At 40.2% G+C, this 144,179-nt stretch overlaps 3 protein-coding genes across 5 annotated transcripts; all 3 read right to left on the reverse strand.

Annotated features, from left to right (window-relative positions):
• Positions 1–299: 299 nt before the first annotated feature.
• Positions 300–52,699, reverse strand: LOC102228143 (myosin-16-like). 3 transcript variants are annotated; one of them, XM_023340755.1, is made up of 23 exons: positions 52,503–52,699; positions 35,256–35,483; positions 32,589–32,693; positions 30,968–31,054; positions 30,421–30,560; positions 27,247–27,337; positions 17,858–17,914; positions 11,901–11,987; positions 10,732–10,977; positions 10,515–10,632; positions 9,187–9,314; positions 8,918–9,114; positions 8,705–8,837; positions 7,191–7,407; positions 6,841–6,977; positions 6,647–6,750; positions 5,038–5,230; positions 3,673–3,876; positions 3,449–3,574; positions 3,212–3,382; positions 2,402–2,602; positions 2,176–2,322; positions 300–1,023 (listed from the first exon to the last, which is right to left on the reverse strand). In XM_023340755.1, the coding sequence occupies exons 1-23, from the start codon at positions 52,584–52,586 to the stop codon at positions 871–873; spliced, it is 3,354 nt and encodes a 1,117-aa protein (XP_023196523.1). In that variant the 5' UTR covers positions 52,587–52,699; the 3' UTR covers positions 300–870. The 3 variants fall into 3 exon arrangements, with proteins under 3 accessions (XP_023196523.1, XP_023196522.1, XP_023196524.1); XM_023340754.1 differs by lacking the exon at positions 52,503–52,699 and adding an exon at positions 36,730–37,482; XM_023340756.1 differs by lacking the exons at positions 27,247–27,337; positions 30,421–30,560; positions 30,968–31,054; ... (1 more) ...; positions 35,256–35,483; positions 52,503–52,699 and adding an exon at positions 20,340–20,453.
• Positions 52,700–60,265: 7,566 nt separating this feature from the next.
• On the reverse strand, positions 60,266–64,380 carry pts (6-pyruvoyltetrahydropterin synthase). Its single transcript, XM_023341605.1, has 6 exons — positions 63,009–64,380; positions 61,858–61,937; positions 61,733–61,755; positions 61,564–61,620; positions 60,658–60,728; positions 60,266–60,584 (listed from the first exon to the last, which is right to left on the reverse strand). The coding sequence occupies exons 1-6, from the start codon at positions 63,098–63,100 to the stop codon at positions 60,461–60,463; spliced, it is 447 nt and encodes a 148-aa protein (XP_023197373.1). The 5' UTR covers positions 63,101–64,380; the 3' UTR covers positions 60,266–60,460.
• A 7,411-nt stretch (positions 64,381–71,791) lies between these two features.
• Positions 71,792–81,254, reverse strand: glp2r (glucagon like peptide 2 receptor). The gene is made up of 13 exons (XM_005811180.2): positions 80,528–81,254; positions 78,938–79,037; positions 78,762–78,866; positions 78,181–78,302; positions 77,946–78,052; positions 77,334–77,490; positions 77,066–77,225; positions 76,526–76,586; positions 76,370–76,436; positions 75,998–76,086; positions 75,589–75,727; positions 75,448–75,489; positions 71,792–74,823 (listed from the first exon to the last, which is right to left on the reverse strand). Exons 1-13 carry the CDS (start codon positions 80,603–80,605, stop codon positions 74,455–74,457), a joined length of 1,596 nt encoding a protein of 531 aa, XP_005811237.1. The 5' UTR covers positions 80,606–81,254; the 3' UTR covers positions 71,792–74,454.
• Between the last annotated feature and the right edge of the window lie 62,925 nt (positions 81,255–144,179).

Consider the following 144,179-nt stretch of genomic DNA (forward strand, 5'->3'; position numbering starts at 1 on the left):
ATAGAAAGAAAGACACTATTATGATTTAAAGATACATAAAAGTTTTACATAAAATACAATGCACAAAAAATGAAGAAAGTTCCTTCGGATGGATTTGTTGTCCAAGCTAAAAGTTGAGCAATTTTTATTATTTCTAATCCCTGACAGTATTACTGTTTTGTTTTACTTTATCACTTAAGAAGAAATTGAATATCTTTTTTTTAATGAATAATTAAGGGTTGGTCAGTTTGCTGTGGATAATTAAAAATCCATCTAATGTCAAAACATTTGTTTTATGTTGGAAATAAAAGGAAAAGGCAGAAAAGAAAAAGTATTTATTTTATAAAAGAAGACATTTTCACATTAAAACAGTACATGATTTGATCAGACCTTCTTTCATCATTAGGCGCCGACATAAAACTTTGGGTACAGGTTTGGACAGAGTTACACTTTTAGATAAAATACATTGAAAACACACTTAACATTGATAGGAAACAGGGTATTGATTGATTGAATTATCGCTTGTTGATCTTGAAACCATTCCCCATGTCAGCATCTGAGTTACCAACTCAAGCAACCAAAGCTCCCTGAAAGCATTTTAAATCAGAACTAAATGTTGGAAAGACAGACGACTTGTTTTTTAAGAAAGCTTAGCAGAGAACACCAAACAGGAATTTAGCATTTGCATTAACAAAAATCAGCTCTGTTGCATTTAAAAGCAGAAATGTTTAAAGCTGGAGCATGTCAGTGGTGGAGGAGGACAGGAAAACACACAGGAAGTTGTGACTCCCATTATATATGAAGAACATAAAGTCCTGGTAACGTATTGCTGATGTTCCAACGCTGCAGCGCTGCTTGTCTCTGCAGAGGACATTCGAATGTAAAGTCCGGCTAATCGATCATGAGCTTCTTGAGGGAGTTGAGGTAAGCCGGAATGAGGGAGCTGACCGACTCGCTGTCGTCGTTCAGGATCTTCTCCCCTCTCCCCTCGGATCCCACAGAGCTGGGCGACCGGACCAGGCCCGGGTACGGAGTGCTGTAACCCTGCCGGAGAAAACACGTTGCTTTCAGGACGGAAACACACTCCAAACACACTCACACCGACAGGGTCAATCCATAAGCTTTAAACATTAAACGGTGTTATAGTATCTTGAATGTTGTTGAGTTTTGCCATATTACCGCCGTAAACTTCAACGAGTTTTAATTAAATTTTATGTTATTTTTCTTAATTTCTTTGTTGGGCTGCCGCATTGAAGTGTGGTTTGTATTTGTATTCCTGAGTTTGCAGGACCAAAAACCAGCAGGAAAACTTTTGGGGTTTGTGCCTCTGCTTTCCGCCATTCTTCATAGCAACAATAACCAGGATGGAACAATGTGGCTGTAAAACTTATCAGAATAAAAGCCTTTCTTATCAGTGGATATCAAGAATTATTAATTTTTTTATATGTATATTTGAAATTCAACCAAATTGCTGGTGTAATCTTTCCTGTTTTATCCACAGCTTTCTCTTTACTGTCGTGTTTTTTATTTTTTAGCAGTTATGAGGAACAGAGGTGAAACATGAAACTGCTGCTGCGCATGTTACTCAACAGGTTGTTGCTAGGTAACCACATGTTACTCAACAGGTAGTTGCTAGGTAATCACAAGTTACTCAAAAGTTTGTTGCTAGGTAGCCAAGGCGTGAGCAAGTGAGTTGGTGCCATGCTTAGCTGGGTGTGAGCGGTTGAGCAGCAAAAGCCTTTCCTCTGCCTGCATCTCCCAGAATGCTGTGCGGTTCAGCGTCTGAGTTCATGGAATATTCTATATAATGAACGTTTAACTTTCTATCAGGCATTTTAGTTACTGATATTGATCATGTGTGTATCGCGATATATATTCCTATTGATTTAGATTGTCAGTAGGATTCAGATCTGGACTTTGACTAGGCCACTCTACCACATGAATAAGCTTTGATATAAACTACTGAAGCCCGAGTTTATTTTGTATATTTTTAGGGGTTTTTTTTCCTACGCTAAATCTTTTACTATTTTTAAGTGTAAGACACTTTTAGCAAACCTCCATTTCTTCCACTTCTCAATAATGCAAAACGTTTTGTTGGTTTATCACATAAAATCCCAGCAAAACAAATGGGGTTCCATGTTGTGCTGCAGACGGGGAACAGGTTTGTCAGAAACAGATGACTTTTGTTCTCCTTACAGAGGAGTGTCCCTTGCCGAAGCTGCCCCGGTTCTTGGTCCTGATCTTAGTCAGCGCCGACTCTGCGATGTCGGCCCGCTCCTCCGCGTCGTCCAGCTCGTGGACGGTCTTCCTGTACTTCGCCAGGTTCATGTTGGCCTGCTCCTCCTGACGGGGCGACAGCACATGGTGAGACGCAGACAAGCACAAAGCCACCCAGACAATTCAGAGCGGCGGCGCGGCGTACCGCCTCCTCCACTTGTCTCTTGTAGGCCTTCATCTTGTTCTGCAGCCGCTCCACCAGCTCCTGCATCCGCTGCTGGTTCTTCTGGTCCTCCTCGGACTGGAACAGCAGCTCCTTCAGGCGCCGCTCGTTCTTCCGCAGCGTCTTCACCGTCTCGGCGTGCCGCTTCTGCTCCGAGTCCAGCTCCAGCTCCAGCTCCTTGACCTGCACAGAGTCACGTTTTCTGCAGGTGCAGCCTGAGCGTGTGCTACGCAGACATACATACAGAGAGTACAGGGCTGTCGAATTTTTGGTTATCGGAAATGACATGTTTTTGAAAAATTTGGACTTTCAGCACGTCCCAAGGCTCTTGGGACTCATCTTGTTTCTATAATATAATTCAACTGTGTGACAAAATATAAAAGATCCGTCTAAGATTTTTTTCTTTTATCGTTATAACAATAAATACAGTCATACGAAGCCATGCCATAAAGTCATCTGGCAAAGTCAAAATAACACGAGAACAAAGTCAGACATAATAAGCCGTAATATTAGGAAAATTAAGTAGTAATTTTATGCGAAGCCAGACATAAAAAAATAACTGAAATTCAATTACATTAGATTTCTTTCTTACTAAAACAGCTTGTTTTCCCTTGTAATTTTAAGACGTTCTCCTATAACTGCGTTTTTATTCTGTTAACATTACACCTGAAATTTCAAAGTGAAATCTTAAAAGTACAGATCTCACCACGATACTGACACCGACTTGTCCGGCCCACCTGCAGTGTGGATCGTCAGTATTGGAGAAGTGAAGCAGTTTTTCTATGAACTGACCTTCCCCTCCAGCTTCTGGATGATCTTCTTCCCTCCTTTCAGAGCCATCTGTTCGGCCTCGTCCAGCCTGCCGCTCATGTCTTTGATCTGGCCTTCCAGACTTTTCTTCACCCTCTCCAGGTGAAGCGCGTGCTCCTGCTCCAGCCGCAGCTCCTCTCCGACTCGCGCCAGCTGACGGAGCACAGCGTTTTGTGGCGTTTAAAGGTACGCGGCGCGCGGCGGCGTCCTGAGTCTTACCTCGCAGCCGGCCTTCTTGACCTTGTCGGCGCAGCCTCTCATCTCCGTCTGCAGCTCCTCGTGTTCCTGCTGCAGAGCCTGCAGGTCCACCTCCAGCTTCCTCCGCCCGGTCAGGGCGGACTGAAACTGTACGCGGCAAAAAACATAAAACAATTAAGAAAAAAGGTTCAAAATGTCCGATTGGTGTCAAATGGGTGTTACGGGAACAGAAAGCCGGTGTCGACCTGTCCGCTGAGGTCGCCGTGCTTCTCGTTGGCCTCCTGCAGCTCCGTCTCCAGGACTTTCCGGGCCCTGTCGGCGCTCTCCAGGGCCGCGCGCGTCTCCTCGCCGTCGCTGACCAGCAGGGCGCAGCGGCGCTCCAGGGCCGCCTGCTCCTCCCGCTGCTCCTCGTGGCTCCGCACCTCCTCCTCCAGCTGAGCCTGCAGCTCCTGCGGCGGAAACGGAACAACGAGGCCTCAAGGAAGCGTCCGTATACCCTGACCTTGGAGAGTTTCGTAAACGTGCACACTTTTCAAGTTCTCTTGAGTTTGCACATTTCAACAAGCTTTGCTAAATGGCTCAGGGTCAGCAAGACCGGATGGAGAACATCTGGCTGTAGGTTTGGGGTTGTCACCCTGCTGGAAGGTCAATCTCTGCACACGTCTTATGAAGACCCTAACAGGTATCTTGGATTGTCGCCATGAGCAATAAATCAATTATAAATTATAACAAAGCTCAACAATTTTCATTTGCAAGATTCGTTTTTCTCTTTTTCTTACCAAAAATTGGATGATAAAAGTCTTCAGTCTGGTGCTCTGGTCTCAAATAGACCCATTTTGGTTTACAGAGAATTTATCAATCATTTTATGTGTTTGTTTGTTTTTTTTTCAGTTGTTTTGTTCATTTATTTTGGATATTTAAAATGTCTTACAGTTCCAGTGTTAAATAATCATTGGAATTTAAGATTTGATATTTGAGAATGTGCTCTTGCATTCTGACGTGATCAACATTATATGGAGTTAAAATGGTCTCAAAACAATATTACCGTTTATCTCAAAAAAGGTCTGTAAACGTAGACGTCAAACATCTGTAAAGCCCTTAGTGACCACTTCAAGTTCTGATTTATGTAGGAAGTTTAGTGGAAAAAAATGTTGCGAGGATTTTTATTACTCCTTGAAGATCTCCGAAGGAAAAAAAAAGCCAAACATGCAGGAAATGTTTCCATTATTTAATGTCTCGAGAAAATGTTTAAAGGAGGAAGCAGCAACGAATGGATGGACATAAATACACCGACTCTGCGCAACGGAGCGACTGAATTTTTTCTGTTCCTCAGAAAATTGTAAATATCGGAAGAAAAAGAAAAACAGAATATCCCGTATCAGTGCTGAATATCCAAAATCTTTTTGCTTTTTTTTTTTTTTTTTTTTGCCCAGTTGATTAGTTTAGGTGGACAGCTTTTTGAGTTAGTCAAAAATCTTGAAAACGACTAAATCAATATTCCTTAATTTCACAGCTGCGCATTACTTTGTGTTGTTCCATCACGTAAAACGGCTGGATAATCAAACCAGTTTATAAGACGTTAAAAAGAAAGAGGAAAAAAGTGAGCGGACCTTAATCTGCTGCTGCATCTTCTTGCTGTTCTTGTTGAGCTCCGCGTTGCTCTTGGTGAGCAGGTCCACTTGCACCTCCAGCTCGTTTATGTCCGCCTCCAGTTTCTTCCTCAGCTTCAGCGCCTCTGTTCTGCCCTTCACCTCCACGTCCAGACTGGCCTGCAGGGACTCCAGCGCCCTCTGGTGGCTTTTTCTGAGAAGACGACAGTCGTTTTTCAGAGTGCAGCTCAAAACGGGCAGGAAAGCTCGTTCAGAAAGTCGAGGCGGCCTCTGGCTTACCTCTACAGTTCCCCCGCAGCATTAAATATTAATACAGAATAATAATAATAATAATAAGACACAGTTCGAGTCAAACTTAAGAACATTTTTAATGCCACCTTGAATCAAACTTTAAACCAAAAAAAGCTATAAATGTAAGAGATATTAGGAGGACCCTTCTGTGTTACAGTCAACCACATTAAAAAAAAAATATTTCTGTGGTCTGTTTGAGCCTCTGAGTAGAGAATTTGTGCGCCTCACATTGAACATGACTCTCCACCCTGCATAGTGCCTAGCTTAAAAGTTTTTTCGCATAGAAATGCTCCTAGCTAGGTTGGTAACGAAAGTGAGCCAGTGTCAAACTGACCATTGTCCTGCCACATGGGGGAAATTTTGCACTTACTTTTCACAAAACTACGGAGCCCCTAAGGGGACATGGAGAGAAAAAAAAAGGAAAGAAATCCCGACTTATTATCTCGAGATCCCGACATCAGTACATAACGACCTAATCACAGTGATGGAGGACACCCACCCATGGGGTAGATATATAGATTTTTATTTCGAGCTTGGGCTTGAGTATAAACACATTAAATCAGTGCTTGACAGCAGACATGGATTTAGTATTAGTGAGAGACATCTGAAGAGAGTTTTCAGAGCGCGGGGACTCATTCGGCGCAAGTCCTTTTCCGACTTGGCAGTTTTGGTAGAATTCATTAATAACCAGCTACAGTCCTCTGGAACATCTCTGGACCGCAGAAAATGATATAAGTCGTCCTCCATTATCAATGTAGACACACTCCCCCACGTTTACCGCATAAAAACATGCCTTTCCCCCCAAAAAAAGTAACTCGCGATTTTTCAGAAATGTCGCGGGATCTCGAGATAATAAGTCGGGATCTCGAGATAATAAGTCGGGATCTCGAGATAATAAGTCGGGATCTCGAGATAATAAGTCGGGATTTCTTTCCTTTTTTTTTTCCTCTCCATGTCCCCTTAGGGGCTCCGTACAAAACAAAGTAGCTAGCTAACTAATTTACTCTCGCTAGCTTGCAAATGTAAATTAGCAGGTAGTTTTCTCAACCACCTCGAGTCATAGAACGCGATGAGTGACTCAAACCTTTGCCTGACAGAAAAGTCTCGCAACAAATAAAGAAAACACAATATGTACAAGAATGTACGGGATTAAATGAATATATAAAACCTATGATTAACATATTTAAGGACAACACACATTTTTAAATGAATCCAAGGCCTCTCATGAATGTAAGACTTTTTAAGGACGTGTGGACACCCTGATTCAGCCGTCATTCTCTGCATAGATTCTTAAAGTTGACAAGGAGGAGAAACTCACCTTGCCGCTTCAGCCTCCTCCTCCTTCTCCTGCAGTCGACGCTCCAAGTCTCCTTTAGCCTGGGACAACTCCAACTGAAGCCTCAACACCTTGGTCTCCTCCGCCTGGAGAAGACAAAGGGGGAAAAAAACATGGTTTACCACAACAATCGTACATTTTGCTTCAAAAATGTCATTTCCGATGTCGTGCCAAACCTCCAAAGCTGCCTCCGATTCCTCAAGCGAGGCCTGCAGCTCTTCTTTCTCCATCTCAAACTTCTTCTTGGATTTCTGGAGCTCATGGACACACTTACCTCCATCGGACAGCTGGTCTGTTAGGTCAGCTATCTCCTCTGTGCAATGAACAACAACAACAATGAACTCAGATGTCGTCACAATGAGCTTAAATTTCCTGCTGGATTAAAGCTTTGTGAGCATCTGATATTCTGGATGTAAGACGTGTGCATCGCAACTCATTCTGCTTCAAACTGCACGATAGACAGTAAATCTAAGTCCTACAACGACAATATTGACAATACATTAACATTAATGCGTGTCATTCTTACCCTGGAAGGCCTTGTTCTCCCTGCGTACAGCCTCCAGCTGCTCCAGACACTCTTCGTGAGCCGTCTTGACCTTAAAGAGCTCGGCGGCGTGCTGCCTGCTCTCCTTCTGGCAGCCCTCCACCTCGGCCACCAGCTCCTCACACTTCTGCTTCCAGTCGCCGAGCTGCTTCTCCAGCACACGCTGCTTCTTGTCCAGCGCCTGACCGCAGCTGCTGGCCTGAGGTCAGGTGGGATGCTGTGACTGCACTGAAAAGGTTTGCTGCTGCAACGTTTTAGGCTACGTTTACACGAGAACACTGCCCGGAAACTGATTTTGGAAAGACTTCCATGTTTACACGGCACAGCCAAGACACCTTGGGTCGACTTTGTTAGGATTTCTTGGATACAAAGCAACATTTGATGGTGTTCACGCATGTACGGTCGAGTGAAACAAAAAATTATTTCAATATTTCTATTTGAAAACCGATCTTTTTTGGGGGGCGACAGACACGGCTAGCTCAGTGAACATATTTCCGTCTTTTAACTCAAAACTTCACATGAAGCGATGAATTGTGGGTAATACACTTCACCTCAGTCCACTTGGATAAGGCGGATGAGTCCAAATTGTGGGTCAAGGGCACAAAGAGGGCTAAAGACACACTGCACACTTGAACCCTTTCAAGGACACAAGGGTGGCAGTGCGAGTATTGGACCGAACTAGACGTTTCCAAAGGAAGACGTTTCTCAAGAGCCGCAATCGTTTGGATTGGCGAAAAACAGTGCGTTTCTCCAGGACGAGATCCGTTTGGACAAACGAAATCAGAGCGCAACACGACTGGACGAGCCTGTCATCGTAAGAGATTCTCTAGGGCCACAACTGTTTGGACGAAACTAACGTCTGTCATTCGACCTTTTCTCTTCTGAAATATCGCTAGCTCACTTCTCTGGCATCGGACTTTCACTCCTCTGGAGTACTTTGTACTTCTGCGGGACTGTAATAGAAAGGTTTCAGTCTGAGACCTGAAGCTGCGTTTCCACTGACCATATGACTGCACGAATTGGAACTACAAAAAGAAACACGGCAATTTTGAAAAAGCACACTTTTCGTTAAAACTTTTTTTTTTGGCTGAATTGAAATTAGCCTACTGCATTGTGTAAAACTGCTATGGAAACACTTTTTTTCGCATCACGGTGGTCATGGGATTCACAACCGACGTTACCACATGCGGAAATGACGAAGACGACAACAGGAAGTGGTAGGAGGATGACGGCACATCATGTTTTTAATGACTTATGGTGTAAACAAACTTACTTGTGTGATTTTATTTTAATTTCCTAATTAATGGAAACAACACAGTTTCTAAGTTGTGTTTTCGACATTGGCGGACAAAGTTCTGGGCACATTTGTAATGGAGACGCAGCCAAAGACTTGGTAAACGAGCGGCTGAAATGCAGCAAAAATTTAACATTTTAACTGAAAGGTGGTTCTGTGTAAACTGGACCTTAATGTGGGTCGTTTTCTTTTTCTTTTTTACCTTCTCCAGATCCATGCAGAGTTCCTCCACCTCTCCCTGCAGCCTCTGCTTAGTTTTTTCTAGCGAGGAGCATTTCGCCTGGGTGGCCTCCACCACTTCCTCGGCCTCCTGAAGCCTGGCTGCGAGCTTCTTCCTGCGATAAATCCCACGTTACCGTTGGGCCGTACGTTACAGAACCCACGCAGAGCGCTAGCCGATGGCGGCACCACACACCTGGTCTCCTCCAGCTCGTCGGCGTGCTGGATGGCGTCGGCCTCGTGCTTCGTCCTCCAGTGCGTCAGCTCGCCGTTGAGCTTGGAGACGAGGCGCTGCATCTCCTGCTTGCTCTCCTGCTCCTCCTCCAGCTGCTCCCTCAGCACCTCGCACTCCTGCCGCGCCGAGCTCAGGCTGCCGCCGACCGCCTGCTTAGACTGGCGACAGAGACGCGGACGGTCATCGGACGTTTGCTCCCAATCCGTCCGGGTGTTTTCTGAGACACGGACCTTGACCTCCTCGTCCAGCTGCTTCTTCAGCTCCTCCAGCTGTGACTGGAGCAGAGTCTTGGAGCGGGTCAGCTGGCTCGCCCTGCTCTCCGCCTCCTCCATTTGTCGGCTTACGTCGACGTTATCGGCTGGCGGGAAGCACAAGAGATGATTATTGACGACTAAGCAAGGTTAGTTCAGCCTGGACGCACAAAACAAGAATACAGTGAGATGATCTGACTGTGAAGAAGGTCCAACAGTGTCCAAACACCCGGATCCGAGTTTGTGTTTAGAACTAAATCAATGGACATTATCCTCCAGTACTCAAAACTTTAGTATTTGTTGTATGGCTGGAATCGATTGTGGAAATAATCGTCAACTAGTTTAGTAATCGATTAATCATTAACTGCAGGCTCATCAAGAAGAACATCCCAGTCAGACGAAACAAAAACTGTAAAAATATGTACATTTTCCATTTGTTTTCTTATTTTAAAAAGGAATTGAATTATGTGGGTATTTGCATCAATGGATATATTTCTAATATTGCATAAAGAAGACTAATGTGGTTAAATAAATGTGCAGCTTTTGCCAATTTTTCTATCCAATTATTTGTCAGAAGGATAGATTAATCGATTACTAGAATACGATGCAAAGTTTGTTTTCTTATTTCGTTCAATTATATGGCTATTTCCATGTAACAGTATGAAAAATTATTAAGTGGTTAAATTAAAAATCTGCAGAATGTGCCAATTTATTTAATCCAGTTAACCGTTTAATCGTCAGAATAACTAGACTAATTGGTCGCAATACAATGTTTTCAATTTTCTCTTTTTTTTTTTTCAAAATTAACCAATTAATCATCTGAATAATCAATAGATTACTAGAAAAATCTTCACAATACAATGTTTTATTTTCTTTGACCCAATTAATTGATTAATCGCCAGAGCAACCGATTAATTACTAGAATAATTGTCAAAATACAACGTTTGTTTTCTTATCTATAAAAGCAATCCAATTGACTGTTTGCTTCTTATAATAGATTTGTAATATTGTATAAAAAAGGCTTAAATGGTTAACTGAAAAATCTGCAGAATGTGCCAATTTTATTATCTGATAAATCGATTAATTGTCAGAACAAATAGATTAATCGATTACTAAAATAATTGTTAGTTGCAGCCCAGGTTCTTTGAGTTGGTACTTGTTAGCAGCTGTTGCCTGCCGCTGCTGTTACCTTGTAAAGATCGTCTCACTCCTCTATGAATTTTGAGGGGAGCTTGGAATAAGGCCTTTATTCTCACCGGTGACTGGATTTACTGACTGGGACTGACTCTAACTTGCAGTCGGTGTACCTGACAGTCTGTTCTTGGCCACACTGAGCTCAGACAGCGTCCTCTGCAGCTCGTCTCCTCTCCTGTTGGCCTCAGACAGCTGCTCCTCCAGCTTCTTCACCTGGCCGTCTGACGACATCTGCACCGCAACGCGAACGCAGCCGCGTGAGACCAAAGCAGCAAAATCGCTCGCCCGCTTCAAACCACACCAACCACACACCCCTGCTAACTTCCCGACCTTGGCTTTCTGCAGGCCGTCCACCGACGCGGCCAGGTCGTCCGCCTCCATCCTCAGGTTCTGTTTGTCCTTCTCCAGCTTGGCTCTGGTCCGCTGCAGAGCCTCGACCTGCTCGCTCAGCTCCGCCACGGCCTCGCCGTGCCGCTTCCTCAGGGACGCGGCCAGCGCCTCGGACTGGAGCGACGACTCGTCCAGCTCTCTTCTCAGACGCTGGAGTTCGGCCTCCCGCTTCTTGTTCGCCTCCATCTGTTTGTGACACAAACTCGGCGTGAACGTTTGCCTCTAATCGTCCCAAACTGAGGTGTGTTTTTTTATATATATATTTTGGTACAGCCACAAACCTCAGTGCATTTTATTGGGATTTCTTCTTCTTTTTTTTTTTTTTTTTTGATTAAAAACACTTTTGGGATATTTCTCTATTAGCTTTCCACTTCTACAGACTGAATTACAATTATCCTATTAAAATAAATACATAAATAAATAAAATTTGGTTGGTGTCCTGCTGCAAGGTGGAGTGGTTTTGTGCCTAGCTTAAAAGATTTTCTACACAGATCGCGCCTAGCCTAGCATGTGTTGGCAACAGAAATGAGTGGGTAGCAATAACGAGCTTCGCCCAGCCAACTGGGAATAAATTTGGATTTATCCTTGATGCATGCTGGCTAGCTAGCATATATTGACAGCTACTTATCGGTAGCCTCAAACCTTTTGCCTGACAGAAAAGTCCTGAGGCCAGAAAATGAGATTAAATCTCCCTGCCACAACAAATTTTAAGACTTGCGATTAGTGTAATTTAACGCCAATATACATTTTTAAATGAATCTAAGACGTTTAAGGTCTTATTTTCAAATGCATGAATTTAAGACTCTTTATGGACTCCCTGTTTAAACTTCTCCACAATGGATTTGTTGTTTTTTTTGGACCTCTGAGGCCTTCATAGACCAGCTGGATTTAACATAAATGTCATCATTTTTACAGTTCAGATGGAAAATGGTTGCAAATGATTTCATTTTGGTGTGTCAGATGAAACGAGGCATAAAGTAAACACCTTAGACACCGAGGTTGTGTGTCTGTATTTCCCCCATCAAATCCCAACAAAATACAGAATACATGCAGGACGTTTGCTGTGTTAAGAGAAACTTTTTATCTTTATCCTTTTTCAGAGGGCGAACCTGTGAAGCCGTGACGCCTCCTGCCTCCTCGAGCCGGTCGGTGAGTTCATCGAGTTCCCTGGTGAGGTCGGCTCTCTGCTTCTCCGCCTGCCAAACGCACGCCAGTCAGAAAGCATCTTCAGGATGATGAGCGCACATTTTAACCAACAGAGGGACAAGAAACATCTTCTGGAATTCAGAGCAGCCACAAAGTAAATCTGAATCAGTCACCACCTGATGGGGTGGGACCTTTAACCTGCAGGGGTCCAGCAAGACTGACAGCTCTCAGGTCAGAGGTCAGTAGAGTGGTATCCAATAAGAACGACACGGGCATGGAGCTCCTGTTTCCTGTTTCCTGTTGAGGCTAACTGATACTCTTTGTTTTACTGCTGATGTTCTTCGTTAACATTCTTGAGCAAAGAGCCGTTGTTCTCTTAGACCAGCTTCTTCATGTGATCACATCAAACTTAGCAGGTCCATTAAACCCAAAACACTGATATTTCATCCACATGGTGGCGCTGCAGTAATGAACAGCACGTGACAGATCCTTGTTAGTCAGAATCTAGGACTAAAAGATGACGGGTTTGAAATGTTTGGGAATTTCATCGTTTATGTGAAACGGTTTTCCAAGATGGAGTCATTGTAAAACAACTCCAGCACAAAGTGATGCTGAAGATTTCAAAATGTCTATAACTTGAAAAGGCCAAGTGGGTCTGTCACGATAAACATCATTGGGCGATTAATTTGTCTCAGAAATTATTGCGATAAGCAATAATATCGTCGCCCTGAGAGCGTTGTTAGCTAACAGCGTAAAAATGGCATAAAAATACAAGTTCTTATAGTTGTCTTATTGTTTTCTGCTAACTTCTTGACCTTGTCCACCTACAGCTTTATATGTTTGTACAGCAGTTCTGTTGCTCTGTTGTATTTTAAATACTTTAGAAATAATAGTAGTAAGTACATGCATTCTAAGACCAATAAACTGATTTCTAACATTTAGTGCTGGACCTGGAAGACATTTTAAATATCCAGAACACATAAACAAACTAAAAACAAATAAAACTGAGTCACTGTAAACAAATCTGACCTTAATCATTAGGCGCTTCAGAGAAAACGGAAAAAACTGCCTACAACTCGAACACACCGTTAAGCTAACCGTTTTGATACTATTTTAATTTTTTGGGGGAAATAACACAAATACAGCAGGAAGTGCTGGTGTACAGTTATATTCAATAAATTTGAGTATTACTGAAAAATTCATCTATTGAAATAAAACACAGACTGTTTTCAAGCCTCTATTTGCGCTTACAGCTAATGAAAACACTACATTTTAGATAAACGTATCACATCTGACCGATCAAAACATTTTAATACCTGCTTAAGTAAAGTTATTTTCAAAAGGTCCTTTGAATCTGACAAATGAGCCTCACTGGAAACATTACGGACTGTGACCGTATTATCTCACTTTGACACGTATTGAAATGCTATAGGAGTTTTGTTATTATTTTAAATGTTGGCGACGTGGCAACCTTATAAAATTATGTCCTTAAAATTATTACATTTCATGATCGACCTTATTAGCTTGTGTTTCTTTAGTTTCGGCCACAAAAATACCAAATAACACCTAATGACTGAATGATTCCAACGAGGTGAACGCAAAATAAAACAACACTAATAACAAGGAAAGTTAATACTGTGACATTTTGAACTTCACGTTGCAAGAATTATTAAATAAAAAATGTAAGGCTTTTTTTTTTTTTTTACTCTAAAGCGCCACACGCGTCACGTTGAGGTAAAACTCTCTCTTCGTGAGCAAAGCTGACGTACCTGTTATTTTTACGGCGCCCCCTGGTTTCCCCCCCCGTTTTTTCTTTTTTTTTTTTACAACCGGTTTAAAGGCAGGCGTAGATGTTGAGACAAGTTAGCCGTGAGTCTCAGGCCCCCCGGACCACAACAATGAGCCACATCCGCCTGCACACCTCTGGCAGGGCAACGGAAAACAGATGCCTCACACCGGAGGTCTTCGTTACAACCCACCCCCCTGGCCCACCTGCTCGCCCCCAAAAAATAACGTCCACCTGTCCTGTGAAGCCCCGCCCCCTCTAACCCCGAACACTGGGCTCACTCATCGGCCTGGACCTGGACCGCTCCGATGGCTGAGTCAACACCACACGACACCGCTCCCTCCATTCATGAGCTGGAAGGACCCCCCCGAGAGCGCCCTGCTGCAGCTGCAGACGGCAGAGTCATCCCCCCGTTTGCACAAGAGCGTGGAGGAGTTGTTTGTCTCCGTGCACACCCACACACGCCCACACACCCACACACACACACACACCCACACACACACACACACACACGCCCACACACCCACACGCACGCACAAAGGCGCGTTTACAGAAAAGCTTTGCGGTGCTCATCCATCCCGCTGAAGAAACCCAAGCTTTACAGATGTCCAATGTTCCGTTCCTTCACGCCTTTCTGGTTAAAAACAGCATAAGCCTCGCTAGGCTAAGCTACATAAAAGAAAGAGACAAAACAAATCCCGAGCACGGCTTAACGTCTAGCAGGGGTAAACAGAGTACGTTTTCCTCCCTAAGTGGGGTTCTGCCGGGAAGTTATGAGTAGTCAATACCTTTCCTGCTGTTTCCTAACATTTTTGTTTCGTATAAACACAAATCGATTTTAAATGTGTTTTCCAGGCACATAGTGCCATTTCATATCAAGTAACTATGTTAGTTTAAGTTGTTATATAGGTCAAATAGGACTTAAAAGAAATTTGACTTTGTAATTTAATGCCCTGAAATTGGGCCTCTGCCTCTTTAAGAAACTCCTGCTCTTTCTAAAACTGTGCCTTCAGTAAGTCATCACAACATGGCTCCTCTATTAACTCTTTAACAGCGTTTTTACCAGCGTTTCACTGAGAAGTGGCTCCTATAACGAGCTCATTAGATGCAGACTCCCACCAGGTGTTTGCTAATTGCTGCTGGCTAGTCTGCAGGAGCTGAGTGGGAGAGTCGCGGGGCAGGTGGGCCCCGGGGGGGGGGGCTTCTAAGTGACCAGGAAGCTTGGGAAACTAATTTTCATCTACTGGTTCGGAGTGAATCAATCAGCAAAAGCAAAAGTGTAATTTCTTCGGATGTTTGTCAGTAACAAACAAGACGTAGAAGTTGAAAACTAGAATGTACCACACGTCTGACCCAGACATTCCTCCCGTAAAGCACAGGTCCAAAAACCATCACAAGCGAGCGAAATTGAGGTAGTTACTTTGAATTTTTTCTTTTCTAATGCAATTCCTCAAAATCTACATTAAGAAAAACCTTTGATGGAAACACGGATAGTGTCTGTTTGATTAACGTTATTATTCAACTTAGTCGTTTACAAATTGAGTTCAACCTTGACTAACATAGACTTACATTTAGTCTTTTAAAAAGACTTCTGAAAACAAAAAGACTTTCAAAGACTTTTGAAAAAAAAAAATCCCTTTTGCAATTGTTTTTGTATTTTTATTTTTTTTTACAATAAAAGCAATCAAAAACTAAAATTATGTGACGCTACTTTAGAAATATTTGCAAGAAATTTTGCAATGTTTTCACTCATTCAAGCCCATTCCAGGATCTACATGCAAAATACACAAAGAAAAGAAAAGAAAAAGCAAACAGACACAAAAACATATTTACTCTTTCAAGAACTTGAATAGCTTGATTTTTGTCACTCGCCACATCGATCATGGACTACATCTTGTAATCAGGTAAAGCCGAGGCAGCAGTGCAGCAGAAGTAAAACACATACTGCCACCTGCAGGTGGGAGTCAGCAGTCGATTAAATGCCGTTTTTTGTGGAAAGTTGCAATAAAGCGACAATTATGCATCGCCACGAAATAATGCAGGGATCTTTTGATTTTGCGTCATTGTATAATCTGTATTTCCATAAAATAAAGCTGGAAATAAATGTATTTACAACATTAGCTGAATGCTGCTCACAGATTCATATGTTTGTTGTGAGCTTTGAGTGTTGGGATGTTTTCACACCTCACAGTCCAGTAGATGTTTGGGGACCAAAGTTGCAGCATTTGTTCCATTTTCAGCTGACAGTTTGACTTAGTTTGACCAAACTGGGCCTTTCAGACTTGTTTGTTTTGGTTGTATTTACCCAGAATGCCCTGCTCTATTGTCCAATTTCTGCTTTTGGAGCGGACTCCATTCTGCTAGAATCCACATGTGCATTTGAACTGCGCCAGAGTTCAACCTCAACCGAATTGATACCGAGATTTGTAGGCGGACCAGAGTTGAGGACTAAACAGGGTTGGTGTCAGCGCCTCCTTAGAGCATATATGCCTCTGTAAGAAACTGTGTGTGTGTGACTGGCTGCCTGGCATTCCACTCGGGAGAGGATCCACTGGAAAAAAAGCGCGCTGTCTGTCGCTCTGCCTCTCCTGATGCTATCAGGCCGAGTGCGACCCGAGGAGCAGAGCCTAACAATGGCGAGCCTGTCTGCAGCCGAGGTATGTTGTAATTGAGCCGCTCCGAAGACGGAGGCTGCCGAACAGATAAAGACCTGCAAGCCTCCGCGTGCCTCCGGCTCCGCTCTGCGGCTTTTCGGGGGCCGGAGGGGCTCCCAGCTAGCACCGTTAACAGAATACCACCCAGAATGGGGAGAGGTGTGGACAACACGCCCTCAGGCCCGCTGTCACTCCGTTCAACACTCCGGGTGAAGTACCTACTGTATGAGGGCTTAAACACACACAGGCTTTAAGAGGGGACTAACACACACTTGAAGCTCCTCAGTAGATAAGCTTTATATGACGCAGACGTGTTTTGTTTTCAGAAAGCTTCACTTAACAGCGAGGATGTGTTGGACTCTTTGTGGTGGAGAGGCAGAAGGTCTCGGTGTTTATTTTGCCTGCAGGGCCGAGGTTTGGGGATTCAGTGGTGTGTGATAGGAAACATCAGACAGAGGAAAAAGCCTGTCGGTGCTCCGGGGGTCGCCCCTGTGTGCTGATCAGAAACACAAGGTCTGACCCAAACCGTTTTGTTATCACAGGTGCAGATGGTTGGGATGACCAGAGCGGAGCAGTAGCAAGTGAACCTGCTAAAGCTTTTCCTTCTCTTCTTTCCGACAAAACGTAGAAATGCGTTTCCATTACAAACGAGTGCGATTTTCCGCTAATGTTGATAAAAAAAACACACGCGACTTTACAATTGCGCTGTGGGCACTGAATATGAAACCACGATTAAAATCTGATGCGGATACGTTTCTTCACAGCGCTCCATCGTCCTCCTGCCACTCCCTGTTGTCTTCTGTCTTTTCCATCCGTGGCAACGTCCGGTTGTCGATCACATGACTCGTGGTGATGTGAAAAAAGGGTTTCCAAAAAAGTGATGTGAAAAAAGTGTATCGAAATACACTGATTTCGATACAGACAAAAAAAATAAATAAATACTTTGTCCGAGCTCAAAAATGTTTTACTGACTTTTTTCAAAATTGCCTTGTTTCCACTGATCAAATCTATGTTCGTAATTCCAATTTGCGTATTTATATATTATATATTCAGCTCTGGAAAAAAACACTTAAAATGATCAGATTCTCTGATTTTACTCTTTATAGGTATACGTGTGAGTAAAATGAACACTGTTCTTTTATTCTATCAACTACTGACAACACATCTCAGCAAACTTTTTTTTAGTATTTATTAGCAGAAAATTAAAAATATTCACTTTGGAACAACAATACTAATGTTTCAACTCAGGAAGAGTTCAGAAATCAATATTTGGTGGGATAGCCAGTGAAGTGGTCTCTTCATTAGCTGAATATGCAGCTAGATTCTCTCATCTACCAACCTGTTGTCCACCTCATGACCGTGATCAGAGTTAATCTGATCACAGAGCCGTTCGGCTCATCGCCTCTCCAGCCGATCTGCGTTTGTATCATTTAAAGAGGAGAAAGCGGCGACAGAGAACCTGATAGTTTTTATCTTCTACCTTCGCTCTCATGGCCCGTTCTGCTTCCAGCTCCTCCTCCAGCTCCTCGATGCGGGCCTAGAGAGACACACAGGAGAATCATTTCCATGAGCGAGAAGCAAAAACCTGCTCTCACTCAACTGTGGAATATGACAAGAATATTACAACGTGCTCCAACTACAGACTGTCATTACAACAGCAGAAAAAAACGTTTCGCTATTTCAGGCCAGCACTTCCGTGCGGTCGGGCCCGTCTCGTGCGCTTTGCGTTCTCCAGAGATTTGGCACGCCTCTGGCTTTTTTTATTTATTTATTTTTTTGTCTTTTCCTCAGGTACTAATTTAGAGAAAGAATGTCCTGCAGCCACCGGTGATTATCTTCAGCATGACCCTGGACTGGCAGAGCTGCGTTTGGTCAGCGAGACCAAAAAGCACCGATGCCATTAGTCTGACATTTGAGGAATTTGGCTGAAGGGTTTTTTTTGTTTACATTTTACAACCCTGGCTAAAAGTCAGAGCCACGGCGGGTCAAGGTTAATTGACCCGCCGTCAATTAACGGCAGGTCAATTAACCTTCAGGTGTCTTCGGGTCTTGAGGTGTTTACGATCGCTGGTTGTGTAAAAAAAAACACAACCAGAGATCGTAAACACCGGAAGAAATCCCAGCTATCAGCTTGGGATCCTGATTAATGGATTTTTAATTTAATTTACAACCCTTTCAAGTGATTAAAAACAACAATGTCCAATGAAAAAAAATTGCTATTAAAAAATATAAAAATGAGAACATTTTAAAAATGTTGTCCTTGGATGAATAATGCGGTGAGTAAACAATAAACTCACGGCCAATCAAAACCAATAAGGCAATTAAATTAGAAATGAAAGAGAATAGAAGAGGACTAGGAGAGACTGCCATGTCAAGAACATCAACGTTATCAGGCTAAATTAGCTTATTGTGATTACCCATGTTGACCACTATGGGGTGCTGTTTTTAAAGTTGCATAGTTAAAAATTAACAGCAATTATTTTAGCCATTCAGCATTTGATGCGAGAAAGAAAATGGGTGTTTGTTTCCAGAGTCTTATTTCCACCATGTTATTTATTCATTTAGATAATTGCAAACTAAATATTACTGATCACCAAGCAGAATGTTTAGTTCAATGCTTCCCAGAACCAGAACCAAAAACACGGAGAAGATTCAACTTCTATGCACCACAAATCTCGGACAAACTTCCAGAAAACTGCAAAACAGCTGGAACACTGGCTTCCTTTAAATCAGGACCCACATGTTCAGAGTTGCTTTTGAATCATAATAAATGGAACATTAGCCAACATATTTGATGCACATTGATGATTTTGACGATGGCACTGGATAAAATGTAATGCTTGTTACTGGGTTCTTAATTGGTGACTGTTTTGTGTTTTTACAATGTAAAGCACTTTGAACTGTCTTGTTGCTGAAATGTGCTATACAAATAAATTTGGTTGATTAAAATTTAAAGCGACCACTGAGGCCTGTAGAGTCCAAGATGGATTTTTTTGCAATTGCACATTGCCTGTCCTTGGGGACAGTACTGGATCGTCCATTCCTGGGAAAAGAGTCTCCGACGTGTGAACAATGTTTCCATTTTTAGAAAAATGAAACTTCAAATTGTTTAGAACTGGCATCATAACCCTTCTCAGATTGACTAGTTGCAACAGTTGCTTCTCTATAGTCACTGCTCTTTCTGTTCCTTCTCGCCATTGCGTCAACGCAATGCCAACATCCCAAGATGCATGCTCCAGAGCAACAAAGTGCAAAAGATCCTGCGCTGATCAATTTAATGGTGTTCTTGTATGTACAAAGCTACTATATAAAAATATTATGCTTCATTAATTATGATAAAGTACAAAAATATCAAGGTTTAACAATGATGATAAGGTATAATGTTACAAAAGTAACAATTAGTAACTTTGACTCAACACAGAAGACATTGCAGTGCTATGCAACCTCTGTGCTATAGAGGTATTCTTTCAAACTAAGTGAACCTGAAGTGCTTCCCCTCCTTCTCTCCATCATAAACAATCAAAATGCTTTCGCAAACATAAATCACTCACAGCACCTTTCTGCTGCACTCATCTCCTGCCAAAGCTGTGTTTTCTACTGCCGATAAAAATTTATTGCCCCCTTCCCTTGCACGGCCGCAGCCTGCCGTGTTGTGTCATGTTCGGCGTTATCTTCGGTTTCTATCGTTGTCTCGGTGTCAGGAAGTTGTGTCTGACATGGCGCGCAGCCCGGGGGCCGCCTGCGGCTCACTGACGGCGGTGAAAGCCGCCTGCCGGCAACACGCCGCACAAAACCTCCAAAAGCACCGGACGCCTCGGACTCTGACGAAAGTAACCATTCAGGGCGACCCGTGCCACCTTTGATCCAGCAAAAATCTCTTGTTGCCAGCAATTACTCTTATGTAATAACTCATCATTTGCTCTCTTAGAGTTTACATAGACTCAAAGAAATGTTTGACTTACATGCCAGCGGAGGACATCTGTGGAGAGAACAGCCATGGCGAGGCAGCAGCAGTCCAACTGACTGACTGAATGAGAGACTGACTGTCCCAAACATGTGCGCACACGCACACACACACGCACACACACACACACACGCACACACACCTTGCTGCTGATCCCCTCCGGCATGTTACTGTCCACACCCCCTTATACACACACAGCCTCTCTCCGTCTTCCTGTCAGTCCCCCTCTCACATATCTGGTTCTCATTAAATTCCCACCTTCCGCTGCCTCAAAATACATCGAGTGGTCCAGAAACAATTGTAGAAAACGTGCAGCGTACCAGCGTTTGCTGTGGAGATTTACATAAAATTGGCTCCAGACTAAGTGACTGCTCACATCTCTCCATACTCACTCGGAAATGTAGAGGAGATAACATCATAAAGTATTAAAAAAAAAAAAAAGGCTCGATTTGGTTGAGGGGGTTCAATCTTCAGATTTGCATGAGCTTGTTTTTTTTCTTCTTCATTTTTTCTGCTGCTCTTTGAAATGGTAATAATTGTCCATAAACTGGAATCAGATGTGGCCTCAGAGTCGATGTCTCCTCACATGGGTCAAAGGGGATCTACAGCAGCGTGGGTTGTTATTTCCTGTAGGATCCACTCTGAACAGAACATTTTTAACCCCCCGCCTGTTCACCAGAAAAACAAACAAACAAAAAAACAACATTTCAGACTCAGTGCTGTTGTAAAATACTCATGTTAAAATACTGTAATTCATTCGTAGCGACACAAGACCCTACATGTTGGTTCTTCAAAATGCCTTTGGACGGTCGGAACCCTGCAGTAAAAGTGTTGTCTGATTGATTTGACTTGGAACGCGACGACAGGCCCTGTACACCTGGTCAAAGACGCGTATGGAAGGTGATGAAACAGGTTAAGCCAGCTGAATCTTGAGATGAAGCCCATCGAGGATACACTCCAGATGCATCGGGACAAAGTCTTTTAAGGCATATTTTGGGTGTGTTTGTAGCAAATAGGTACAAATTAAGGGGAACATTAAAATAGTGCCATTTATTTAACGAAATATCAAATGCACAAGTTACTGTTGGACACCAAACTGGCTCATGTGGCAGTCTACTTTTGAACTATCTTATCACCCAGTACTTTTGTGATTGAAATTCTAACCCTAACCCAATTGTGGAATAAGCGCAATCTGACGCAGACGTGAACAATCAACACCTTTGCTTGTGTTTAAAGAACCGAGTGCCTTTGGGCGGTGACCCCTCGGCACTGGGGAAATCCATCAAAGGTGAAGGCTGGGAGTCGTAAGCCACGCCCTTTTTTGTGTCTTTTGACATTCATAAGCCTGAGCAAACAAACATTGTTTCTAAGTTTTCTTAAGGCTCCATTCTCTAGTCACTCTCATTTATCCCCTTCAGACTCAGTTTATAGTGAATTACACCATCTCTAAATCATGCTTATGCTGATGACGCACAGCTTTATATTTTGTTTCACCACATAATCGCAGTCACTCATATTGGCTGAGTGAGTTTGTCCATGATATCAATGGGCGGATGGGCCAGCAGGTCCCATGTTAACAAACTTTGCTCAAGATCAGTCGCCTTGCTTGTGAGTTGTGAGTTCAGTTTTCGCTTCCTTCCACAATCTGTCGTCCAATCTACATATATGTATATGAAAACTCAAGTCTATTTAGCATTGACAAAGAAAGGCTAAAATCTACACAGCATTGTAAAAACCTCAACAGAATTTATGTATTTAAATATCAAAAGCCACAAAAAGTCTCTCAATCAGCTCCAACTTTTAAAAAAAATGAACAGATGTATTTCAAAACAGAGCAGATATTTGTATTGGAGTTTGTGTAGATAAGTAGATTAGTAACAGGCAAACTGATCAGATCACGCAGTTCCTTGAATCGTTGTAAACCCTTCCTGGTCCATAGGAAACCAGGTTGCTTTCGTAGTATTGACCGTCTTGTCCGTCAGGTTATCAGAGACATCTTCACTCAAAGTTCCCAGGAAGAAAAGTAAAATAACAGTCAGTTTCTAGGCTCCTCATCTCTGAAAACAACGCCATTAAACCTGAGATGGACACAAGCTAATGGCTCCTAAATCATGAACTTCTACTGCAAAAGTAGAAAGCAGAAAACTTCAAGTTCAGTTCAAAATATTTAGTATCACAAAGGCACCTCAATTGTTCCCTGAATCTAACACTATGGAAACGTAACCATCTTTCGGTTACATCTTTCACTCCAAAAGGCTTATGGATGAAAAAACATTTACTCACGCCAAGCTTTGTTGTTGTGCGGCACAGTATGAACACCTTGAGCTACACATCTACTGCAGAACCAAAATGATTCTTATCTCTTTAGACACAGATGACCCCAAAGCACTCCGGCTGAGGGTAACTGCTTTATGGCCACGCAATAAAACTACTAAAGAGCCTGGGTCTGTGGTGAGGAATGAAGCATGCAGGCCGCCCTTTAAGCCAACTGCTTTGAATTATGGGATGAGGAGGCGGCTTCAGTTTTCATGACAGACAAAGCATTCTTTTTTGAATCCAGGCAAGTCCACAGGCGCATTTGCGCGACCATTACGTCAAAGGATAGCAGACGATGGAGGTCAGGAGACAGCTAACTGGCCTGTCCACCTGCATCTACACCTAAACCCAGACATCCTTATCTCTACAAGTAAGCGACAGACATAGACTAAACACACGCCAGTGACAGAGATGCATGCTGTCGGACATGATGCTATCTGGATGACACACCAAGATCCCCAAGAAAGCCTCAGGACAAAGTTTACAAAAGGTTGCACCAAACAATAAGCAGTGTAATCCAAATAAAAGGTGCTGCACTGATTTCTTAACATATTTATCAAAATGTTGTGCTACGCCAAGGACCGTTCTGTCATTAACCTCCGTCACTAACGGAGGGCTTGCAAAGACAAGCCCTCCGTTAGCATCCTCTGGTCGTTCATTCGTCACCCTTAAAGCTGCTGATATCCTGAGCAAAGACGTGCTTCCAAAAACCAAGTGGAACAGAACCTTTCGTTGATAACCTCCTGATGTTGTCTTCATAGGAATTATACCTGACCCGGCGTTACTGTATAACTTTTACACCTTCATGGAGGGGCTCATTGAGGGTTCTCTTTCTATAGATGATGATTCCATAGATGAAAGACAACGTCTTTCTGTATTCAACTCTCTCTTTCCTAGATAAATCAATTGAACGAGCTTCTCTTGCTCTACATATGTAGACTGTTTTTGATCCCATAGATTTTTGTGCCGACTCGGATCTTGGTTGGACTCAAAGACGGGCTTGGAGGCTTTTCAAGTCAGAGAATTTGATAGTTTGACCAAATCTGTATTGAAAACCTTCCTTGGCTAGTCTAAATACTACAAATGTTTCAAGGTATTCTATAAATTACAAAATAAAGAAGTGTAATTTAGTGGAAAGGATTTTGAGAAAATGTCAAATCTCGAAGTAAAAACAAGAAAGGATTTTATTTTGAAAAACTGAAAGTGTCTTTCCTCGTAACAACGCTCCCTTAACTGCAAGGAAATAGGATGTAGTAAGACAAGCTTATTCTGGGCTGAAAAAAACACTAAGTAATTTATTAGATAGTTCAGTTTAAGTAAGTAATTAATTATATTCTAACTTTCAGTCCTGATTACATGAGATGAAGATTATTCCTGAGATTCAAGTGCCAAACCCTAAGTCCATGTCAAGTCTCAGGTCTTTAGAGCACACATCTAAATCTATCTTAAAGATTTGGGTTTTGCAAAGTGAGAACAACTTGAGCAATCATTCCTGGCATGCACACTCGACCTTCCATAAGTGATATTTATTACTGGCCAATTCTACCTTAACATCCCGAGAAACAACAAAGATGTTCGCTACGTCAACAGAAGGACGCCACAGGGAAAAATCAATAGACTGGGTCAAAATGAGTGTTTTTCATATGCTCAAAATGTTAGCTTGCACAGATACTTGATCTTTTGTTTCAAAATACGGTAAAGTTTCATTGAGCACTTTCTTAGTTCTTCGTCTTCAGGTGAAGGAGACGAAGAACTAAACGCAACATATAGTGCCTGATTCAGTTGAAATATGGAGAACCTGACAGCATTGGCTCGAGTTTTTTAAACAGCAACTTTTCTAACCTCCAGGAGTAGATAGCTGTGCTACAGTACTGATATTACCCGGTACATAAACAGGAAATTCGCTCAGCGGTTATGAATTTTTTGGTTGTGTCAGAGAAACGATGCTTACATTGACCAGTTGGCCAAAGATTTTTTTTAAAATGAGCCATTTACTATGGATCACAACCTGAAAAATAGAATTTTAGACATGAGTGAAATTTGTTTTATTTCCTTGTAGCGATACTCATTTATGAGAGGAACATCTGGGTTCCCCTCCTTAACCTTTTTATCTCCAATGTAACGATTGAAAAAACTTTTGAAACGGTATTTAGTCCAGCCAAAGTACACAGTCACCTCCTGGTAGATACTACAAACATGTCCGCATCAATAAACATTCACTGCCCAGCTTTTTCCATAGGAAACATTGGATCGAAATCCAATGTTTGATTTGTTGCGATATTTATTTCACTGTGTCCGTTCAGTTTAACTCTCCCACAAAAACTCTGTTAGCTCTTCCAACTGACAATAAATAATAATAATAATAATAATAATAATAATAATAAAAACATTTAGCATGAGATTTAAGACTATTATCAGAAACAGCTTGGAGAAAACAGACAACAACGTATGCCTGTGAAACAGACAGGATCTAAGCTGATCTGCTAGCCAGCTGGCCAAAGCTAGAGCAGATCATTCAGCAATGCAATGAAACAAGGGCCCGGTCCGTTTTATATCGCCTCGCTTCCTCATAAATGACGCTGACGAAGCCGAGTCAAAACTGTACACTGTCACAGCATCAGATGGGGGCAGCAGGTCCAGGTGGATTCCTGCAGGCCGCGGTTCCAAACCGTATCCTGGCCGTCTGGGAGAAGGAAAACGATTGATCCAATCACCAAGCAGACGGCAGGAATGCGTCTGTCCACTGAGTCGTCAGCTTCTACTCAGCTAGTTAGTAAGGAGCTGGGAACTCGTGCTTGGGCCTGGCAGTGAAACTGTAAAATCCAGCTCACAAAAACACGCCGCACACGGCTTGATGAAAACAAGATCTGAGCAAGACTTTGGGGGGTGGGGGGAACTAAGAATCAGGTTGTTTTCCTGCAAATAAAAGCTTCACGAAACCAAAACTATGTTTTTAAAAGGATGTATAAGGGAGGTAGAATAAAGCAGTCCATGTTTTAACTAAGGTCATATATTGCAAGTTTTATGCTTGTCTAAGTTAAATGTGGTCCATTAAGAAAAATAAAATAAAAATAGCTTTTTCTCATGTTTCACACAAAAGAATGTTTATAAATATCTATTTTAAAGAATCTCTCAAAGGACAGTAAAACAACTTTAGAGGATCTTTTTTTTTTAAAAAGTCTGTTTTTATTTACATTTGTTCAAGAATGGCATCTCAAAAGTGATTTGTTATGAGAATGTCTGACCGTTAGATTGTTAGGTTTATGGGGAAAGCTACTTTTTCCTCATAAGACCAGGTTGGTTTGGATAGCTTTCTCCCCATTAATGAATAAATAAGATCCTAAAATATGTTTGATAATCTGAAACATATGGAGTAAGTTTGACAACCCCCCCCCCCCCCAAAAAAAAACCTTAAAAGCAAATAAAAACTGGCACGAGGAAAATACTTTATTTGTAAATTTGAATGGTATTTTTATGTTTGACATATTTTACAGAAATTAAACGGGACGGATTAATTAATTAGCCCTTACTTGTTACCCATCAACTTCAGCAGCACCACATTCATGTCCAACAACAAAAAAAAATCTTACCAAGTATTTTTAGTCAAGTTTCTAGTGAAAATATCTTAGAAAACTTGAAATGAGACTAAACAACTTTACAGGAAACTTTTCCACAAGATATAGCAGCTTGTTTGAAGCCAATAATTCCTTAATATTGATGAAAAAGTTACTAGTTCAATTGGTAGATTATTTCACTGGGAAAAATGTTCTTGTTATAAGTGAAATAACCTGCTGGTACTGTTTCATCAATATTAGAGAGTTGTTGACTTAAGAAGCTCCTATATTTTGCTGAAAAGTTTCCTGTAAGGTTGTTTTATTGTTTTCTAACATTTTCACACTAGAACTGGGGTGTCAAACCCATTTTCATTTTGGGCCATATTAAAAATCTGAGTGCTCTTAAAGGGCCGGTTGTGCCAGAAAGTATTGCTAAAACCAATTGGACTGTTAAAATATCAGTAGATAGCTGTTCCTTCAAGTTTTTCTGATTGTTTTGGGGTTTTTTTGTGGTTTTTTACTGATTTTGTGGAGCCAATTTAGAAAGGTTTGTAAGAAATTTTTACGATATTTGCGCTATTGTCTGATGTTAACTGTGACTTTTTATTACTCGTCGTATCAATTACAGCCTATAACTTAACATCAAGTCAGGCTGAGGCAGCGCTCACTTAAACTGAAAGTTTTTAACCAATTTTGAGAAAAACCTGCAGTAAAATCAGAAAGAAATGTGGAAATTTGTTGACTTTGTGTCAACAAAGTTCTGCAGATTTGCGAAAAACTGGAAGGTAATTTGGAGTCTAGAGGGCCACATAAAAATCTACAGCGGGCCAGATCTGGCCTTGAGTTTGACAGGTGCACTAGAAACTTGACAAATACTTGGTGAGATTAAGATTTAGATTTTTTTGCAGTGTAGCATACAACACAGCATCTTTAACGAAGGAAACAAGTCGATCCACATGATGTGTTTCTACTCTGTGTTTGACCTGGTGATCTTTCCAGCTGCTAACTGTAACGTAAACCCGAGTCGCTCCTGACCTGCAGCTCCTTGCTCCTCCTCTGCAGTTCCATGTTGAGGGCCTCCTCTGCTTCCAGTTTGGCGCTGGCACCGCTGATCTCCAAGTCCTTCCTTCACACAGGAGGAGAGCACACAAAAAAATACAACCTTCAGTCAACCAGAAACGATGGAGCGTACAGGTGACTGATGAGCTTCTCGACGTGTCATTTTTCATTGCAACAGCATCCAATAAAGCTCCACCGAACCGTGAGCTGAGCTGAATTGACAGATTTCATATCCCGGGAAGGACTAGAAACGAGGCGACTCATCGTCTTTATTAATGCTGAGCGGGGTCATGCCGAGTTGGTGGTGTGTAGTCTGCGTCTTCCCCCGACACCTGGCTCTTTTCTTCTTTTGATTGTAGCTGCAAGGTACAGCAAATACGTCTCTCTGCTGTCACACTACGGAGGGCAGATAGCAACATGTTGGGATCTTGGTGAATGCCTCGCCTGTAGAGAACTCCCTCCCCTCCCCCCCGACGTTGCTAAGCTACCACTGCAAACCCCAAGGTGTTTTTGGGGAGTTTTATGTAAAAAACCAACACAAGGGCGTGCCGTGGCGGCGTAGCGGTTAGCGCGACCCGTATTTGGAGGCCTTGAGTCCTCGATGCGGCCGTCGCGGGTTCAACTCCCGGACCCGACGACATTTGCCGCATGTCTTCCCCCCTCTCCTTCCCCGTTTCCTGTCAGCCTACTGTCATATAAGGGACACTAGAGCCCACAAAAGACCCCCTGGAGGGGTAAAAAAAACAACAAAAAAACCCCAGCACAAAGTAGAGCATAAATCTGAAGTTGAATGACAACCCCATCTTGTGAAAGGGCCAAGCCAACGTAAAATCTTACCTGGATATAATTTCGGACTTGAAGTAGGCCATTGAAACAAATGAACATACTGTAATATAAATTGTCCTATTGAAGCGCTGGTTGTATTTTTCAGTCGGGGTGAATGATATGGCTGGAAAAACGTATCACGATATAAGCATTTTATATCACTCTATATGAAAAATGATTGATTTGCTTTTTGTTTTAAATATCTGAAATTCACCCAAACTGATGGTGTGACCTTTTCCTGTTTTATTCACAGTTTTCACGCTTCACCGTTGTTTAATTTTAAGTAGTTATGAGGCGCGGTGGCAAAACCTGAAACTGCTGCTGCGCCAGTTACTCAACAGGTTGTTGCTAGGTGACCTAAGAGGGAGTGAGTTATGGTGCATTCACAACAAAAGCGTTACGCGAGTCAAAAACGCGTCCGACGCTTCAAGTTCGACGCGTTTGCACTTTGAATGCAAACGCTTGACCTTTTGCTCTACACCTAGCGTTTCGCGTGTCTGGTTTATGTTCAAAGTCAATGTGGAGGCGCGTCGAGGGAGCATCAGACGCGCCAGCTCCAGTTGTTTTTTTGCTACGTTGAACGCTCTTGACACTCCAAACGATTCAAATCTCGCTGCGCAAGACGCTGGAAACACAACGGCTCTCGATGCAGAGTAGATCCCATCAGTAACCCTCCCCCTGCTCTCTTAAGCCTTATATTGGCGTTTTTTATGATGTATGGTTGTGGCTTATATAAGAGCTGGATTTATTGCTCTGTAAATGTTTATGATTGTGGCAGGGTTTAAAATATGAACACTAACTGGAATTTTTCTCTTTTTTTTTTTTTTACCTGTCTTTGAGCTTTTCACGGCTAATTACATATTATCAAGCATTCCACAGAGATTAAAGAGACAAATCCTATCGTGGCTTAGGAAACGGGTCAAAGCAGGTACTTATTCAACCAACCTCTCTGCTGTCATTAAATAGGAATACAATTAAAGGACTGAACATGACTGAGAACCTTGTATGAAAACTACTCAGAAAAGACAGCCTGATTCTGAAAGGTGAGCATCCATAGAGTCAAAAGTATTTCAATAGCAACCGCTAAGCTACGGTAGCGATAAGCTCTCTACTTTGCTTTTTAAGCTGTTTTATGCTGTATTTCCTTACTGAAATGACAGCATCCAGTCTTCAAAGCTTTTTTGAGATGCATACAGAAGCAGACACAACGGCACCAAAGCAAGCATCCAAAAGAAATGGTTTGATTTAGCCCAACCTGGGATGCTGTACAGTCATATTCAGTCAATTTTTCATTTTTCAGGTTGACAATTTTTACAACTGACAACCTCTAGGCAGGTATTAAACTTTCTTTTTATTAAGTATGTGTTCATATAGGATTAATTCCGAGATTTTAGACACAAAACCACACATTTATTTTTTTTTTAGCATTTTGTACATTTTGAAAATGGATGTTTTACAGCCTGTATATTTATTTTTTCAATGATTTTATTATTATTATTATTATTATTTCGAGTGAAATCAGATTTTATTTTTCTGAGATTTTAGGTTTTGTTGTCATTTTTATGGGTATGACGCAATATCCTAATTTTAAATGTCTGGTTTTATTGATTGTAAGTGTAAAGTCATCATAATCAGCGCAAATAAAAACTTTAAAACAACCATCTGTATAATCTGTACAATGTGTTTCACTTAGAGATAAAGTTACTGAAATAAATGGACTTAATGCTATTCTAATTTTCTGAACGATCTGTATCCATGGTTAGTGTTGGGATACAGTTCAAGATGACAGACTGCTTGGTGCTTCATCTCTGCCTCATTTTACTATTACATTTTTTGTAAAGCTACTTACAGAGGGTCAAGTTGTTAAAATATGTTCTGTGCTACTTTGCTAACATTTTTGTAAAATGTGAACAAGAGAAAACTTATCTAGAATACTAGAAAGGCCAGAAGCAGGCCACTCAGAGGCAGGAAAGGAGATTTGTATTTGGGTAGCTAACTAGCTATCGATTATGGTTTCCTAGAACGGTCAACAAAATGCAAAAACCATAATAGAGGTCATGCTAAAACGGAAGTTATGCTAGCTTGCTAGCACAGCTGTTTTAACATGACTTCTATTGATTCTTCTGGCCTAAACCTTACATGCTAACATGGAGGCGCTTTGAAATACCGTTTCAAACAACATTTGGATATTTTTCTTTCTGCCTGTTGCCAGTTTGCCAGTACTGAATATACTCAGGTTTCTGTAAGAGAGTATGTAGGCTGCCATGACAGCCCGCTGCTTCTGCTATGAATTAGTTTTTATATCAGAAAATAAAATATACTGACCGTTTGATAAGCTCTTCCAAACCACTCCTCATCTTCTCCACCTCTCCTAAGCTGTCTGTAGTAGATCTGCTGTCAGCATCCAGCTTCCTCCTGGCCTTCTCAGGCTCGCCACGCTGAAGCCGCTCCAGCTGGAACTCCAACTGGGAAACAGGTAAGAAGATACAAGTGTACACAACAATCAACGGTTCAGTTCGTACTTTTGGTTTTAAGGTTGGTTCTCTTAAGAGGGCTGGCGTTGAATGCTGCAGGCAGCTGGATTTGGGCTTTGGTTTTTCCTCCACTGCCAGTGACTTTTATTTTAGCTTGATGTTATTGCCGTTGAAAAATGCTGTTTGCATTGGGGTTTGTTTTGATAATTAATGTTACTAATTAAATTTTAGGTCAGTCTTCCTGCACATATCTAATCTAGGTCTTTGTGACCAAGATGCTGAACCAGAGGCTGATAGAAAAGAAAGCCGACCGCCGAACTATTGTATCTTGTTTCATCTCAGGAGCTGAATATATCACTCCACCCCGAGATGTTGGATGTCAGAAAATGTAGACTTACATGTTCGGCTTGCAACTGCAGCTTGGTTTTCTCTTTGGTCAGCAGGTTGACTTTGTCCTCCTCCAGCTGCAGATCCTCAATCGCTTGCTGTTAGATAGAAACAATTTGTCTGAGCCTGGGCTGCACATGTTCCTAAACCTTTAATTCATCACATGGCTTCACATCCGTCTGTGGGCAACGCCACAGCTTTGGAAACACTGGAGTAGCTTCTTTGCAAAGAGCATGTCAAATGTGGCCATCTCCTGTTTGAGCTACGGCCATCTGATTTCTTTTTATCTTGCTACATGAAGTCATTATTCGCTAAAGCCCTGAAATTGTCAGAAGGTGTTCATTGGCACGAAGAAGCAATTTTCCCCTTGCAGATTTTTTGTGTCACATTAATGTTTCACATATTCAAGCAAATGCTAATTTAAGGCAAAGACAACTTAAGCAAAATGAAAATGCACTTTAACAGGACAGTTTCAGGCTGAAACTAAAATCCAAAACTGATGGCCGGACATTCTATCTCAGGAGTTTCCATCTCAGAGCAGAATCCATGGTTTCATCGATTACAGGGTGTGCTCACTGTTTTGATAAAACGGAAATGGGCAGATCCGTGGAAGTCCAAACTTGTAGAGTTAGGAAGAAGTTGTTTGTCCGTTTTTTGTTATCCAGGTGTACTAAGGACAAGGTTGTAAGCTTCACGAATTCGTCTGACTCTTTACTTCCTCTGCATCTTTGTTAAATCCCACCAGCCAAGGTTTCATTGACATTGAAGCTAATGGCTAAAAATGGCCATTAACTCCGAGAAGACTGTCAGAGTAGAAGTGAGCCAAGAACAGTGGTAGAGAGCAGAATAAACACACAAAAACATGCACGGTACAAGGGAGCGACGTACAAAGGCTACTGGAAAGTTCTCTCCACTCGCATTAAAAAAGATCATTTCTAGATGCCGAGTCAGATTTTATTTAAAGTCAATAGCTGACCCCAATAATATGGCGGCAAACTCTCAACTCTGAAGCCCTGCCAATGCTTTGAAGCCCACCAGCCTGACGATCCGTTGAAAGTACGTCGTCCAGAAGGGGAAAACCTGTTTGGAATTTGAACAGCTCCTCCTTGTGTCACATTCAGTGTTATTGATTTGGCTGTGGGGTCGGGGTTAGAAGATCGGATATGACGGCTAACATTTACACAATGAACCAAAGCACACCCAAGAGTGGCAGGTTCTTAGAACGTAGGGCTCTGAGGAGGCTGTTGGGTCATTTTCCCAGGCCTGACTTGAAGAACGGTTTCAGTTTTTAGTTCAGTTTGTGCATTTGATGAATGTTAAGAGTTGTCTGACCCATGATAAACCAGTCAGGTGTGTGTTTAGAGCCAGTTACCTGTTGAAATGTCAGATTATACCAGAGCTAGAAACTAACTGAACAACCATGGCCGAGATCTTCAAACACAAGACATTTTTACCGTAGTTTTTCGTGTATGGAGTGTCTCAAAAACATTTCTGTGGACATCATGGCCAACCTAGAGGTGTCAGTCTCAGGGACTGTCGCTGAGGGTAAATATTTCTTGAATCCACAACAGGTGAAAGACATGACAACACCTGATACACACACAACATAAAGCGCGCCTCCTCAATCCTCACCTGGCTAAGCTCCACCAAATGTTCCTTCTCCCTCTGGAGTTTCTGCACGGCCTCGTCCCTCTGCAGTACCTGCTCGGTCAGCTTCCTCACCTCGCCGTCTGACAGCTACAAACAAAACGACAAATGCTGAACTGTGGAACCGGTAAGTACCCGGTTTCATCAGAGAAACCGATTTCCATAGTTTTGGCATTTTTCCAACAGACGTCGAAGTTTCCTCTCGGAGGATTAGACACTAATTCTAGCTGAAGACACACTTATGGGCTGAGATAAACACTGGTACAGAAGCGATACGTTTTACTATTATCTACAAAACAGAAGCGTTTGCTCTTTCGCTCAACTGGATCAAACACATTCAGTAATAAATGAAAATTGCAATAAATTTCTTACAATAAATTTCTTGCCATGATAAGAATTTTGATTTATTTACTTTCACAATAAATTACAAATAATGTTTAGAACAAACAAAAAACACTGTCCATATTGTCTGGATTGTTATTTTTAATGTTTGTTTCACGAGAGTATCGATAAATATCAATACTTTTGAAAATATGATTAAATGCAGTAATTGTGTGTATTTTAACGAGACAAATCCCACTTCTTTATGTGACTGGTAGCTTATTTTACAGCTGTAGTTGCTGTACAATTCAGCCACAGCCATACAGAAACCTAAAAAAGAAGAAATAAATAGTTTGTATCGTCCGTATCACAATATTACCACAAAGTATCGTGATAATATCACCCATCACTACATCAGATTTAAGTGATTCACTGATGAACCCAGATGATTACAGATGCTGTATGAAATAATGTCTGAGATTAAATCAGGATAAGTTTTTTCTTTTCACAGCAAGTAGAAATAATTTTGGTACTCCTCACCGATCTAAGGAGAAAAAAAATCTTCTTTAACCCAGAACTGAAACTGATCTAAGTAGATTCCCGTGCGCCCCAGCAGCTCTACAGCGTCCACCCCAACCACCGTTCACGCACATTTTGAGAACGCACCGGCACACCTGAACAAAAGATAGCATCTTAATCCCTTTATTCGCCGCAAATAAACAGATTAAGGCTTCGGTGAGAGGGCTGTAACGGAGATGGCAGAGTAGCCTCTGGCATCGGCGTTTGACCACAGGAGACGGGATTTGGTTACGGCCTTTAGAAACCTGCCAACTTCGAGGGAAGCGACGCAAGTTGGCCGCGAGGCGTTTTTACTGTGATCTGAAATTTACAGCACAGCTGTAGGTTAAAGAGGGACAGACTGTGGCATGAATATCTGCGGCGTAATTGGTAATTAAAAGCCCAACATGTGGTCAAACATGTGGTGGTGCAAAGTTATACGTTTCAGGATCTTTGCGTCTTTTGCGGTGAAGTGGTTTGAGCGAGTTTGTGTTTCGTCTTGTGTGTTTTCTCCTTGGAGCAGGAGGTTATGCCTCACAAACTTTTTCCATGCTTGACATGCTTCAGCCGCAAACTTTAATGTGTTTCGTTGGCATTTAGTGCGTCGGCTGGGTGGATGGTGACGCAACCTGTCATGTTTCACCGATGTTTTCCATCCAAAATTAATCACATTTTAGATTTAAAATGATATTGATCCAGCCAGTTATATTCGTTCTAATAGATAGTGAGATGTGTCTCTTGGAAGACAATAAAACGGTGCAACAAGAAGTATCAGTTTTGAAATGATTACATGATTTTATTTACGTTTTATCATTAATAATACGTCTCAATAAGCAATGGGAAAACCATTTCTTGGATTACACACAAAAAAAACTAACAAAAAAAGCTACCTTTCTCAAAATTTCTTAAGAGCTGCTTGAAAGTTTCTTCAGATATTCTGTAGCTTTACATACATTTGGTGATTTGTGAAAAAGCATAACTGCACTTCCATTCTGTGAAACTCTGCAGCTCCTCCAGAGTCGCTGCTCCTAGAGGACTGAAAACATACAAACACCACATTTTTTTTCTACACAAAGTTTAGAAAACCATGTATTACTTGCACTTGAACTATTTGTTTAAACACGATGCTTCGTCTTGGTCTATCACATAAACTGAGGTAGTGCAGATCTTGCTTCATAAAAAGCTGCCCCAGAAGGCTCTTTTGGTGTCATAAAGTTGTGTTTTTAAAATTACCTTTATGCTTAAAATGACTTGAAAAAACTAAAGGTGATTCATTATTAATATTAGAAATGTCAAGAATGAGGATTTTTGGCAGTAGAATATAAGAAAATGTATTTAGGATCTGCCTAAAACGTACTGTATGTTTTTGTTTTTAATATTATTTAAAACTACAGTATGTAACTTTAATTTAAAAAAAAAAAAGTTTTTTTTGTTATTTTTACATATTTGTTAAAATTGTCACCATGTAGTGACAATTTAATATGAGACAGGTAACCTTTGAAAATATCAATATTCTTCGTCCTCGTCCTCCTCCTCCCTGGGTTGCACCGCTCCGGACCAAAAACAACCAATCAGAGCCAGGAGGCGGGTCTTAGCGCTGTCGATCAGCCTCAGCTACTCACTGCTAAATGTAATCCTGGATGTAAGTAAATACAAACTTTATTTATCATCACTAATTGAACTAATTGATTCCAAATTGGTATTATAGGTGGAACAAAAAGATAAACCAAAAAAAAAAAAAAAAAAAAGCTTCTTATGGCGCCGATGCTCTACCTGTTTGTCCCGCTCGGCCACGGTCAGGGCGCTGTCCAGATCGTCCAGGTCTCGTCTGAGGCTGCCGCACTCCGCCTCCAGCCTGTCCCGGTGGAGGACCAGCGTTGCCGAGCAGGCCTCCTCCTCCTCCAGGCGGTCCGAGAGGTCCGACAGCTGGCGCTCCAGCTCCCGCCGGGCCTCCTCCAGCTGGGTGCAGCGCTGCTCGGACGCCTGGACGTTCTCCTGCTCCTACGGCCGGACAAACATCGATTCAGGCCGGGAATCATACAAGCGTGATTTTGTATGAAATTGTTGTCCACTCTCTACTGTCTTTGTAAACATTTTTTGTTCCCCAAAGCCCTAAGAGCTGATGAACCGGTTGAGGAGAATGAGGGAGGTCCTTGGGAAGAAAAAATAAATGTCTCAATTAATAAAAAGCACAAGAGATTAACGGTTAATATGAGAGGATTAGGGAAATAAAGGAGAGCCGGGCACACACCAACAGATTTATTTCAGACAAAGCTCTCGCTGCAGGTTATGCCACAAGACTAAACATATCCACCTTCAACTCAGAAGAAAACTTTGCTTTGTTATTTTGCTTTTCGCATAGATAAAAGGTAAAGGGCAGGACAATGGCCGCCAGATCTGACCGGATCAGCAAGTTTTTTCTGAGCACCAGCTGCCATATGGGTGAAAGGGTCCAGAAGTGAGAGCTTACTCTACTGAACTGGGCTTCATTATGGGCCTGTCATCACGATCAACCTGTGCAGGATGAGCTTTGGAACCACAAGTTTTGATGGATTCTACTACAGTGCAGAGATGTCCAAACGTTTTGCCCTGTGGGCAAAAATGGCCAAGTTGGAAGTATTAACAGGCTTAAAAATCTATTTTATGGTCCTTTTTTCAAAAGTAAATTTAGCATATTTTTTTCTTTTAGTTATTAAACTAAACATGCAATAAGCTCATGAATTGAACAAAGAGGTGTAATTTCAAAATAATATTGAACTGACAATTAAAAATGGTTTTCGCGTTTCCTAAATTTTCTGAGCTGTGCGTTCGTTCTAGAATACCGGCAGCGTAATCAGAAAAGCCTTACCACCGTTAAATCTCTGCCTTAGCTTCTCCAAATGTCTGAATTTCACTGATTTCTACGAGTATTCAGTCTCTTTTCGGAGTCAGCCCAGCTGCTTCTTAGAAAGGAGCTTGGAAACTGCAGCTCTAAGGAGGAGCTGAGTCTCAAAGGCGGAGCTATGTCCACCCAGGTGTTTTTACACAGCCGAATGGTTGCCACGGGAGATTAAAGGATTTCTCAGACATGCGTGAAAGAATCAAAGCAACGCTCGAAATATGTTTATGATGAGCGAATAACATCATAACATGTAATCGATTTTACATCATACTGCAATTTTAAGACTAAAAATGTCTCCTTTTTCTACCGCAGTAAGTACATATTCTCGGGATATTCTCAACAATCCTTAATGTGTGTGATACCCACAGCTGCCAGTCTGTGCTCCAGGGTGGTGCTGTAGCCATCCCAGTCCAGGTCATCAGGTTCTGGTTCTGCTCCAAGATCCACTTTAGTCCCATTGGCTTCCTCAGAGTCATTAAGGAGGGAGTGGCATTTTTTACTTTTCCCTCTAGACGTCATCTCAGCAAACCGTCACGCGGTATCACGTCCTTTTTTTGTTTTTTTTTGGTAGATTTTGCCCGTTCCACGGTGCTGGAGCTTATCTGACAGAATCACTTTCCCTCCTCTTCCCCCTGACTTGTGTGCAGCTGCTCTGAGTCTTCCAGGTGGGTTTGAGTTGGATCACTTTCAGTCCCTTGAGGTGCTCCTGGTAAATCCTCTTTCTCATTTCACTCTTTCTTTGCTTTGATCCTCTTCTTCTGCAAGGTCTTATTTAACTCAAAATCAAACGTTTGTGTTTCGTTTCAGAATGCGCTGGAATCCCGACTTTCCTCTGCATCCCGTCGTCGGTTCTCCACTGAAAGTAGCCTTTGTGCAGTCCACCCTTGCAATGTTTCACTGCATTATGCATTTCTCTGTCTTCTACAGTCTCCTCCTCCAGAAACAGGTGGCTTTCTACGGCTTGCTGAGAAGGGAGGGAGGGAGGAAGAAGGGGTGGTGGTCCGCAGGTATCCCTCCGAATGGGAGTGGCCGGTCAGAGGAAAAGCGTGTAGCGTTGAGCTATGTGACCACAGGAACTCTGCACTCACCGTACGAGCCGTAAAAGCCAGGAACACAAGAGCAGAACACGAATGCAGAGTAAGAATGCATTTTTTTCTTCTTCCCCCGGTTATAATTGACATAAATGTCTTCTGGGCACATGCCCACACAGTCGCCCACAATGCCACGGCCTTCATCTTAGCAAGAACAACTAGGCGTATTGTGCCTCAACCCAAGCGTGGCTGTTTTTTTTTTTTTTTGTATGAAGTCACAGAGACTCTCAAAAACTAGACCAAGCGTTTCTCTATCTACGTCAACATCAGTTGGGGTCATGAGGTGAAGATGAATGCTGCCGGTAGCCCCGACAATTTCAAGTAAACTTATGAGGTTTGCACAGGCCGGATCAAAGAAATAAAAGCTATTGAGTGTTAAGTAGAGTGTTTTGAAAATTCAAAGTAAAATGCTTAACGGGGGTTAAAAAAAAATTAAATCCACAGCGTCCGGATGCAGAAAAATCTAACTTTGCTCAAAGGAATGAATCTAAAGATGCTGCCAATGCCAAGAGAACCTTTATGCAACCCAACGGGACCAAACAATAGAAACAAAAATGCTTTTCTAAGAATGCATTTTGCTTTCTGCAATTATGTGGCCCAGGCTCTTGTCCTTTACTCCCAACTATATCTTTAGACTCCGGTCTTGCTCGGGCCATGGGCCAGAGAGAAGCCGTCATGTCCAACACCAACATATCTGACAAGCAGCCTGGCAATGAATCATGTAGAAGAATGTGCCCAAGTCAAGTCTGTGAGCCTGGAAGGCAAGAGACACTAAGTCCATTTTCCTTGTAGCATGCGCGACAGTCTTTCAGCCGTAGTCATTCATTAATCAGAAAATCCCACTACCTGTTCATTACAGAATTACATGGTAGAGACGACGTCCTAAGAACGAAGCCCCTCTTCTGCGTTTAATTACTACGTTTGGCTCAGCGGCGCCTCATCCAACCCATATTCATGTAGTGTGTCAGGATTTTGATATATTGTCTCCATGAAGGAGAAAGCCTGGAATTTAGCTGCTTGTAGTCTTTCAACATCCTCACAGCAGATGAGTGATGAACCCAGAGGCTAACGTTGGTTTAGCTGTCAGATGCCTTCATTGGACGATATAGCAGAGCTTTGTGAACGTGACTAAACCTCATTATAACACAAACAGTCAAGGCTGACTTTATTTAAAGCTTTAAATACACAATGACAATGAAGATATCAAACCGTAGCACATACAAATACTTAAGATTCTACCTTTTACACATTTTTAATGTTTGTTTTTTTACCATTGAAAACAATGGCTAGCGCCTTAGCTGGTCTGTTACAGTTAAGGTCTTGACATAACCTTTCACTTCGGTGTACACAGGGTTACCCCCAGCGGTCTATAAGCCTAGTGGGCCACCAGGCTAAGTGTTATATGTTTATTTTAAATAGGGTTTTTATACACCAGTAACAGTGATGGTAAGGACAGATTAAGCTATGTTTATAGTTGACGCGTTGAACTGGGCACCAGGAGTTGCGCACCAGTCGCATCATCCCTGCACCTGCCCACGCACCTCTGAGTTGTTGTAACTTTAAAAAAAAATTTTTAACACAAAAACACAGTGGGCCACTGGTGAACTACCCTGTCATCGGCTTTGGTGGGTTTTCTGGGGTAAATTCTGGAATGTGAGCCATTTGGAGCTCGCAGACAACAACTACAACCCTAATCACACCATTTTAGCTTAGTTAAAGAAACATTGACCACTCAGGCATCCACATTTATCACTAGACCCACTCATAAGAGCAGGCTGTTCATTAACATGATGACTGCAATGATGTTGAACTATCGTCTTAGCATATTGACACTTTGCTTCATTTCTCGTAAATCTGCGATGTTAGCTTCACCAAACGTAAGCTAATTGTCAAAAAATTTTGATTTTTAGGTTTTATAAACTATATCAAACCTTTCTGTAAATTTCAACGTCTGTCTACATCAGTTGAAATATAAGTCTGGAGTTATCAGGAAAGGTTATCTGATTCGCGAGACATGCTAGTTCGAGAAAAGGGAGTTAGCGTTTGGTCCAAAAGATTTTTAGCTCACTGTGTTAGCTTTAATCTTTTTTGTAGCTGGACCAGCTACCAGAGCCTTCTCGCAGAAAACCACAGCAGAGTTCTGGGGAAAGCCTCAGACATGCAGATGTTTGAAAGCAGAAATCTCTAGTTTAAGTAACCAGGAGTTAGCCGTACGTTTAGCATGTCTGCGAAAAAGCAAATCAAAGGAATGTCAAGTCTGTCTGACCTAATGGGGCACACGTACATCAAGGTTGATTAGCAGGCAGGAATTTCTCCTGTCCCGGATGAAAAACGTCTGAGGTGTCCCTGCAGCTTCGGCGGGTGAAGACTAATGAAAAACAGGATAGATTTCCAATGGAAAACTGGAAGGCTTCCTTACACACCACAGCGGCACTAAATAGCTCTGACATGGGGTCACATTTCTCAGTCAGATCGGAGGGCTGCATGAAATGAATTATGCTGGCTGATCCGTCTCCTCCACAGATTAATGTCATTATTTATGGCTGGCTAATCTAAGCAGAGAGGAAAAACATGCTGGGAGCCAGCGCACACCTGGTTAGTTGCAATAGAAAAAGCTACATTTCTGGGAGAAAAAAAACTACAACAATTTCTGTCCATTGCAGATTAACCAACCGTGACTTAATGAACAAATTGACTTTACAGACATTGTCTAGGATTGTTTTTTTTAAATATATATATATACAGTATATACTGTACATATTAAAGAGCACTGACCCAGTTGTCAAACCCAGACAGAAGTAAAATCCCAAATCAGAGGCCCAGTTCCTTGTTACAGCTGATGGTGAGTTAAATCGACTTCTGCTAAGCAATTCAGCTGGAGTAAAGATGAAATCCCGCGGGCCGGGAGCCTTTTCCACAAACACTGGCAGCAGCACAGCTGATCCATAGTTTCACACTAAATCTTCTGCACCCCAATGAAATTCACTCCGTCACACTCAAACGAACCACTATGCCATTACAGCAGAGGTTCTCTGGAGACACACTCGTTATTTTCCTCATAAATAACTTTTCAATAGGTTTTCAGTTTCTAAATCTTTAACGATATTGCGGTTGGTATAAAAAAGAAATAAAGATTTTTAACTTGTTTGGATGCTGAAAAGAAAAAAAAATGCAGGTTATGCTGATTGTCAAATATATTTGAAACCCTTAATTTTATTTATCTATTTATTATCATTTTTTTTTGACATTTTGTCAAATTACAAGCACAAATTCTTGGATATTTTATGTGACAGAGCAGAAAAAAACATTTTCATTTGGAGTTTACATCAAAAACACAAGAGGAAAGAAATTACACGGCATCTGAACCTAATTTGAAGTAAATATTTCTGCTGATTGTGTCTAGATTTGGGGGAAAAAAACATATATTTATACTGTAAGAGTTTGTAAAGAGATCAAGATAAATAAAAATACTACAATAATAATAGTAATAACAATAGAAATAATCATTTCTGAAAAAGTCTATTGGGAATATTAAACATTTGTTTAATCCCCTGCATTGAACCAATATGTCAAAACTATTAGCATTCATTTTTAACATGATGTAACACTGAAGTTACATCATTTTATTGTTCTTAGTGTGGACCAGTTAATGTGTGGATCCTCAGTTTATTTATTTTGAAAAAAATATGACGTTTATTTTCAACTGTTGGCAAAAAAAGATTTTCAATTGGTCATTGGTTAGTTTATAATACTTCGACAGCGATCTGCACTTTTAGAAATTGAGACTTTAATTATGAAAATTGTCTTTCGGCTTCATTTTGGAAGAGCAAATAATCTACCTAATGAAGTATTTTTATTTTGAACAGAGTGATTGATTTTCCATGCTTGGTTCAGACCCGTTAGAAACGCATTCTGTTGGACACGGTGGATCCCCAGTAATCGTGGAGATTAGGGACCACTGCTTTCAGAAAATAATTCAAATCTGCAAATACTTGAGACCTCCTAAAAAAAAAACCCTTTAACTGTTGATTTTAATAGCTGAAACACTAAATATACCTTAATACGCATCTACGATCTTCCGTATCTGTGCTTTTGGGGCGTTCAGCCAATCAGTGCCAAGGAAAATGTATCGCGCAAATACTAGCCAATATTGTGGGAAGTAGCGTTGCACGACTTATCTCAGATTTCTAAGCCACATTTCATTTTGAATATTTCAGATATGCTAAGCTTCCCACAAATACACTGAAGTTACATTCCATGGAAAAATCGGCAAAATGTTAAATCTGTGAATATTCAATGGTCCACTATAGTCAGTTTCATTGATAGTTGGTTCACTAGTTGGCTATGAAACAATTATTACCTGTGAATAAATAATCAAAATGCTCTAGAAAACAGAAGAAAAGCTTTACTTTGGTGGTTGAGTCAAGTCTAACTTTGAAAACCAAAAACCATCCTACTTATCATTTGTAGAGCACTGACTGTTCAAAGGTTGTATGATTAAAGAAAACTTAGAAATTTGAGGATCTAAAGCTTCACATGCTAACTCTTTTTTCTAAAATACAAAAGTTGAATACCTTTTTTTAGATTTTACAACCTACAGTGGGACTACTAGAAAATTACAGAAGCTGGAAAGGTAGTGGCCACAATCCTTTAAAATGTTATTTGTATCAAGAGAGGGAGGGAATGTGAGTTTGGTTGCAGCTCCTTTCTACCGTTTTCATTGGCAAAACAACACATTGCCTACCGACCTGATCACTGGGGTACAAATGACCATGAATGTGAGTCAAAGTGTAAAGCCAGTTGAGTAGTCATGGTTGTCTGGGTCTTTGTAAACGAAACGAAACAATCAATATTTGCTGCCAAATGAACTTGAATCCAAAAGGTGCTATGTCAAGGCCAATCCAGTGGTATACTGGTGCAGCCATGTTGGCATCAGCCCCAAGCTGTTCCCCTCAGAGTTGGTTGCATGAAGTTGTACAAAACATCTTTATGTACCGAGGCACTTAGAGTTCCTTTCAATTGAACTAATGGGGAAAGTAAAAGTACCGAGAACTTGCGCCACACTGTAAACACCTCTCCACCAGTCTTTGACTTGACACAGAAACATAGTGAGACCAGTGCCACTCTAATGGAAACTGTCAATCCCAGACTGGTTCACTGGGAGGAACACACAGTCCTCCAGAGTCTGATGTGGTTTACATTTCGACATCCAGCACTTTGCATACTAGTTTATCTAAGACTTGGATGCGGCAGGTTGATTGTGGAAACCTTTGCAGTGGCGTTCTCGAGCTAATCTGAAGGACATAATTGTTCCCAATCAATCAATGAATCAATCAAATTTTATTTGTATAGCACATTTCAGCAGCAAGGCATTTCAAAGTGCTTTACATCATTACAAACACAGAATCACAATGCAACATAGAATCAATCATTAAGTCAAGTTCCATCAATAAATTTGTAATTGATTACATTTCAAATACAATTCTAAACAGGTGGGTTTTTAGTTGAGATTTAAAAGAAGTCAGTGTTTCAGCTGTTTTACAGTTTTCTGGAAGTTTGTTCCAAATTTGTGGTGCATAGATGCTGAAAGCTGCTTCTCTTCGTTTGGCTCTGGTTCTGGGGATGCAGAGCAGAACCAGAACTGGAAGACCTGAGAGGTCTGGAAGGTTGATACAACAACAGCAGATCTTTAATGTATTGTGGTGCTAAAGCCGTTCAGTGATTTATAAACTAACAACAGTATTTTAAAGTCTATTCTTTGAGCTACAGGGAGCCAGTGGAGGGACTTTAAAACTGGTGTTATGTGCTCTATCTTCCTGGTTTTAGTGAGAACGCGAGCCAATAGCTTAAAATGTGTTATAATACAATGGTTATAAGTGAGGAAATCTCACAAGCTAACTTGTTACACCACACCGCTGTTTTTGTACAACGCTGACAAGAAAGTGTTTGGAACACCTGAATTCAATTATTTTAAATTGTTCACTCTGTATTAGATCTGCTTTAATTAAATTTCCAATCCTTGAAATGTTTCTAGAGATGGAATCATCTCATGTTCATCCACAGCTTCTGTTCAGCAAGGTTTGATGGATTCAGTGTTGTTGCTGTGCTGGCTTAAAGGAAAACAGATGCCTCGCACTACTACTACTGCTGCACTTCATTTACTTTCTACCTTCTTTTCAAAGAGAATGCCACCCAAAGAGGAGGCAAAACCCTCCATTAACTACATGGAGGCCATCACTAAATACAAATATAAAGGTAAAATGTGTTATACCTTTATAACGCATTTAAATACAGATAAATACGCACAGTTTGTAATCGATCCTCGTATTTTAGGGTGATTAAGTTACATTTACAGCATTTATGGTGAGACAAGCACCTCAGATAGGGTTTTTTCTTTTTCTTCTTCTTCTTTGATTGACATTGTGGTAAAGCATCTACCTCACAGTAGATAAAACATTCACAAACTAACTAAGCTTAAGGCCAGGAAAGAGTACGACGCCTTAATGCACTGCTGTTAGAAAAATACTCTCTCTGCCTGCTCTCACAATTAGGTGATGGAAAATGGTAAAAGCAAGTGGTAACGACCACAGCATTAAGAGATTCTTAGCCACTGCCATGGCAGCAGCAGCATCCCTCTCAGGGTATCATTACCTTCCTAATAGTTGCTCCAACAATCATGCCGAAAACTCTTTATCAAGCAGAAACCTAGACGTAATCACAAATAATGAGTCCTAAAGTATCGTCAGTTTATCCCCCCTCGGGAAATTGTTTCAAAATAATGAGAAGAAGAAAAAAGAACAACAACGATGCAGCGGAGACTTACGACTTGGCATTTGGCGACCACCTCATTCTTTTCCTTGTTAAGTTGATTGTTCTCCTCCTCAAGTTCATGGATTCTGGACAGGAGCAACTCGCTCTGCTCCTTGGCTTGCTTGAGCTCTTCTCTCTCCCTCATCCCTTCCTCGTCTGAGTGAGCATGCAGGAGGGATAATTAAAAAAAAACGGAAAGAAACTGACGCAGCATCCAGAGACTCTCACACGGATTCACACACACCGGGCTCGACGGTCCGGCTCAGTCGACCGGCTCTTTGACTGAAACTCCCTGACTTTGGTTTACATCTGTCTGGAGTTAGAAGGTCCACCCCCCACCGCTGTCTTTCTCTCTCATTCACTTATGCGCACTTTGCCCTCTAAAATACATCCACATGCATGCATGAGCACAAACACACGCAGACTTATGTGTGCGACGCTTATTGTTGCCTCTTAATTGACTGGCCTCCTACCGGCTTTCCATTGCATTAACACAACACACAAAAAAAAGTCAAGTTAATTGACTTTAAGGACGAAAGGTCAATTAACAAGCTCGACTTTTTGAATGTTTCCCACCATAGAGACTGAGAGGAGCTTCAGGCTTTAGTGCTGGGGTTCCTGGTATTGTTACATTTGATCACAAAATTGCCTGGAAAAAAATAAGTAGTTTTTTTGTTTTCCAATTAACTTTGTAGATCCAAATTTAAACTTTATCAGTTGACACTTTGTTGACATTTAAGAAAATATAGAAGCTCATGCCAAAATTAGACAAACGAAAGCTGGATTGGGATGCATCTTCACTGCCTGAGGTTCAATTTTATGCTAAACTGAACTATTTGAAAGTCACCGTAGATATTTTCAAGTTAAATAATTTTAATAATTATATTATTTTTTTGACAAGGTAATAAGGTTCATGAAAATTTCACAGAAAAATCAGCTACTGGTCGTTGCTTGATCCGTTCAGGATCACATTGGACTAAGTGCTACCAGGTTGCCTAGCAACAATTCTGTTTGTGGTAAACAGTGAAGAAGGTCCTAAAGTAGCTATTTTCAGAGTTGTTGACATAATTAAGAGCAATTATGAAGAAGTGTGCAGATGGTAGTGCCTATCTGGAAGGAATTTGTATTTTAAACATGCTCATTCAGGCTGCGAGAGAGTGAGAGAGAGCAAGACATACAGCTGATAACAGGAAGATTGAACAGTAGGTTGCTGTGTTTTATCCTTTTTAGCTAAGGACTTTGTTTGCAAATCTTTGTTTGTGTCTAGAAAGTCATCACACAAGACAAGGTTTGTCTTTGATTAAATAAACTTGAATTAAACTGAACTGTCATCTGGATCTCGAGGCTATACACAAAAAAGCTAATGTTTGGTAATGCTAATTGTGCAAATTCCCAATGAAAACATAGAGCTAGCTCAAAATGTCCTCCCTTATAATTCTGTCTTTGTTCTGCAATAAAAGCACTTTTACAACCACTGGTTTTTCTCTCACACAGTCTGATGTAGCTTCTGATCGTAATATAAGCAATTAGGCTGACAAACGCAGGACAACGACAAGCAAATATGTCAAATGCTTTTTCGATCTTTTTATGTTAACGATTTTAGGGGCAAAAAAATAAAAAAAATCTCACCCAGCCAATCGAAGCTCTACAAAAAGCTGGGATCGGAAACGTGCCGTAAATATAAATGGATACACTTGAATTTTAGGGAACTGATTTTCATTTGGCTCATTTAGGTTGCCAGTCCATCTCAGGGCAACAGAGTACAAACAACCACCCCCCCCGACACACACACACACCTAGTGGAAATTTAGAGAGACCAATAAACCTAACAGTCTGTGGGGGAGAGCCAGAGTACCTGGAGAGAATCCAAACTCCAAGCAGAAAGACCCCAAGCTGGGATTCGAACCCAGGACCTTCTTGCTGTAAGGTCACTGAATCAGCCTGCAGTTAAATAGTGGTAAGAAATATGTTGGAACGTGTTTAAGAAGTTGTTTATTAAACAAATTCTAGCAAAAAATGTTTTTTTGGAGGGGTGGGGGGGTGGGAGAGGTATAAAATTGACAAAAAACAAATAATTAATGGTCTATTGAACTGTAACATTTTTTCTGCTAAAATATCAGGGATCTTCCCTCAGAGATGGACATCTACTCTAGATACTTGTCTTCTTTCCAGATTTAAACATCATTGGTTAAAATGTATGTTCCAGTTCGTATAACCCAATTCTACTCTCTTTTAGCCTTTAGTTCCTTTAAAGCTCAATCTGTCTGGTCACAGCTGTGCAACTCATCCCCCTGCAGCCAGCCTCGGCGCACATGCAAGTTCCAGAAGGCCTTCTTTCACCCAGACCCGATCACAACGTGGTACAGGGGCCGAGGCAGGTCAAAGGTCGAGCTCAGCCAGATGATAACATGTGGTGCTGCTGAGTGTGCTGGGATTTGTGTCAGCGGAGAACAAATGTGGATTCTTTTTTCCTTATCAGCTTTACTCCGACACAAGATATCAGTGAGCCAGTCCCTGAACAGATGTCTGTGACTCCCTGATGCTGCTGGTTCATGATGTTCCACTCTCTACATCTGATGGCAAGTTTGCCCTTAGGTTCTTCACCAAAACAAGAGATCAAGAATAAGGTCAAGATCACAGCAAACATTTGAAGGCAAATAATTATTAGAATTCCAGACTGAATATAGACTAGATACAGTTAGCTGAGAAAGTTTGATTTAGGAACCGAAGCGATGAATGAAACACTCTTTGTAAAGTTAACAAATGGGTCAGTTTCATTTAAAATGATTCCATTAAGTAGCCTTTGTGAAAAACTGACAATTGAAACTCCATTTATGTTAAAAAAGTGAGAATTTACAAGTTAAAATTATCTGGAACTTTCTCTGAAGTTGGACTTCTACAACTCTAACATAAAAATATTCAATATGTCCGCCACATTTCTACAGCTAGTGTTTATGATGCACCTTTGACAGTTTGTATTTCATTAAACCATTTGGTGTTGTATTACTGGGCCATTTTTGTTACTATGGTAACATTTGGTATTGACTTGTTTTGTTGTGGTGGACGCATTCAAGATGAGCATGACATCATTCCAAGGTTCGATTTCAAACTTCCAAAGCAAATAGCAGTACAGTAGTTGCAAATGTAGTGCAGGTATTTGCTGTCAGTGCCTCCTAGTGGTAGCTGAAGGGTATAACAGTTTAACAGCAAATTTATACTTGCAGCAGCAGAACGGCATTTCTTTCATAAGGAAGTGTATTGATTTTAGCAAAGAAAGTAACTGAAAGTAACACAGCTAATTTCACCATGTCTACCTGTCCATCTTGTTTGCAAAACATACGAGCTAAAGTTAGCATTGCAGCACAGACAGCTGCTACAGGAAGTTAGAAAATAAGCAATTTAACCTCTTTTAGACTACTACACCTCAAACCGCTTCTGGTCTCGATGCAGTTAAGGTGTAGGGTGATGCATAACTAACACACATTTAGCATCAATGTGGAAGCACGTTGTTGCCATCTAGTGGTAAGAGTGTAAACAACATCTGAATGTAATTTTTTTGGTTTAACTTGCATTTAAAATTCATTGATTATGCACCAGGATGGATTACACAGAAACTTATGTCGCAATCAAATGTCAAGACCCTATTTAGTAATGAAACGCATTGTTTTTGATCACTGTTGAATAAATATGAATAATGCTGTTGATTTGAGGTATGTCTGAATTTAAATCTAAATATGTGCAAATTTTATGTGCTAAGCGTAAAAGAACAATTGCTACTTAATTACTTTTATATGTATAAATATATATAAATTCAGACAGGAATGCATTATAATTCCAAAAAGCCATTGGTTCAAACCTTGTGAAATTTAAACTATGTATTCCTTTTTTCCACGTGGCAACCATTTGGCCAAATATGTATTACATGAGTGTGTATGGTAATCATTTACATCTGTGATGCTTTTACATTGTTCACTAACAATAGCCATAATTGAAGTTCACCAAGCAATGTGTGTATTCAGAGAAAGCAAAAACACACTAACAAATGCAAAAGTATATCATCTTAGAATCCCGAGCCTTAAAATTGGTTTTCCGTTTGTAAATGTGTCTTCCTGTGTGCTTTTCTGTCATATGTAAGCAGGTTATCCTTCCAGCTGATACTGATCAAGCCGGATTTAAATTTTTCCATCTTTTTGGCATTACGGACAGAGCTCGACATACCTCACCAAAGTGCTGCTCCTGCTTCATAGCAATTTTTTTTTTTTGACTTATTCATAGCAGCAGATAACCCGGATCCAAGCCCATTTTCACTAAAAGACTCTCAGCAAACCTTGTCCCTCGCAGACAAACTGCTATTTACATTTTGCGGTTTAAGTGCTAGCAAGCGTCTACAAGTAGTTTTGGAGCAGAACTCAAAGCAAAGAATGGGTTCTGTCTAATTTTCAAAGGGACACATGAAGGAGAAGACGAGGCAGAGGCGTAGGAAAACCTGTCGCTGCTTGAGCTTGGAGCTCTGGAAAAGAGCTGTCATTAGCTCTGCTTTCTGAGGCCTGACAGCCAATTTATCTCTCAAACTGCGCAGCTCAGTGAGTGAAGCAGACAGGGAGACACAGTATCGTCTTTCTCAAGTGTGCTTCAGTAATTGCCGTGTTGTCTAAATAAGATTAAGTCCGCGGGTGTCACAAGGATTAGCCACCTGACACACTTGAACTTCCTTTGCCTGTAGACAGTGTGAAGGTACGACGGACTTAGCTGCCCCGGGGGGGAGGGGACTACGAGACTGCACTCGACATCAATCTCACGACTGATGCCAAGGGAAAGGGAAAGGACACCAAAAGAAGATAAATGTGACGCATCAATGGCTTCACCTTTAGCCCATTCAGAGGGGTTCCGCGTTGTAAGCCATCTCGCGTTGTAAGCCACGACCATATTAAGAGTTCTTTGTCAAAGTCTAATCCATATTTGCTCAATGAGTGGATGTCACCCATGAGTGAAGTTTTTCCTGTTTTGACTTGAAGCTCGGCTGAGTTTCTGCCCTTTTCGGTCCAGTACAACAGACGTAAAAAGTCTCAAATTGATGAACGGATGTGTAAAGACTGTTTGTTATAAAAGTTTACTAACCATGATGTCTTAAAAATGTCTGCGTGGATGTTTGCGGCGTCCAACGCAAGCATAAAGTTATTGTAAGTCAACCCCCCCAAGTCAAATCTCAAGTCTCTAAAGAATTAAATGCATATTGTAGTTGGCCTGAAGCATTACATTGTTCTAGGATAAGAATTACAAATCTTATTTTTAGCTTTAATTCCTTATTGGGATTGGGGAACTCCTTTCCAACAACACTTTTTCAAGCATTTAGCTCTACAGCATACACATTATGATGAGGTGTGGCATAATTTATACTCATTAAAAAAAATTTCCCTCCAGCTTCTTCAACATTAAATGACAAAACCTGTTTGTTCTCTTACATTTGAAGCTTTATCTAAACCCTCAGCTCAAGAAAACAGTATACAGTTGTTATTGTAATAGTTGTATAAAATCAAGTTAGATGTTTTGAATTTGAAAATGCATTTTCAGCACCATTCACACCACCTTTAATACCTTGTAGTGAACCTGACAGTATCTTGGAAAACCTTCATGCTCTTCAGGCGTCATAAGAAGGCCTGAAGAGAAGAACTGAAGCGAAAACAGAAATGTATTTTTTGGAGTTAGTTGGAATTTGCCGTCGGTACATGTTTCACACGAATGCGTGATACAAAAGGAAGCTACAGTAACACTTCCGAAAGAGTCTGCCCGACAGCTGCTCTCACTTGTCCTTCCTATCACTGCGCAGGTTTAAATGTTAACATGTGAGGCGGCAGGCCCTGCAGCTCTCCCAGCCGGACTTAATTACACCTGGTGCTGGTTGTCGCTTATAAGCCGCAGAGCCCATTCTCCCTGCTTCGCGTCACTCGCTGTATTTCTGCTTTCTGTTGTAAGGAGAAAAGTGTTAGTTTTTGGTAAAAGGCTCCAGCACGTAGACGGTTCCCGGATGAGCGGAGCGCCGGTGGTTCTGAAAGCTGGCCTCTGGCTGAACTCTGGAACCGGGTCAAGGAGCGCAGCACAGGCAGCCTTTGATCACCCCGGCACCTCGCAGTTCACTTACCCTCACGGTCAACTGACTCCAGGTCAGCTACGTTATTACCAGCCTCTAAATCATATCTGTGACGGGACTGTTGCCTGTAATTATACCGAGCAGGTAGCTATTGACTTTAGAGAGCAGAGAGAGTTTTTTTTCTCTCAATTATTATTGGGCTGTTTAGGCTGAAATAACTGAGAAAGCTGGCCTGCAGCTCAGGCAGATGAAAGACGGCATTTACTGCAACTTCCATGAACTGAGCTGAGAAAAAGATCTAAAGAGCAACAGGATTCTGCTAAGAAGAAGTGGAATTTAAAAAAAACACCTGAGTTGAGTTTTCTATCAGACCCTGATGACCCACATGAAGGACTTTTAAAGCCTTTCTTCTGGAATCCAGCTGCAAGTGTGATACTAAGAAATTACATAGCGAGATAACATGGATGCAGGATTTCGCCAGATGCTAGGAAGAGTACTTCAGGCTTCGAATGATGGTGTGATTAAAATCTTTTGATGTAAATTGCCGCTGTGTGCCTGGAAAACACATAATACTGCCCCTTTAAGAAGACATTACCAACATGTGATCAAAATCATGACATTCGATGTAGAGTACAACACAAACCAAGCACCAGGATTTAGTCAGCCAGCTAGATGTAAGAAAATAAACTAAATTGTGTGATCAATGATTGTTTGTTCAAGGGGTCACAACACAGATCATACAGAATTGAAGATAATCCAGGCACTGAGATGATCTGGGTCTCCCTTGTAGACTGTTTACCCCTACAACTTAATTTTAGAGAAGCAGATAGGGGATGAGTGCATTAATGGATGAAGCTATGAAGATTCACAGCCACACATTGTCAGAGCAGGTTTTCTAACGCTGTTAGCATCATATTACAGCATCATATTACAGCTGTTCTGCAGAAACTCTAGTTCAAGTAAAATATCTGTGGTTGGCAAAATGAAAAGGAGAAAGGGGAACAATCTGAATATCCCCCGTCCATGATAGGGCAACACAGAGACACTCAGGATGTACACACCCACAAGGGCGACTTAGAGAGACCAATGAACCAAACAGTCATGTTTTTGGACGATGGAAGAAAACTGGAGTACCCTGGGAGAACCAGTAGGTCGCTGCAGATGGAAAGTAGGAAGAGCAAGGATGGTGTGGTGAAGGGTAGAATCAAGAAGAGGAAGCTGTGGAAACAGATGCAGCTAAATGTCCTAAAATTGGCAACTTTCTCACAAAACCAAACTCATGGTCAAGGATGATGAAACGGGTAAGGCAAGACTTGTCCAATCAAGTCAATGGATTGTGCGGCATACAACATAATGTTCCTTAATTTAAACATTTCTATCTCCATGTGAGGCATGAGATGCTATGGCAGAAAATAAAAACTCTTAAGACCAAAAGTGGTTTGAGTGAAATTTGCAGCAGCAGTACAATCCTAACTTGGATAGGGATTAGGAAAGTCATCATGGCTTACTGCCAGGATTAGTTGCCTTATGAGTTGCTTCTGCCTGATGAAAGTCAGAAAACATGTTGGGGTCATCCATTACGCGTGCCCGTCAGCAAAACGCACAAAAATGTTAGTACTGAAAAACCGACAATCTGTTTCAAGGTCTGAGGGATTTCTCATCTAAACCTCAAATCTGGTTTCTAGTTAATCCAATATGCAAAGGTAGTGCCTTCAGGGCCCCTCATGCTTCTCTGTGTTTGCATTCCTTAGCGGTTTGTGTGTAGCACATGTGTGTGAGTGTGTGTGTGTGAAAAAGAGAAACAATGGAGAAACAGAAGAGACATTAGAAATGGCTTAAAATGGATTTACATTGAGGGATTTACTATAATCTAGAAATATAAAAAACTTAAGAATCAACCTCACACACTCTGTCGCCCCCTGCTGATGAGAGAAACCCCGTTCTGTGAAGGCGTGGGGCATCCTGAGAGGAGGAGCCGCTCGTTCAACAGGCTTTTAGAGCTCAGTGAAAACAAACTCTGACAGAGGCGAAAATTAAACACTGAGCCGAAAAAAAAAAAAAAAAAAGAGATGATGAATAGATCGAGAAGATTACAGGAAGACAAAAGCCAAAAGAGCACGCCGTCAGAGGACTAATAGCAGGTTACTTACATGTGCCAGGGGTCTGCCGTGCAGGCCGACGGTGGGTCTGTACTGGTGGAAGTCGGTCTGGATCACACACACTCTCTTTTCCATCCTCACGGCTCGCAGCCTCCCATGCTGTCTTCGCCCGAGCGCGGTCCAGGGAGGGAGTGAAGCACGTGTGTGCTCCCTGGAGGCTGCTCCAAGTCAGTGGGAGTGTGTGTGTGTGTGTGGGGGGGGGTGCGCCGTGCCTGCCACCTGACCCTGAGAGGGAGGGTGTGTGGAAGGAATGGAGAGATGGAAGGAGGTGTCAACCCCCCCACGCACAACTCCCTCCATACACACACACACACACACACACACACACACACACACACACACACACACACACACACACACACACACGCACAGATACAGGCACATCTCTTTCTGTCTCCCTGCCTGAAGCCAAACCACCTTGTGACAGCAGGGAAACACACGGAGACAGATTGTCAGCCTCCACCGCAACAATGTGTTTCTTCTCCTCCCCTGAGAAAACTGAAACATAAAGTTGGTGTCTTTGTTATCTTTTTCTGAGCAGCTCATTCCTCTACAGACACCGCCGGTTCGTCCAAGCGTTTTCCTGTGAGAGTCGCTGGGAAAAACAGAATTTTACACCTGACAATTTGGTAGACTCGGCTCTATCGGGGAACAAATATGCAACATTTGTTACATTTTCAGCTGGTGTGGGTCACTTTCACACTGCACGGTGTGAAAAACCTGTCCCCCTCCTCGCCTGTGGGGGCGCTGCACCAAGAACCACTACAGGAAGTGACACGTAAACCTCTGAAGAAGACACTGAGCGCAACTTCCTTCTTCACGAAATGTAGAAGTAAAGATTTTTCTTTTACATTTCACGCCTTTGTTGAGCTGTTTCTCATGTGACAGCTAGACTTGCACATTTGTTGCAACATCCAAAATAAATAAACAAAATAACTAATAAAATGAAGTCTTTGTAAACAAAATTGTCCTTAAAAAAGCTAGTTGAGACCACAGTACCAAACTGAAGACTTTTATCATCCGGTTTTTGTTAGAGAGAGAAAAAACCCCGATAAATCACGCCAATGGAAATTGTTGAGTTTGTTTTAATTTATCATGTGATTAATTGATTACTTGATTATTGTGACAGGCCTAGTTGTGGTTGTATTGACCCAGAAGCTCCAGTGCTGTATGTAGTCCAGCGCTTTCGGAGCGCTCTCTGGTCTGCTTGGCTGAAATGTTCTTAGTTTTACACCAGATTACATTTCATAGGACGTACATCTTCTGAAAAGCTCAACTTTTTTCTCACTACACAGAATATATTCTCAGAAGTCTTCAATCATTGAGATGCTTTTCTGAAAATGAGAATGACCTTTTGTATGTCTTTTGATAAAGCTGTGTATTTTTTCCTTGGACCTCTTACGTGAATGCCATCTTTGCCAAGTCTCCTTATTATTTTTGAATCATGAACACTGCAGCGACAGGGACTAGAGCCTGGGGTCTTTCTGTATGGAGTGTTCATGTTCACCCCGGCTTCCTCCCATCATTTATTTGTAGATTAAATATTCGCTGGAGTCCCATAGCCCGTGGCTTCGTAACCATTTGGGGGCTTTGTTTTGTCTGCTCTTCAGTTTCTTCAGATCCGAACACGATGTTGGCATTTTTTAACCTGCTTCACGTCGAAGACGGTTTCTATTGAAGGGATTTTGCGAACCAACAAGTGTGAGGGGCAACCAGATCTCGTTCGGTGGACTTTTTAAGCCTCTTCAAAGAGAGAAACTGTAGGCGATCAAAAAGTATGAAAAATCTGTTTGCAAATCTGTGTTTTCGTCAAACTCTCTGAGCAGTTGTTATTCACGGGAATTAGCAGGTCTTACAAAGGTTACATCAAATAATGAGGGTGTAATCCCTCCCATTGGGCCTAATTTATCTGCTTGTCTCGCTTGATGTGCCAATACATCTGTCACTCTTCTATTCGGTAAAGATCTGTGGCTGGCATCCCCTGGCTGCAGGGAGGATTGGAGAAGAAAACCCCTCATGGTGATGCGTTTTCCTTGGAAAAGATGGTGGGGGGGCGGGTGAAAAACCGACAGGAGGGGGTTATTGATCTTGTTTCGTCTTGAGGACACTGAAGGTTTTAATGAGGCAGACAGCGGAAACTTTTTACAGGCTTGTTTTCTGATGGGATCAGATCGCAGAGGCTGATGCTGCCTGGAGCGCTAAGTTGTGCGCAAGTTAGGTTGTGCAGAGTTTCCTGCGCAAGGGAAATGTGCTGCACAGCAGTCAGTTTGAGTCAAATATCTTCATATTCTTCATATTGTACCGTTCCTACGAAAGGTCATAATGTGTCACCTAATTTTTTGTTAGTTCTGTTTGAACTTAGTGCAACATTTGGAGAGGTGGAGAGCTGGTTGGACTCTCTGGTATAGTACTGAATTGGTTTGAATTTTACCTAAAAGAAAAATAAATAAAGGTTATTTGTTTGGGTCAATAGGTAAATATTTAAAATGTTAAACGCAGTAAAACAGCTGGGACCTTTGGAATATTATTATTTGGAAAAGGTACAATTCCTACAGCCTCCTGTCTGAAGATAACACCAGTTTCCCAACAACTGATGACCTCAAGGAGGGGAAAAAATACACTCATCGTATCATTCTGTGATTTCTTCTTCACAGGTTGTTTGTTTTTATGAGAGCATTCCAGATTTAACAGGAACGGATATGTCTTTGTGGGTCTTATGTTTTGCAGTCCAGACTTTCAGAGAATGAAGGAACCCAGAGAAAACCATGAATTGAAATCAACACACTGTACACATGGGCCGTTAGTGGACGTAATCTGAAACCAAATAGATGAAATTGAAAAGCAAACTGCTCCTGCTGAGGCATATAGGTAAATAATCATTAAACTAATAAATCTGGCACAAAAAAAAAACTTTTTCCATGAGGCATCAAGATAATGAATGGCTTTTATTTGTTAATAGTAGTCATCCATCATGTTTCTGCCAGTGTATAATTAACACTGTGATTTGTTGCGCATCAACCCACCGCTGCAAGAAGACTCTGCTGTCAGGCTGGATTCCTCGCCGACCTGGGATCAGCTCAACGCTTCTGGAATCTAAACAGGAGATAAAGAATCAAAAAAAAGGGGGCATTTGGGTCAGGAAGCGGTTCTCCCTGCTGTCTTGCTCCGGCTTGTCGGACGAAGGTTGTCTGCCTGAGCGTGACGCATGTTTGTGGAATTTGATTAATTAAAGGTTTGAGCTGGCAGCTCAATCTTGACAATTATAAGAACAGCTAAAAAAAGAAGTGGGCTTTGCAGGGTTGGCCCAAGGCAGAAGCAAACTAAGCTGGCTGCTTTGGGCTCCGGGGCCACTAAGGGGACCCCTAAATGGAACTGATTTTTTTCCCCTTACGTAATCATTTTTATGTGATCATTTTAACAAAATTGCACAATTTCATTATAAAATTGTGATCTTTTAAAACCATAATCATGTAGAAATAATTTTTATAGGGGCAAAAGAAAAATATTAATCGCTCTTGGGGGCCCCCTGGTGGCCGTGGTATGTCACTCTTCAAGTTACAATACATTTATAGCAGGTGTGCGAAGGATCATATCATCTGTCTGTTGAGTGCAACAATCCACATTATTAGCAGAAACAGAGGCCCCCCAAAGCCAAATTTCGCTCAGGGGCCCCATGAAGGTTTTGGGCCGGCCCTGGGGCTTTGTCACAGTGACATTTTCTGCCTATTGGGGCCTGAATTCATATAGTTGTTAGAGGAATAACAACAATATAAAGAACTATAAAAATAAGGTTGGCATCTACCAACATGAACAAATTCGTTTTTATAATTTTATTTCTGCCTGGTCGCTCAGATACTGTAAAATTAGCTTGGCACAAAGACATGACAGAAGTGGAGTACCACAAGGGTGGATTCTTGGTCCTAAACTTTTTTTGCTCTACGTACCGTAAATGATAATGTGTCTAAGATCTAAACATTGAAACTTTGATCCCAGGACCTTTGGATGTTTGGCAAAAAGTACTAATTTCTGCCTCTGAATACAAAACCCAAAAACTTTGGGATCATATGAAACTGTAAAGTCTTCAATTAAGTCTTGGCATGAGGATCTGCTTAAACAAAAGCAAAAAAAAAAACAAAAAACAAAAAAAAAACTATTCCATATTTCCCAGGATGCAATGAAGCATAGGGTGGAATAAAAATATAAATATATTTTACTGTCTGAACTCGCTTTGCAGGATGTTGAAATGGCTCAACACGCTTCAAAACTGTAATGGTTGATCCCAGAAACATCAAATTACAAATCATTTTTGCTGAAACTATGACTACTATAACTATAACTATTTCAGCTGCCATAAAACAGGAAGCGTACCCGCGGGTTCACTTCCTGGCAGGGTTTCCACCCAGTGCTTTAACAACCTGTTGACACACTAGTCCTAAATCTCCTGCATAATTGAGACGCAGCGAAAAGATATTTAGAAGACAAAAGTACGGAGGCACTTTTACTGTTAATTTAACCACTTAAACACAAACTTCAAGGTACTTCTTTAAGGAGGGTCACATTGATGCAACCTGGTTGGCACCGCTTTGAACTTTACAAGTTAAATATCACGTGATATGTGTTAAAAGTTTAGAAATGATTCCTCCTGATCTTCTGTTTTACTTCACAAAAGTTGTCTGTGAGTTTGCTATGGTAATATAAATGGGGGGAAAGGATGCAGAAGGATTTTGACATAATTTGGGGGGAAAAAAGAAAGAAAAACAAACATTTTACATGACAGAAAAGCTGAACAACGACTGCCGAGTAAACCTCCACCTGTATTTACTCTGTGATTTGTCATTGTAGCTCTTCCAGCTCCACCGAGACGACTCCACGGCTGCGTGCATCAGGCGCTGAACGCTGTGTAATGAATTGTAAAAAAAAAAAAAAAAAATGGCATGGCGTGTGTTATTTTGTGTCTGCGTGACGGATGATTCCCTCCCGTTAATGCAGAAGAATTACTAAACGCCCTAATGCAGCGTTTCCGCACGACGGGATTTATGTGGAGCCCGCTGGGACGTTTGATGAGAAACAGAAATATTAACGACGCTTAGCTATTCTGATAGTCAAAATCTCCTCGCATTACAAATCTCATTCGTTTTTTCCGTCACTGACAGCAAAGACGTGTTTCTGTGAAACGATTTGGCGCCCTCTAAAGGTTAAAAAGCCTCAGCGCAGTTCACGTTAACTTTTCAGGTAAAGATAATCAACTGGCTGAACCTATAAAGTTCCTCTATGTGGAAAAAACGCCTAATAAAAAATAAATAAATGCATTAGGGGTATTATTAGTCAAGCTAGCTTTATTTACACAGTGCATGTCTGAAGTTAAATCCCAGGTTCATCCCATCTCCCATCATCCTTTGCGCTTTAACCCATCAACAGGACTAAGGAAAACTTTCAATCGAAAGGGGTAAAAGCTGAAAATCTGTATATTTATAAACTAACACTTCAACTGGTCATTGTTAGTAAAACATACGAATAAAAAACTCATAACTTCAAATGTTGTGCCAACACATATCATAATGTATGGTTAATACAAGCCAGTGTGTACTCCTCAAGAAATGGAAAAAAGAAACATTAAGCCGTTTTATGTTTATATTTTCACAAGAAAAATGTGATTTATTGTTCAAAGTATTTGGAAGTATTATGCAGTAAAATATTATTGCACATAAAAGTACATAAAAGTTCAACTTATCAAGTATATTTTCGATTAATGTACTTTTTAATACCTGCTTCAACTTAACAGCTTTTTACCAAGTAGCATATTTTGCAAGAGTAAAGGAAGTAGATTATCAAAAATGTAAACACATTAATGTTTATTTATTTGTACATAAGGGCATATTTGCTTATCTAGCATCCATCACAACAAGTGGTTGAACTCACGAATGGGCATATAAAGTCACGTTTGTTTAAGAAATAAAAAATTTTTAAAAAACTGTTTAAGAAATAAAAATTTGTTCAACAGTTGTACTGCTGCTTCCCGAATTAACGCTGAGCTCGATTTGGCTCGGAAACTGACGATGATGTCACAACCGACTGTTCTTGGTGCAAGTCCAAATGAATCGCTGTGATTCGCCGCTTGTTTATTTATTGGATATTTCTCATGCATTCAAACACAAAAGGAACAGATAATTTAGAGTATGATGTGTCCAGTGGCATTATTTGAGACAACTCTGTGTATATGAACCAACCAAGACAAGAAAGGTAGGAAATGACCAGCACCGTCATGAGGTTTCTCTCACTGCATTCAACACTAAATACAGTAAAAAGCTCAACTCAGTGTCGACTTTATTGATACAGCACATTTAAAAACAACAGCAGTGGATAAAAGTGTTTCACAATAACACCGACAATCATAAAATGGTAAATAGAATAAAACTTTAAAAATAAACATAAAGCTGATGACTCTCACTGTCCAAACGGAGGTCAAATGTGTGGCTCGGGGGCCTCATGCATAAAGCGTGCGTGCGCACAAAAAATGTGCGGCGCCATATTTCACGCACAAGTCGGCATGTATAAAAATTTACTTTGCGTCAAAGTTTGGGTAAATATACGCACACTTTTTCGCTGGCGTGAAAATGTGCGGCAGCCGCGCAAACTTTTTCTGTGGACAAAATATCAAACTACAAAGCGTCAAAACTCACCTAAATACACAGAAATCTGACTACATTCAATGTTATTTAGACCAAGAAGCATCAATCCCGATGTTTTTCATGATTTTAATATTTTACTGTTTAAACGTAAACGATGAAACTGAACCACAAAATAAAGAAAATAAAAATAAAAGTACGTGAAAACCTCGCTTGAATGTAAATAATACTTTTTCCCAGTTTTTGTCTCATAAAGATGTAACTCATTGGTCCGTGCGCCGAAACGCATGAAATGCATTTATGGGGTCATTTCATTCTCACTAAAAGAAGAAAACAGGTTTGGATCAACAGATTAACTCCAACCTGCTGATTAAAAATAATCAACAGGTGTGATTATTGTTAAGGTGATCAAGGTGTGTATGCAATCACACGTATTCAAGTAGCTGCGTAAAGGTGAGCTGGGTAATTGTGGAGCGCTTTGGCTCTGATGGAGAACATCGTCAACGGAAGGATTCAGAGGGAGCGATTGATCATATTGATCTGCTGGGAAATGTTGATGATGGTTTATGAGCGTTTAGATGAATCCAGACTGATCATCCTGGAGCTCTGAGCGAAGCGTAAAGAGCCGTGCGGTACCGGTACCGGTCCAGCTGCAGTCTTCCTTCAGTCCAGTCGCCCGCTTTGTGAATGCGCCTTATGGACATAAAGCATCCTAGTATTTAGAGTAAACGTCCACATTCCCCACTCAAAGGACTCTCTGACTCGCTGCCTGCATTTGCAGGATCTCTTTATTTTATTTTTTTTAATTTGGATTTTTTTTTTCTTTAAAATGTTTTTTTTATTTTTATGAGGTGACATTATGTGTCCTCAAAGCACCTTTTAAATAAAAATATATAATTCTTCTTATTATAAATACTTATACTGCTTCGAACAAGGATGTTGCCATGGTTACTGCTTCACGTGGTGGCACACTTCCGGGTATTTATACTAATTTACATATGTATTTATGGGTGGCGACAGGGCGGGCCAGCAGCTGCGCTCTATTTCCCACAAATTATGATTTAAAAAGGAAAGGTGAGCGGACGGCTTTATGCATCCAATTTTTTTTGTGCGCTGCACTTTTCTAAATTTTTCCATACGCCAAGTTTTAGTGTGAAAACTGCGCACTCTTTTATGCATGAGGCCCCTGAACATTAAATGACAATTAAGAGTAAAATTAAATGGAAAAACCTTCATACTCTGCCAAACGTACTTAAGATCACATTATTTGAGCCTCCCGTCAGTTGAGGAGCAGAATCAGAACTGACTTAACGCTCCTGCGGCTTACTCTCCTCGGTATACTACGATGTTCTTATCCGTCTCGTGAACCCGGATCTCGTAGAGCAGGCTGGCGGGAAGAGCCTTCGCCATGTTGTCCCAGATGTAAACGGCCAGGTTTTCCGTGGTGCTGGTGAACGAGAAACATCTGGTAAAACGTGCGTATCTGCAGTCAAGAGAGACGATCACGGAAGGTTACAGACCTCACAACGTTGGCAAAGTACGGAACATCCTTGTCCAGGTTTTTGTGGTCCAGAGGAATCATGATGACTTCCTGTTGGATGAACAGGGCGGTGTCAGCCAGATATGCATATGACAGCAAAAACACAATATAAAAAAAATGTAGAAGTAGAAAAAAGCTTACAAGGAACAAGGATAAGATTTAAGAGCTGAATGGAAGTTCCTTGTTCAATGGTCCAAAGTTCTCTTTTCAGATTAAAGTAAATTTTTTATTTAATTTGTGAAAGTTTCAGAGTTTGACCACAAGTTTCCCGAGGACTCGAGGGAAATTTATACGGTCAGTGATTAACACTAGCCCAGCTGTTTGGTAGTAACATTTTAAAGCATTTACATCTGATGATAAGCTTTATGTCTGATTCGACTCTGCAGGCAAGAAAGGTCAACAAAAAGTGCCAACAATCCAAATACCAAATGCTTAAAGCTTAGCATTATCCCACTACTGACCTTGTTACACAATAAAACAAGTTTTGTTGTCTTTTATTAAGACATTTCTTCCATAGGACCACTTACTGACACTTGACTATCATTCTTGGCTTCTGTATGTTAAAAAAAAGTTGAAGTTATAAGTGTAAGTCAAAGTCTAACACCATTAGCCATTAGCTGTAGCATCTCAGTCACGGAGTTTTATATCAGATGTGAGGATTGTTAGCAGCAAAATCTAGCGAGTAACGCTGGTCATAGTTTAATCCAACAGGCTTTCCTGCAGCACAATAACATGAAGTGATTTAAATGTAAGTGAATTATGAAGAGAGAAATGCAGATTTACTGTATAACGTTAACTTCGGAAAGGATAGTTGCCGTTTAATATGTAAAATGTATCAATTTTCTTTAGCATTAGCTTCAAGATGGTGTGTTTGCAGTGACCTTACCTCAATACACCTCTTCAGGTCCGTCAGATTCATGACCATGCCGGTGACGGGATCAATCTGTGAACACGTGTCGCATATAAAGACGGTTTTAGCTAACTGGTTGTGATTGCGTAGCTGTTCCTTCAGTGGAACTACGACCTTTTATCAAAACTATTTGTGTGATACTCACTTTTCCACGTACAGTCACCTCCACTGTGGAGTAAAATGAGAGCGCTCAGGTGAATCAGTAGAAACAGAAACAGGATCTACGCTTTACTTGAGACTATATTTGGTTTATGTAACAGCAGGACAAACCCTTGTAGTTGTGTCCATGACCGTAGGGATTGTTGCACTTTCCGTAGACTTCTTTATTCTCCTCGTCACTCAGGTGAAGACTAGAAGAGGTTGTAGAGAATATATTAATTAAAACTCCTGGAGTCATATATATATATATATATATATATATATATATATATATATATATATATATATATATATATATATATATATATATATATATATTGGTTTTGTTTTTGCAGTTTTTATGGCAAGGGGTTAGAGATTTTGTACCGTTAGTGCAGGTCAAACAAGAAAAAATGTGGCAATGGGTTATTGACGTATGTTGCATTTAAGAACATTTCGTACATTACAACTTAATAGATTTATACATGATTTAGAATGGTTCTTCATAAAAAAAGAACGGAGCCAATTTAAAAAGGTTAAAGGTGATCATTTAAATCAAATAATACAAATGAAATCAATAATAGTAGTTTTACATGACTAATAATAGTTATTGTTATTTTGCTTTGAACAAAAGACATTTTGGAAAAAAAATTGGAATGATACAATTTAGGTAGATGTATTTATATGTCTAATACATGTAAAAGAGAAATTATTTTAATACAATAAATCAATAAAAATAATAATTGAACTGTTGTGAACTCTAATAAAGCTATTTTAAAGTGGCTGAGTACGTTATTAAAGATCGTTAGCAAAGAAAATATTAACATATTTCCTTTAAATTTTGTCTAATGGCAAAGGGTTTCTGTATTAATTTCCTGAAGAGGGTTTATATTTTACGACGCTATTGACTGCACCTAAATGCATCATTAAAGCTTGGCACGTTTATCTGGAAGACCATTCCGAAATTACTTGTTCCTACCTGCGTTTTCTTTAAAGTAGTTAACGTATAAACTCCTCCATAGTTCATTTTTTTGTCCCCGTTTTATATAAGCTCTGCTTTTTGAAAAACGTGAGCGGTCACAGCCAAAGCATCGCGAGTTTCTGTGTAATTACACGGGATTTCCCGCATATTCTATCGCTTATCAGGAAAACCAGCAGCGGCAGCAGCAGCAGCACAGCGGTCTTGTTTCATCCAAACCCTTTCTATTCTGTGACTTTAACCTCCATTACGTGTCCACTATGGGTTCGTATCCCCTCAGACACAGCGGTAGTAGCTAGGGTACCTGTGGAGCCGGTGGCAGGCGCTGAAGCTCTGGACTCGGGTGATGTATCCTACGCGCCCCGCTGCCTTGTTGCTCCCGGAGGATTCGGCCATGTTTGGCAGAAGTGGAGGATGGAGAATAACCGCTGCTACCGAACAGAGAGGAGTTACAGCCGGCTGTCCCCCACCGTGACTCACGCCGCCCGTGATTGGCTCATTTCGGGGCGTAAATGCGGCTCACATGGCCGCATGAGTGTCAAACCTGGAGCCGAGCGTGGTTGAAGCACAGCGAACCACATACTGGCTGTTACTGAGTAGTAAAGAAATCTTTGTTCAAAATGTTTGGTATTTCTGCGGAGGCATTTTCCACTACATGACAGAAAAACAAGCCCATGCATTGTGTGGTAACGGAGACTGAAAAGTCCTGATTATGAGGGTAAAAAAAAAGAGTCATAATTAAGTCTTTCAGTGTCGGAATTAGTGTTTGATCATGACCATAACTTCAATTTAAAAATTACTTTGACCTTATCACCGTAATAACTATTAAATGGGACTAGAAAATGTGACATTAGAAAAAATATTTAGTAAAAACGTGAATATTTTTTGACAACTATATATGCTATCATAAATTATAAATATGTCTTCATAAACTTTTGAGCTTATGTCAGAAATTCACAATCATGGTTTCATATTTCGCAATTCATACTTTATGTTTATTACCTCTTATGTTACATTTGACTTTGAATCACATAACTTTGCCGTTGAATCGCAGACACAGTTCCTCGGAAATGTTAAATGTTCCACTTTATATTTTTTTTGTGGATTTGTTACTAACACTAACTGTGGCATAATTGTGAAGTAATATGAAAATGACGGCGGATACATCGTCTGAAACAGATCTAGGTGCAAATCTTTTTATTGCTATTTTTGTGTGATATTTTAATCTGCTCTTCTCTGTCAGTTTAAATGGGCGAACCCAAAACAAACACAAAAAAACCCCAACTAGATTTATTCAAAACACAGCCTGATGGTGGCTGTTTGTGTTGTCTTTATACCCCGTGTTTAATTGTTGGTGGCGTTTTATCCGAGAGGTCACGAAGCCCAGAGAAGAACCCGCTCCAGTCACCGACCTTTGCTCACAGCAAACCTTTCCTGCTGCTGGCTTTTTAGCTTGATATGTCAGAAAGCTCATTTCTAACAACATTTTCACACTCGTTTCACGCTTTAAGTTCACATGTTGGCTCTTAACGCTCTACAGTCGTCACATGAGAGTCACCAGATGGTTTCCGCTTAGAATTACTCCTTTCATTCAAGCATTTTTTACCCTTTTAATCCTTGTCCAAAAATCTTATCATATTATTGTACCTTATTAGATTAAACAAGCATCCCAAAGCCATCTGTGTTTTTTTTTAAATCCTCCCAACTGTAATTTACCAGAATGTTGTAAGACACTAACAGGACTGTTCTTTGGTCTGTTAGTGTTAGGAGCTTTAGTTTATGTTGTCCTAATAGCAGAAACAAAAGGAATGTTTTTTATGTCAACTTATCTTGTTCATATTTCATGGTGACAACGCTGTCTTTTTGCCCTGGCAACGTTGAGAAATGAGATGATGTAGCAGCTGAGAAATAAATGCCCCTTCAGTTTCATATTCCTTTAAATATGATAAAAAGTATTTCAAATTTGACAAAAGAGCTGGTGCGTTCCAATCGACAATCTGACAGACACTGACAAATGTCTGGGACACCTGATTATAGTCTTTATGGTGCCACCTTCAGGCTTTCTTAATCCAAAGACGTAAAAAAAAAATCTTTTGACGTTTTAGAAATAAGAATGTTTTTGACATTTTAAAATATATGTAGCCCAGTGTTAAACCGAGGTTACTGTACGACCCAGAGGTTAATAGAAATTTTACATAGGTCAAGACAAGACTCAAATATAGTAAAAGTGAACGTTTATTTACTAATGCATAACATTGGTGATAACTATGGATTTCATATTCTTGTCTCTGAAAGAAATACACCAGGATTTTCCTTTATTTTAATATTTAAATAATATAAAGAGTAAAGGGAGCTATTAAGTAATTTGTTTATTTAGTAGTATTAAAAAAGAGGATCATTTAATGCTAGCTTTGGACAAAACATTTGGCTCTTTTCCTCTTTAATCTTGCCCGGGATCGGTGAGTGACGTTCTCCGTGAGCGACCTGCAGCGACCGCGTGCTGCTAAAACGAAACAACAACAAAGCGTGTTGACGTCACAGATCACAGAGTTTAATCTCATACAAAGCAATCAACAACAAAGCTGCAGAGGAACAGAGACATGCATTTTTCTCATCAAAATAAAGACACACAAGGGGAAGACAGACGAACACAGAGACAGACAAAGGCGCCCACGTGGAGAAAAGATGAAAAAAACTCTCTGCTCTCCGGTGATGACCTGAAACTATAAACCAAAAGGGTGTTTCCCTATTTAATATATGCAAAGAAGGCGTTCTGCTCTTCGACCAATTAGAACTCCCTCAGGCCCCCAAAGAAAGTTGGGACTTCCTGATTTATAGCAAAGGTGTCTGTTTTTTATCTAAGCAAAGGGCGGACTACCCCGTGGTCATCTCTGCCTGATACGGAAGATCCCTGGCGCCAAGAAGTCTCTTCTGCTCTATCGGAATTGTAAATTTTATTGCTGTGTCTGTCAAAAGGGGGAGGAAAAAAGGGCCCTGCCTGCCTGTCTGCCATTCCCAGTTCCCACATGCTCAACAGAAAACCGTTCCAAATAAAAGTGTTGGCTATACCTTTACACGTGTCGTATATTAGCTGTATTAAGCACCAACAAATAATCATTTTCCTTTACAGTAGTTAAAACGGTATTATTTGTAAATCGACTAAGAGCATTATTTTATCTAAATATTGCAATTGAAAGTGTTGGTGTGATGTAAGATGCGCTGTGTAGTTTATTTGGATTTGCCATTTGATTGGTCACTGAGACAGTACGTCTGGGGCGTGACTTGTGATTGGTTGAGAGGGGGAGGGCGGGAAAGGACAGGAGAACCGTGATGGTAGAGAACGGAGGGTGAGACGAGCGGACAAGAAGCGAAGAAAACACACTCAAGTGAGAGAAAAACTGGACAAAAGCACGGAGGAGGACGAAACTCAGGAGACGTTAGAAGAGCTTGGTCACCGCGAGAGGGACGGGACCAGAGGAGATAGAGGCAAGTAGTCCGGACGAGTTTTGAGCTAAGCTAAATGAGCTAGCAGTTTCATTACCACGTGTTCAGCTGCGTTCAACTGATGTCGGGGAAAGGAGGAGCGCATTGCAACGCTCGCAATGTTTTCCAATGGGATTTCAACTCTTTGTTTTCTAGCAGGCCTGCAACGTTTTCACACACTGCTGGAGGTCGTGAGTAACTAGCTGACTGGGTTACATTTTGTTTAGAACTGTATATTGATGTAATTTGACATTTCTTGTTTTGTCCTGGTTCTGTGGAAAAAAAGGGAAAAGATCAAATTTGATTTGCATAGCACATTTCAGCAGCAAAGCATTTCAAAGTGCTTTACATCATTACAAACACAGAAACACAATGCAACATAGAATCAACAATCAAAACACAGCATTAAGTCAAGTTCCATCAATAAATTTGTAATTGATTACATTTCAAATACAATTCTAAACAGGTGGGTTTTTAGTTGAGATTTAAAAGAAGTCAGTGTTTCAGCTGTTTTACAATTTTCTGGAAGTTTGTTCCAAATTTGTGGTGCATAGATGCTGAAAGCTGCTTCTCCTCGTTTGGCTCTGGTTCTGGGGATGCAGAGCAGAACCAGAACCGGAAGACCTGAGAAGTTCTGGAAGGTTGATACAACAACAGCAGATCTTTAATGTATTGTGGTGCTAAGCCGTTCAGTGATTTGTAAACTAACAACAGTATTTTAAAGTCTATTCTTTGAGCCACAGGGAGCCAGTGGAGGGACTTTAAAACAGGTGTTATGTGCTCTATCTTCCTGGTTTTAGTGAGAACGTGAGCAGCAGCATTCTGGATCAGCTGCAGCTGTTTGATTGATTTGTTGGACAGACCTGTGAAGACGCTGTTGCAATAATCAATACGACTGAAGATGAACGCATAGATGAGTTTCTCTAGATCTGGCTGAGACATTAGTCCTTTAATCCAGGAAATGATATTATATTATTACTACTATCATTATCAATAGTAATAATAATTACCCATATAAATAATACTACTTATTATCATACTGGTAATAATTATTTATTATTGTTATTAACAATAATTATTATGATTTATTAGAATCATTTTAGTATAGTCTTAGCAATATAATAACTATATTACTAAGTATCATATTAATTATATTTTATATAATTAATTGTATATTGATTAACATACTAATATGTTCATGTTCACATAGGCCTGTCACGATAAACGATAAATCGATTAATCGTACGATAAATTAAAACTATCGACGTCATTTCAATTATCGGCATTATCGTCTCTTCCGACCTTTTTCTCTTTCTGTTGATGACACCGAATGAAAAAAGGCTCAACTCCGGTGCTCTCCACTGACCCTCCCTTCCTCATTTCCTTAGTGTAAAGCCCAGCGCACGAGCTGTCGGCTGATTGTCGGCCCATTTTCAAAACCTGACAGACCACACATTAGCCGACAGAAATCCTAGGTATAACGGTTTGATCGGGTTCGTTCCTGCCGTGTGGTGTCCAACAATGGGCACAAAATAATGGCTACAAGTCCAGTGAACTAATTTTAAAACCAGGCATTAATCAATGCTTTACTACAATCTACCTGCAATGCATGTGGCTAGTGTCAGCGTAAAGTCCTGACTGAATGAAAATCATTAGAACCTATTTACGTCACGTTAACGAAGAACAGCTGAAAAGTTACCGGGTTTATCAACTGCGGTAGCAATTTCACTCCAACTCCTCCTCTTGTCATTTCTATATTCTTTGCATGTTGAATAAACATTAATGTTGTTTCCGATTCCCTCCGTAATTTCCCCTCAGAAAACACGGAGGAGAATCCTGCTTTCTGATTGGCTCTGATTGGTCACATTCAACAGGCTGCCTTAAGCTCCCAGTCGGGGGAAAACCCCTGATTTAGATCGGAGCGGCAACGATGATCTACCATAACACACCACACAACCTTAGAAAGACCAACGATCTAAGATTGTTGTAAGGGGAAAAATAGCAGCAAAAAATCATGTAGTGTGAACTATTGCATCAGGTAGTCGATGTGCCCATCTTCTCTATTTAAATCTAATTATTACTGAAGGGCAACATAATATACAGACTTCATAATCTGCACTCTTTTGGTTGAATGCAGTATTTATTTCCACTTTGGCTTTATGTTGTTTAGTTTTTATCAAGTACATTTTTTGTTAATGGAGACTGAGAATCCATTTTGTTTTTGGTTGTTTTGTTTATTTAGTTTATCAGCTCCAGTGTTAAATATTCTATTGAAAATAAAGTGTATCTATCTTTGGCAGGAAATCACATGCATTATTACGTCATTTCCATTAAATCAGTGTAAAAGGGTCTTCAGACAATATTATCGTTTATCGCAATAATTTTTTGAGACAATTAATCGCTCAGCAAAATTTGCTATCGTGACAGGCCTATGTTCACATTAATATTGCTATTACGGCGAGTGACTGAGGGTCACTGCACGTAACACAAACCCTGTAAATTCTAGACACTAACAGGTACCATAAAATTGCACAAAAATCCGTGAGGGACGGCGGAGTCCCTGCTCGAAATTTCGTGAAATACGTGTACGGAGCCTTGTGCCAGAAGCCCATTAAAATGCTGTTGACATCGTTTTAAACTGTGTGATTGTGAGCGTGAGTGGGAATAAAAATAGCAATAGGTATTTTGTTCCATATAACACAGTAGGAGTGTAACAGGTCAATCTTTTATGGATTCAAACTCGACTAAAAACCCACCTGTTTAGGATTGTATTTGAAACGTAATCAATTACAAATTTATTGATGGAACCTGACTTAATGCTGTGTTTTGATTGTTGATTCTATGTTGCTTTGTGTTTCTGTGTTTGATATGATGTAAAGCACTTTGAAATGCCTTGCTGCTGAAATGTGCTATACAAATAAAATTTGATTGATTGATTGATATTATTATTACTACTAATAATTATTATTAATATAAACAAGTAAAAAAAATTCCATCATCCATTTATTATCTAGTGTGCACAAAATCTTTTTGTACTGTGGGAGGAAGCCGGAGCACCCGGAGAGAACCCATTAATGCACATGGATAACATGCAAACCCCATGCATACAGAACCAGGCTGGGATTCAAACCCAAGACTTTATTTGCTACAAGGCAACAGTGAAATCACAAAGCAGAGGTTGAGCACCAGAGAACAAAGGAGATGATTGCTGATTTCAGGAGGAACAAGATTAAATCAAACCCAATTTCCATCAAATCTCCCAAGGTCCAAAGACCGATCTTGGTCCAGTCTGTTGTCCAGATCAACACTGAGGTGTTCATATTGTTCAACAACCATCACTTCTTCACCCATCTAAAAACTCAACCTCTGCTTTTGTTAAAGAGGTTGAGTCTTTGGACTCAACCTCTGAAGTTTGCTTCGTTTCACTGCAAACTTCCCCAGCCGGGGAAGTTTCTTCTTTGGGTTCAGAGAAATCGTTCCCTGGGTCAGATTTCTCTTCATGGGTCCAGTCTTCTAAAGCTGCTTTTGTTAAAGCGGAGGTTACGTTTTTAGACTCGACTGTCTTTTCATTGCAAACTTCCCCAGCCGGGGAAGTTTCTTCTTTGGGAAAATTAGATCAATTGTTCCCTAAGAGAGCAGTCTCTACATGCGTCTTGTCTTCAAATACCTTTTTCTCAGAAGTTGAGTTTTCAGACTGAACTGTCTGAAAACTCCCACGATGGCCTGGTAAGTCACAACGTTTAGAAAGATTAGAGAAGTCGTTACGTACTGTAGTCGTATCTTCAAGAGTATCATCTTCTGTATTATCATAGAAAATAATGGGGTTAGCTTTTGTGCTGCTGTTTGCTAGTCTTTGCTGTGAAAGTAAGAAAAGAAGCTTTGCTTTGTCTTCAACTTGGTGAAGAGTGAAATTAAGTTGTTACTAATGATAATAATTATTCATATAAACAAGTTAAAAAAAGTGTCCATCATCCATTTATTATCTAGTGTGCACAAAATCTTTTTGTACTGTGGGAGGAAGCCGAAGCACTCGGAGAGAACCCATTAATGCACATGGATAACATGCAAACCCCATGCATAAAGAACCAGGCTGGGATTTCCATCATGGGAGAAGAAGTGATGGTTGTTGAACAATATGAACACCTCAGTGTTGATCTGGACCAAGACGAACAGTGAAGCGTCTATAAGAAGGGACAGAGCAGACTGGAGGAGGCTAAGATCCTTCAAGGTTTGCAACAAGATGCTGCAGCAACCCTGTAAACAGTGTTGGTGCTGCAGTGCTTCCCCCGCCAGAGACGCCGGATGGTGGACCAGAATCGCCTTGAAGTCGTTCTCCAAGGTCTCTCCATGTAACTACTAAAAATCAGGGGGAACGTGACAGATGTGATATGGTGTCCTTCAAAATGCGGTGCAACAAAATTTCTTAGTGTCACGTCTGAGCGAACGTTTACTCCTTTCTGCTCGACGTCTTTGTTCCTCATTACAGATGTTGCAGCCTGGTAAGATCTCCCAAGGTTTTAGGATCTTTTGAGATTTGGGAAGATTGGGGTAATTGTCCACTACAACAGATCTCTTTTTATGGGTCTGGTCTTTTATGGCCGCTTTATTTTCAGTGCTAACTTCCCCAGCCGGGGAAGTTTCTTCAAGAGCATCTGAAAACTCAGTTTGCTGTGGGTTTTCTCCATCCGTTGACGTTTGCTTCCCATCGAAAAGATAAACATCATAGTCGGTGTTCTCGTCCTCAGAGTTACTCGTGTCAAATGTGACACCAGGAAATAGTGTGGTGACCACTTTCCTCACTCCAGTGGTTATTAAGTATCCAGCTCCAAAAGATATGGGAAAAAACACGGTGGCCATTAATAGCTTTTCCATTTTAAAAATTGTTGCAAAAGGCAGTGCTACGGTGAAAGTGCTAATGGTCCAAGAGATGCTTGTAGAATACCTGATGCTTTGAGATGGAAGCATTCATAACCCCAGATGTTCTTTGATCTATGACATAGATCTATGTCCTAGATCTAGTTTTTTTTTATCATTCTATCATATTTAAAATTTAGAATCATACTTGACTTAAAAATATCTTAAAAGTAACCTGGGTGGTGCACAGAAGGGAAAATGGGTGAGCTACAACAGGAACGACAGTCAGGGCGGTGCTCAAGAGTTGATTTGCATTTGCATGGCTCCCAGCAACTTCTTTTAAATATGAAAGCCTCACCAAGGCCCAAGAGGACAGGGGTGATAGGGCAACACAGACACAGTTTTTGACAATTCTTCGCAGTTCCCTACAAGTTCCAATTCTGACAAAAAACTTTTGCCGATGGCCCTCAATCTCTTAGCGCACGGCAGTGCAAGGTGTCAATAGCTGTTGGAAATCCCACTTTTCATGCAGTGTGCATTTGTCCAGTTTTTTTCTCTTTGACAGAGAGATTCTGTCAAAGACTGTAGGGAACTTCCCAGTTTAATAGCCAGAAATTCACAGAAAAAAAGCCCCCCCAAAAAACCTACTTTACTTTTCTTTTGTTGTTGTTTTTTTAATTTGCACAAAAATTAGAGACTGACATTTTATAAGAAACAGAAGGAAAAACAGAACGCGGTATTTCATGACAATTCACTTGTTTTTATTTGTGCACATACATCACAGTGTTGATATGTACAAACATTTCATAGTTCAGTATGTACAGTAATTACTGAAGCATCACATGGATACAAAGCAAGTTAAAGCCTGCTACATATACTTTAGACCCAGTATTATTCACATTCAAAAAACAAATACATTGTATTTATATGCACACTTCAATCCAGATGACGTGACATTTGGATATATTTCACTGGCCTGCCATATCATAGTTTACAAAATAAATCACCAAAATCAGTATAAAAAGATTAATACTGCTATAAATTTTGTGAGAGATAGGAAAGTTTGTTGCGTAAACCTAAACACATCAACATTAACATGATAATATTTGGCTAAATATATGAAATTGCTCTTTGAAGATGGTTTTGGCTTTTTTTGCCAACAAAAACATGACACAGAACTATTTTTTAGTATCTGAGAAATAGCAACAAATAAAACCCTAAAAATGTAAATACAGTATCATATAATGTGTTTTGTGACACTTTCAGATTAGGTCAACTGTAAGAAAACACCAGGACGACAAGTGAACCAAATAGAGTAATTCCCTCACCTTTATTAAAATGACATGCCAACTTATCGTGTTCAAATTATGTCAATAAGTCCACAGGCTAGTGAAATGTATACCACCTCCTTTTTAAGCAGATTTTAGCTACTTAAATTATCTCGAAATAAAAATATTTATATCGCTAGAATACAGCGCTAATTAGGGAATATTAACAGTTTAGAGTTTCACATCAAACAGTTGCTACGTCTATATTTCATGTTTCTATATTTACTAACGTTGACTGAACGTGGCGGCTGCAATACCTTACCAAATCCGCTGCACCCCTCCAGTGCAGTCTGACTCCATCGAGAATAAACTTTTACATGTACGAAGATGTTTGTTTTTGTGCTTTCCGCGTTTTATACTTGTTTGGAAATTACCCCCGGCTTTCCCATCAGCTGTTCCCCCACGTCAGCGGTCGAATTTAACAAGCTACGGTTAGCTTGGTTAGCTTCGACCGCTTTTAGCGATGCATTTCATTTTCATAAACGCTCACAAGGGATTAAGGAACAATTAACTTCAAAGAACTAAAATTAATAAACTCCAAGCTAACCCTTTAAGTTTCCTGTGGAATTTAAGAGAACGGTAACCATATTCATAAATGATAGGATGTTTTTAAAAAGGTAAACTTTTTACAATTTAAGTAATAACTCTTAAAATTCTGGTATTTTCTTAACATCTGCATATTGCTAAATAGCCTGTACTTCCATAATTCCCTCTTAAAAGGGCAAAATAATTGTTCCTGGGCCTATAAAGACTTATTTCAGTAAACTGTCCTGTACACTATCCCATGTTTCACAATGAGCAAACACACCCACACATTGGCAGGAGATAAAAAAAAAAGAAGTCAGGAAGCAGCAACTGATTACAGAAGTACTTCTAATAAGTTTTCATTCCTTGCATCAAAAATAACCTACCCTATGGTAGTTTGGAGATTATAAAGAAAAACACTTTCATTCTGCATCAGTTCACTATTATAGTCACAATTTGAAGGAATGTCGAGTCCATTTTATCACAAGAACGCACAGATTAAATTCACGGAGAATTCTGCATTTAAATTATATGAAGGCAGAATAGTTTGGCTTGTGGTTGTGAGGAACCTCTATGCTTTTTCACATAAACATAGAAGTACCAAAGGAGGCAGCGTTGATCCAAAATATAGAAGACTATGAAATACTATAGCACATAAGAATTATCGTCGCATTATAATATAAATTATAATGCGACGATAATTCACAGGAAAATGCGAATTATCTTCACATGATCAAAAATCAAGAAAAAAGAAGGCAAATTACAAGTTTTTCTATTCACAGAAGATGATGGATGCAGTAGTTGTAGAGGTTACAGTGATTGGTTCTGGGTGGAGACTACATGAGGCTTTGAGTGAATCACTAGAAGGAGCCAATGAACACCACGTTTTTCACAGATAGGCTGTCTTCCATATTACCATGAAGTTATACCATAAGTTCCAAGTTTTGCTTTCCTTTCCTTCACTCCCTGTGTTGAAATCAGTATTTTTGCAGAAAATGACAAGGATTCAAAAGCACTTTTCACGAGCCAAGTCCGAGATGCTTTTTATACTGTCTCTGTGTGACCTTGAAAAAGACCATGGCAGCATTGGAGACCTGCTGCTGTTGCTCCTCAAAGCCGATAATGGAGGTAGTCGGAGAGCCGAGTTTGCGGTAAAAATGCGATGGAAGTTGGGGTTTGGAGCAGCGTTCCATCGTAACCAGTGACACAGATGTCTGTTGCTGGTTTGGCAATTCCAGCTTCTTTAAGGTAAGTGTCAGAGTAGGTGGTTGGCTCGAGTGGCTCGTGAGTAAAAGTCTTTTTGGCTGCATCACCTAACCATTTTGTGCACTGGATTAAATCTAGGGTTGGAGTCTTTAACACAACCCCCAGAGAGATGTAGGCAAATAAATCCTTGCCACATAAACCGGGATTTCTTTTTTTTTGTACAGGTAATACAAGTCTCGGTAGAACAAGCTGCATTTCTAAAACCATTTTCCCATCCCCTGAAGTTGGCTCATTCTACTTGGAGAATACATTCATTGTCTGCACCCCACTTTGGTTGGATTTTACCAACTGAGTTCAGAACTGACTCTCTTCCAAAATCTCCTCCATCGTCTCTCCCAGTGTCATCTCACCATCGCTACTGGAAAGACTCTTCCTGGTAAGAATGTCGAGCCCTGCTGAGTCGTAGCCCTCAAGTCCCTGGCCTTTAAGTGGCCAGAGTCCAAGAGGCCTACTTCCCGCTTGCACAGCCACCTGGAGGAGGTGTGGGCGAGCCGTCGAAGTGGGGCCTTCGCCATAGGAGTCAAATTGCCGAGAGCGCTTCCTGTGCTGCCGCCGAGTACACTTCCAAAGGTGCTTGAGATTTGCTCCTCGAAAACAGGTCTGGACCTTGAAATGGTTTGTGAACAAAAACAGTTGCCAGCGCTTTTTCAGCTCAGTTTGGACCTACAAGAAAACAGCAATACATGTTAACTGTCGGTACATTACTACACCATGGTATTCGCTGCAAGTTTGAGTCTTTTTCTGTAACTTATTACTTAAGCAGCGAGATTTCTCACTAGTAAGTTTGATTACAGTTTTGTAGCTGTGTGCTTACACAAATGACATTTTTCCATAGAGTACCCCTCCCTCTCCCATTAGAAGTAAGCTACAAGCTTTCACAGCTTAACTTCATGTTTTTAGAGGTGTAACAGGACATTTTAGATCTCTGGGAGAATTATGACGCATTTGGCTTCCCATATGTCTACCCCTTGCACTCCACTGAAACCACTGATCACAATCCAGAACCATTTTCAGACTGTTGATTACAAACTGTTTGGTTGGTTCTAAGCTCGTGTCTGTCATTATTATTATTAGCTTTAGTGTGGGAATCTTACCAACTATCCTGGCGGATACCAAAATGAAAGAAAATGTGGTCTTCTGTCTATTATTTTTTAATATTTGTTTATTACCTATATTTTCACCATATAATTACGTCCACCAAACTGATGGCAGATTGATACATGCACTGTTACACTCAACCTAATTATTCCTTCCTCATATAGAACAATACTGTGACCAAAACCATACCTCTCCATTAGCAAAACAGTACAGCACAGCAACCAAGAATCCCTGAAAAACGCATGGAACAAATTTTAGAGTGTGAGATGATGTTGGTGAACAAAACCAAAATGAACACTCTGTGTACAAACATGAATGTTTTTGTACTACCTGGAAGGAACTGAGGGTGAGGTTAATGAAGTTCCGGGCATAGCGGCTGCTGCCCTCCATACATTCATCTATTAGCACTGTGAAGACCACTTCATGGATTCCCAGCAGGGGAATCAGCACCAACGTTGCCCTGGCCAAACTGCAAGGTACAAACAGGCTGATCAGATTTATTATAATTTAGCTAGGCAGAAAATACTGCAGTGGAAAAAGGAAAGAAGTTTCTGAAGTATGTACACTGGTTTTGTTTGCTTGGTGACATTTACACCCACAATTTATGGGTGTGACATTTAAATTTGTGATGTGGGATTAACATTTTACCAGTATATTTAAATCAGGAACCTACAAATGTTGGAGCTAAATGTCAACGTCAAACTTGTTGTCCGAGAGTTGGCTTCAGCGGCTTGAGTACCTGTATCTGTAGTCGGTGAATTTCACCTGATCGGCTTTCAGCTTCGACAACAGCAGCATCAGAATTTTGATGAATATGAAGAAAATGACCTGCATAAACATATTAATGGTACATTTCAACGCATCGCATTGGACTGGAGTGTAAGATGACCAATAACGTCAAACATAACAGGTAAGACGCCTTTATTAGCAAAAGAAATAGTAAATATCAAATATGCTTGTGACTATAGTTGCATCACCACATTGTCCTGTGATTCTCCTTTATAGCAACCATCCAGATTGAGCAATGCATTGTTCAATCAAACAGAAATCTAGTTGATATCAATTTCTGAAGTCAACTTGACCACAGAGTGGCCTGAGGAACATCCCTTACCAGCACTGATAGAGTTATTGGGCCTCTTATTATCCACCAGAACCATCTGTTCATGATTGACCAGCACCTTGAGAGTGAAAGAAGCGCTAAGTGTGAACAGAGAGCATGTTAATCGGTTCAAGGAGAAACTTGGACTCCATGTATTTAAACACTCACCCCGTGTTCTCATACAGAATCTTAACCACGGTCCACGGCGTCACGAACAGGACGGGAGTCCCTGGAACATGACAGAAGCGAGATATGCTGTTCTCCCCGAGTACATCAGCATTTTAAAACTGTTATTTCTCAGACTCTAATTATTTTTGAAAAACCTAACCATTTATACATGACAGAAATAGCTTAGAATTGGATCTCAGAGGATTTAGATATGATGTCGATTCTGTTACAGTGAAAATATTTTTGTTTTTAGTTGTGTTTTTACTTATAAGTGATTGTATTCAGTAATATGATCCTTTATACAGTGCCTTTAAGAAAATGTCTTAAAGGCACTCATCATCATGAGTTCCTCCAGGCGTAACAAGGTGTAAATTCAGGAAGGCTCTTTGGGTGTTCAACCAATGGACCTTCCAACAACACAATTAGGGTGATTTAAGGAGCCCAATGACACCAATTGTACATAGTAATTACACACCTTTTGACAGACATTTTTAAAGCCTCGCTTCCCTGTAACAAAGTCTGCATGCGCCCATGACTTACCCCATCCTAGCAGAATGTATTTCTTCAACAGGCACCTCTTGGTCAGCACCGCAGTGAAGAGCAGCGTGTGAAGGAAAATGGCCTCCACCAAGAGCCAGAAGTAATTACACGCCACAAAGTACTCCATGCACACTTTGGAGAACTTGCACAGTAGCACTATCTGTTGAGGGAAAAGATCAAGCTGAAGCGTACGCTTTGGACGAATGAGGCAAAAGTTGTTGAAGTTAAACCTGCTTATACATGAAAAACAAGGCAGCGCTGAGAGTACCGCAGAGCTGGAGTAGGAGTTCCACCCCGGGTCGTTCTTGGGCAGGTTGGAGTACATGAGATGGAAGATGATTTCCTTCGAAATGACGGCGGCCGCCCGCAGGATGAATGACACAAACAGGTTCATGTGGATGTAGTTTCTGGTGCAGTGCAGCTTCCTGGTAAGCAGATACGGGAGCATTGATCGGAACTTCCTGTGCAACTTTAACAGCATTAACCCGGGCGCTCGCCGTAACATAGGAAGAAATGGAAATGATGGAGCTACAGGTAAAACTGTCTCGGGGTTTTAATGTTGTTAGTGATGACTGATCAGCTCAATGGATTTGTTAATCACGTGTTGCCTTAGCTCTCCATACGTTTGAAGCGAGTGAATGTGCAGCATGGCCCCGCTAAAACACAGATGAAAATTACAACTTTCATAAATGGGCAAACTTCTTCGAACGGCCAAAATCCTTTTCCTTTTAAAATGACTGTGGTGGGAAAGACGGCTGGTGTTTCTATAACCTCCAACCGAGTTTAAGTCCGCTGTCCTCCAAACCTTCAAAGTTGAGCTAAAGTACCCACTTGTGCAATGAAAATGTTAACTTTATTTTTATGGCCAACATCTACTGACCTCAGCATGCCCATGAGGAGAGTGGCCAGAGTGAGGGAGAACAGCGACAGGGAATAGCCAATAACAGAGATGAGCCGGAGGGCGGAATGACGCAGTAATTCATCCTCCTAGATGCAAAATACAAGAGATTTAACGCTCAATTAATTGTCATGAAATGGGATTGTAGAGTCATTTGTAAAGACAAAGTGAAATTTGAACGAGTAAAGGTTCTTAAAACAAAGAAAAATCCCACTACCTTGTCTTTAAAGTATTGGTCCTCCTTACATTCAGAATCATCTCGCCAGGGATCTGAGGAGTTCTTCATCTTTCTCCAGCTGCCGTTCTCCAAGCATTCCCGATATGCCCTTCTGTTGCCGTCTGAAGCAACAACAGAAAAAGCGCAATAAAAACGGTCAACGTCATTTTTGACAGAACAAATTGATGAGGGGCAAAAACACTTTCACTAAATTTCAATGAGCTCTTTAGCTGCTAATGGGTATTTACACAAGTTGTATCAGGTAACGTGTTTAAAATGTTGAAAAGAAAAAACCAAAGGAGTTGGAAATAGAGTACAGACCACTTTTCTCAGTGTTAACATTTAAGCGTAATAAATTTTAGGTGTAGGAAACTCTGAACGTTAGCCAACCTAATGCAAACATAGATTTGAATATTATATTTTTTTTACTGTTTTAAACATCCATTTGCACTAGTGACACTTGTTCCTGAGAGGAGAAAGTGTGGTAATAAACGTGACACCCGAATCAACGGTGAAAGGAAGCATGGGAACTCAGACTAACAGATTTGTCCTCATATGAGATTAGATGTTAAACACGTTACCCTCTGTGATCCACGGTAAGAAGGGAGGACAGGGGACAGACACATTCCCCGGAGATGAATGGGGCCAGCACACAAACATATCAAAACTTCCTTTACAGTAGTTGCCTATAAAAAGAAAAGGAACATTATGTCTAGGCAGTCTGTATGAGATGCATAAATCACCACCATTTGCTCACCACTTGCTGGAAAAGGAGCAGACGTCAGGGTGCTGTTGCAGTTTTCCCAGTACTCCATGCGTTTCGAAATGAGGCTTTCGAGCAATGAGGCTGTCGCTTTCTGCAGAGTCGCAGCAAAAGAAGAGAAAATTCATAAAGTTGGGTTTCTCAATGCTTTATTGGAAAATAACTTCTTTTTAAGAGGAATTGGATAAAATAAATATGCCTTTATTTTCAATGTCCTAAGGTAACAATAACATGCACTCATGACAGGGGTTTTCATTTTTCTTGCAAAAACTCACTGAAAGGGCAAGTCTAGTATTAAAGGCTGAAACCTTACTGCAGTCAACATCTAATTTATTTTAATTTACTTGTGAATATCAAAGCAATATATAAAACATGGAAGGACAAGACATTGATTCCAGTAGGTTGTCTTGTAAAGGTGTAATATGTTATCTTCAGGCAACAACCAAATAGCAAACTCATTTAAAACCTTCTTTATATATACTTTCATATTTATGATTACTTTTACTGTAAAGTGTTGATGCTACTGAATATTTAGCAAGTGGTTATGAAATAAATGTTTACATTTATTAAACATTTAATAAATGTTTAATAATATATATATACAATATATACTGTATATACACATTGTTTTTTAAATTAATTAGATATTTATTCTCTAGCATTAGTAAAGGTTACATCTTGGTGAAAAAACACTCAAAACATAAAATGGTGGGTCTTTACAGTAGATTTTTGTATCAAAACCTGGACATAAGTCCTTACAGATGTATATTATTTTTATGTATAACATAAAAATGTATTTAAAAATCTGCAACCAACTTCAAAAAAATAGGTGTTACTAATACCCAACAGATCATAAAACATGTTTTTGTCTTTATGGGACATTTCTGTGTTCTGTTTTCCTAGTGTTTTCGTTGACTTGTATCGAAATTAAATTGATTCTGCAGTATCTAATTTGGTCCACTAGGTGGGAGTGTTTGACCAGGGTAGATTTCACTGGCAAATGGAAAACCGAGACCAATACGCGGACCATTTACCAAATGATCTGACTTAAAGATGAATGCCAAAAAAAAATTTCCCCATACTATTTGTGTAAATGAGATTCATTATAATTCTGGCTTGTTGTGTTTGACCTGGTTTTGACTAAAAATCAAAGTTCCTCTCATATTATGACCAGGCAGTCCTGATTTTCTGTTTTTTGTGAGGTTAGCGCAATCACAGCATCTAAAACTCAAACACTGAGCCTCACTCTGATTTCTGTTCTGCAAGACAGTTTATGTGTGAGCTGATTGATAGAGCGCAACCTGATCCATAACTCGTTGACAAAAACCATTCTGAAAGTAGGAAAAAAAACAAGACCTATTATCTCTCTCTATCATCTGCTATCCATTTTTATTCTTTCAGTCTGATATTACAATAGGAGATTAAACTTACACATCAATGTGTAGAATAAAGGGAGCTCTTCCACCTAAAAAATGCATTCTATCTTTTGAAAAGAACCAACAAAGTTAACGAAAGGACTTAAAGATGATTCTTTGGTGTTTTGTGTGTCATAATCCAGTTTTAAACGCCTCGCTGGCACACTACCTGCTTGCTGATGACCAGTAGAAGTAGAGAAAGCAGGAGTTTGATCCTCTTGTGCTGGGCTGCCAGCAGGTTTGGCATGGTGCTGGAAGTTCACATATAAAGCAGCTCATTCCTGCTCTCTTCACTGATCCTACGCCTTTTACCTCCTCCGCTGACTCCTCAGGGCCCCTTGCTCATTCCAACTTCCTCCCAGCACAGTGGAAGGTCAAGGTTTGGTTGAACTCGCTTGTTCTTTTGCGTAAAATCCTTTTAAGAACCGGTGGGGGTTTTGGTTGGAGGGTGATCATCGAAAACCATGGCGTGGTGCTCACTCAACCGGGTTTCCAGCTTTAAGCATTAAAAATGTCTTCTGGATCCAAAATTCCATGGAAGGAGTGTTTGAAGGGCATCTGAAAGTGGCTGGTCGCAGAGCAGGAGGGTTACCCGTGATGAAGACCTTATCTTTCCATGAGGAAGAGACAGTGAAGACTGTACTCCCTATAGACTCAGCTCAGCTGGGAGCAGACGGAGCGCCTCTCCCACCCTGTCAGCCCCTAACCAATCAAGACAAGTTCCTGAGGGAGCAGCCTGTATAACTGGACTCGCTGCTGTCCAGGAAAACTGGTCACACAGAAGCAAATGATCACTTATAAAACCTACGATTAAAGGTTTACCATTCCAAGAACTACCAACTATTTAAAAAAAATCATAATACAGCCATGCAAGCACCAGTAACTGGAGAGACGGGGAATACACTGAGCTTTTCCTTCTGTTTAACTATCCCACTTAGTTAAGGGGCATCAAACAGCATCTCTGACACTAATGGGGATCTTTGTTTAAGCCAAGTGCACTGAAGCCAAACACAGGGGAGAAAATGGAGGAGCAGAGCGCCAGAGGTGCCAGCACGGAGCCGGATGTCGCGCATTAAAGTTCTTTTACAAGTCAAAGCCTTTATTAATTATGCAGCAGTACATGTAAGATTGTTTGCGAGGAATAAGGTTTACTAATTATTTTTTTGGTTTGTTTTTAGGTGTAAATGTTTGCATATTGATGTCAAAACTAATCTTTTTGTTTCAATTGCAGCTGCACAACAAAATTTGACTTTATTAAATTTTGTGTCATTAAACAAAAAATCTCAACAAAAATGTGTTTTTAAGACTGAGGACACTCTAGGCCTAATAATGAGTCTCACTCCGCTAGTTTGGGATAAAATCAGTGAGATTGTTCTGTTTTTCCAAATATAAATACTGAAAGAACTAAAGATTCTGCTCTACACCTTTATGTATACAGCTTCACTGTTGCCTCTCCAGTTCGACCTGCCGTCTTCGGTGGCCAAACAGATACTTACATTCCTCCATCACCACTACAACTTCTAACATGATGGAAATAGTATTTGATATACTCCTCTTTCTTATAAAATCTATATCCTTGTGTTCACACTTGACGTAAGACTTCTAGTCTTACACCAGGCCACAAAGTGTCTCTCTTTGTAAGGTCTGTTGTCCATCTCAAACACAAGCCACAACTGCAGAGTCATCCAGGCCTTTGACTTGTACTATGAACTTGGTATATACAAAGAGAAAAGGAATGGTGAGCGTACAGTCCCCTGGGGTGATCCTTTGGTCAAAAACTATCTTTTCATCTTCCAAAAAGCCTCATTTTCACCACGAAATTGTGGAGCCCACCACCTATAAAACCGTAGTTTATGGCATAACGCAGTAGCTCAAATGATGCTAAATACAATATAATCTTGACTTTGCACACTCTTCAATGATCCCGTCTCCCTTCTGGAACACCTTTTTGTTGTCCAGCATGTCTTCCAGGTCACTGGTTATCCATGGTTTACTACTGGGGAAGTATTCCACTATTCTGGAGGAGATGAGGTGTTGTCCATAGAATTTTAAAAACAAAAACAAGATCTGTTGATCCAAGAGCAAGTCTTCTCTCTAGAATCATAGAGCAGCTTAAAAATTGTTGAAATGTAAATGCAAAGACTGAGGTGCTGTTAAAATCTCCACAACTCGCCACTCACTCATTGGCATGTCATGTCTGTACTTTAACATAGCAACAGGAGTTGCTATGTTAGCAACTCTTGTTGCTAACATAGCGCTTATCAACTCCTACTGTAGATAATATGAATACTTACAGTTAACAGCTTTATATATGGACTGTAAAGACCATGATTCACATCACGTCGTGGATTACGCCATCTTTTGTTGACAAGCACTTCTAATCTTCCTTGCTAATACACTCCCAAGTTGTTAGCAAGGAAATGTCCAAGGCTTCAGTGGCCCTGTACATACGGAGATCGTTTATATATTTGTAAACGATTAAGAAAAAAATGTGTGTTCACATGACAGAATGTTTGACATGCAAAAAAGAACCTAAAGTAGCTGACACCAGAGATTCTTCTGTAGCTGTTTAATTTAACCCTATAATAAAGGTACAACATTCCTACTGTAAAACATGAAGGTGGATCAATAATTATTTTAGGGTGTGTGAGTGACACAGGCACAAGGAACTTGGTCAAAATTGATGGCAAGATGGAAATAGAGAGTTATCAGAAAACACGGGAGGAAAATGAGCTTTTGTCAACCTGATAAAAGGTGCATATGATGTCGCTGGACTTTCTGCTATAACAATAATTCAGAACACAGGGCCAGGTCGTCATTGGCAAAAAACATTGTTTTCTAAACGCAGTATCATCGAGCCGCTTTGGGAAACATCGCAAACGTGCAGTTTGTGCAAAACAGCCCAAGAAGTTACAGGAACTGGCGGCTTTTTGCCAAGAATGGGAGGATTTACTGAAAAAATTAAGTGCCTCATCCTCAACTATCACAAGAAACTTCAAGTTGCTGTTGATGTCAAAAGGGCAATGCACAGTTCAACATCTATGGTTATGTAACCGTTCAATCAGCATCATGTGAAAAATTTCTTTTGTCAATAAGATTGAAAAAGAACAAAAACGGTTGAATAAAATGGCTTCCCACAACTACTTACATATAAAACTGAAACTTAAATAATTAATTTTCTCCTAAAAATGTCAATATTTGCCGGGTTATGTTAACCATAAGATTTTTGAAAACCCTACCGATGGCAGGACTTTTATACATGTTATTGATTATGTGGAAAACAATCAGCTTCTTCATCAGCGCCTCAAACTGTTCCTGTCTGTGGCTCTAGCTAAGCTCAGTTCATGATATCAGAGACAAACATAACAAATACTTATGACTGCAGGTGAAAATGGAGAAGCAAGGCGATTCAAAAACAAAGGCAATATGCCTGAGGCGTGCGAACCGAAGAAAGATATTTATCTGTGAAGGAATAAACCTCAGTGATGCATCATGTGGAACGGTAATTTAGCTCTTATTCCCCAGTGATAAAGCTTTTCAAAGTTTCTTGTGGAATGAATGTGACAGCATCCACTTCCAGAAAAAAATAAAAAAGATATGGTAATATATATGGCAATCACTTGGGAGTAACATAGTGTTGAAATTACATTTCTTCGGCTCTGGAAGCACGACAATATAGTGCACCGATTGGGTCATATATCCTCACTGTGTGGCTGAATAGCAGAGGTTGAAAATGAGGTTCAGGTTACAGAGAAAATACTGTCCATAGATCAAAAACCTCATAAATCGGAACATTTTAGATAACGGCGAATCATTGTGAGGTAGAGCCATGGCCGCAGGGCGCGGTGACAGATGCGTTCGGTGTGAGGAAGAGGAGTTGAAGATCCTTTTTTGCACATTTCTGGGGTTCATAAATCCCGTGGTCAAAGATTAGTTCGACAAAGTTGTGAAAAACTAAGCCGAGAAACAAATTTATACGTCAAGCTCTCACAGCCATTGATGTTAATGCGCATCATAACGTAGTAAGATATATGAATGTCTAGATGGCAACGTTATTTTAGTAAGTAACGGTGCGGATTTACTTCACGTATTTCAGATGACAAAATTTTTCATTTAAAAGTATTTGCCCTCTCATCTAAATTTAATGAATTAGAATTCCAATCTCTTCTACCGTCAAGGCAGAATCGGCCCAAGGTAGAAGTGTACTAAGCTGCGGCATGGGGCCCCCAAACCATAAAACCTCCAGAAAATCCTTCAATTTCAACACAGATCACTGATCAGAAATGCTAATCGCTGTTTATTTACAACGGGAATACTTTTCAGTTCAATTCGATGGTTTTGTCATGGATAAGTTAAAAGTGGAAGCAATTTAGTGGTAGGTGAAGCAAAACCAATGTTGAGGTGCAGAGGTTGCCAACTTTCTATAGAGTCACCAGACCTCCAAACTTCATGTTGCCATTAGATTAGCTGTGCATAGAGAGATTCATGTAATGGGTTTTTATGTCTGAGCTACTTAATTCAAACCTCGCATCACAAAGGACTCTGGAGTGATTAGTCATGCCAGGCTGTCTGGAAATCCAATGGAGGAGTTTAGAGTTTGTCAATTTCTAGGAGAATGGTAATTGTTTGGTTTGTGTCAAGTGTAACGTTTGGTGCAGAGGGGGTTATGTTGTAGAGCCGTTGTTCAGGAGTTGAGCTTAGTTCCCGTAGTTCCAGCTGAAAGGATCTCTCAATGCAAGACATTTTGGACAACTTCATGCTTTCATCTCTGTGGGAACAGTTTGGGAAAAGGCCCCTTCCTGTTCCAACACGAGAGGGATATGAATACATTTCTAAGTGCCAGTAAAAGGGGGAGGAAATATGTGAGGGGGAAAAATATCAGCTGTGACCCAGTGTTTTTAGAGAAATACAGCCAGTTGGGACAGACCTGACGGTACAGGGCATTCAGCAGACAAGGCAGTCTGGTCTGCTTATCTGTTCTGACTCTCTTGCAGAGTCACAGTTGCAGAGAGGACGGTTCTCTTTGTGCATTTGCTCAGAGCAGTGTCCGGATAATCATGATTGATAATGAAGTGCGTCAATGGAGCATTAGTTGGGGGACACAGACCAATTATGTCATCTTATGGGTTGTTTGTAATGCATATGTGTCTATTTAGAGCAAGAAAAGAACTATGTCATGCTAACTACTAATACACAATTACCTTGTTGACGCCAACTGGAATGTATTTCTGCCTCAGACTGGTCCTTGTTTGAGGATGTACCACAAGTCCTTTGGGCTATAATCGCAAAGGACTGATTGGAAACTATATTTGGTAGATGGATTTTAGCTTCTCTTAACATATAATCTAGGTATCTAGGAAAATTTCCGAAGTATCTGAGATAATAAATTGCATGGCGAGTCTTTCGAAAATCAACACTGTTACCCCAATTTTCACCAAGAGTAATGCAACTGAATTTATCTAGAAGTACCTAAGAAGCAGCTAGCAAATTTAAAGAAAGGCTTAGAGATCTGAAAAGCAAGATTGTTGTGTGCAGTAAAAGCTAACCAAGATGCTATGAACTCTTGGTTAAGATTCTACAACCAATTTTTAAGAGTGGTTAAGATGCTTGTACTTCCCAGAAATCCAAAATTTAACTGTACCTTAAATACAGTGATAGAGTGATAAGGTACTTTGACTGGACCATTCCAATACATTGTAACATTCCATGTAATTGTGCTGCTGACAGATGAACCTCCACACCGGTCTCAAGTCTCCAGCAACATTTCTGCCAGAATTTCACAGTTTTTATCTCCATCTTCCCCAAAACGTTGAACAGCTTTCCAACATGATTTGGCAGCTTGTGTGTTTACAAAAACAGCAGCATCCATTATTACTTCTGCAAACGGTGCTCCGTGTGACGTCTACCCTGTTCTTCTGCAAATGCTGGGCACTTTAGGTTCATAAATCGTTCACACATATGTCTGATTTTGGTTGCAGTATTAAGTAGTATGAACGACCATTATTTATTAGTTATTTAATGACAAATAAATAAATAAATCAGAATTGAGCATCAAGATCTGCTGTGTCAATGTAGCCTACTAGTGTTCTGCGATTTACATGCATGTCAGTATTTTATCTTTTCTTCTATGCACCATTGCGGTGCAACAGAATGTAAAGTGAAACAGAGGAAAAATAAATCTATAATCAATGCTTGTGCATATCAGAGTCACTCAGTTTGTGGTCTAAAAGCGTGATTTACAATGCAGTGAGCTTTTAAATCTCCAGGTGTGGTGTCGGTTTGTTAGCTGTCCAAGCTTTTGAATTCCGGCAACGGAGATTTATGGGATAAAAAGTTGCTGAAATGGAAAACCTCATTTCCAATTGTGTCCAAGATCAAGAAAAACGAGAGAAATTCAACAATCACATCACATTTAGATACATGTGACGAGAAAAAATAAAAAAATAAAACAACAAAAAAGTCACATAAAATCTTCAGAGATTTTCTCCTTGTCCTTGATGATCAGCTATTTCAACAAATATTACCCTTTGGTCATTTTGATGTTAAAATACCTTTTTTTATTTTTATCTGAAACTGACTGGAATACCTGGGTGTGATCTCACTTTTGGACAGACAGATGGAACTGTTAATCTGCTTGAAATATTATTAAATAACTTCGCCTCTCTTCCCACTAATCAAACTGACTTTCTGTTATGAACACGGTTACGTAAATCGAGCCTCAGACCCAAACAAACAGCCTGGAAATCAGGGAGTGAATTTTAAGTGAAAGTTGTAAAAAATACAAATAAAAAAAAAAATAAAAGGTCAGGCGCATTTCGCCCCTTTGGACCACCTGCTCAGTGCTGGTCGCCCGCTTGAGCTAAGGCCGCTGGAAACGCATATTAGGCAAGCGCCGGTCCTGCCAATGTTTACGATCCGCTCTAAATGGGTTAGAAAGTGTTTAGCAGACACGACAGGTGCTATGTGCGAAGTTTAAGATGTTACGGTTCCGGTGTGTAAACTGTTTGGGTCTCTGATGCCTGCAGGCCTGCCGCGCTCGGCTCTGGCGGGAGAGCCGCGGCCATCTTTCACGTTCACAGCGCCAACATTTCTCGGTAAAGAGGCTGCATGGTGTGAAGACATTAGGCTGCTGTGTTATAATGAAGCAGAAGGACAAAAGGAATAATTAATTTGCGCATATATGCCTAAATACCTCTGTAAACATCAGCCAGAAAAATAAAATCTGAGTCCATTTTTAGGTGCAGGAGGAAGATAAGAAAAGTAAAGTTAGTTTTGCCTTATCTCAAGTGTACTAAGATTTTTATTATTATTATTATTATTATTAGAAAGTAGACCAAAAATACTTTGATAAGATTTTATTTTTTTGTAGATTTAGCGGTGGACACTAACTCTGCCTGCAGATGAACAAACACATACAGCAGCACATGCTAACGTCTTTGCCTTGTGTTTACATTCTTCCCCAGGCGGAGAGAGGAGATGGGTTGGGATCGCAGGGGGGCAAATGGCGGCTCTCAGCCGGAAAAACAAACAGCCTGTAGGTCCGCGGAGAATCAGAGAGAGAGAGCGAAAGAGAGAGAGAAAGTAGCCCACCTGGAGCCTGGGGACACTCAGGAACATCCTGTCCACTGGACGGCTTCAGTCAATAGTGGACACAGCTCCAGGCACCACGTCGCTCCGTAGCCAAATAACAGCATCAGGGCAGCATCAGGGCGGTGAGGGGAGGAAATTGATGTCTGATTCCGCGGACAGAAACACATCAAAGCGGCATCAATGATAATTAAATATCAGCTGATTTATTTATCTGCTTTCCTGGAAGTTGGGTTCTGGCCACTGCCTGGTGTGAATGTGACTAATGTGAAGATGGTTTTGTATTTTCTTTTTCTTGGCGGTTGCTAGTGTAAAACCGACGCTAATTAGCAAGTCTTCTATAGCAAACGGTTTCAAATGGTGATTTTCTTTTTTTAAAAAGTGGGGAAAATGTCGCTAAAATCACTCTGAGGCTGTATTCACATATAGCCGGGTCTTTATAAAAAAAAAAAAAAAAAAAAAAAGAATATTTCTGCCATAATGTCAAAATGTTGCTATGTTGTAAACTGAATGGGATTAAGTATGGTTTTAATTACGGAGGAAAACTAAAATAGATAATAACCAATGAATTTTTCCTGTGCCGAGGGAACGAGGATTAGTTTCTGTGGTATTGTCATAAACAACAACATATGAGTATTCAGGAATTGGCAGCACCAGTTGTGTGACAACTCTATTTACAAACTGGAAGAAAGAAAGTATTTTTTTTGTCAGAAATCGCTTTTGTATATTTGATACATCCACAAACACTTGTTAAAATAATAATAATAAAAACCCTTCCATTTTCCATTTTTTTTGGATCACATATCTCTTGGTATATTCACAAACGTTTTGGGTTTAAAAAATAAATTTTCTGTATTTTCACAGCATAAAGCAACAAGAAAAACATTGACTCAAAGTAGAAAATACAGGAAAAACATTTTTTAAAAAGTCTTTGACAGAAAATTCCTTCACGTTTCTTCGGTACATTTGCCGGTTTTGCCTTGTATTGCATCGAATGCTTTAGTGTAGAAACACGTTAGCCATACAAACACCAACCGCAGCGAATTTGACCTGAAAGACCCGATGGAGATAAACGTCCAAGCCGACAAGAGAAATCCGCGACTTTGGTAGCCATGACACCACATTTCCTGGTGTGACTCATTAGTGACACAAGGAAGGTAAATATGAAGCTCAAGAATATTGGAGGAGGAAATAAAGGGAGGGGGAGACATAAATATACGCCTCACACAAGCTGGTACTTTTCCTCTGGGTTTCACTATCATACTATAAGGTGTTGCTGGTATATTTTCCACACACCTTTTCCATAAATAGCTGAGGGCACTTTTCAACGGCCGCTGCTGGACACAACATTGGCCAATGAAGCTGTTAACAAGGCCGTGACACCCGGCTCAACCCTCTAATACTCTTTCGGCAGCCCCACGCGTCCTCGGGGCTGACGCGGTGATCGATGCCTCTCATCCGTCCAACCTGGCATCCGCTCCACTTTTTCCTACATATGCAGCAGTCACACGTAATCCCAGATTCATATTGGTAACATGTGAGAAGAGGCAAACGCTAGAGATGGAAGGGGTGGAGGGATGAAGAGGGGTGGAAGTAGAGGAGACGAAGGGGAGGAACGGGGGTGAGGGAGAGGGATGTCAAGATTTACCGCCCATCTACATTCTCCCAAACACACACTCAGCACGGCAGAGTAAACACAGGGGGCAAAAGTCTCCTAAATAACCCCACATGCAAGAACATGGAAGCTTTCCGCTGATTATTTTTAGTCGCGTTATTATCGTCACATATTATTAATACGTAAACAAAACACAGACCGGCGTCGCTTATGAGCTCATTGACATTTGAGACGATGTGTTATCAATCGCCGTGGATCTTTTTTTTTTTTTCCCCAGTAGTATTGAAAGTGATTCTGATCAAACATCTTTGTTGTTTATGTTCGGGAGGCAGGTTGGAAAACGTCTCACAACGATATGTGCAAAAGTAAAGACACCCCTTATTGAATTTTTCCTCCTTTGGTCACATTTCAACCACAATCTTCCAGGTATTTTTGGGGCATTTTAACCAACATGATTCTGAAGTTACATTTTCCTTCCACCACCTTTAGCGATGATTATACTCTGTTTTTCGGGACACGACTCCATCAGTGTTGGACCTGTACTGTACAGACGGAAGATTTTGCTCATCGTCTAAATGTAAAATCAGACCAAACTGTTCTTGTTTTAGGTTAGTAAGAATTATCAATATTGTTCATATTTGCTGGTTGCCAGAAAACGTAGCCAGAACAATTTGTAGGTGTGTTTTTTTTTCTTTCGATTCAGAAGTTTGCGTATGTTTGAGTAGTATCAGGACAAAATGTCTTTTAAAAAAAATTGTGTGACTTGGACTAAGCATTCTTTTTTTTTCAGAAGCTTCTCACAATAGTTTGCTGGAGTTCTGGTCCAGTCCTGGTCAGGTTTGTAGGCCACCGCCATGTTAGGGGTGTCAGTTTTGAATCTGGGCTACATGGGTTCAACTTTACTGTCTTCTGATTGGTGGTGCTGTGTTTATGGCCGTTTTTCAACAAGAGCATTTTTTTCTGAACTTTTCCAGAAAAACCAGACCATGGGGACGCACAAAAAAAAATAAAAAATTTAGTTGTTGCATCTACAACTATCAAGAAATGTTTTGCAGAATGCTGACTATAATAAACAGGATGTGCAAGAGAAGGAGAGAAGTTCAGTTCAGCATGCAAAGAGAGATCCATGAAATATCAATTCTAATGAAAAACATGATCTCTATGCTATTTTTTGTTTTTCTTTAGCGTGTCTCAAATTCAAAAGCGGAACATTTCGTCCTCATTCCTTTCAGCTCTTTCAAGCTTCGGTTTTGTTTTTGCTAGGCCCGGCAGACAACGATCAAATAGTTCACGTTTCAAGCATTTATCTGCTTCCCCCGTGGCAGCTCGGCGTACACACACTCCACGCTGCCGGACGTTTTCTTGGCGCGCGCCGCTTCATCCCAGATGCGTTCGCTGCGTTTTGTTTGTCCCTGAGGCTCACGCGCAAGATGACGACGCGCCAGAACGCAACGAGAGGCCACTTCCGGGTCAGACACGTCCAACACGCGCGTTGGCAAACGAATCATTAGGCTGTGATTGGTCCAGGCGCTTCACTGATGTGAGCTTTAATAATAATTATGTCTCAGATTTCCAGGTTTATGAAGCCAGGTATTAATCTCTATTATCCACTAAAGTCCAGGGGCTGAAATTGTGCTTCGGCCTCCGTAAGGGAGCCCAGTTGGGACATAGGTAGTTTTTTTTGTGTGAGAAACTGCAGAACAACTGAAAACATTTGAGTATTTTCAGTAGTAAATTTGTCAGTTTAAATGTTTGTACTTAGAATGAAATGGGAGAAATTCCTGTTAGAATTAAGAGGAAATGTGGGAAACAAGTAAATAATCTAAATGACCCAAAGTATCTCCAAACCCAAGCACCTCAGACACAAGCATAAAACATAAAGTTACATAAAAAGTCTCTCTTGAGAATTTAATTAAAATTCTCCATTTAAAGGGGGATATTTTCAATCTAGAAAAGTCTGGCAAAAATTTTCTTCCAGCTTTTATATTTATTTCCCTTTTAAACGACAGAAATTTAAATGCAGCAGGTTTAACATTGATTTAAATTTAAATTACATGATTTTTGATTTGCCACTTGTTTGATTAGTTTGTTTTGATTAAATAACTTGAGTGCAAACCTATTTTTAAAAAATGAACAAAAGAGCAACTTCACTACTTTTTGGACTGTAAATAATTTAAGCCTGAGACTGAAGTGAACCTGTGGCTCTTAGACTGGGTCTAGTCAAAGCAACAGCGTGGAGCAGCTGCATTTTGGACTTCTAACAAATAAAATAAAGACACAAATTGTGCTTTAATGAATTTATTACATGAAAATATTACATCACTATAATTACTTTTGCAAATACAAGAGTTACAGAATTCTCAATAAAGCTGGACTAAGTTGGTTCTGACTCTAGCAAAGCTATGAAATGTTTCGCTAGATTTTCAGCATTTTGTATTCAATTTGTTTTGGGATTTGTGAAACCTATAAAAAGGTATTATAAAAGTATATCAAACTGAATAGATTGTGCTAAAAATGTCCAGAATGTGAAAAAACTCCTGACTAAAAAAAAAAAAAAAAGTAAATTTGAGTTTAAAATAAATATGAAAGCTTAACCAAAACCAAATGAAGGTGGTTGCCACTTATTGAGAAGATGATCTTCTCACAGATTTACCGCCTTCAGTATCTTTCACCAAAAAAAAGAAAAGCAAAGCAAAAGGAAGCCGACGACAACAGCTCAAGCATCGGTGAGATCAGCACTTAAAAATGTCCCTTCTTCCTTTGCGCACACAAATATGGAAGAAAGACACAGTCTGCCCTCTTTCAATCAGCGCGCTGGCCTGGTGCTGCATCCAGCCTCCAGCAGGATTAAGAGTTACATATACAGCTGTCATTAAAAGCATTCCAGCTTCTTCGTCCACGGCCAGTGAACTCTGGAAGGCCGGCGAGCGTGTCGTCTCCGGTCGGGTTAGTGATGGCGGAGCGTTCGCCCGCGGAGACAGAGCAGAGGCAAACGGAGGGATCAGAGAGCAGCAGCCACAGTGTCAACAGGCATGCATGGACGATGCAGCCCGCTTCCACTCTGACTCAGGATTTCTCTGATTCATTGTATCCCTGCTGCAGGAATACATGTGACAGAGATCTGAGTAAAGGTGCAGAGTCATATTAGCTTACCACATTTAAATATTAACTTACCACGCTAATTGTTTGTTGTTGTTTTTTTACAGTGAAGTGATGCAGTCTGTTTTAAATTCGACTCGTGGGCTATGAGCCTAAAAGAAGCAACAATATTGATATGATTTACCCACTTACAGGTTAACTCTGGTCCTTTTCTGTCAAAAATGTAAAAACTTGTTCTCTACAGCTCAGTGTAGAGAACAAGTTTTGGTAACACTTTATTTGAATGGGTGTTCATAAGACTGACAATCCATTAAAAGTTGGCACTTTTAGTGGACTTTTTATGCAATTTTTTAGTAGAACTTTGCATTGAAAGGGTCATTATTGACCGAACAATGCAAAGTTTTCACTTTTAATAGACTTTTAGTGCAACCTTTAGTGCAACTTTGCATTAAAAGTGTAATCACTTACCGAATGACACTTCATGACAACAGTCGTAAACATTAATGTAAACTCCTTCATGTTCATAACAGATGCTATGTCATGTAACTCATATGAACACCCCTTCAAATAAAGTTTTACCCAAGTTTTTTATTCGGTAACTATCTGTGGATTTCTGTGTTACCTGTGTTTTCTAAAGTATTTGAAAGATTACAAGTATTAAAACATTTGACTGATAACTGGATTATTTTTTTTTTATAATTATCAATATGGATATAGAAAAAGATGTCTACATAAATGGCTCTTCCACAGTTTCTTAAGGTTTCAACAAATTTGGGGAATGAAACATATTCTTGGTGTAATTCTGGACCTTTTCAAAGGCAGTATGATACTGTAAATCCGGCCGGAACTTTTGTATTTGTGCGTTTCTGGTACGCCCTGTGAATCTGATGCACAAGCGACATCCTCAAAACAACAGCGATGGACGGCAAAGATGCTTTTCTTGGTACAATGGGAGTTAATTTTTGCTTTAAAAAATGATCTGATGGGCCGCTGGAAAAGACTCCAATAAATAGAGTTAGCCTCACCGAAGCTAATCAAGGCTACGCTAGCATTTCAATGCTAAACATTGAAATGCTAGCGTGAAGAAGAGTTTTCTCTAAAAAGTTCCGTAAATGTTCAAATGTACCTGAAACATTTAAAAGCTGACCTGGTATAACAGCACTTTGCGCCGATCTCATGGCTGAATAACCTAAATAACAGATTAAAACATTAAATATATATTTTTTGTTGCGCTCATATGTCTATTTCCACAAGAATTTGGCAGCAAAACTGGTTTTGGAATTGCAAATGTTGCTTTTTTCGTTGATGTATGGTTTTCAGTTAAAACGCCATTAACAGAAAACTTAATTAAAACATTTTAATCAAATCTAACCACTTATTAATTTACCAATATCAGGTTTAGCCACTAGGTGTCAGTAATATTCTTGGTCACATGGTGGAGCTAGAACATATATCAGTAGAAGAAGAAATGGTTACTGTAGATACGTGTGTGGCAAAGAAAATAAAGTGTTGTTTGATGAATTAAAACAATATTTATGCAAAATTTCAGCATTATTGACCATCAATAAAATACTCTTGATAATCATAGTTGGTCAAAATGCTGGCTGATGGAATAATAATCGCTGCAAAAGCTACAGCGACTATGTGCTACAGAAGGAAATCTGTAAGCAAAATTTACACTGTTTAAACACGATCTTACTCAAATGACGGCTTCTAGTGCTTCTAGCGATGTTCTGTTTTATCTGGAGAATGCACATAAACCACAAAACGTTCAAATTGGATTTCGAGAGCAGCACGGATTGATGTGGCAACTTCTAGGATCCCTCTCTGCTCTGCTCTCTTCAAATCCAGTTCAAGAGGGCTCTTGTTTGTGCTGCTGAAAGTGTTAGATTGCTTTCTTCTTGCAAAAGGCCTTCTGCTTAATTTAGCTGTCAAAATTTTTGAGAGGGACAATTTTTTAAGAGGAAAGTTGTTCCAATAAAAGCTTTTTTTTTTCCAGGGAGGTCTGCAGAATGTCCAGACAAACATGGACGTGTTTCTGGAACAGCAAACAGAAGCAGAATGCGGGGAGCGTTCGCTCAGTGTAAATCCTGCCTCTACATTTTTCTGGGTGAAGATAAGAAGTTCAAACAAACTTACAGTACATGTATAAACACGTGTTTGATGTGCAAAGTAAAAATAATTAGTCTTTAATTTAAAGGGATAATTCTGTTATAAATATAACACGAGAGTGTTATTGCAGCCAAAGAGTGTATACGTCGGTGGGTTTGACATACAGCACTGTAAAAAAAAAACCCAACTACTTATCCCCGAACATGTTATTTACGGTTCTGCTTTTCTGTCAACCTTGAATGTTTCAATAAATGAGCTGACGTAGATTTCCAATAACGATTTCATTTATGAAGGGAAAAACCTTTTCCAAACCAACTTGGTCTTGAGTAGAAAATAACTTTCCCCCTGATGATGAATCATAATTTAACTGTGATTTACCCTTTTTTTGGTCCAATTTGACAAGCTACGTTCAGGCCTGGTTTTTAGAATCAATAAATTATTTAAATAGAAACCGAATGACAACATGAAGTAGACCACACAAAGGGCCCGGGTGTTTTCTTAGGACCAAAGGGTCATTATGGTATGAAAATGTGTTGATCTTGTGTTTCGCAGAGTTTTATCAGCTAGTTTGAGATTCTGACACACAGAACATTAACCTTGAGCAAAGCTAGCCCAGTTTCACACCATGAGAACTCCAGTCTTCACTGGGGTTAGGGATCGCTAATATCTACGAATACTTGATTCCTTCCCTTACGACGCTTAGAACTGCCTGTTTTCTTAGTTCAAACACTAAATATATCTTAATAAACAGATAGTACAGCAGATGCTAACACCTACAGTCTTCCTCGTCTACATTATAGGGAATTATAGCCAATCATTGCTTTGGAAAGTAAATGGAGCTAATGGATTGGCTGCTTTGCAAACACCAGCCACTAGCGTGTCTAGTAGAACTGTGTTTATGTATTTCAGCTTCCCAAGTTGTGTTTTTTAAAAAATATTTTCAATAAGCTTTACAAAAAACACCTGTCAATAGGCAGATAAGAAAATGTACAAATATTGAAATGCTACTAGGCGGGGGTACATTGGTTCCAAAACAGCGTACCCGTAAAAATGGATCTGCCTGGTGTTGAATTGTGATCAAACTAACGCCTCTCCATTAATAGGAAGTCAGTTTCAGGCTTTTAGCTAATTTTAGTTATTTAAAACAACTGGAAGTGGAAATGTTTTTACTTATAAAATACAATGCCGTATTAGTGGATTTTAAATGTATACGTTTCACATGAGACTGAGGCCTTGAACACACGCAGGCGGGTATTTCTGCTACATCATTAAAAAAGATAATATACTCATGGCATTGGTTTTAGAAAAGTTGACCGACCTGCACAAATACGCACCTCAGTGTTGTCTTAAACATGCCAAACACATAGGGGGCGGTGTGGCGCAAAGCTAAAATTCATGTCAGCCAATCAGATTGCTACAACTTCCTGTTAGGAATTAAACAAAGCGTCAGGCGGTTCCTTTGTGTGGACAGGTACATATAGGGTGAACTAAATGTATCACAATGCAAAGTTTTTAAAACATAAGACGATGTTGATTGGTATCATCTATTAAATTTCAGTTTTTCCATGCACGCAAACACAACTACAGAGTTTTCTCAAATCTCCACTTTGGTCAGAGTTTTCAGAAATATGGTTTTTAGTGATATTAAACTGAGTTTTCGTGTGAATAAAAGGCACAAAACACATCAAAATGTTTCAATGTTCCCCAATAGCCGCCTACATCTGTACCGCCTCCGCCATAGTTTAGCTATGCTGGACAAGCAGGCTACCTCTGCTTGTCCAGGTCTGGAAGTGACGAGTTACAGCTGATTTTGTGAAATTGTTGACTGCTGCTATCCGCTAACATTGCATTGTATGCCACTGATCTGGGACCACTTTCAATTCAAGATGTTTTAGCGTTAGCTAAAACAGATGGCTGTCCTACTAGCTTGGATGTCCTGTGTGTTATTTACTTTTCAACACACAGACACAGAGGTATGACATCTTTCTACAACAGGTGGAGGAACTATTACAAATACTAACTTCACAGAATATAGCTTAAAAAAAATCCAAATGAATCCTTTAGGTTTACATGTTCACCGTCGAGTAAAGTAAGAAAAAGACATTGGCATGACCGAGGGCACAGTCCATGTTAGTGCTTCGTGCTTTGATTAGTCGATGATGGTTGCTGATAGAAATCCAGCATCCCTTCAGAATTCCTCAGCAGTGAATTCCCAAAGGTAAACACCATCAATTTTCCCCTCTCCTCTCGGCCCAGATCCAGACCCCAGGCTCCGATCCTGCTTGCGCCGCTTCTCCCATCCTGCCCAGATTTGGCTACAAGTGTCTCCCACTCAGAAACAGGAAAACTTCATTTTTCTCCCTCCCTTCTCCCCCCTGCTGCAGCGAGCTCGGTTTGACCCCGACCGAAGACGTGACTGAGGACGTGTTTACTCCCAGGAATCCCTCGGTTTAGGTTTGGAAGGTGGGGCTGAGCGCTGGACTCTCGTTTCCAGAAGGACTGCAGAGGCCGCTGACAGGCGCTTTCCCATTACATAATAGGAGACAACTGGTTTCCAGCCTCACGGTCATGTTCGAAGAGACATACTGCAGATCTGTGTCATATGTCAGGAGTTCAACCCTCGCAAACGGTACCGTGCACCTGCATCACCCAGATCCTTCGTTTTATTAAGTACATCTTCTCAGTTTGAGAACCCCTGACTGGAAACCAGTGAACTAAACCGGAAGCTGGTGACTTTAAGATTCTCCAATGGCATCAGCTAAGGGTCAGCAGACCGCCTTTATATATGTGGAACTTACATTTTTTGAAGAGGTTCGTCTCAGTCATGTGAGGTGTAACGGCGCCCCCTACTGTTACTGCTTAGGCCACCTCCTCCTGGCCGAAGTCTCGCTTATGACAAGATGGAAAATTTGTCTGACGTGACGTTCCGCAGACGCTCGTGTCCAAAGCAAATTCCGCTTTTCCACAGCTCATATGTCACAGGAGCTATTCTAGGCGAGAGTTTTCAAGATTCTGTTCATCTCAGGACTAAATGTAATTTGTGTTCACCAGCATTTTTCACTTACGCCTCACAGATAAACTTAGAATTTTAACACACTGAGTGAGAAAAAAAATTGCATCCTCATTGTAAAACACGGTGGTGGCAGCATCATGCTGTGGGAATGTAGGACAATCCGCGAACAAAATCTATTACAGGCTGAAAAACACTTAGAATTGGAGTGGAGTTTCAAGTTTCATGGGACGATGGCCAGCACATTTTCACCTATTCGTTTCCATGTACGTTAATTGCTAGTGTGGATGATGGTGTAGTCAAAGTTAAACATGCAGCTGGGCAACAATTTTCTTCCATACAACCCCTTTCTATTTAACATGTATGTTTAAATTAGACTTCCTGCTCCAGGAGCATCACACACTGGAGCACTGTGTGATGCACAAAATGCAACTATTTTTCCCTGAACAGTTGCTATGGTGAATCAAGACATGGGGACCTCATCGATGCTGGCTTTTTAAAAAAATATGCACATTTTCTTTTAGAGTTTTTACACCAGCTTAACACAAGGGAGGAGATGCACAGAGAGGAAGATTGAAATCAGTCATGTTGGAGCTGCAAAATGAAAGGTTTGGGTCTGAATAGTTTCCAGAGGGAGCGCCCCCATGAGTCATGTTCAGCAGAGACTCCACGAAAAGACTTTTATAAACCTTTTCACACTCTCTGACACTAAATCAGGCCAAACTTCCCACGTTTCAGGTCATTGGAGGTTATAAAAAGTATTTATATTTGCAAAATTCCAAAACTTGCTTCGAAATCTGAAATGTACAGACATTTCATTAGTGCTGGGTGGAATTGCCTTCTAAGCAAATGATTTAAGTCAAAACATTTCTACTTCCACAAACATTTATCATTTTATCATTTATTATTCAAAAAAATAAATCGTAATAAATGCATTAATAAAATAACCTCAACATATTTTTGTACCCCAAAAACTGACAGCATTGCGTTTGTTTGACTCATTTATCCACTGGTGCTTCCAAGAGGCCAAAAATAAATATGTATACTTGAAAATGTGATTAATTTAAATTATTTTGTGCTGTTAAAAACACTTCTTGATGTAACTGGTGTTCTATTGCCACCTATACCATTATGGTTTAACAGCAGTATTTGTGTTTATATGCCTGCAGCGACACTACCCATTAGCATACTGGCTTGAACTCCTTTGTGAATTTCCTGAGACATTGCTGTAATATTTGCACACATTGCTCCTTTTTCATGATCCAGTTTAAAAGATGCAGCAAAAACATTCCCAGAACATGACTCTGGCACCTCCATACTTTATAAATCTGATTGCGTTGTCCCTTTTAACACTCCCCCCTTTTTCTGCCAAACACAACCGTAGTGATTACATCCAAACAGATAAATTTTAGCATCATCTCAAAACCCTAAGCTGCCCTTTTTTAATAATGTAATAATTTAGCTGCATTTTCTCCAGTTCCCCTCGATGGTTCCACTGCCTCCGACTTCGGTAAAGACAAATAAATAATATAATGTATCATTTGGTGTTCCTGCTGCCAGATAGTAAACCCAAATTAAACCACTGGGGGGCAGTGTTGCCACAACTTTTACATCTGTGTGGCGCTCTTACCGAACGTGAACAGAACCATTTCCTCCTCTGCTCTCCATTACAGACACATAAATGGTCATCGCTTGATTATGTCCTAATGAGTAATTATACACTGATTCTGAGAGGTATCAAAGGCAATGTCACATGCTGGGAGTTAAAAAATCCTCCCCAGCTGCTTTAATTGCGCCTATTATTATAATTAGCGGCAAAGCACTCATCCTATAAACGACTCCAAAAAGACGGTACGCAGATCCTGTTCGGCGGATCTGCGTACCGGTAAATACGGAGGAAGTCGTGTCTGCCTGTTCATAAGAACCTCCCGTGTGACGGTGTTGGATCTGAAAGCACATCTACAGAATTATTCTGGGTGAATAAATAAGGCGGAGGTACGACATGAGAGACATGAGAGACTGCTTTTAGCTTGTTTGCCCTAAGGTGTTAATTCTAAATCTCTCTCTGCGGCTGCGGGGATTACAAAAGAACAACAACAGAGAACTTGGGTTCTTTCTGTTTCTAATCCTTAATTTATGTAGAAGAGAGGATATAACAAGCTGCTGAGAACTCAGAGTTCTTGTTGCTTTGGGATGGGTATTAAAATTCTAGCCTTATGCTACTGCAAGACAAAGAAAGTTAAGATTACAACTTTTCTTAAAGGGCAACTAATACCCATATATAGGCTATATATATATATATATATCAGATAAACTGTATAACATGGTCCTTAGAGGGGTTACCTTTATGTTTCTGTGCAAATTGTGACATTTTTGTGTAAACCTGCAATATTTTGCCTAAAACTGTCTCAGTGCTGCCCTCTTTAGGTTAAAGGGTGGATAGTGCAGTCAAATTTTTCTATTTGTTACTGACCGTGATCACCAGAAGGGCCCTTTAAATGTCATATATGGCGACAAAGTCACTAAGTTTTCAACAGTGCTTTCGCTGTTGCTAACTGCCTGTTATTATTTTTCTATTTAGTAAATCCTAACTAATCTGAAACAGGAAAGCTTAAGAGCGAGAAATAAAAATGGTAATTCTTCGTTAAACATCTGGTTACTTTTTCTTTAGAGAAATTACATTATTCACTCTTTCCACATTTGCTGGATACAACTTTTAAATATTTACAATATCTGACAATGTTTCGAATACAACGTCTTATGGGAACATTTTTCTGCCATAATCCAAGAGCAGACATTTTGAGTCTGAAAGGAGGATTTTATGCCTTTTGTTCTCAAAACATTTAATACTTTTGCTTACATTTTTCATTTTGAAAGCAAAATCTATCATGCTTTTACTCAAATGTTCTCCTCGCACCCAGACGTAATAGTCTCTGCTCGGACTCTCTGCTCGCTTACGAAACATTCTGTGCTTGCTTCTGGAACAAAAATGCACCGTTGCCTAGCAACCTTGTCAGCCAAAGAATGAAAGTGTTGTACTGGGTGCGCTTGTTTCCTTCTAGCGGGTGTGCCTGTGTGGCTACTATCGATTATAGCAACCTGCGCCTCCCACTGAGGCCATGTTTACATGACAATGATCCAACAAAAATTGAATTTTTGTTTCGTTTCTGTTAACACATTTACATGAAGACATTCTAATTACAATCTTTGTTTACACAGTAACGGTACACATCGAAAAGGTGTAATGGTCTCGCCACGCCTCTAGTTGGTGCTAGGTTCTTTGAAACTAAGTGCGCATGTGTTTAAAAAAAAGTTCTACTTGAAGACACGTCGATTCTTGTTTCCCCATCAGGTACCATTCCCCCAGATACTGGGAGATAAACACGCACTATGTGCGTCTGATTAGGGTGCAGTTGAAAAAAAGTGGGATAACTTTGCTGAAACACTTTGTTTGAGCCTTCACGGTGTCCGTAGTTCTCTAGATAAGAGCGCTGAACAACCGAGTGCTTCTTATGAACGCTGAACAAGTACGCGTGTATTTTGCCACCTGGGCGGTGCGGAGCGGTGAAGAGACGCTGGGGGAACCGTATCTGATGGGGAAACACGAATTGTAGTAACACCAGCATTGTCAGTAGTTTCTTCTTCTTCTCTGGATTGTAGGAAGCAGCTATGTTTTGCGTCATACTATGCATGAGCTAGGGATCGAAAGATCGATTTACTGTGTTTGCAAGACAACGGACACCGGTACGTTTCAGAAACGTTGCACTTTGGAACCTGTTTTCAATCTGTGCCGTTGTCAGAGAAAACATTCGGTGGTTTCATGTAAATGTGCACTACAATCACAACAAAACTCTTCAGTTTTCACCCGAAATTGTTGTCGTGTAAAGAGGGCCTGAATGTAGCGAGAAACAACGACTTCAGCTTTCGGCTCCATGTTACGCTAAACATCCACTGAGCATAGTTGGAGGCCCTCCCCTCTTTCCAAAGGGAGGACTTCCCCCAGGGCTAGACGGTTTTCCTAGCAAAGTTCAGGGTCTTTTGTTCAGGACCCCAACCTTGGAATCTCAAGTTTATTTTCTGTTCTTTATGGGAAGTGAAGTTGCATTTTTGTTTTGTCTGTCATAATGTAATGGTCTACTTGTTCACCTTATTTCAAATATTGAAGTTAGTTTTGTGATGTGGAGGCCTAAGGCCTTGAGAATCAATAAATATAAAAAAAAGACGTGAAGTCCTGCTTTCAAAATGAAAATTGTAAGCAAAATTCTTAAAGGTTTTGAGAACAAAAGACATGAAATCCTGCTTTCAGACTGAAAATGCGTGGTCTCGAATTATGGCAGAAAAAGTCCCCCATATTGTCTGATACTGTATCTGTGGATTGTTAGTGTGAGATCGACTTTACAGCTGAACTGAGGTAAAGAGTCCTCACCTAACCACCGACACAAACGCAGCTGGGAGGAAATAAATCCTGTCACACACTCATTTCCTGTCACTGAAAACACTGCTGATTACAGGTGTCTCCTTCATTACCCGCGAGACGCCGGGCGGGGAATGAAATCCGTCTGCAGTTTGTGCTTGGCGGTACGGAGACAATCAGGGAACTCTGACTCAGTGAGGCTGGAAAATGGGTCAGGCGTCTGTTATGCAGTTTTATGTGGGACTAACCAGCGAGCGCCTTCGTTTCTTCAAGCTTTCTGACGGATGCCAGTGGCCTTATGAATAAGACAAGACGTCCCTGAGCCGAGCGCTCATCACCGGTGACACTCCGCACAGAAAATCCTGACGTATTTCGGGACACTTGATGTGATGAAAACATTCTTATCAGTTTGTGGCCTTTCAATGTGAATTTGAAAAGTGTTTGAGAGATCGGGAACGGCTTCCCTCAAAGTTGTTGGAAGACTCCACTTCACGATGCGTCAGTAACTGGTCTGTCTGCTTAATCAATCAATCAATCAATCAATCAATCAATCAATCAATCAAATTTTATTTGTATAGCACATTTCAGCAGCAAGGCTTTACATCGTATCAAACACAGAAACACAAAGCAACATAGAATCAACAATCAAATCACGACATTAATTCAGGTTCCATCAATAAATTTGTAATTGATTACATTTCAAATACAATCCTAAACAGGTGGGTTTTTAGTTGAGTTTGAATCCATAGAAGGTTTACCTGTTACACTCCTACTGTGTTATATGGAACAAAATACCTGTTGCTATTTTTATTCCCACTCACACTCACAATCACAGTTTAAAACGATGTAGACAGCATTTTAATGGGCTTCTGGCACAAGGCTCCGTACACCTTTTTCATGGAATTTAGAGCAGGGACTCTGAAAAGTCCCTGCTCGAATCCCTCGCGGATTTTTGAGCAATTCTATGGTACCTGTTAGTGTCTACAATTTACAGGGTTTGTGTTACGCGCAGCGACCCTCAGTCACTGCAGCGTCATGTGCTGCTGTGATATCTTTAAGCAAGTATCAAGCATAGTTTTCATTTACTATTTCTGTACTAAAAATGTTTTTGTATTGGTTTAATTTTAAGTGTCATGTTTTCAGTCACTACAAGCTGGAAATCATCTAAATTAACCGACATAAAGGCTTGAAAACAGTCTCTGTGGAACTATTCCATGTAATGTTTCACTTTGTGAACTGAGTTACTCAAACATATGAACTTTTAAATAACTTTGTACTTTTTTGAAAGCTTCTGCATATAATTACTTCCAAATAATTACCACTTAAGCCATCCAATTGGAGTCGTAAAACAGACAGAAGCACATTTTAAATTTTTCTTGTTTTTCTTTTGCTATATCAAAGACAGAAAATGAGATGAAAAATCCCATGACCACACAATTAATAAAAGTAAATTATATAAAAATATTTTTAATATATAATAATCTCTCAAACTGGTTATATTTTGGCCAACTGTATCATTTGCAGTTATTAGTTTGTTTTATTTCAAGTAATTTAGTGCTTCTTTCATTCATTGTTCTTTTAAGAAAACTCTGCAGTTCAGCATTTATTGCTAATAATAATAATAAATGCTGGTCAAAAGAAAAAGAAACTGTTTATTTTTTGTGATGGATGTTGAGACATAATTTGGGAGAAGAAAAAGATATAAGAAATAGAAACGTATCACTTTTTCAATTTCGACAGACATGAAGCAGAGATTCACGTCTGTCTGCCAAGAACGAAAAATATCTCTTGCTGTTACGCAGCAAATTCTTTATTACTGCACTTTATACAAAACTTCTGACATGGTGTCAAGCCGTGTCACAACACTGGAAAACTTTTTGTTTTTCTGTTATTTTTTCCGCCGTGTCGATAAAGGATCAATAAAAGGTCTGCACGGTGCTGCTCCCGTCCTCTAAACTCAATACAATAATCTATCGCTATTTTGTCCGCCGTTGCTGCAGTATATATGAGCCGCTCTTCGTCCGTAGAAACTGTTTTTCAATTACTTTGTGACAAGATTTAAGAGCCTTATAACACAGACAGGTGGGATCAAACAACGCCTTGTACTGAAGACGATGAAGACATTACAAAAGCAGATTTGCATATAGCTGGACTCTAGGGCATTCGGAGAGATTAAAGAAAAAAACCCTAATTTTGCCGCTATTAAATTAACTGCTGGCTTTAAGAGAAACGGTTCCAAGTGAGCTGGGTCTGTAATTTTCTGATCTCTGGATGTTTGAGGGCTGCTGCATGCGCCACTGGGACTGAAATAAAACTTGTGTTAAAATGAACCTCAGAACAAGCAAAAGGAAAAGTTATCTGAACGCACAGAAACTCCAGTGAAGAGTTTATTTAAATAACTTCATCTCTAAGGCCTGTCAGCATCCTGGAAATGTGTTGGAGGGAGCTGTCTGTTGTTTTAGGTTCAGTTTTCTTAGATTCTTACTTTTTAAAAAAATTATTATTATGTCTTGCATTATCATCTGCAAACCTTTTTAAGTTGAACTGCTTTATTTACATGGGAAATGGAGACAGGAAGTGAAGGGAAAATGTCAATAAGAGTGTTTACGTAGATGGCTAAAACATACTTTTCTGACATGGTGAGTTCACACCAAACCCGTTTTGAGCATCTGGTTTACATTCAAAGTCTTTGTGGAGGCGCGTTGAGGGCCGTTGTGGCGCGATTTGAAGCGTATGGAGCATTTTGAGCGTTTGACGCGTCCAATAAATAGGCCGGCAACGGAAAACAATGGCGCGTCAGACGTGATTTTGACACATCTGACGCGCCTCCACATAGACTTTGAATGTAACCCAGACACGCCTGATGCTAGGTGTAGAGCAAAAGGTCAAGCGTCCGCGTAACGGAAACCCTGTAGATTCTAGACACTAACAGGTACCATAGAATTGCACAAAAATCCGTGAGGGACGGCGGACCTGATTGATTGATTGATTGATTGAAAGTGCACACCCTCCGAACGTGAAGCATCAGCCGCACGTAACACGTCTGGTGTGAACGCGACGTCAGAGTTTACTCGTTACTTTTCCAGTGGACAGTTTCAGTGGCGGGAAACATTCTCCGGTCTCTGCTCGTGTTTCTCACAGGAAGATTCCTGGTGGCGCACCAACCGCTAATCTCCATTTCCTGAGTAAATAAATATCAGCTACTCATGAAACGGTTTAAAATAGTAGAAACACATATTGGACTTGCCTAGTTAGCATTATGCTAAATCCAACTTATCTAGGCTCAAATTAAATGAAGATGCCTAGATAGTTATTTACAGCAGGTAAGGATATTGTTAGAACCTTTAAATAACTTTAACGGTTATTAAATAAAGTATAAATAAACTGAACTCTCCTTAAAACATTTTGTTTGTTAAGTGAAAGACAAATGAAATAAAATGTAAAGTTTTACATCATTGTTATAGTCACTTTCTTGATATAGCTATATATAAGCTTCAATACCATCAGTAGTATTGAACGTCAAAAGCCTGTGTGCTAAAATACTGATTTAAAAGTTGTTTTTTCCAGAAAATACAATGTAACTCCTTTGTGTGGTTATCTGTTTGACTCTCCCAGTAGCTGAAGAAAATCTTAATCTTGGGACATCTCTTTCTAAATCACATCCATCTCTGAGTATCTTGCCATGTGTTTCATCACCAACTGATGGAGTTACTGTCATGGGGGGTCGGAGAGGAATAGCAGGGAGGAGAGGAAAAAAAACCAAAAGGGACAAAGAGAATACCAGAAATGACACGAGAGAATCAAAACACATGAAATATGGAGACGCCAATAAGGGAACCAGCAAGCACAATCTGTTGCTACAGACAATCTGCAGAACCTAACGCGCTAACTTTATCGCTGCAATTTATCATTTAGCAGGCATGGAGCTGCAGCACGAGAGCTGCTTTGTTAGCCTGGAGATAAGGCTAAGGGCAGGCTAGCCTCGCCTCACAGAAACAAGTGGGAAGCAGAGGCTTTTATCTGAAAAGATGGGAGTCACAGAGGTGAGAAGTTTATCACAAAACAATTTCACTCCCTGCAAGCAGGCTCTGCTCAAAACAGACACACAAGGCACGTTTCCTTGTCGCACACGTTCAATATCGAGCGTTTCTGCTATCGGAAAGCCTGAGAAGTGTGTACAGTTCATAAGATTTCAATGTTTTAGAGTCGGTGTGCGTTCCTGTGTGTGAGAGCGCTTTGTCCTTTCTGATGATCTTTTGCTCTAAGAAAAACAGAAAAACACTTACACTGCAAAAACACAAAAGCTTACCGGGTTCCTTTCAGTCTAGTTTCTAGTGCAAATATCTTAGTACACCTAAAATAAGACAAAACTCATTTACAAGCAAGTTTTTGGGAGCTTGTTTAAGTCAATAATTCCTTGATATTGATAAAAAAAAGTGCTAGTTCAATTGGGAGATTATTTGACTTATAACAAGACATTTTTAAGTTGTTATAAATTAAGTAATCTGCCAGTGCAACCAATACTTTTTAACACATATTAAGGAATTGTTAACGCAAAACAAGCTCTTATATTTTGCTGGGAAATGGCTTGTAAGTTCGTTTTGTATTATTTCAAATATACAAAGATGTTTGTCTTAGAAACTGGACCAAAAAAACTTGGTAAGATTTTTGTTTTTGCAGTGTAGTGTCAAAGAAATAGAAAAAAATTAAGGAATACTGAGGCTATTGGTAACACTGTGACAGAATGTGAATACACTTAAAGGTAGCTAATCATTTTTTTGATGATGTATTTTGCTTAATATGTTTTGTTTGTTGTTTTTTTTTCTAGAAATTCATCATTCTGGGATCTCCTTCCCCCTACGTTGCATCAGCCGAGTGGTTGCTAGGGGTTTTTATTGCCTTTCCAATGTGGGTCATCAGTTCTTCAGCAAACATCTTTTCAAAAACGAGATCCATCGTCCTTCCCGCACCGTGTGTTCTAGTTTTACCATTTTTTAAATTTTTCTGAAAAGGTGCTCAGAACAAAAATACCGCTGCAAGAAATTTAATGACTGGCCAATCAGGCGCCTTTATTATTTACTTTTAGACACCACACACACACACGCACACACGCGCACACACGCACACACACACACAAGCACACCCATTTGCCCTGCTGGGCTTCACTTTCTGAGTGGCCTGATCACACCAGGCCTATTTTCTCTCAAGATGACTTAAGATGTTGATTTGTGATTATTTTCGCTCGCAGCAGGACAACAGCATGAACCCAGAGTGCGTTCTCCTGAGCTCTCACTTGGACCAAGACGCTTCATATGTAATGCGGTTTATCCTCCAGGAAAAACGTTAAATCGAACCCCAACAAATTGCGCTATTTCTGTAATATGTTTGCGCTTACGCTGTGTGTGTGTGTGTTTTTTTCCCCCCTGAAAGCAGCCTAATTGGTATTCTGAAAACGTGCGGCGGAGATGTTAAGGCGCAGCAACACCGGGCCGAGCGGCGCTGCTCATGGACGAGGTACGGCAATAAATGTCAGGAATTTAATAGGTGGGAAGTTTGGCTGAGAAAATACGATCAAATGTGGCAGATCTGCCTTTCATAAACAAGAAATTATGATCCATATTTCCTAATAAGCTGCTGGAAATGTCTTCCGCGAGAACCGTGGTTTCTTCTTTGACTGGGTTAGTCAAAGTTAATCCCCCAACCTATTGCAGGATTGTATTTTCACCTTGCATCACCTTGTTAGATGGTACAGTGGAGGAAACAAGTATTTCGGCCCCTGCTATTTTTCTTTTTAAAACGTTTGCTCACTTAAAATAAAAAGCTAAAAACAACCTCTAAATATGATTCTGCCAGATTTTAATGTGAGGAAGCAGAATGTCAACAAAACAAACTGATCTGAATGTGACTGAGTGACATACACTGCAAAAACACAAAATCTTACTAAATATATGTGGTCCAGTTTCTGGTGGAAATATCTCAGTAAACTTGAAATAAGGCAAAGCTAAGTTACAAATAACTTAAAGAAAATCTTTTGGCCCCCAGTGTTTGGGGGCCAAGATAAATATGGTTTCGATTTTTTGAAGTTGAAGTTTGGGCAGGCAGCCATTGCTCTGCTTACATACATACACACACACACGCACGCACGCACGCACGCACGCACGCACGCACGCACGCACGCACGCACACACACACACACACACACACACACACACACACACACACACACACAGTCTTTGTGTTCGGGGAATCGTTAGCAAAACATCAGCCGCCAACTGTTTCGGAGCTTTACAATCCCTGTGTTCGAGTAAACCCGTTCACGCAGTAAAGACCGAATGTTTTCAGGACTTTGCATATAAGAGGATTAATAAAACGCTGTGGAGTGTCGCATATATAAAAGCCTTTCAGTCAGATAAGCAGCTGAGGCGTTCAGAAATCCTCCATAGCTCCGATAACACGCCTACACCTCTTCGCTTTTAGCTGCTCTCTATTTAATCAGTTCTCTGATCCGGCGGCCAGATCTCTTTATATTGTAATCTACTTCACAGAAGGACAAAATGCTTGTTTTCATATATGTAAGCACAATGTAAACAGCACTGATGTCACACTCATGATGTCGTAACAGGCCAGGTTTTTGTGGTGTTAAAAAATGAGAGCAAGATAACGGATTTCAGCTCGTTTTCCACCTGTGATGTCACATTTATTGTAAAAATAAATCATTAAGATATCTATGAGGGTGAATGTAAAGTTGTAAAACCTGCTTGCATAACTAAGTTTTCCAGGCACATAGCTAATTCCTGCTGGCTAGTCTGAAGGAGCTGGATGAGGGAAGCATAATCAAGTAACTATGTTAACTTCAGTTGTTATATAAATGTCACATGGCTTAAAAGAAATATGACTTTGTGATTTAACACCTTTAAATTGGGCCTCTGTCTCTTTAAAAACTCCTGTTCTTTCTGAAACAGGAAGCCATCAAACCATTGCTCCTCTATTAACCCTTTAACGTTTTTACCAGTGTGGTTAAAGATGAGCTCCCACAATGAGCTCAGCAGATGCAGTTCCACCCGGTGTTTGCTAATTCCTGCTGGCTAGTCTGAAGGAGCTGGATTAGGGAAGCTCCGAAGCTTGCAAACTGCAGCTCTGAGGAGGAGCTGCGCCTCGAAGGCGGAGCCAGGCCCACCCAGGCCTTTTGCACAGCTGAATGGTTGCCATGGAGACCGAAGGATTTCTCAAACGTGCATGAAAGAATCTATCAACACTCCATGCATGTTTTCGAAAAGGGAATGACATTATAACATGATGTAAAGCTCCAAAAAATGAATTTTATGAATTCATTTTTTGGATGAATATATCCAGTGTTATATAATGAATTTTATATAACACTGTCTCTTTAAAACATTGCCTTTAGCATTCTGTCTTCCTCTACACACCTGAAGTTTATGTTGTAGACAATCTGATTTACTTTAAATTAAGCTAGCAAGATTTCTATGACACTTGTTCACTTTCATCTTTTGGCTAAAACTATAGTTTTCAGACGTTACAATGGAAAGAAACCCAGAGTATTTATGGTCTATTTTTTGTAGTGTAAATATCTTACAACACTAAGACAAAAATAACTTACAAGTAACTTTTGAGCAGGGAACTGGAGCTTGTTTAAAGTCAATGATTCTAGTTCTTCTGGCAGATTAATTCATTCAAGTTTTCAGGGGTTTTTTTTGCAACCAAAACTTCTCAGAGTCCCTGTATAACAACTTCTTTGTGTCTTTTCTCATTGTGCAATTTGTAAGCCTGCGTACAGCTGACAGTCCACCTTTCTAAGGCACCAAAGTCTGTGGGAAATTTGAGATGAAAACGAAATTCACGGTTTGAAGAGCAGCTCTGAGTCATGTGGCGGCGCAGTGATTATTACAGCACAAGGACACGCCGGCTTTTGTGTTGGGAATTTGAATGTTTTTTTCTTCTACTCCTTTCTCTGAGTTCTTTACTGAACTCGTTGTTTGAAGCGGCAGTAGTCTTTCTGCGCACGCCCACAGGAGGCTTTGTGGCTTTAAAGTTGAAGTTCCTCAGCGGAGTTCACTCAAATATGTAGAGAAAAAAAAAAAAGAAGAATAGACAGGAAACTCTGAAATCTTCTTCTACAGTCAGTTGCAGGCAGGAGCAGCTACAGACCGATCGTGTCTCAGTATGAGAAAAAAACACAAAACACATTTATTTGCATCTTTTTAGCTTGAAAATATTGAGATGTTTATTTTAAACATTGAGATTATCTAGCTGCTGATATCAAGTACGGACGCAGTGAATCCTGCTAGGATTTTAAAAACAGTTTTCTCCAGTGAATGATATTGTTAGCAGATGGTGCATCAGTTCATTACTCACAGCTGGTTAAGCTTCAGTGCTGACAGTCACGCTGTTTGTAAATGGCTGCAGACGAATCATAGACTTAAAACAAAAGCAGAAAATCTACTTTCCTGTCCTTCTGCTGTGACTGAAAATGAACAGGTAGAGCGGTCACATCATGAAAGCCCTTTAATAAATGAAGCCGTCATTTAAAGGCTCTATTTTGTATTTACGCAGGTTATCGCTCTTTGGTACTGAAATGTCTCTGACGATCTAAAGCAGAAGGTTTCCAAACGTTTCGCCTCATGGACCCAATACTGCAAAGTGGAAATTCTTTTTGCCCCACAATACTTGACTTTCAAATAAAAAGAAACAATTTTATTGAGTTTATTTTAAGTTTTTTTTTTACGTGTTCAACAGTAAACTAAACGTGTAATATTTTAATGAATGAAGTAGTCCAATATCAGCAGAAAATGACCACCTTTTCCAAGAAACCCACCAATCATGGCGCTGCTGGGCACTCGGCGTATCAATCGGCATATCGATACTATCGACACCAAGGTGAGTATCGGATCAGTACCAGCGTGATAACGTTGACACTTAGTTTCTCTTCTATGTGTCCAGAAAATGACTCAGACTTTCTCACATTGTTCAATTAAAATGTCAAATGTTAAAATGTCAAGCGCGTCTATTTTCAAATTGAGAGCATACCTTTGTAACGTTTGCACTCACAACGTTTCCTTTCTGATATTTGACATAAGCACAGTTTTATTATTTTCTATTGGGCAGCTGCACATAAATAAAATAAATTTTAAAAATCCTGTTGGAACTCGAAAATATGCGCTCCTGAAAAGAAATATGCCTCAAACTTGAAATATAAATATGGGTGAAGTAATAAAAAATTGTAAGGCAGGATGTCGTTTCTATGCTGCTACAATGTTTTCTACTGTAGTTAGTTAATAAAAAACACACCTCAAATGTTTGTCTTGTATTTTATCATAATCATGATCAAGTCAAATCACCAATTATTCAATTCTAATTTGTTTTTCATAGTATTGTTATTGGTTTGACATTAATTCTAACCTTGTATTTACTGTACAAAAAACACTAATGGCTAATACATGGCTTGTGAAAAGCTGAAAATTAGACACATTTTTTGCTTCCTTTCAACAGTTTCTCCACTAAAGGTCAGATTTGCTGGTCGCCTGACTAATAGTTGCCATTTTGACAGATTGTCCCACTTGAATACCAAAATGCTTAACTGTAAAGTAACTTTCCAAACAATCAAACAAAAGCAATTCTCCTTCTATCTCACAATGACGCATCGCTTTACGTTGCCTATCAAGTCACAGCTTCCCAAAATACACCGAGATGTGAAAAGGTTCTTGAGGCGTCAACACTGCGAGAGCGCTAACTATCAAACCCCAAAACAAGCGAATCAAAAGTCGAGCAAAAGCGTGACGACAGAATTCACCTCCAACCCCAACTGATCCACAAACAGATGAAGATTACCCTCCCGAAAAAGACAGAAGAAGTTGTCAAAATGCAAAGAGCTTAACTCAAAGGGAAAGTCATCCCTGAAGAACTGAAAAAAAAAAAAACAAGCTTCTGATGCATGCTTAATGTGGATCCGGCAGCAGCTTTTGGTGCTTTCTGTTCAGCTGTCGGCGACGTTGGGATGCTCATTAGGATGCGTGTGCAGAGAGCCGAGAGACGCTTCGCTTCTTAGGTGTCCTGGGTCGGATTAATGCTGAACCGCGCAACGCATCTCCTGCAACCTGCCTCACTTCGCTTGCACACGGTTATGTTTCGGTTAGCACGCCGAGCTGGAGCCATAGCGACATGTATTTATTAATACACAATTGTTCTTAGGGTCTGTCGGTTCCTAATCCCCTTAACCACGAAGGAAGGCTTTCCAGACAGGAAGTGACAGCAAACTAATCCACACGGCTTTGACACAGAGTGGCTTTAAGGGTGAGGTGCAATTAGACTGGCACGGCGTTCTCAAAGGATCTGATCAGCTTATATCTGGAAGCGCTACAAGTTGCCTGCATGTTCAGCTAAAGAAAAACCCAGACATTGCTGCATCAGTCAATTTAAAATCTAATAAAAATCACCACAAAAAAACAAAAACCCTACGGATATAGAAAACGGATATTTGGGAAAAAATTAATCAGCGGTTAGCATCCTGTATGGAAACCCTAAAGTGGGCAGTAATGGATGATAATACCCCAAATAATATGTAGCTTACATCAAGTTTACTTTATATTTAGTCTTTATTGATTTAAGTAAAAATCAAGCAAATAATTAATTTACTTTTATTCTCTACATAGTCTAAAGCTCTTAGGACAATTTGCTATTTGCTAGAAACTGCATTAAAAGGGGCAATATTATGTATTTTTCAGGCTTACAGTGCCATCTTACACCACAATAAAGTAACTATGTTACCTTGAGTTGTTCCAAAATTACTGTATATATCGAACACAACTTAAAAGAAATTTGACTTTGAAAATGAACGCCCTGAAATTAGATCTCTGCCCCTTTAAGAAGCTCCTGTTGTTTCCGACACTCGCATCAACACAACATTTTTAACGATGTTTTTGGAAGCGTTTGGTTGCTGCTGCTGTTGGGTCTATTTTAGTTCCTAACCTGCAAAGAATCAACCAGAGACACAAATTACTTTTCTGCAGAAGAGGGAAGCTGAGCCAGACGTGGAGAACCGCCGTCAAGCACTGTCTGTGATCGACTCCGTCGGCTCTTTGACCCCAATTGCTTTTTATTATGATCACAAGGAAGGAGGTTGGGCTTTTTCACACAGTCACACAAAGAATTGACCAATGACCTTTACTACAGGATGTCCTGGAACCTTCTGTGGACATGCCCTTACAAGGGCACGAGGCTGACCGCAACCAATCAGTTTCACAGGAAGCTGTTAACGCAGGAATGTGTAAACGTTTCTAGCCTCCAGGCAAACATCAGTTTAAACAGTTGATGGTGTATCACAAAAGAAAAGAAGTCAAGTAAATAACACACAAAATAATAATATGAAAACATAACCTTTCAAATAAACTCACAAGTAAATGAACTTAGATAATTTTTCTAACAGCTGCTGCTAGCCTGGAGGAGCAGGACGGAGGAGGTGTTGACTTTTGAGTTTAGTTTTATTTTGGTCGTGTTGTTCCATTTGTATTCTTTTTTTTATTCCTCTGTTCTTGGTCACTGTTGGTACTTTGACCTCAGTGCCTCAGTTTTTCGCTCTTTTTGCTCTCCATCTGCTCATTTACTCACTTGTGTTGCGTCCGGTTATCACATCCCCAGTATTTATTCTCCTTCAGTTCAGTAACACAGTGTCAGAATCTCCTGCTGTCCATTCTGCCGATTAAAATGTCAGTTTCGTCGTTCTCCTGCATTTCTCGACTTTGCCCACAACACCTCACACCCTTACAGGTTTAATATTTTCATTTCAAATGGCAACATTTTCCTTTTAACAAACTGAATTTGATCGGCTCACAGTGTCAATGTTGCTTAGCAGGTAATGGCTTCCATCTCCCCAGACGTTACCCATAATGGGTGTGCCATCTGTCCGTATTAATATGATGATTAGCACAGGCCAGATGCCTTGGTAACCGAATCTCTTTACTCAACGAGTTTTCTTTGACTCTCTTGCTTTGCCGAATATTCAGAAAAGTGTTTCCCTTTAAACTTTTTTATCCGAATTTCATTGTAGCCCTTTAGAGCCCATTTTCTGGCCATAAAAACGAGAGGAACCCTCCTGGTTGAGTTGATCCCCAGCCTCGCTCGTTCAGCTTATGTCACACCCGCGCGGTTACTGGAACTGGGAGGATTTCTGCTGTTTTTAATCTATTTTTTAAAAGGCTTTCGAAAAGCCACTGAAATGTCCCAGGAAGGCGGCCGACGTGAGTGAGGGAGAGTTTCATTTCAGGTGAGTCGGGGCAGTTTATCTACAGGGGACAGGCTCACGGCGGCCTGTAAGTAGCTGAATTTTACTGCAATCAATCTGGAAAGTTTATTCGATTTAGTAGGAGAATTCAGGGAGGGCAATCGCTGCTGAAAAAAAACAAACCCTTATCTTTTGAGGGAGACTGTAAAATCAGCAACACGACGGGAACATCCGAAACACGGATCGTCGTCGGGGTTCGTTCCGTCGCCGTCAACATTTGCAGAGTCAAGCGCAACCGGGCGGGTTGTCAGGGCGACGCGGGGTCACGCAATCCACGTATTGCGCAACTCTCTGATATGACGGATTATTCTGTCAGCGTGCGCTCCATGTTTTCTGTGAATTAGAAGCAGAAACTAATGCTTCAAAGTGACACTGGACACAGGAAGTGGCGAGCTATTCTTAGACTTCCATCGAGACGTTTCCTCGAATGATCTCGGCAGAACACATTGATTAATAATCGGACTTTCTTTTCTTTTTTTTTCTGCCCCTGATGAGTTATAGTGAGTTATAGATTCATTAAGTTTATGAATGTGTGCTACACAGCTGTCATGAGTGGCACAATTTAAGGGAGAAAACTTTTTGTCTCTTCTGATTTTTGTTTACAGAACAACAAGCAAAAGGACATTTTTTAGTAGCAAAGGGACATATTGTTTTTGTATCTTTTTTTTTTTTTGGCACACTTTGATCCTGAAAGGTTATGTGGTTTTCATTCAGCATAGGATATTCTTCATTTTGGCTGTGTAGGGTGAGTATTCTGCTGAAAGGTGAATTTTCATTTCAGGCTGTTTTCCACAAAGACTCGACAAAAGTTTCCATCAATGTTAAAATGTCGAGGATTTGTGATGTCAAAAATGAGACTTTTGTTCATATAATGCGACATGCATTCTGTATAAATCAAGTGAAATACATTTGTTGGCTGAAATAAGTCACATTATAAACAAAAAAATTACCAATATGTAATAAAATAAGGACTTTATTGTCATTGTCACATGAACAACAAAATTAAAAATATTACATCGACCAATAAAATAGGTAAAAGATCCAAACGAATGAGGAATTGCCTTCATTTTCACGCTAATCATTTTTTAAAACTATGTTTCTTGCAATATTTTTTACATCAGTTTTAGAAATTTACAATATACCTTGGCATTCTAAGTTATAAAAAACATTTGTTGTGAATATTTGGTGGTTTCACTGTGAAAAACATTTACATTTTTCCAACTCGGATTTTATGGTTTTATAAAATGTAACATGCAATCGCAGTTTAGCAAAAAAAAAAAGAAAAAAAAAAGTGTAAATTCATAAAGTTCAGGTTTTGCTGAGAAAAATGAAGCCACGTAATGTTAATGATTATTTCTATTGAGATATATAAAGGTAAAATGAAAATTTGTCAAAAATGACAATTCATACCATGGATCCCAAAGGATTAAAGAGAAATGAATTTAAAAAATGCACATCCACACACATTCACATCAGATACAGCCATTATCTTTGACTGCACCAACTCTGGTTATTGGTGGCATCGAGTTTTATTACCCGTAAAAATATGAAATGAGTTTTATGGGCATAACCACAAAAGATTTGTCCTCTGACCGAGATTTATTCCACTTAAACTTCATAAGGTGCCTCACTCAGAACAAAAGCAGTTTAAAAAAAGAGGCTAAGTGAGTCGGTACATGCTGACTGTCTGTCTCCACAGGGCATCGATCAGAGCTGGAACAACATTAGCATTCCAGCCAGACACTGAGGCATTTACTGGACGTCCAAAGCAGAGCCAATTGATTTCTGCTGCTGTTCCCTTATATCATCCTCAGAGGTGAGATCTGCAGCTCTGTGTATTCACCCATCTGCTAACTATGAGCCGTTGATGAGCCGAGTGGAGGCGAACGGGCAAAACTGGCCGGGAAGGTGATGGAAATTGGAAAAGCGACGTCTTTCTGAATGACATTAAAGCGAGCGACGACACCAAGCTGGTTTTCATTTGCGGTGGAGGAAAATCGCACCGTCTCATTTTTTTCCATTAACAAGAGCGCACCTTTCTAATTTCCGGGCGGAGGGGCGAGTGGGGGGCGTCTTTCTGCTTTCCTGCCTAGGGCGCCGAGAGCAAAGACTCATTAGGAGGAGGCCTGGGCTGAGGAGCGGCCGGGACCACGTGCCAAGTTCGACTCCCGTCGTGACAAACAGTGCTCTTTAGCTATTAATCAACAAGCTGAGAAATTGAAAGGACAGCAAGTCACTAATGGGACAATTTGTCTCACTGTGAGGGATTGAATTTTCGAGCTTCCACCATCTCATCCTACCGCTTTGACTCATTCTGTCAAACTCCCCCTGTTTTTCCGCTCCAATCTAGGTCCCTCCAGCATCTTCCTCTGGGGCTGCTGTGCTTGTGTCACGTCAACGCCAACGAAGTGGAAGGATTCACATTCTTGCACAAAGAAAATAATTGAGGACAAGAGAACAGCACATTACTGTTATTGGAATTTTGATTATACTTGCAGCACCTCGCAAAAATATTTACACACCTTGAATATTTGCACAATATTACATGTTGCATTAAACTAAAACAACTTTAACGTATTATATTGCTATATTGAGTCATGTGAATTAAAAACATATATACACATATGCACGTTAGAGCAATGTGTCCAGAATCCCAAGCTAAAGCTTTAGCATCTACACAGAATTTCATTTCACTTTAAAGCAACAGAATTTTGATTTGTCCAGTTTCACATGCTCACAGTCCTCTGGATGTATGGAGGAGGTTGGGTTACATCAGAAAATCTCTTCTTTTTTTTTTTTCAAATTAAACATCTGTGATACTGGGTAAAAGCCTAGCATTACGCTCCAAAGTTCAGATTTTTTGTTAAAACTCTGCTTACAGAGGCTATTGTGACATTCTGGCTCAAACTGAGAATTTTAAACAGAACGCTGGACAAAAATATTTGTGTCTTGCTATGCAAATCTGGTAGAGACAAAACTGTAGAGAATATCTACTTTCCTCAAACTTTTACATAAGAAATCCAATCCATCCATTGTGTATAAACTCTTTGGTCGCAAGAGGCCTAACTCGAGCTGTCACTGGGAAAAGGGGAATACCCTGGAAACATCACTAATCCATTACAATGCAAACAAAGACACCCAACCCTTAGGCATGCCCCTCATACCTTAGGGCAATTTCAAGAGAGACCAATTTACCCAATTTTTGGGGATTATGAGAAGAAGCCGGAGTACCTGGAGAGAACCCACACCTGCATGAAACGTAGCAGTGCAACCACCGATACCATGACTAAGGCGACTAATGGGGCCCAACATACCCGGTGGAGGGCTATGCGGACTTGAAGAGGACGTCTGCCGGACATGCCTGCGCTAAGGTAAATTTTTATGACTGTACTCAATGTTGCACAATTCACTGCTCAGCAGGAAACAAAGTTCACACTGTACGTCCATTTTCTGGTCAGCACTGACAGGAGGCTGCCCTGATGGAGAAAATAGCGTGGCGAGGCACCAAACTAGCTCATCAAACTTGTTAAGTGTTCATTACAACTTTGGGAAATTAAGGGATTTGTCACGAGAAATGTTGGCAATCGGTACGCTTGACCATGAAATCCCAGCCATGTGCAGACAGTGCATACAGAGAGTATGCAGCTCATAAGTACACCCGAGTATTTGGGAGCCTTTCGGATGTCTATTGGATGTCTTCTGGATGTCTTCCTGGTGAGGTGTTTCAGACACCTCACACCAGGAGGAGATCCACCCGCTGGAGGGACCGTGTTTCTCCACTGAACTTGGAATGCCTTAGGATTCCCCCGGAGGAGTTGGGCCAAGTGGCTGTGGAGAGGGAAGTCTAGGCTTAGAGAAACAAAGAGACTTATTAAGCCTTTCTTGTTTTAGGCGTTAATCGGTTTAACATCTCTTCAAATGCATCTGAGCAGTCCCTGCAAGCTTCTAGCTAAGACACTAGGAAAGTATGAGGATGCCTGAAACAGTTGCATTTCTTCACCGCTGACTGCATTGTATTCAACTCACCATGTGCCCAATAACATTTGATATTATGTTGGATGCCATGTGGCGATGCCACGTACAGATCTTACTATCAGGCTTTTCGCCAGAGGGGTCAAGTGGTCCATCGACCATTTTCTGTCCATGAGACTCTCCACGTCTCTCTCCTTCTCAACTCCCCGCTCCTCTGAATGATTCCATTAGGATCCCAGCACGTTGAAGTATGAAACAGAGCTGATGGGCTCAAGGCTGCCACATATCCACCATGACAACCAGTGATCGATGACGAATGACAGCTCGCTCTAATGAAGCCGGCCACAGGGATTGAACGCAAGCCTCCAGAACTCGCCACGTTGTGAATATGCTGCTGTTTTTTCCCATGAAACTTCTTTATCTCTGCCTGCTGCCTCACTCTTCAATTTCTGTTATTTATTTCAGCCTTCCCACCTATAAATACTCAGTTCGACTAACCTCTAGTCTTGACAACAGCTAAATTAGGCTCCAAACAAAGGAGGTAATCAGATAGAGCTGCATTCCTCACAGACGACTTGAGAACATTTATTAGGGGAAGGTTCTTTCTTTTACGTTTTTAAAAATAAAACTAAGCTAATTTTACATTAACCAGATAAAGGACACACACTCTGCTTCACCTTTATGGGACAATATCGACTAGCGTCGTAGTACTTGAGACCGGTCTTGGTCTCGAGACCATCAAAAAGATCTTGTCTCGGTCTCGGGCGTTGAGGACTCTGGATTGTATTTGAAGACCATTGGAGACCACAACTGTAAAAATATCACTGAATTACCAGCATGTGGTCCAGTTTTATATTTTTCACTGAATGCAAAACATACCACTTAAAATCCAAGCAAGACTTACTAATTATGTGTTTCTGTCACCCATCGCCTCCGCCTTTCACTCGCACACGGCGCTCTAAGACAGGAAGGATTTGAAATCTGCAGCATAGGTAAAATTTTGCATTGGTTTCCTTAAAAGTGTTATACGTCATTATAAAAAAGTAATTTCTACAAATAGATTCCACAGTATTCTGCAAACTAAAGAAAACCTTTAAAAAGCATCTAACTTGTTTCATTAACCTCCAATATGTAAATACTAACAATAAAAATGTCATGTTTTAGTCTCCTCGATTATTTTATAAACATGCATTCATTCCAGCAAGCACGGCATGTGTTTTTTTTTTCTTTCTTCCTAAACTCAAAGAGAGGGGTGATAACATAGTGTTGCTATGGAAACCGAAGGTGGGAACAAATGAGGTATGTGGGACGAGCTAGGAGGTGTTCATCTCTGATAGGCCGTTCATAGGTGGACTGTAGGCGGCCCTACATCCCCTTCACATTGTTAGGATAAAAATTGTCAAAGTATGAAAAATAAAACTTACCAAACTAAGATCTCTTATCAAATTATGCAATATTCCCTTTATAAACTTGCGTTGCTTAACACTTACTTTATTAAACACAAAGCACACAAACAAACATTCACTCCAACCTGAAACAGACAAACACATCAAATATGGAGTCGGTATGTTATCACAGTCACAAATGTCCAGTCAGTCCTCACTATGTATATTTTCTCAAATTGTAATTATCAAATTTACTGAAGGTTCAAGATTTTCTCAGTTGTCTTTGAACACCATATTTTAATGTTTGAATTGAACTTTAATCTTCAAGATCCTGTTTTAAATTATGTGTCCACATTCAAACTGGATATGAACATAATTTAGGATCACAAGAACAAATTGATCATGTTTCTGCTGAAGCACATCACTCATTTCAAACATTTATATTCTGTTATAATAAACTCCAGTTCCAGGAGAAAAAAACTTATTACATCACCATTAAATTTAATCAAATATATTCTGTTTTGAGAGTAACTAAGCCTATTGGCTAAGACTGTTTTCTACTGGTTTTTGTTTTGTTTTTGTATTTCAATGGCATAATTTTGCTAGTTTGTTGCAGAACTAGATTGAGAAACTTTGCGGTTTCTCAATCTATGGCTCATGGACCCTCAGAGGAAACAAGGACAACTGAAAGAGTTTCTCTGACATTGAGCAAAAAAAAAAATACAACAACTACTATTTAAGTCATTTTTCTCATTAAATTTCTAAATGTGAACAGGGTTAGTAAGCAAGCAGTCTTCATTGCAGTGGCAGTGTGTGCGTTTGTTTGTAATACCTTATGGGGACCATTTTCCTGACACTATGTTGTGGGGACCAAAGTCTCGTCCCCACAATGGGAAACGCTGTTTTTGGGTCAGGGGTCAGATTTAGGACTAAGGCAGTGGTTCCCAAAGTGTGGGGTGCAGCAGTGCCATTGCAGGGGGGGAGGGGGGGGGGGCAGGAAGTGGTATGGATGAATGAAAAATAAAATCAGTTACACAAAAGTGTTTCACTGTAAGGATGGCTTGTAGTTTTGTTGCAACCTGAAGTGTGAAATAAACTTAAGTGGAGTTTGAAAACAAAATATGTGTATATGTTTATGTCTGGTTGAACAATGTGTATGCCCAGTTAATTTTTCTTTTCTTTTTTGGGAATTTTATTGTAATCCATAGGGGGGCCCAGAAAATCTTTGGGAACCACTGGACTAAGGTGTGAATTGAGTTTCGGTTAGGTTAGGGTTAGGGTAAGGTTTAGGCTGTAGAAGTGAATGGAAATCAATGGAAAGTTCCCACAAAAATAGCCATGCAGGTGTGTGTGTTTGTGTGTGTAACTTATCTCATATGTCTCTTCTTGCTCCCCCTCTTGCTGCCGACGTCTCTGCAGCGAAGTCCTCCCCGTCTCTCTCCTCCAGCTCCCCGTCAGTCCAACTGGTTCTGGTGTTGGTTCCTTGGGCTGTCCAGACTGTCCCTCAGTCAATATCCATGTTGTCCACAGATGAAACAAATGTCACCCAGTTCAGCGTGGTGTCTTCTCCTCTCACAACTCCAAAGCACGTTTGTCTTTTCTTTCTCTACGCTGGTACTGGACAGCATGCCAGAAAAGTTTATTAAAGCTCATTAGCACACAGTTTACTGTCCAACAGGAGACCGGACAGTTGTCCCCTGAATGGAAATGTTTCATCAGTTCTCTGGTGTCTCCTCAACCACTTTCATCAGCCGGTGGTGTGGGAGCAACATCATCTGGTCCATGGCAGGACAGCTGTGAAGCGTTGATTACATATTCATCTGCTAATCGAAAACAAAGCAACATCTCTTATGTGGCTAAAAGTTAGTTTGGTGTAAAGTGGATCTAATGTGCTAACAAAGATCAAGTTAGGGACAAACATACGGCATATGCAAAAAGATAGAGAAAAAGTCCTGATGCAAAATGTTACAAGACATTCATGAAGAACCCTCTGTTATGGACAAAAGGACTCTGCCTTTTCTCCGTTTTATCTGCTCACATGCACAAGGCTGTACAGACAGTGGTGGTTTCTGACATGGGTGATATGGGCAAACGCCCAGGGCGTTATCCTTTTAGGGCTGGCACGAGACCTCTGTGGATTGTGGCACAGAGATGGAAGCAAAGCAGAACAAAGAGTTTGAATTGATAATGATATTTGTTAAATTTATTTCAGCTCCAAGTATTTAATATCTAGGTTTTTATGGACCTAGATTTTACGATGTTATGTCTCAACACTAACATCGATTATTAAATTCAGTGTCTCACAGAGTGACAACTTATTTTTTTTTACCATGTTTAAGATGTTTAATTTTGCTATACTGACTAATCTCTCCAATCTACAAATCCCTGTGAAAGTAAAATCATTTTAAACGAGAGAAGTCTTGTAGTTTTAGGGGTTTGCCTATTCTGTATATCTGACCAAACAAATTTTGACTCCAGACAAAAACCAAAAGGAAGGGAGAAAAAAAGATCACACATCTAAGGAAAAGCAGCAGGGCCTCGACATGCTTGGTCCTTAAGAGAGAGAAGAGTATGTTCTGATGGATGCTTCGGTGGAAGGCGAAAGAGCGATGGGGCCAAGATGAAGAGGATATGGGAAAGGGGGGCAGAGATGAATGAGACCCAGGAGTCCATATGCTCAGATAAATTATTCACTTTCACATTCTTCAATACATTGCTGCCAGCTGCCTTTCACCGAGTTTGTCAGGCGCCTGCTAACGATGGAGCGGGAGGAGAAGTGTCATTCATGAGACGGGATGCAGGGAGAAAAAAGAAAACGGTGGATAAAAGATGAAACTGTTGTTTACTGCAGGACTGGCTATGTGTCATAATTCATAGCCAGTCCAGCCATGTGGTACAACACAAAAAAAATATGTTTTTATATTAGACATTTGTTGATTCACTTGAGTTAATGTCTACAATGTCTCTAAACTCAAATGAATCGCTGTCATATTTTCAGACCTACAGTATCTTGTTGTCATAACAGATACTTTGTATTAAAGCCACTATGCTAATCTGAGTCATTTCTATCAAAACAGACAAGTTTTCATGATGATCAGAAGAGTTCTTCCTTGTGGTGTTCCACAAGGATCCATTTTGGGCCCCATGCTATTTATGTTGAGTTTTCTTTCAGAGATCATGTTTAGGAAATATAATATGGTCTTCCATTGCATTGTAGAACATTTTAGATCCGTCTACCTATTAAATTTACAAGTTAGTAATCTCAAAAAAGTTAAGGTAAAATGGTCTTTGTCTTAATGAGGGTGAGACAGATCAATTATTTTTGGAAAGCCAAAAGTCGCATTAATCAGGAAACACTAAGAAATTATCCTACCAATGAAGCATGGTGGTGGAGCTGTCATGCTGTGTGGATGTTTTTCATGTGAACGACAAAAGTTTTTGACTAACTGAAAGATGTTAGTTGCTGTGAGAAATGCAACTAAAATGATCTACTCAATCGCAGGGTTTCTCCCAGTGTATCATAAGCCTGGCGGGCCACCAATGCCCCCACCAGGCTTAGCATTGGTTATTCTTTTAAAATGTTTGTATTTTGTATGTTTTTATAGTTGGTATTCACCAATATCTTTAAATATTGTAATACCACATAATCATCAAGTGATATTTTCAAATTTCCTGCCAACTTTGAACATTTTTTAACTCAAAAACTCGGCGGGGGGCCGCTGGATGAATGACTGCCCTGGCGCCCCAACCACCGGGCTTAACGAGTTTACTAGGGGAAACCTTGAAATGTGATGGAGATATTTTGTCTTTATAAATGAATAACTCTGCAAACTGTTGATTTGAGAGACCAAAACATGTAAGTACGCACAAGTTGGAAGGCTGCTTGTCGTATTCCTTGTTTGTGCTCTAATTACAAATGCTTTGCGTGTTGTGCTGATCCCCCCGCTGCGTCACTCCTCAAAGAGGAAAAGCAAAACAGGCAAGCTTCTATAGCAATAGATCAAGAAAAAGGCCAGAGGGCCAAAACATTTTAAAGCTTATTCTTCACGTTATGTCGTCACGTTACATTTGTATTCTGTTTGATGTTCTCTCTCGCTGTAGTCTCTGTCCATTTAAATTGCTTCAATTTATGGTAAAATGAGTGAGATTTGAATGTCCTTTCCTCTGAATACAAATTGTTTAAAATGTTATTCATCACAACAGTTTGCTTACAGGCTGATGGGCACTAATTGCAGCAAAGTCATGGGTGTAGGTTTTTTCAGCGTTGGTGGGTAGTGGTCTGGATGAATAAAGTTAATCTGGATGAGAAAATAAATTACTTCTGAACATTGGAAAGTTTAAAATGCTTTGAGGTGCAAGCTGAGCGCAGAATGGATTAAAGGACTTAATTGCATCTTTTTTTTTTCTTTTTTAGAAAGAGCATTTCGGTCAAATGTGAGATAGGCTTACCTGAGAGTATAAAACTCAGGGTGATGGAGGGAAACGGGATGAAACTCAATTTCCTCCATTACCTAAGATTAGGAGGCCTTGGCTGGCTTAGTCTGCACCATTTCAGGTCCAGGGAGAGACACAATACAGATGGGCCGGAGAGCAGACAGCTATAGAAAAACGCCCAAGAGAAATTGGAACCAGGGACAAACAATTGATTTGAAACCTGGGAGAGGGCAAGAGGTGGAGGTGCTTTCAAGGGGCCAAGAAAAAGGCGGTAACCAGACAAGGCACAGAGCGAGACAGACCGCACCGAGGGTAATTTGGAATCAAGAAGTAGTTATGGTGGCGCACTTTCTACTCTCAGGCTTTCACAAAGATGTGGCGGCTGTTAAAAATGTTTTTGTTATGAAGCGTCTGTTTCTAAAAACATGAAACATGACGCAGAGCAGGTTGGACATGTTTCATCCATCTAAGCAAGATTAAGTCTGAAATCCACCACTTTCTCTCTAAAACCATTAAAAATTAAACAGAGCTCCTTGAAATGAAATTAGGATTCTTTGAACTATTTTTTAAATACATATATATATATATATATATATATATATATATATATATACATATATATATATATATATATATATATATCTAATTACAAGCCCATTTGTATTTCACTGGAGTTTTAGGTGAAAGTTTCTTCAAAAAACTTTAACTCCTGTCCCACACAACCATATCCACCCCCTTGTACAACTACTTTATAGAATCACCTTTCAGGGCAATTACAGATACAATTCTATTAGGGTATACAGGATGTTCCAGTTACAAACTGAAGTTTGTGGCAATTTTATCAGCAAAACATAATTATCCGAAAAGGCTGGGACAGAAAACCTCAGGCTTTGTGTTTGGTGTTCTCCTGACTGTCTGAACCCTCAAGATAGAATATTAAGCTGTTTAAAAAATAGCTGCCAATATCCTCAGATGTGACCGAAATATTTAGTTACTAAGCTAAATATTTAACTAGCAACTTAAATATTTAGTAAGCAAGCCAAATATTTAGCTAGCAACTCAAATATTTGGTTAGCACACTAAATATTTAGCTAGCATGCTACAACACTTACTTATAAAGTTAAACATAAGTTACCAACCTAACTATTTAGTTACTAAGCTAAATATTTAACTAGCAACTTAAATATTTAGTAAGCAAGCCAAATATTTAGCTAGCAACTTAAATATTTGGTTAGCACACTAAATATTTAGCTAGCATGCTACAACACTTAGTTATAAAGTTAAACATAAGTTACCAACCTAACTATTTAGTTACTAAGCTAAATATTTAGCTAGCAACCTAGTTATTTAGTTGGTAAACTAAACATTTAGTTAGCTAAATATTTGGTTAGCAGGCTAAATATTTAGCTAGCAAAATAAATATTGGTTAGTAAGTTAGATATTTAGTAGATATTTTAGATATTTATATTGAGTTAAGTATCTACTTTGGAAAATAAACATTTACTTCATAACTAAATATTTTTTCTCTCTATGACAAGCTAGCAAAAATACTGCTGTTAATTTTTTTACTGTGTAACTTTACAAAAGGTAGTGTGTTTGTCTTTTCGATAAGCCTGATTTTATCTCATATGCGTTTGTCTGAATATTTGCTGTGCTGTGTTGAAGTCGCGTTGTTTCGTCCTTAAGCAGCCAGCTCCAGGTGTGAGCGTAAATTTTCTTAGCCGCTCACTTCCTTCCTTCTATTAGCAGCAGTAGGGCAGCATCTCAGCCAAACACAAACACACCTAACAAGACCACACACAGCAATGAAAATCAAAACAGCAGAAGAAAGCAAATCATAAAGCATGTCCTCTAAATGAGCAACTCAGTTCAACGCTTCATTCACGGAAGGGGGGGGCATTACAACGTCGAACATCAAAAGTATGCTTTTTAATGATGTAGCCCTCAAAGAAAAAGAAAATAAGGGAGAATAAATTATTGAAGTTGTTTACTGCGCTTCTGTTTTTAATTAAGCAAGCCAGATGCAGTGTAGGGTGGAGAATGTGCTCTACTCAGTGGAACGGATACCTTGGCCATGATGAATGAGCTGTCGCCTCCAATTGTTGCTCAACTTCTGCCTCCTTGACACCCGGGGTCTCCCACTGCTGCTAGGCTCCACGCAGTCACAAGGTCGCAGGTCACGCTGGCGTGTCGTTGCGGGTTGGGCTCTGATCCAAAATGAGAACAGAGAAACTGATTATTCTGCGATCACTGCAGTTTGTCGTAATGAATAAACAAAACAGCAAATATCTGCTCTGAATCAATACATGAATCAATATCATTTAGCAGTTGACTTTACATTAAACTGACATTTTTAGTAAGCCATTCTCTTCTGTGGTCATTTCATTGGAATTTAAAGGGAAAGACATTTAGTTAGCAATGTGTTAGTGTTTCTATATAATTAAATGTTAGCTAGCTAGTTAGCTACATTTACATGTTAGCTAGCTAACTAAATATACCTAACACATACTGTATGTTAGCTAGCTAACATATAACTAAATGTTAGCTAGCTAGCATCTTAAGCTAGCTAACATCTAGTGGTGTACAATTGTGAAGTAGACAGAAAATTATACAAGATTAAAAATTTTTTTTTACAAATACAAAATTGAAATGTGAAGTGCAAAAGTATTGCCTTTTCTCCGAGAGCAACCAATTGCCTTCAGAGGTTGCCACATGACTGCTAGCAATTAAGCAGAGTCCATCTGTGTGAAATCTAACCTCAGTACAAACGCAGCTGCTCTGTGAAACAACTCAGATGTTGGTTCAGAGAATATTGGGGAGCAAACATCATGAAGTTACCCCCAACTCTACTGGAGGTGTATAGGCTTTGCTTTAAAGTTGGATCTTAGGTGGCAAGTCAATCAGTTTAGTTTAGCTTTTCAAGACTTGACTGTAAGAGCAGTGAAATATTGAGCCAGAATTATGTCAGAAGCTGGTCGATTGAGACAAAAAGGGTGGAACTTGCTAAGGGAGTTTTTCTCCCCCAATTTTTTTTTTGTTCATTTTTTTCTCCAAAGAGTTTTTGCAGCGCTACTGGCTCGTATCTTTTGCGACAGTAGGCAGACAGGAAAGAGGGCGAGGAGAGGGGGGAAGACATGCGGCAAAGGTCGCCGGGACTAAGGCCTCCGAACGTGGGGCGTGCTAACCCCCTGCGCCACCACAGCACGCCCCTTTTTACCCCAAATTTAAGTGATACTGTATGCATATACAGTAGTGGCCTGGTTCATTGTCAGTACTGTACATGAAAAAAGTGATATGTGCATTTTTAAAAGCTCCACATTGACATGACATGCTAATAATGATTAGTGTATGTGAGCTTGTGACCAGGTCTGTAAATCCCTGTAGCAGGAAAAAGTTAAAGAAATGCAGTTGCGGGAGATCTCTCGTCTCTTCGACAGACGGGTTAAAGGCTGTAGTGTGCTAACACCTTTGGAACAAACTACCTTGAAGAAAGCCACAGAGGACAGAGTCGGCTGTGTTGTGGTGTGACAGGAGGCATTACTGCAACTTCTTTGTCTTTGTCAGCAGGAAGGGCAGAAAGAACAACCCCAACAGCTACACTTTGGACGAAGAAAATAAGGGTGGAGACAAAAAGAGAACAGAGAGAGTAACGGAAATTTCTCATGATTGTCATCATTTGATGTAACCGCTTTAAGAAATCATTCCTGCCTTTCCAACTCGGCCAATCCTTTGAATGGTACCTTTGGTGTCTATGGAGGAACAGGGAGAGTGATTACTTTGTTGTGGGAAAACCATCACCTTCTTGATGATAATGTGGATAATGCAACATAGGGAGGAAGGAAAGGAACGTGATTGATAAATGTTGATAAATCTCCATTGTGTTCTCTCCTATGTGTTTAGTGATTATGTGCTCAGATCTGAATCTCAATGAGAATTTATGCCTTTTTGTAACATTCAAACTTTTGGGGACACATAAATTTGGGGTTTCATCACCTTGAAGCCATAATCATCAACTTTACAGGAAATACAGGCTTGACATATTTCAATCTGCTTGATAGATTCTTAATACATACGAGTTTCACTTTATGAAATGACAAATGTTTTTACACCTACATGTCTCTGTGTGGTTGATGGTTGATGTCTAAAATTTTGAAAAGAATCCCAAATAATTTTTCTTAAATACTCCTTAAATAGTTTAATTATGTTCATCTTATTTTTACCATGCCAAGTAAAAACACAAATAATCTCAATGCAATTTAAAAATTAGCAGATCTAATTTATATACAGTTAAATGCAATCATACAAAGTCATTAGATTCAGCGACAAACAGTGCAATCTGATCTTAAGCATAATACAGCACAGCTTCGTTCTGCAATTTCCTAAAGGTCTGACTTAAAGCATGCAGCTCTGAACGAAAACAGGGAGTAAAGCCACCAGAAACAAACCGTCCGACACTATCAGACGCAGACACTATGGTCAGTCTGCATTTCCATGGCGAGAGTAAAAGCACCAAATCTGAAGTATTTTTGTCCGGTTTCTGGTGGAAACACCTTTTGTACACTTTAAATAAGACTAAATTAGCTCACAAGGAAATGTTCTGTAAGATCTAGGAGCTCGTTTTAAGTCAATAACTCTTGAATATTTAAATAACATGAGGATGAAATGCTTGTTATAAGTGGAAAAAAATATATAAATGCCAGTGAAACTAGCTTTTTGTCAACGTTCAAGAATGATCGATGTAAAACAAGCTCGCTTATCTTGCTAACGAGTTACTCGCATGTTAGTTTTGTCTTATTTTAAAGAGATTTCCACTAATAGCTTGGAAGATCTTTTGCGTTGTAACCGAACTATTCCCCAAAAGGACGTGCTCTGAGGTATTTAGGAATGCTGCATAAACGGCTGTGTCATTTCAGTCAGTGGTCAGGAGCTATTTATATCCTCGACCCGTCTTTGGTTATTTCTAAGAAAGCAGGCGAGCTTTGACACCATTGTGTCTGTAAACGTAGAGGTGCCACCTCTCTTTGGAGTAGAGCAAGGTCCCCACTTTTCATCCCCCCTGTTTCATTTTTCTGACTGAGCGCTGACTGATTGAGGTCTTAGCCTTAAGAAATGCTTCTGTGGGCCTTTCATTTCTGTTCTCTGATACTTATCATTCTATTAGATCTCTGGGATGAGGAGCGTACACGGCCGGGAATCCGCTTTGAGGATTTTTCTTTTTTTTTTATGACCCCAAATCGATTTCAAGTAAAGTGAGGACATTTATTAAGTGTTACAAATTTCAATGGCTCATCACATTGATTTAAGGAACTATTTTAAGTCTGTGTGTTTCTTAATTCCCATTCACCTCACAGTAACTTTGTGAGTTTCTGTGAATAAAACAGTATTTACAAAAAAATGTTCCTGTTAGGATTGAGTCCTAACATTAATTTTAATGTTACTTTCTTTCAAAGTCAAAAAAGTCTTTTAAATGTAGCGACATGCTAAACATTATTAATTCAGTGGCTGCGTTTCCATTACAAATGTGTGCAAATCTTCTATATCCTGCTAATGTCAAAAACCTTGTGTGATGTGAAAAAATATTTCCATTGCAAGTTTGAGAAATACATACATTTCCATATGGAGGAAGACTCTCCTCATTCCAGCACAACAGCTTTTTATCGAAACACCGGTACATGTCTTCTTTTTTTTAAATTGCCGTTTCCATTAAGCAAATTTATTTTCGTGATTTCAAGGCGTGCAAAGAACTTCAATGTCACGTCAGCGTCTCTATATAAATTAAAGCATGCCACTCAGTATTACATGATATTTAACTCTTGTAGAAGTTATATTAGTCATTTGTTAATTAAAAAAACAGCAGCTTGTGGCTCTACGCATCTTCAGAACGACCTCAGCTGAAAGGAGGTGACCACCTGAACGGTCAGAGCCAAGAACTGTGTCTGCTGCCGTGTCTGACGGTGATGAAAGGTGTGTGAAAACTTGCCAGCGCTCATCACCAAACGAATCAATAGTTTATGAGCCCCCGGTCGCTCTTTCAACAACTCCTTAATAATTTACTGCACAAAATCTCCCTGAAACGCTCTTTAGTAGCATATCTTGTTTTTCTTTGCTTTTTCGAAGGCTCACTTCGTATTTCTCACGTACAGAAAAAAAAAATAATAATAACCCACGAAGCACAGCAAGGTTTAGTTTTCTTACTCTGACTTGAGACGATGGCGTCGTCAAGGAGCTCTCAGGTCACAGCAACAAAAGAAAGGACGTGATCAAAGACGTGTCAGTGAAAGACAGAGTTCCCAGTTATGTCATACTTTGTCCCACATGGTAGAGCTGATCCCGAGTCTTTTTATTAAAACATTTTCCACCTTTAATGTGACATTTATCTACAAATCGCTTGATGGTGGAAATGTGGAAAGAGAATGTAAAAACAGGAACATCCTGAATGCGTAGTTGTGCAAATCCGCTTTTCTTCTTTTATCTTTCGTCGACAGGCATCTGTCCACATCTTGACTTTCTGAAGTTGCCCAGATCGCTCAGGTTATGAGGATATCTCTCATTCAAATGCCTCTTCAGGTGAATTTATTACCGGAGTGTAGCTGATTAGACTGTTTTATACTGGACGTTTGAGGTGAACAGAACGAAAAGAAATGGTGAGAGTACAGAACCCTGTGGCACTCCCATGCTACTGACCACCTGTAATCGGTGAGGCCTCCACCTGTTTCCTCTGGAGTTTCAGACAAAGCAAGAGAGGTTGAATTGTGCTAAATTGCCTTCCTCGGAGAAAAAGGAGCAATTTAAAACTCGCCGACTCTCTCAGTAAAGAAACAGACACTTGGTCTTTAGATGTGTTTGTCTGTTGGGCCACTGAGACCATCAGTACTTAAATCACAGCGTCTCACACAGTGTGCTTTGAAATAAAGACTTTAGTTGGGCCGTTGATAAAGCAGTCTGTCTTCAGTCCAAAAGAAGTGATTCAGTCTGAGAAGTCCAGGTCCACTTTACCGAGGAGCTCAGCTTGGTGGACGTGGAATTTGTAGCTGAAGCTTAATAATGTCTTTGTGTTAGGCAGAGAGTTTCATTAAACAAAATCGTTTGATTAATGTTTTAGCAACCGATTAACCTCTTGATTATTCTGACGATTAATCAATTAATTAGGTAAAAAAAAAAAAAAAAAAGTTGGCACATTCTGCAGATTTTAACCACGTCAGATTTTTCTTATTCACAGTATTAGAAATACATTAAAAGATGCAAATAAATCATTTGATTCGTATTTTTAAATAAGTAAACATTTTATTGCCTAAAATGCAACAACTCAGTTTCCGTTACTGTACGCCTGATCATTTGTGGATTCATTGATTCATTAATTTCTGCTTTCTTATTAATAATTACATAGCCAGGATGCTTAACAGGTTTGCTGAACTCCTCAATATAAATATGTCGTTGTACAGTTTTGGCTTAATTACTGCTCACAGTATATTGTTCTTCTAACAAATGTATTTTTATTTTTTAAATCTGTATGCTTCAGTTCTGTTGTTCTATGCGTCATTATTACCCATATTGATTTAATATACTGGACTGTTTATTTCAATTCAGTTTTCTTGGTTAATTAAGAACATCCCTCCCAGAAAAGAAAAAGTGTACGGGTGGAAGAGTTTCAATAATCGATTAATCACAACTAGTTCGATTTAATCGTTTTTGCCTCACTGGCTACAAGCCGTCTTGCTTTCCCCTCGGAGATACTATTGAAAGGACGGTCATGATGAACCATGCACTTCACCTGCTCTTATTTCTTTATTTATTCTTTGCACTAAAACTTTCCACCTGTAAAAGCATCATGTCAAGGATTCACTTTCATCTAAATCAAACCAACGTTATTAAAAACAAACTTGTTGAAGCAGCGAAGAGCAGAGACAGCAAAAACTAGCAAATGGAAGAAAAAAAAAAAGCTTTACTCAAGGTTCAAACTTCAGAGCTCCTGCATAAAACAGATACGCTGCATATTGAATCCTTTTTAATCCCAAGCTTTTGAGAGAGAAAATCTGAATGAATGTTGTGAATGTGAGCACTTATTGTTTTCGTTTCGCCCAATGAGATTCACACTTCCCTTCTGAAGCCGATTTCTTTGCAATAAATGTATTTAAATCAAGATTGCAGAGGATTTCCAAAGAACACTTATTTTATCTCAGTTTTTGTAAGAGGCTTTTTCGCCCACAAGTTGTATAAAGTTTCAGATTCACATGATCAGCTGACAAAATCCATTTTTCAAAGGTAGTGCTCTGAGGTGGAGCAGCCCGCTTCTTTCTGTGCGTATACTAAGCGTTGAGAGCTCGGCTCCGCTACAAAAGCAGTATGGAGGACAGTCGTGCTTCTGGAATGACAATGAGTTGTTGACAAGGAGCCGCAGGTGGATGTGACGGAGAGAGATGAACGAGGCCACGGAGGCCGAGATCAAACCTTTTCGGCGCACCTGCTCACACCTGTTCGCTGCTTTGTCTGATCCCTCTCCAGAAGCCGAGCACAAAGAGACACGCGGATGAAGCCGTGGATGTACCTCTACGCGTCCAAACAGGAAGTGCTGTTGTAGCGTCGCTCAGCAGAAACAAGTTTGAAATGCCTGTCTTCAGGAAGGACTGTCTAGATAAGCTGCCTCTTCATGTCGGGATCGCTGATCTATTGAGAACCAAACGTCTGTATTTAGTAGAGGGTTGGAAATGTTCCATTTTTAGGGAAAATTTCTAGATTTTCCACAATTTCCAGAGAGATTAGTCTTCGAATAGATTTTTTTTTTTTTTGTTCATGCACAAAGTAAATAGTGAAAACCAAACAGTATTTCCAAACAAACACTTCATAACATCTATCAAGCACAGAGGGGGTGAGTCAGATTTTTTATATCATGATTTATTCTGCCTCTGCAAAAAGGTCCAGCATCGATTAATCCTCAGTCTAACTTAGGTCCTCAGAAATAACCACCGCGGCTGTCCCTGACCTTTTAGTAAAATGACGTCAGCTATAAGTGAATTATCATATTAAAGGACAGTGTTCTGGTATTGCCCGGTATGTTCTGCATTGCACAGGTCTTTGGCAGCTGGACTCTGACCGTGTCGCTTCTCCTACTCGAGTCATTTTGCTGGGAAACAAGAAATTCTCTAGTACAGAAATTTTTTCTCTTTATCATATTTTGAGTGAACAGGATGGCAATGGTTGTAAAAAAAAAAACACCTCCAAAACTCATGGTTAAAATTGAGAAATGAGTGTCATCTTGTGATCTTTGAGTTCCCATAGTAACCATTTGATCATTTTGGGACGACACCTAGTTGTTTAGCATTGATCTTATTAAAAACAATAAGATTGGTTAATTCTAAATTTTACTGGGACTTGAATTATGTGTGCTATCAAATAAAATATGTTGTCACATTGTATCCAATGTTCTGGAATTCAGTGTTCTGCTGCGTCATAACCGGGTACATTACTTTTAGTTTCTATTTTTTAATCTACATATTAGGCGATCAGATGACCATGTGGAAATTAAATTTCAACACTTCACAAGTGTCCCTACAGGAGTTAGGTAGTTATTGTTATTGTCCAGGTGGCGTCAGTTCCAGAATCCACCATAGTACGGTAAGTAAAGAGTGCCACAGTGTTGCATGAGATTAAGTGGTGCACATGTGCATATTTAATGCCAGAGCAGCAGCTCTCATGCAGTGGAATTTTAAACACGTCTAAAAAAATGTGTCGGTCTGAAACAGCTGGGGAATCAAATGGTGCTAACAGTGTAAGAATGACAAATGGGGACATTGCATTTGGTGGGACGATCCATTTCTAATGGTACCGTGTCTTACAACACCAAAGATTAGGCTTTTCAGCGCCAAACTTTGCAACATGTGCATGGCATCTGGACTTTTTGAAAAGCCTGAAGATTTTTAATGTAATCTGGTGGATTGAAAACAAAAAATTGGTCTTTCATCAAGATAATAACCCAAAAATATTTGACTAAATCAATACAGAAAAGTTTCACCAGACACAAACTCCACCGTCTTCCATTAGCATTTCAGTCGCTTGACTTAAATCCTAACCTTTAGGGTGACCTGAACATAAAATCACAGAACCTTTCTCTCTGGATGCTCCAACTTTGTGAAAGAATAATTTCCCTCCTATGGACAAAAAAAGCAATGGCAAAAAGTATTAACAGTAGTAAGTTTGCTCAATTTTTCCACCATTGATTTACGTATAAATAAAACGTCTTTACATAAATAAATGTACTCAGGATTGGTCTTTCTAAACTTTTTCGGTGCAACACTTTTCTCAGGGCTTCCAATAAATATATCTGCGCCTGAATCAGTACAAACCCTGAGAGATTGCTGCTTCAGGTTGTGGTACGCTACACTTATTCAGGAAATAGCTCAATAATACAACAGCTGACTTGAACAGTCTGTCCTCTCCTCTCTCCACATGTTTCACTTCCATAAATATCTCTCACTCTATCTAGTCAAACAGAACCCATTTTCCTTTCCACTTCTCTGCCTTACCGGAGTGAACAGCTCACAGCAAAAGAAGTGGACTAATGCAAAAAGATGAATGGCTCTAGACGGCAAAGACGGCCATCTTGACCTATTTCTGGCTCACATAAACACTTGTTGAGTGTTTCCCCCCAACCCCCTCTCTGTGTGATTGATCAGAGCCAAAAACAGCGGGAGTGAAGGGGCAGAAAAAGAGAAGTAATCCATTTTTGATAGCCTGACAGTCTGACTGACAGCAGTGTGAGGCGGAAAGAGGCAATAAATCACAGCTGGTTTTTTATTTAGGAAAACACGGACGCACATCAGTTCCTTTCAGTCGTCAGAATAACTGCAAAAGTGCAAGTCTGAGATTTCACACACTGCTCTTTGCAGATAGATATGGTAAATGTCCTGTACTCGTATAGAGCTTCATCAAGTCCAGAGGACCCCAAAGCGCTTCACACCACATTCAGTCATTCACCTTCTCACTCACTGATGGCGGAAAGCTACTGCACAGTAGCCACAGCTGTCCCCTGGGGCAGCCTGATCGAGGACCTGCTTCACAAACAGATGAACAGCAAACCTGAATAGCACCAATGAAACTGGTGAGGGTGGAAAACAAAACCAATAATTCTGCCAGGGAAACCTTGGCATCAAATATAACACAATCAAATAACTATGTTGCCATGAGTTGTTATAAAAATTCTATTTGTATCAAATATGATGCAAAAAATTTACTTTCTAATGTAATGCCTTGAAATCGGGCTGTCTCTTTAAGAAACGTCTGCTCTGACACTCCACCTTCAGGGAGTCATCACATTGCTCCTCTATCGACCCTCTAACAACGTTTTTACCAGCAGTTCACTGAGACGTAGCTCGTAAAATGAGCTGAGCTGATGCAAAGTTCCACCAGGTGTTTGCTAATTGCTGATGGCTAGTCTGAAGGAGCTCAGTGGAGGAGTCACAGGGTAGGGATGCTCTGTAAAGCATAAGCTCGGTTTGGAAACTGCAGCTTCATCGGACTCTAATTAAATCTTTGTGGCCATAGCATCTTCTTTACAGTTACTGCCCCGGTGTTCTTGCGCTCGGCGTATGTAGGTCAGAGCAGCAGCGAGCCTCATACGTTCCGCCTAATGGTTTCAGGGAGTCGGGGCATTTTAATTATTATACACCCATCCCCTTTATGTTTTACTCTTTCCAAACGCCACAGCCGACAGCCGCGAACTGTAATCAGCTATTAAATACCTCACAGGGTCATAATCTACCAAAAGCCTCTACATTTTTCCAAAGCATGGGAAATAAAACGTATCAATGGCTGGACTCCCCTGGGAGGTGCTGCAGGCTGCGACTAATTAACGCTTCCTGGAACTCTGTGGAGCTACATCTGATACGAAACCCCCTTAAATCTCAATTCGCTATCCCTCAGTTTTATGCGCTTGGTTATGACTCTCTGCTTTTCTTCCCTTCAGCACCCTCTCCCCCCCACACCCTCTAAACCTAAGCCCCCCATGAGATCAGGTGTGAAGAGTGGTAAATTGAAAGGTCCCAGGCAATCATGCAGCAGCCGTACTCGACTCATTCAGCTGGGCAATTCGCTGTGGGCCGGGATGAAGAGGCAAGCGGCCACACTCATAAACCCAGCCTGCCAAGCCCGGCGCTGTGGCTGTAATACCCCCCGATGCTCCCACACATAGCGATCTGTGATTGACTGCACCTCCAGGCGGGAGCGGGCCGCCCCGTCCTGTGCTGCAGGTGTCCAACCCAGGCGGCTCTGTGCAGTCCAAGACCCGGGGTGAAGAGTGTTCAGTGCTTCTTCCTTGGTTTCCTTCGAGTTTTAAAGTGAAAAATAAAAAATTATACACATGGGACCTATTTCGCTCCTGGTAAGAATAAAGTTCACTCCCCAAGTACATCTGAAACTAGTCTCTTTTTCTTTCTTTTTTTATATAAAAATGATGCAAAACTCACTTATTTTCTGTCTGTCTGGAATTTCACCAGAGTAAACTTTTTCTGTTTAGAGTAATGAGAGAAAGAATTTCTTATCCTTTCATTTTTGGATTATTTTCTTTAAATTGAGAAGCCACACCAAGTTTAAAATTAGATCTTACATCTCAAGGGGTTACCGTTGAAACAAAACAAAAACAAAAAAAAGGATTTTGGGAAAGCCCAGTTGACTTTGTAAGTTTCTGATTTGGTTCATTCATGGCCATTTAGCTAAAGGGACAGCATTGTGTATTTTCCAGACACATAGAGCCATTTTATAACACAATCAAGTAACTATATTATCGTCAGTTGCTATAAATACATATTGCTATATATATATCATATGTGACTCCAGGTATGTTTTGGATGAGGGAATAACAACATGATGTAAAGCTCAAAAAAGCAGATTTCACATAATACTGCCCCTCATGGCAACACCTCTCACACACTGCCTCCTTGTGGGACATCACGGGAAAATCCAAACAAATTAATAAAGAATAAAGTCCCCATCAGTCTTCAGAAGGTTAGTAAATATGCTAACACTCAAACCTTAAATCTATAAGTGCACTAATACGAATGTAATCTTCAGAATCTCTTGGACACGCCGGCTAGGTGCATCGCCGTCCCGCCCACGCCCCCTCAGCCCACACAAACCGGCCCCTTGCGTGACAGGTCTGCCTTGCCGAGTTACAATTGCTAAGCAGAGATTGGACAAACCCTTTTCCTGAGAGGTCAGCTCGCCAGGTTTAATGTCTTATGAGACTGTAGGTAAACAGCTGAGGAATTAGCACAAGCCCCTCATCCTTAAGGATCAGCATGGCCACCGGGCCCAAGCAAGCGCTCTCATTCCAGCCTGGTCACTGAGCTTTCACCCCTCTGTCGGCCCAGCCTGATTGCTTTCCTGCTCTCGTCTACGCCCGATCATCTTGGCGCTCAGCCTCGTCACTCCCACAGGGCTGACGGAAAATGTGTTCATCTGGTTATTTGCATTTGTTGCGTCTCATCAAAGCTGCTTCTCTTCTGTTATTTTTAACCTTATAAACCAAAGTATTATCTCCCTTTAAAAGAAAAAAAAAAAAGAAGCAATTCTAAGAAGTGAACATTTCTACGTTTTACATCAAATTTGAACAGATAGGAAGGCGAGAGTGCTTTTGTCTAATTTAAATGGGTTGCCAATCTGAGCTGCGTTTCTCTGACTGACACACTAACATTAATCCCCCTGGCCTGACCTCCTGTTGCCGGTGAAACACTCCCATCAGGGTCCCGTCTTTCTGGGATGGATTCCAGCTCATTTATCTGCCACGATGCATGCATGCAGCAGAGCTTCATTAACTGCACAGATTTTTGACCCGATTTTAAATTTCAGCCACTCGGAGGTCATGAAATGTTTGTCCAGTTTTGGAGCGTGGAAATGAAAACTGACTGGTGTGAGGGTTTGAGGTGAGAGAGGGGTCCTTGTGCTAACTCAACTGAGCAACAATTGTACCAGAAGAAGCTCAAACAAACTTGTACAAGTTCAACAAGACTTTTAGGGGGGTTGTGCCACGTCAATTAAATCCTTTTTTCCCCCCGCATTATTTTGCTGGTATTCAAATTCATTGACATTTCTTCACATTGTCTATATTCTTAAATGCATTGTGTTGTTGCCACTTGAATGGCTGTTTTGCTCATAAAGTGGCTGATAAATGTGCAGGTGTGTGCACTAATTAGGGTTTTCTGCATACTGAGTTTCACATTTAGGTTCATAAGGCTGGAAGCATTTTTTGCTAGCTATTGCTGTGTATTACAGCCATGTACAATAAAAGAGCTGTCTCTACGACACACTCCAGACTTGGATTTTCTTGAACGTTTATGCAAATCCTTCATTGTTCATTGACAGCTCAAAACATGAAAGTCTGGCCTTCAAGACAACCACAGCCACCTTGAGTTAAATGATTGTCTAAAAGCTCCTGAGTGATTCCACAGCTGATGAGTCTCCCGTGTCACATCCTGCTATTTACATCTCTATTATTCTGCAGCGATTGCTTCTTCATCACTGGAATGACTCCTTCAGTTTAGCTTCCTGCAGTTTTATCACAATGGTTTTTTACCTTATCTTACACATTTGGTATTAACATTGCATTCGGCTAGGAAATAGACTATTTTCTTATAAGGCTTTTTTCCTCCAGATGTCATACTTCGTCTTTGTCAGGGATACCACACTGAAAGCAGAGCGACGTAGTTTGTCCCTGTCCTTGTCTGACAACTTGCAGACAGTGTCTGGAAATTTGGGGGTAATTAGAAAGAGACAAAGAAAGGCGTCCAGACACATCCAGCAAATGGGACAGTGACAAAGCGTCAGTCTGGAGGAGCGGAGGGACTGTCCCACCTTGACAAGAACATTGATCTTCTGCCAGGCACATTTGTGTCCTGAGCATAGGTGTAAAACAACTTTTAATAGAGACTAGTATGTATGTTGGCAGCTAATCCTACCCCTAATATGCAAACTAAACTGTCCCCGTCAAGGTCAAGCAAGAGAGGTCAAGACAATTTATCTTTGGCATGGGGGCCATGCTTGCTGCCATGGCTTGGTTCAGGGCAGCCAATGGAGCAACTTGCTTCTGATGCTGGAGTCGTGCTAACAGGACAAAGACGTACGCTTAATGACTTCCTGTTTGCACTGGAACTTTCCTTACTGATCTTAGTGTAAGTATTGGTTTCCAGCTTGATTACTGATGTACATCTGCACTTTTTGCCTTAAAAATAGAAGCTAAAAAGTTTTTCTCTATCAATTTTGACAGATCTCTGAACTTTGTTGCGCTGTGTTTATTTCTTAGGAACTTGTCTATGATCTCATCTCGTCAAATTGAGTCCAATTATAACAGACTTTCAGCTCAAAGAGACAGCTTGTTGCATCTAGAAATTCTTCTAATTAGCATTTCTTCTTCAACCACAGGGAGATGATGGTTTACAGAGTTTACAGAGTACTGGTTTAAAGTTTAATCAGTTTAATTTCTTGAATTTTTGAAAGGAGCCGACTGTATGTGAGCATACCCTCAGCACAGTTTGAAGTTTTCATACCCTCATCGTTTGCATGAAGTACATGTTAATGAACAACTTTTACAAATTGAAGAGTCAGTGATTAAATACCAATCAAACTTTAAAATTAAACTGCAATGAACAGGTCTGGATTTTCCGTGAAGTTTTCTGATCCATACAGGATCAGATTTATGCCCACAGGCTATGAACACACGCCTTCACAAATGGGTTCCTTAGTGACCTGCAAACAAACCCACACACTCTGACAACAACCTGGCATAAACGTTTTTATTCTAGGACGTCGGCATGTGTTTGGTGCAGCTTCCCTATTATGACCTCCAAATCTGTTGACGTTTCAACCATCAGTTGTTGATTTTGGGGCAAGTTCAAAAATCCTGCAGACCTGGTGAAGTTCAGAATTGGCACTGAACCTGTTCTCAGCGCGGGGTTTAGAGAAAAACTGCAGTCGAACACTAAAAATAAAATCTGAATTGTTTAAAATCAATTGCTAAACAAATACAATAAGGGTTGTATTCTTTTATGAGTTTGTCTACAGACTTAGCTGGAATTCCTTGGAGATGTTTTAGAAAAATTTACAGGATATATTCTGTTGTTTTGATGGTGCTGTATGGATAAATAGCGCATTCTTCCACCTATATTTTTCACAGGCTACACTTTGTGTTCTTGCCATTCACAGGAAATAAAATATTTATTTCTGAACTGGCTTTGTCTTGTTGTTTACAGAATTTCTTTTTTTTCTTTGACGTGTATGCAAAGCTTAAAAATGACTGGAATAAACAAGAAGATGCATCCAAATCACACACAAAAAGAATAGATGGAATGATTGGTTTTCAGTACAGATCCACTAAGCTTTAATAATTCTGGTAAAATGTGTCCAAGTAATTGAAACCTCCAGGATTTTATCAGAATGTTTTCTCCTGTGCATGCCCAGAACCGTTTAGAAACGTAGCCAAATGCCTTACATATTTCCAGAACATGCCAGAGAACAATAAATAAGTTTTGACTTTTATCCTTTGCATTCACTATAAATAAACAGGAAGTGGTAACTATGTGACTCTTCATACTTTATTTGTCCCAGACTAAAAAAAAAGCTCCAACTGGGTTCAAGTTATTGTCCGTTTCACTTCCAATTTGTTGTTGTTTTCTCCAGCTCACAGGAGCCGAGCACTTCATGCGTCAATGGACGTAAACTATGCATAAAACACATAAAAATGCTTCAAAACTGGCAACAAAACAACCATTTTCATGTAGCTTTCATCTACATCCACAAAAATATTCTTTTTTCTTCTTCTCTCCTGACTGTTCTCATTATTATTACATTTTCTCTCTACGAAAACGTCACCTGACTAATTGAAAGATAGTGAGCAGTCCTGCTCTAATCTCCCCTGAGGAGTAAAAAATAATTTTGGGTGAATCACCAAGAGAATCCCATATTCAAACAGAAATAACACCAATCGCTGCTTCTGCAGAGTTAACACGTTCATTACTTCTTCAGCCTTTCATTCCCCAAAGGGAAACAATCAGTCGGCTGGGCTTAATTGAATTAGCGAAGCACCAATTAGAAGGAAGACTGATTCAGAAGCACTCGTTTAATTTGAGTCAGGGGTGTATGTCCAATATTGTCCTGCTGCTGCTTTGGCAAAAGTAACCTCAAAAACACGTCGTCACAGAGAGGTGACCTTTTGACCTACAAAGGTATGAAAACATCCAACTCAAAAATAAGCTCAAAGCAGTAAAGTTCTCAATGGATTTAATAGAAGCGCAGTTACTTATTATGGCAATAAATGTAAAAGTTTACCTTTTAGCCTTTGATGCTTTTCTCACAATATCATGTTAAGATCCTGCTAAATGTTAAAAATGATGTTTTGTCAACAATGAATCATCAATAAAGACCTTCAGTTTCAGATTCTCTCATAAAACTTTGTAATGTAGTTTTCCCAACTGCAATAAATAAGATTTTACTTTGAATCTCAAATTGTAATTTTTTTTTTCCCACTTTGTTTATTTAGAAAACAATGCCAATATCAGAACAAATATTTGTTCTGATATTGGCATATACTGGGCCCTGTATTTACTTGGCATCAGCTCAACAACAGAATATGCAGTATCGCACACTTCTAACGCAAATAAGAGGAAAAAAAAAAAATCCAAAACCAACATTGGAAAATATACCAAGATACTCAGAGGGAGGGACACATGAAATCAGAAAACACATAGGAGTTGACTAATGTGGTAACACCATAGCAACAATGAAGACAGAGAAACTGTCATGATTTGTGGTACAGTGGTGGTGAGGCAGATGCAGAGGACCCAGGTTGGTGAGAAGGAAATAATGAATTTAACGATGTAGTCGGAAATACAAAGTCCAAAATCCAGGCAGCGCAGAATGAGCGGAAGGCTAATGCTCAAAACGGGTAGCAACTGGTTAACAATAGACATCTGGACGGACAAGACAACTAGACAGATTAGACAAGCACCCGACGAGGAACAAGGAACACAGGTGGGATTAAATACACAGAGGGTAATCAGGGAACGAGTCACAGCTGGGAACAATCAAGGGGTAGACAGGACAACACGGAGACTCAATAGACACAGAAACCTAAAATAAACAAAGAAAACTCAAAGCCTCACAGAAACAGACTCATGATAAACCCAGAAATGTCAGCAAATAAACCCAAATGAAAGAAACTAAACAAAGACCAGTGGATCGTATATATAATTGTCAATATCTATTTGAATAATGCAGCTAAATCCACCACAAAAGATTTAAATTAAAACTCAAACTCTTAAAGTACGGTAATGTTTGACTGGTAAACAAATCCCCGTTTGTCCGTGTGACTTTGGTCTTGCTCCCCGTCTTGAATATTTCCTCCCAGTCCTGTTGCTGTCCTTGCTTTCCTGTTACATTTCTATCTAAAGTGTAATTGCAGTCTGAGCCCTGGCACCTGAGACTCCCTTTACCTCCCAAAAAACAAGAGAAGAGTGAAGGCAGGGGGATGGGTTGTTTTATTTTTGAACGAAATCAGCACATTGACATTGGGCCACTGAGCCAGCTGGTAAATTATGGAATTTATTTTTCCACCAAATCATTAGGTAACAATTGCTTATACATAGGCCTGTCACAATAATCAATAAATCAATCAATCGCATGATAAATTAAAACAGACTCAATAATTTCCACTGCCATGATTTATCGTTTATCTCTTTTTTTCTCTCTTTGTACCAGAAAGTGGATGATAAAAGTCTTCAATTTGGTGATTTGGTCTCAACTAGGCCCTTATTCTGAAGGACAATTTTGTTTACAAAAACTTTTGTCGTTTTGTATATTTAAAATGTCCTCCGGTGTTAAACATTCATTAGAAGTTAAAGTCTACTGATCTTTGAGAATGTGTTCTTGTGTTTTTGCCAGTACCAATATGTTGCTCGAAAATGGCCTCAAAACAACAAGGTTATCGTTCATCGCGATAACCTCTGGAACGATTTATCGTCCAGCAGAATTTATTGTGACAGGCCTACTGACATGTTGTACAGAATGGGCACATTTTTCAACAATCATGAAGTTAAAATAAATGGGAATTCTTTAAAGACCACATATAATGCAGAAATTCACCGTCTAGAGTGAAATGTCATAACATAGATACGTGCCCTTATTTTCCACCATGTTAGGCTTTAATGTATGACATAGTGAAATTATGCTCCCTGGAGTTTACACCACCAAGTCATACTTCATTATTGAGTTATTGTGACAATGATTTCATTGACCCAGAAGAGCTTTCTGACGGTATCAGGTCTGAACTTACTGGTAACAGTGAAAAGAGTTGGACTGTCACCTTTGGGGATCAATGGAAGCCCGACTGATCCGTCACAATCTCAAGGTTATGGATATAATTAGGGCTTCTAGAAGAGAACGACACTGAAACGGTGTAATGAAGACATAATGAATGTGGGAGACATTAATCACCGGATGCTTGGTAATCATCACAAGGTGATTGAGACTTGAGGCTCAGATCCTTACTCACCTGCACTATTCTGCAGTTTGTATTATTATTTATTTACTCAATTTTTATTTTTATTTTTTACAGAAAAGGCTTATTAAACTCATTGTGGAAATTTGAGTCTTCCTCAGAGGTTTTTGTGCTGATTCCATCTGTAATTCGTGATGCAGCGCCACCACAGGCGAGGGGGTGAAACGTTTTGTTTGTTTGTTTGTTTGTTTGTTTGTTTTAAATGCAGTGTGAAAGCGAACCGCACCTGCTGAAAATGAAACAAACTCCCCAACTGAACCGAGTCCATCAGCCTTTCGGGTGCGAACACACCCTCAAGATTCTCAAGCCTCCAACATGTCCAATTGTTGAAGGTTTCTTCATGCATCCCCCCGTCCTCCGC

Source organism: Xiphophorus maculatus, chromosome 10, assembly GCF_002775205.1.
Source record: "Xiphophorus maculatus strain JP 163 A chromosome 10, X_maculatus-5.0-male, whole genome shotgun sequence".
NCBI lineage: Eukaryota > Metazoa > Chordata > Actinopteri > Cyprinodontiformes > Poeciliidae > Xiphophorus > Xiphophorus maculatus.

Coding starts and splice junctions, on each gene's coding strand:
- LOC102228143 (XM_023340754.1), bottom strand. CDS start 36,882: ATGACGTCTAGAGGGAAAAGTAAAAAATGCCACTCCCTCCTTAATGAC. Junction 9,315..10,514: donor GGCCAAGAACAGACTGTCAG/GTACACCGACTG, acceptor GCTTCCCGCCAG/CCGATAACGTCGACGTAAGC. Junction 3,575..3,672: donor ACGGCGACCTCAGCGGACAG/GTCGACACCGGC, acceptor TGCCGCGTACAG/TTTCAGTCCGCCCTGACCGG.
- pts (XM_023341605.1), bottom strand. CDS start 63,100: ATGGCCGAATCCTCCGGGAGCAACAAGGCAGCGGGGCGCGTAGGATAC. Junction 61,938..63,008: donor GCCTGCCACCGGCTCCACAG/GTACCCTAGCTA, acceptor AACCTCTTCTAG/TCTTCACCTGAGTGACGAGG. Junction 61,756..61,857: donor TCATGGACACAACTACAAGG/GTTTGTCCTGCT, acceptor TTTACTCCACAG/TGGAGGTGACTGTACGTGGA.
- glp2r (XM_005811180.2), bottom strand. CDS start 80,605: ATGCCAAACCTGCTGGCAGCCCAGCACAAGAGGATCAAACTCCTGCTT. Junction 76,587..77,065: donor ATACATTCTGCTAGGATGGG/GTAAGTCATGGG, acceptor GTCATGTTCCAG/GGACTCCCGTCCTGTTCGTG. Junction 76,087..76,369: donor CAATAACTCTATCAGTGCTG/GTAAGGGATGTT, acceptor ATGTTTATGCAG/GTCATTTTCTTCATATTCAT.